Here is a 144,138-nt window from a genome sequence, read left to right on the forward strand (position 1 = left end):
TTAGTTAGAAACCTAAACTGTATTTGCACGTGACAGATTAAAAGGGTCCAGATAAGGCTAAAAAGAGTCAGACGTGACTGAGCAACGAGTACACAAGATTTGAACAGAAATTCAGCTGCTGCCCTCTATAGGGGAAGAGAGATTTTGAAGTGTGAGTACAGCTATGTTAACTACCTTTTTTTTTTTTAATGTACTTATTTACTTTATAACTGGAAGTTTGTATCTTGCTTTTGTATGTCAAATAAATGCTGTAAGCCCAAAGACAACAAAGGGCGACACACATTACAAAGGTTAATTTCCCTACTACAAAGAGACAGCCTGTGAATTAATAAGAAAAGAGCTGACAACTCAAAAGAACATAAGCAAAGAGTTACAAAGAGTAAGTTCATGGAAGCGAAATACAAAAAGCTCTAACAGTGATACTTAATTCATAATAAGAGAAGTGTATAATACACCTACAACTAGATACATTTTTTGTCTATTAGATTGGCAAAATTCAAAAGGTTGATAACACTGAGTTGGCAAAACTGTAACAAAATGACTACATTGCACTTGAGGGTATAAACTTCATGATGGCAATAGCCATCAGTATTACAAATTCACATGTCCTTTTACCTAGCAATTCCACTTTGTGAACGTTATCCAATCCTTCAGGCATAATTTTCACATATATAACATGGCACATGTATACAAGGTAATTATTGAAGAATTGTTTGCAATAGAAAAAGACTGAAAACAACTAAAAAGTTTATCAGCTGGTCACAGGTAAATAAATTATGATATATTCTTAAAATGCACTTGCTATCCACTATACAAGTGGATCTTTATTTTTTGGGGCTCCAAAATCACTGCAGATGGTGACTGCAGCCATGAAATTAAAAGACGCTTACTCCTTGGAAGGAAAGTTATGACCAACCTAGATAGCATATTCAAAAGCAGAGACATTACTTTGCCGACTAAGGTCCATCTAGTCAAGGCTATGGGTTTTCCAGTGGTCATGTATGAATGTGAGAGATGGACTGTGAAGAAAGCTGAGCACCGAAGAATTGATGCTTTTGAACTGTGGTGTTGGAGAAGACTCTTGAGTTTCCCTTGGACTGCAAGGAGATCCAACCAGTCCATTCTGAATGAGATCAGCCCTGGGATTCCTTTGGAAGGAATGATGCTAAAGCTGAAACTCCAGTACTTTGGCCACCTCATGCGAAGGGTTGACTCATTGGAAAAGACTCTGATGCTGGGAGGGATTGGGGGCAGGAGAAGAAGGGCACGACAGAGGATGAGATGGCTGGATGGCATCACTGACTCGATGGACGTGAGTCTGAGTGAACTCTGGGAGTTGGTGATGGACAGGGAGGCCTGGCGTGCTCCGATTCATGGGGTCACAAAAAGTCGGACATGACTGAGTGACTGAACTGAACTGATACAAACGGAAAAAAAGAGTAGATTTCTGGAAAGATTTCCAAGATATATTAGTAACAAAACTAATATTAATAAAAGTAAGGTACAGAATAGGGTTATGACATGCTGCTTTTTGCATGAGAAAAAAATGGATTACAATGATACATATGTATTGGTAAATCTGTATATTCATAAAGAAATTGTGGAAGTATACATAAAGAAACTAATAATAAATGTTTATCCATGAATGCGGAGGGGCTGAGAATTAAGTGGATGGAAACATGTTTATGTTGTTTTATTACATATGGAAGAATTACACTTAAAACGTGTCATGATTTATGTAACATGTTCTATATATGCAACTGGAAGGTTTTCATTTTCGTTCAGTCCGCAAAATCTTGGTAAAAGATTGTTTTTAAGTAAAGGCTATTGGAAAAATAAATGGAAAGAATTTTAATTGCCTGAAATTTCTAAGTGAAATAAATGATATTAATAGAAAATACATTGTTCAGTAATATGTTTATTAACAAGAAATATGATATTCATCTTACTAATACATTTTTACTATTTGAAAAATAACTACATTGTTTTTCAGAATCCAGCAGTTCTAAAAGAGAAAATAATTTTTGCTACTGCTGCTGCTAAGTCGCTTCAGTCATGTCCGACTCTGTGCAACCCCATAGACGGCAGTCCACCAGGCTCTCCCGTCCCTGGGATTCTCCAGGCAAGAACACTGGAGTGGGCTGCCATTTCCTTCTCCAATGCATGAAAGTGAAAAGTGAAAGTGAAGTCGCTTAGTCGTGTCTGACTCTCAGCGACTCCATGGACTGCAGCCTACCAGGCTCCTCCATCCATGGGATTTTCCAGCCAAGAGTGCTGGAGTGGGGTGCCGTTGATAAACAAAAACGTTTGAGCTCCCTCTGCTGGCGCTGTAGTAGCATATCAGAGTAAATTTTGATTTTATTTAGAAACAAACTTTCACATGGTTAATACCCTTAATTCATTTGCCAGGGAGAAGGCAATGGCACCCTACTCCAGTACTCTTGCCTGGAAAATCCCATGGATGGAGGAAGCTGGTGGGCTACAGTCTATGGGGTCGCTACGAGTCGGACTCGACTGAACGACTTCACTTTCACTTTTCACTTTCACGCGTTGGAGAAGGAAATGGCAACCCACTCCAGTGTTCTTGCCTGGAGAATCCCAGGGATGGGGGAGCCTGGTGGGCTGCCATCTATGGGGTCGCACAGAGTTGGACACAACTGAAGCGACTTAGCAGCAGCAGCAGCAGTGTTTAAGAATAACTCTAAACTGGGTTTTCCATAATTTTACTATTGTGAAGTTCTGCTAATATATCACTCATATTTTCAGTAAAAATTCTTAAAATTTTATTCAGTATGTGCCTTTAATATTTCAGAACATGGTGCCATGTAAGTGGGTTGCACAAGCGCAGATTTTCTACATACACCACAATATGTAAAGGACAATTTTAGTTTTTATTAAAAAATGTTTTTAACTTAATTTTTATTTATTTAAAATGTTTATTTTGTATTGAGGTTTAGCTGATTAACAAACAATGCTATGATAGTTTCAGGTGAACAGTGAAGGGACTCATCCATACATCTACATGAATCCATTCTTCCCCAAAATCCCCTCCCATCCAGGCTGACACATGACACTGAGCTGCGTTCCGTGTGCTATACAGTAGGACCTTGATGGTTACCCATTTTAAATACAGCAGTGTGTACATGTCCATCCCAAACTCCCACTTTAGTTTTTAAGTTTATTATAGCTTTACCATAAAACCTATGTGTTGGGATTAGTATATTAATATTTTATGTATTTAAAATACCATATGCATATTTTGAAGTTAGAAGGAATACAAAATAAACGCATGGTTAAACAATGATTTACATGACAGTTCTGAATAACTGTAAATATTTTGTTCTTTGTCATGATAGCATAATCTATGATTGTGATGTGCTGTGTAAAATTACCAGCTACTTCTCTTGTCTTTTTTTGATTTCTATATTCCAGATCACTGATTAGTGTCTCAGTGGTGACCATCTTATTCTTCAATTTATCTACTAAATTATTTTTTTCTGCTTTATTTAAATCTCTTTAAGGATGCTTTTAAAATCAGTTCAGGTTTTCAACTTTCTCGTTTATCAGTTGTATTTACTTTGTTCTGCTGATATTCCTCTTCCAAGTTACTCAAGCTTCTTACATAAGATGTTTTTCTTGGTTGGTTTATGTGTTCAATTCTGATTGTTGAAATATTGAGGATTCCCCACATGGTGGAAGATAATGGTGTGCTGGAGTCAGCTGTTAGCAGCCTATGAAACCTGAGTGCTAATGTTTCAAGAAGGATGCAATCTAGTTGTTAAACACAGCTTTTATCAAAAACAAAATTATCTAAACTTAAAATTACATTAATTCTATTAAAGAGGCAAAAAAGTACTCCAAAAAGTATTCAAAACTCATATACTCCTAATTATTCTACTTTAGTATTATTTATGTGACTCAGATTATTTACATCTATTGTATCTGGATGGTGAAAATATTGTATGATGGTGTGTTACTGCAAATTTCTTTCCAGCTCTGCATTTAGTGAAACCATGTCAGTAACTTGAAATTGGCTATGGTGGGAGCATTTGGAAATGGCAAGTGGTCAGAGACTGGGCCTATCTCAGTAAGGAAGTGATGCAGAAAATGTTAGCTATAAGTACTTAGCAAAAATCAACAAAAACATTTTGTGAGAACCAATTTGTTGTGTGGAATTTATAATAAAGAGTATTATATATTTTATTATTTGCAAATTCTGTGCTACACATCTTTTGTATCAGTTCAACTTATGTTTATACATACATATCTATGCATTTTGTTTTCTAGAAAGGGAGATGTTAAACATCAATCAACTCATCACCAAAGTCTCTATGTGCAAAGGTAGTAAAGGTGGGTAAAACAGCCAATTCTCTACGAGGCTCCTGGAGAAATCACTGATGTAGTATTCACCCAGCCTTAAGGGTTGTGCCATGGCTTTAAAATACACCCACAGATTCTTTCATACATCTTATTTCTACAGTGAAATCGCTCAGTCGTATGCAACTCTTTGTGACCCCATAGACTATACAGTCCATGAAATTCTCCAGGCCAGAATACTGGAGTGGGTAGCTGTTCCCCTCTCCAGGGATCTTCCCAACCCAGGGATCGAACCCAGGTCTCCCTCATTGCAGGAGGATTCTTTACCAGCTGAGCCACCAGAGTGGGTGAATCCTAATTCCTTCTCTCTTGAATGTGGGCTGTACTTGACTCTAATGAGTAAAATATGGTGCAAGTGAAGGTATTAGACTTCCAAGGCTGATTCATAAAAGATGTAGTGTCCTCCTACTTGCTCTCTTGGCTTCCTTGCTTTGGGGGATGTCAGCTGCAATGTCATGAGGTCACAAACATCCACATGAAGAGTGCCACGTGGTAGGGAACTGAGGACTCCTGCCAACAGCTGTTTTGGAAGAAGATTCTCTAGCCCCAGGCAAGGCTTCAAAGATTGTGGCCCCAGCAGTCATCTTTCCCGCAACTTCATGAGAGGCCCTTATCAGAACCTCTCAGCTAAGCAGCTCACATAGATCATCATTGTTCTTCAACTCCCATTAAGTCTTCCCCAAAGATAATTTCCACTGGTTTTGTTTGGGCTGTTTAGGTGCTTGTGTGTTTTATTTGTGATGTGAATTTGCCTTTTGGATATATGATTCCCAAATTAACATCCATCTTCTGGAAAATCACTTGCAAACAAGGTCATTATTAAAGAAAAAGTATCAGAATTTGATTCCTGTTGAAGTGTTATGTGTGATGATGTGCCCTGTTCTCTAGTTTATGTTGATAGTAAATCCCTCTTCCTTGGTGAAGAGATAGGCATAGACTCAAGCTCAATCATTTAGCTTCTCTATCCTGATCATTTGTATCTTGAACAGAGATACTCAGAGTAGGTGCTTGCTATTGTGTCTTTGGGATGCATGAGCATTCTATAGAAAATGCCCATGAAGGAACATATATTGGCAGCTCTGATTCCTAGAGATGTGCTGGTTCCTGTTGCCCAAGAGGTTTGCTGTTCAGCATTTGATGGCATAAGTTAGCTTAATTTCATTCAAACATGAATCTCCTTTTACAAGTAAATCAACTCTGAATAATGGTTGAATGAATGATAGAATGAAAGCTAGAGCTGTGTCATAAGAAAAACATGTGTTTTAGAAACTACAAGCCTCAGTTGTGCATTGGTTGGGCTTTGTATCAGTTAGCGTTCACTATATAACTAACCACCTCAAATTAGTGGCTTAAACCATTTATTATTTCTCATCATTCTGTGAGTTGCTGGGACGTTACAGTTGGGCTGACTGGGCAGAAGCTGAGTGGTTTAGTTTGATCTTTTTCACATATCTGGTGGTTGGCAGGCTGGATCTAGTTGGGACTTCTTCATGGTGGCCTCAGGGTTCTCAGGGTTCCAAAGGATGTGCAACACTTTTCAAGTTGTTGACTGATCACATTTATCTCAGCATATTTACTTTAGTCTCATTTAGTCAAAGCAAATCACACAGCTAAGTCCAAAATCATTGTGGAAGGAAACTGTGAAAGTGCATGAACGTAGGAAGTGTGAACAAATTGTGTGGCCCATTACTGCAGTAATTTATATATCATCACAGTTACTATGCAGAAGTTCCCCTCTCCAAAGATAAATGACAACTTCATTTGTGTTATCTTATTATTTCCATTTTAGAAGTGAAAACATTGAATGTGCAGAAAGTTTGAGTAACTTGCCCAAGATAAATCAAGCAATCAGGATTCAGACCCTGCTGGTCTAACTACACCTGAGGCTCTCATTGGCTACACGACCTACCATTGCCCCTGGTAGGGACAACCATAGCGCCAAAGGAACAGGTCAATCTCAGGTTAAGTTAACCAGTTAATAATCCACTCACATACTCTCTAGAAAAAAAATTATAATAAATAATTTCCTTCATCTTCAGAATGTGCAGTCAGAGCTCACTAGATGCTGCCACCTTCTCCCTGACTCTATGAGGAAGTGAACTGCCATAGCCTCAAATTCACAAAGATCACCACTTGTCCAGAGTCAGTGAAGATTTTTCTGTGCCTATAGCTCCTAATGAGGCTACCAGTCATTATTTAAGTAAGAAAATCACTAGGTTGGTAACAGAAGGGTCAACATAAACACACCTGCTAATTGTCTGATGAGCCCATGTCCCAGAAAACCTGAGGGGGATCATAATTTTATGTCTTAGTTTTTTGGATTATTTTTTGCTATCCAAGCAGTAACTCTTTGCAACCCCATGGACTTCCCAGGCTCCTCTGTCCATGAAGTCCTCCAGGCAAGAATACTGGAGTGGATTGCCATTCCCTTCTCAGGGGGATCTTCCTGATCCAGGCGTTGAACCTAGGTCTTCTGCATTGCAGGCAGATTCTTTACCATCTGAGCCACCAAGGAAACTAATAAATTCCAATGATGTATGCAGAGAGGGGTGGGTCTGATACAGAATGGATGTAGATGAAGTTCTAAGTCCCCCCATCCTGGTCTCACCACTGCTCTTCCCTCTCCTGACTGCTAGCTCTCCAAGGCATTTACCTGCCTGCTGTGTTTGGAACATTCTGCACACTCATAAGCCCAAAGGACACAGATTCTTGAGGCGATATGGCAGAACAGGCTCTAGAATCAGACATACTAGGTTGAAATCTTAACTCTACCACTTGCCCAAATTCCTTGAGTCCTCTGAGCCTCAGTTCTCTCATCTATACAGTTGGGACATGAACAATACCTACTTTATGGATTAATGTAAAGAGCAAATGCATGTTAGCTCCCAGAACTCCATAAATAAAAGCTACTCTTCAGGAGTCTGGACTGATGGAAAGTGGTGACATAAGAATATCTCTAAGCAGCACTTTTCCTCTAAAGGTCTCTCTGCTTAACCCACTTCTGGACATTCTCTTTTGGAGTTGTCTCTAGCATGAGTACCTTTGATGATGACAAATCTCTTTCCTTTGGGGATGCATTATGATCAGAACAGTTATTCAGAGCCAACAGTGGCACTGAGAAGAAGCACATCCCTTCAGTCAACTGTGAGAGGCGACTGTGAAGTCCCTGTCTGGTCCTAATACACAAGTCTCTATCAGGTGCCACCATTCCCCATCCTATGCATTCAGAGTTCTTCAAATACCGTTCCCCAAGTGAGCAGAAACTTTCCTGCCCCTGGGGCTTTGTACAGGCCCCTCCTCGACAGTTAAATAAGATAAAGAGCAGTGGTTATTTCAAAAGTCTACTTTGGAGTTGGGATAAAGTGCCTAGGACAGTGCCTACCAAATGTTTAATAAAGTCCTTGTTGTATCATTTCTTAGGTAGGTGACCTTCAGTGGGTTATTTAATTTTTTTGTATCTCAATTTCCTGACTTTAACACAAGAATAAGAAAAACAGCACCAATTTCATAGGGTTGCTGAAGATTAATAATAATGTATGTAACTTGCCTTGTACATAATTGTAAATGGAGCTCTGCATATGGTAGGATTTCAACAAATGGTAGTTTAAAAAAAGTTAGTCTTTTCTTCTGAACTCTGTAACAACTTACTCATACCATGACACATATCAGATTATATTGTAATAACCTAAACTGGGAACTTCTTGAGTTCAGGAACTTTATCATTGTTCTTCTGATAAAGGAAAAACCAGTTCAGCTGCCAGGAGGTGAGGAGAGGGGCAGGGGACTGAAAGTTGAAACAGAAACCACAACTTGCAAAACTGTATCATGAGTCACAAAAGAGAAGAACTGTGCAAACCCATGATAATCAAGACAAACTAAGTTCAGACTCTTAACAACACTTCATAGTGTTCTAAACAAGGCAACGGACAAACTAACCTAGCAGTTGGTGTTCAATTGCCTGGTTGTGTCCAACTCTTTGCAACCCCACGGACTGCAGCATGCCAGGCCTCCCTGTCCCTCACCATCTCCCAAACTTTGCCCAAGTTCATGTCCATTGCATCAGGGATGCCATCCAGCCATCTCATCCTCTGATGCGCTCTTCTCCTTCTGCCCTCAATCTTTCCCAGAATCAGGGACTTATCCAATGAATTGGCTGTTTGCATTAGGTGACCAAAATACTGGAGGTTCAGCTTCAGCATCAGTCCTTACAGCAAATACTTAGGGTTGATTTCTTTTACAGTTGACTAGTTTGATCTCCTTGCTGTCCAAAGGACTCTCAGGAGTCTTCTCCAGCACCGCAGGTCGAAGGCATCAATTCTTTGGTGTTCTGCCTTCTTTACGGTCCAGCTCTCACAATTGTATGTGACCACTGGGGAGACCATAGCCTTATACAGACCTTTGTAGGCAGAGTAATGTTTCTGCTTTTCAACACAATGTTTAGGTTTGTCATAGTTTTCCTGCCAAGAAGGAATTGTCTTCTGATTTCATGACTAAAGTTACCATCCCCAGTGACTTTAGAGCCCAAGAGAAGAGGAAATCTGTCACTACTTGCATTTTTTACCCTTCAATTTGCAATGAAGTAATGGGACCAGATGCCATGATCTTGGTTTTTTTAGTTTTAAGCCAGCTTTTTCACTCTCCTCCTTCACCCTCATCAAGAGGCTCTTTAGTTCCTCTTCACTTTCTTCCATTAGAGTGGTATCATCTGCATATCTGAGGTTGTTGATGTTTCTCCAGCCTGTCTTAATTCCAGATTGTAACTCATCCAGCCTGGCATTTCTCATGATGTGCTCAGCAAATAGGTTAGACAAACAGGGTGACAGCAGACAGCCCTGTCATACTCCTTTCTCAACCCTGAACCAATCAGTTGCTCCATACAGGGTTCTGACGGTTGCTCCTTGACCAGCATACAGGTTTCTCAGGAGACAGATAAGATAGTCTGGTATTCTCATCTCTTTAAGAACTTTCCACAGTTATGATACACACAGTCAAAGGCTTAACATAGTCGATGAAACAGAGGCAGATATCTTTCTGGAATTCCCTTGTTTCTCTATGATCCGGCAAATGTTGGCAATTTGATCCCTGGTTCCTCTGCCGTTTCTAAACCCAGCTTGGATGTCTGGAAATTCTTGGTTCACGTAATGCTGAAGCCTAGCATGCAAGATTTTAAGCATGACCTTACCAGCATAGGAAATGAGAGCAATTGTCTTGGGAATTGGGATGAGGATTGACATTTTCTAGTCTTGCAGCCACTGCTGGGTCTTCCAGATTTGCTGACATATTGAATGCAACAATTTGATAGCATCATCCTTTAGGGTTTTGAATAGCTCTACTGGAATTCCATCACATCCACTAGCTTTATTGACAGCAGTGCTTCGTAAGGCCCACTTGACTTCACACTCTAGAATGTCTGGCTCTGGGTGACTGCCCACACCATCACAGTTACCAGGTTCATTAAGATCTTTTTTGTATAGTTCTTCCATATAGTCTTTTCATCTCTTCTTGATCTCTTCTGCAGTCTACTAGGTCTCTATCATTTCTGTCCTTTATTGTGCCTGTCTTTGGGTTAAATGTTCCCTTGATATCTCCAATTTTCCTAAAGAGATCTCTCGTCTTTCCCCTTCTGTTGCTTCCCTCTATTTCTATGCGCTTTTCATTGAAGACTTTCTTGTCTCTCGTCTTTCCCCTTCTGTTGCTTCCCTCTATTTCTATGCGCTTTTCATTGAAGACTTTCTTGTCTCTCGTCTTTCCCCTTCTGTTGCTTCCCTCTATTTCTATGCGCTTTTCATTGAAGACTTTCTTGTCTCTCCTTGCTATTCTTTGGAACTCTGTGTTTAGCTGGATGTACCTTTCCCTTTCTCCCTTGCTTTTTGCTTCTTTTCTTTCTTCAGCTATTTGTAAAGCCTCCTCATATAACCACTTTGCCTTCTTGCTTTTCTTTTTCTTTGGGATGGTTTTGTTTGTTGCCTTCTGTATAACATTATGGATCTCCATCTATAGTTCTTCAGGTACACTCTTTACTAGATCTAATCCCTTGAATCTATTTGTCACCTCCACTGCATATTCATTGGGGATTTGATTTAAGTCATACCTGGCTGGCCTAGTTAGTGGTTTCCCCCACTTTCCTTAGGTTAAGCCTAAATTTTGCTATGAGAAGCTGATGATCTGAGCAGTAACTCCACACAGTCATGTCTTCTGAAGATTAGACCACTGATTGTTCCAACAACTTCCTAGTTTACAAATTCTGACCTATCTCTGCCAAGGCCATCCAATGACTAACTCCAGTCCTGCACACTCTACAGGTATCTTCCCTAACTTCCACCTTTTAAAATGTTGTACTCTCCATTATGTATATACTGCCTTGCTGCACCAAGCTAATAAACCTTTGGAAAAAAAAAAAAAGTACTACCTATTATATGTTGGATACTAAGAATAAAAGTTTGAATGGAAAAAGCTTTTGCCTTCAAGTAACCTAAACTTTTAGTGTGGTAGATAGACAAATATTAGTATTCCAGGGTGACAAAAATTATAATCAGATAAGCACTGTGAACACTTTGCCCAGTTGGAGGAGTCTTCCTGGAGGAAGTGATTTTTAGGATAAATTCTGAAGGTTGCTTATGAGTTAGGTAAAGCATAGGGTTGGGCAGGTAAAGCGTAGGGTTCTAAACAGCAGTGACTCCTTCTACAAGAAACAGGATAAAGGACAGCATTTTTAGAATAGAATAAAGGAGAGCTAGGAGTAGATTAAGGATTTTATGGGTCCAATGCATCAGAAATACTGCAACGTTCTTCCATTTAAAATTCAGGACTTCCCTAGTGGTCCAGTGGTCAAGAGTTCCCCTGCCAATGCCAGGAACACTGGTTCAATCCCTGGTCTGGAAAGATTCCTCATTCCACAGGGCAACTAAGCCTGTGCACCACAACTGCTGAGCCAGTAGTTGTGCTACTGAAGCCCAAGTGCCTAGAGCCCAGGCTCTGTAACAAGAGAAGCCCCCACAGTGAGAAGCCCATGCACCGTCGCTAGAGAGTAGCTCCACTTGCCACAACTAGCGAAAGCCTGAGCGCAGCCACGGAGTCCCAGTACAGCCAAAAATAAATAAATAAATAATAAAAATTTTTAAAAATTAATGCTAACTATAAAATACACGTAGGAATGTAGGAAAGTCCTTCTGATTTTTCTCATCATGTACAGTGTAATACTTTAAAAGAAAATTTGGATTCTCTAAAATATATTGATATGTTCATGTTCCTGATTTGGTATTCAGCACATACCACTTTGTCTGTTGCATAATGCACTACTGTTCCTTTGAGAACTACGAATACTTCAGTGCGGCAGCACTGTAGAGTGTTCAGCACACTGTAGAGTGTACAGAAGTGAGAGAGAGAGCTGGAGAGTCAGGCCGGCACCAGTTAATGAAAGGTCTAGCAAAGATGTGGTTAAAGACGTAGTCTTTGTTGTCTACTGACCTGGGTTCAATCTCTGCCATGCCTTGGCCCTCAAAGCCTTCATTACCTCAGCTGTACAATGGAGATGCTAAACTGTGATGATTAACATAATAAAGTACATAGCACAGGGTTTAATATCATAAAACACACTTAATTTCCGTTAGATATCATTGTTAATAAATTTGTTCTTCATCCTGAGAAATGGGAAGTCAGTAAAGGGCTGGAGGTACTGATATGATTAGAATGGGCTTTCATGGATTTCTTTGGCTGCAGAGTATAGTCTAGGTTTCATGACAGTGAGTAGATTCTAAGTGTTCTTAAGAGGAAGATTCAGTATATATTACTGATTGCATGAAGGTTGATGATATATATGCTATATGTTGCATATATATATTATGTATTCATAAACACACACAATGTCTCCTACACAAACTGCCACAGATAATGATAAGTGTAGAAAATCTGTTTCCAGAGGAACAAAAGATGTAACACTTACTAAAATCATCTGTCAGTGAATTGATGCGATGTCAGTCTGTCAAAATAACTTAAATGGGGTAAGGAGAAAGGATGGAGTATCAATGAAATGACTGACCAGGAGTTGATTATCACTGAAACTGATGATGGGAAAGATTATACTTTTTACTGCTTTTGTACACATCATAAATTTTCCATAACAGAAAACATTAAAAAATACATTAAGGCAGGCAAAAAGATCCCTGGAGGCCTAGTAGACTGGCTAGAATACATGTACCATGAAGGTAGAGACCTTGCTTGTCTTAGTTACATCTATCTCCAGGGCCTAGGGCAATTCATAGTCACATAGTAGGCCCTCAGTATGCATTCACTGAAGAAATGAACACCAGCAAACAAAAACCATAGTTTGAGTGAGTCTGACAGCTTACACTGACAGCCAAGATCCCTGGGGTTCCTTTCATGTTTTGTGCTACATAGGATATCCCATTAGCTATTGTAAGGAAAAAGACCTCAAGAAAACCACCCCAAGAGAAAGCAAAGCAGATTCACAAACTTCACTTTGGTGTTCTGTGAAAAGTAGGTATTTACATGCTTATATCCATATGGTCCTTAGAAATCTTCTGCAGGACTCTGTCATATCATTTTATTCCATTGTTTTTTTTTAAAAAAACACACACAAAAAACCAACATTCATTGTGGAGATATCTTTGTCCTTCAAGCTAAGAATCAGAAGAAAACTCTGGATGTACCCTGTCTTCCCCTTGTCTCTCTTATACTATGGCTAATAGAAGAGAGGGGAGGAATAAAGTCTTTTGAAGAAGGTTTGCCTCTACATTTTGTTCTCATTTCCTTAGAAGTCTTAGGACAAAACTGTCTATTACAAAAGTAACCATGCAGAACCTTATTTAGGGCTTTTGAAATTCAAGCCCACTCTCACTGGGGGCCGGAATCTGAGTAGAGGGAAACGACTAGTAACACTGAAACAACAGCCCTCAGGACAATTAAATGCCCACAAGAGGCACCCTCCAAAGTTTGAAAGCTGCCCTGTCCAGTACCAAAGTTACTAGTGATGTGTGGCTATTGAGCATGTGTGATGCAGCTTGTCTAAACTGAGATGTGATGTAGATGTAAAAATATACATTGAATTTCAAAGACTTAGTAACAACAACAAAGTAAAATATCTCAACCATTTTTATATTAATTGTACAATGAAATGATAATACTATGGATATGCTGACAAAATATATTATTAGAATTAATTTCATTTTTTTTAACTTTTGAAAATTAGGCCACTACAAAATTATGTATGTGGCTCACATATTTTTATTGGACAGTATGTTGGTTTTTTTTTTCAGCCTAAGGATTTTGTTTTTCCTTGTGCTGTTATGCTGTGCTTAGCCGATCAGTAGTGTCTGACTCTTTTTGACCCCATGGACTGTAGCCCATCAGGTTCCTCTATCTGCTGGGATTCTCCAGGCAAGAATACTGGAGTGGGTGGCCGTGCCCTCCTCCAGGGGATCTTCCCAACTCAGGGATCAAACCTGGGTCTCCCATATTGCACATGGATTCTTTACCATCTGCACCACCAGGGAAGCCCAAGAATACTGGAGGGGTAACCTATCCCTTCCCCGGGGGATCTTTCCAACCCAGGAATCGAACCAGGGAACGCCCTTTTCTCTCCTTACACGGAATAAAATAAAAAATTTCAGTGCATTCATAGCACGACTCCTGGTTCTCTTATTCTGTACTGTTTTGGGTCCCTTTCACAAATGTACTGCTCTATGCAGTCATTATAAGCAATTATAGGTATAAATGGAGTCCATTGAAGAACTGGAGATTGTCTCACAAACTGTTTTACAAGAAGTGCTCTGAACTAGAATGTCCTCTAATCCCAGTTCACACTGTTAGCAACTGCTGAAGCATTTTCTCTTAAACTACCTAAGGATATACCTCACCACAGCAAGCATTATTTTTCTTTCCAAGTTATTAGTGTCTAATCTCAAGATGAGAAACCTGTATTCCCTTTATTAACATACTTGTAATCACTAAGATGGAAATAAAAATCCTGCTAATATTATGTTAAAAGTGATTTGCCTCCCTTCTGCTTTTACTGAAAAAGTCCCAAATTTAATTAAGCTTTCTCTTTTAAAAGAAGTATGCATGCATGTGTTTGTTCATGTGTTCAATTCATCCTATCATATGGAAAAAATTTCAATTTTTCCTGTGCATCAGATTTTAAATAAAATCTAGTTCAAAAATCTTAACATGGCCCTTGTTTACCTAATTTGACCTACACAATGTGTTTCCCCCTAACTTGATACCCTCCCACTTCTCTGTCTTCCTTTCAGATCCAGCTCATCCTTATTTCAGGAACATCCCACAAGCTATTATGTCTGCCTTGAATGTTCCTGTCTCTATTTTGTTTCACATGGCTAGCTTCTACTCGTTATTCCCTTTCTTAACCATTTAAACACTATATCCTAAGAGAAGCTATGCTTGGGTCTTTCCAGTCTAAACTGTTATAATGATTCATATTTGTTTTCTTTCATAATATCTAAATAGTTTGTATTAAAGTTTAAAATTTAATTATAAACATTAATATTTTTTTCCTATATGACTTTCCCTTTTGAAGTTTGGCTATAAGCTTCATGAGCAGATACCATACCTGTTTGTTCATCACTGTATTGTCAGTAAAGAGTAGTAGTATATCTGAAACTGAGCAGACCTTCAGTAAACATTTGTCGAGTGACGAATTGGAAAGACTCAATAGAGTACAAGAGTGGAAGTGGGAGATAAGGAAGCAACTGATGAAACAGAGTACTAAAGAGGCCATAGAGGCTAAAGTGTGTGTGCAGTAAAAAATAAAATGATAGGGGCCAAATCAATGATGACCATGGTAAGAAAAATGTTTGTTAGAATGTAAAAGATTTGTCCTGGGAGAGATCATAGTAAATTAAGGTGGCTAGGGATGGTTTCAAAGAAGTTATTGGGCCAGAAGGGATGGTTGGATTTTATTGTTGACTACAATTTTTTTAAAATTTATAAAAGTAGAATGAATTGGATGATTTGTGTCATAGGTTAGGTTCTCTGGAAAGTAGATGCTGAGACAGAGGCAGAAGTACAAAAGGTTTATTGGAGAATAGTATTTGTGAAAGAGAAAGGGAGGAAGTTGTATTGGGCAGGACTGATAAAGCCACTGGCATCCTAATGTTGAGTATGTCCTTATTCTATACCTTACTGTCTTTAGCTGAGGATGGGCATGGGAGAGAGAGGTAGTCCTGAGAATAGCGTAACTTCAGCTTGAAAGCTGAGGTGAATCCAGAAGAAATTAACAGAAGAATGTCAGCTAACTACATGCCCCGTAGTTGGGTAGTGAGTCCTTTCTCAAAGGCAGATCTGAGCAATGTACCTCTGTGACTGCCTCACACAGAATGCCAACCCACATTACTCAATAAATTCAAGGAAGGATTTTTTTCTTTTTTGCTAAGCTCAATAATCTTGCTCTAAGAAGTATTTGGAAGACCAAGAGTTCATGTTTAGCTAAGTCAAATTTGAAAGAGAAGTGCAAAGGGGAAGGATTTTCCCTGTTACATAGTAAGGTAGTCTATAAAGACAACATGGAACTGGCATAGTCATGGACAAAGAGACCAACTGAAGAAGAGGTCAGAACCAGAGTCATACATAAATGGAAATACGTATATATGATAAAGGTGGCATCAAAAATTGATGGGGAAGGAAGAGACCGTTGAGTAGAATCATAGACAAAAATTGCCTTGCTGTTTGAAGAAAAAGTAGGCTAGATCCCCACAGTATGTCAAATAAAGGAATGTATTCCAGACAGAATAAACACTTATATGTGCTTCTCTGGAAAAAGTAATGAATATAAAAGAAATAGAAGAAAAAAATACAGAAAATCTTTGTGATGGTGAAACACAGGCTAAGTTTTAAGCAAAACTCCTGAAGCACCACTGGTAATAAGATTGTCTCCATAAGCTAGGAGAGAGAACTAGATGAACCTAAGGAGGAGTTAAGTATACTCCAGAGACTATTCCCAGGATCAGGGCAATTAAGTAAATTATAAGGAGATGCAGGTCTACCAGGAGATATATCATTATGACCTACCTATCAAAAATATTCCCCTTGCTCTACTTCCTTCCTATATCCTTCAACAGTTTTGAGTTCCAGACACTATGCTAAGTGCAGAAAGAAAAGAGAGGAATAAACTTGAGTCCTAGTCCTAGATTATGAATTCTCTTAAAAGAACTCATATTCTAATCAGGCAGACAGAAGAAAAACTGTCTATTTTTTAAACTGTTTTAACTCCTATTCTACAGGACTTCCCTGTAGCTCAAATGGTAAAGAACGTGCCTGCAATGCAGGAGACCAGGGTCAGGAAGATCCTCTGGAGAAGGGAACGGCAATCCAGTCCCGTAATTTTGCCCAGAGAATCACATGGACAGAGAAACTTGGTGGGCTATAGCCCTTGGGGTCACAAAGAGTCGGACACACCTGAGCGACTCACGCTCACACACACACTACAGGTAAGAACCAAGAGGCAACATTTGCCTCAGCTATCTGGTATTTCAGCAGTGAGGAATGTCATTCCAAGCAAAAGGAACAGTACTAACAAAGCCACAGGGCTTTGAAGGAACATGGTGTGCTAGAAAATGTTAAGTAGGTAACCTAATACTGGAAATGTTGTTACTGAATAGAGAAAGTAGTCTATGGCGGTTGTTTTAGTCTTTTCTCAGTTGCACTGATTATTACATTAGCTAATTATGAATTAGCTAACTAGCTAATCAGAAGACAAAGCCAAAGATGAAGCACTGAACTGATGAGGGATGAACAGTGGTTAAGAGAATCATGCTAGGAAGCACTGATGACTCGTTGTGGAGTGGTAACAAGCACTATAAGTTACTGCAACAAGCACTGTAACTATTTCGAGGAGTAAGAGATTGCTATTAGTTACACTGTTCAGGGAAGGTTTCATGGAAGTAGCAAGGCTGTAACTGATTAATTTAACAAATTGAGAACTGACTGTATATAAGGGCTGGGCATGGAATAGGATATTGAAAACTTAGTCTACTAATGAACAGATAATCAGATAACTGTAAAAATAAAGCAATGACTGTTACAATAGACACAAGTACAGGCTGATGTGATAAAGCCTAAAAGGGACTCCTGCTTTAGAGCAGGGAGGTCAAGGATGGTTTTCTAAAGGTGATGCTTGCTGTATGCCCTGAATTTTGATGGATGAGTAGGGTTCAAGTGCAAGGGAGGGAAACATTTTGCAAAGGTGATCAGTTTAGTGAGAGGACACACCTGTTTTCAAGGAACATTAAATAGTTGGATGGCTGGAGCAAAGACTGAAAAGCAGTGAAAGAAGTTTCTAAGGCATACAGGAAGGATTTGACTACAAAAGGTCTTTTATAGATATTTAAGAAATTTAGATTTTTATCCTGAAGACAATGTGGAAGTTGAGACAGATTTTAAACAGGGAAGTGACATGATTAAATCCACATTTTACAAAGATTTCTATTATAAGTAATGGTGATGAAGGCATTGAAGATGAACTGATATGAGGGCAGCTAAGGGCAGAGAAACTAAAAGGCTGTTACAACTGTTTAGGAAAAATAAGAGAAGGTTCAAAAATAATAGCAGCAGTGATAATCGAAAGAGAAGGGTGGGCAAGGTTTGGGTAGCCAGAGAAAGAAGTTGAAGTGGAAGCATTCCCTGAACAGTGAGTAACTCTTTAGGGGAGGGAAGGGTGAGCAAATCAGTTTACCAGGAGTATATAGCATTTAACAGAAGACTCAACAGTTGGTGATGAGGTTGAAAACACTGGTGGAGTCAGCCTGTGGCAAGGCTACTAAACAACAGACTAAACAATTAGGATTTTACATTTTCCCTAGCAATATTAAATTTATAAATCATTTTTTTATTGTGGCAAATATTTAAAAATTATCATTTTAACCATTTTTAAGTGTACAGTTCACAATTCAAGAGGAACTAAAGAGCCTCTTGATAAAAGAGAAAGAGGAGAGTGCAGAAGCTGGCTTAAAACTCAACATTCAAAAAACGAAGACCATGGCATCTGGTCCTATCACTCCATGGCAAATAGATGGGGAAACAATGGAAACAATGACAGACTTTATTTTCTTGGGCTCCAAAATCACTGCAGATGGTGATTGTGGCCATGAAATTAAAAGATGCTTCCTCCTTAGAAGAAATGCTATGACCAATCTAGACAGCATATTAAAAAGCAAAGACATTCATTTGCCGGCAAAGGTCCGTCTAGTTAAAGCTATGGTTTTTCCAGTAGTCATGAACGGAGTGAGAGTTGGACTGTTAAGAATACTCAGCACTGAAGAATTTGATGCTTTCTAATTGCGGTGTTGGGGAAGACTCTTGAAAGTCCCTTGGACTGCAAGGATATCAAACCACTCAATCTTAAAGGACATTAGTCCTGAATATTCATTGGAAGGACTGATGCTGAAGCTGAAACTTCAATACTTTGGCCATCTGATGTGAACTGACTCATTTGAAAAGACCCTGATGCTTGAAGGTGGGAGAAGGGGATGAGATGGTTGGATGGCATCACTGACTCGATGGACATGAGTTTGAACAAGCTCCAGGAGTTGGTAATGGACAGGGAAGCCTGGCATGCTGCAGTCCATGGGGTCCCAAAGAGTTGGACATGACTGAGCGACATAATGGAACTAAACTCACAATTCACACTTGTGTGACCATCAACATCACCTATCTCTAGAATCTTTTCGCCATTCCAAACTGAAATTCTTTACTCATTAAAAAATAATTTCACATTCTCCCCTGTCCCTCTTGCTCCTGGCAACTAATTCTATTTTTCTGTCTCTAGGGGTTTGGCTACTCTAGGTACCTCATGTAAGTGGAAACACACAATAGTCGCCCCTTTGCATTCAGCTTGCTTCATCTGGCTAAATCACTTTAATCAACACTCTGGTTAATCAAAAGCTGGCTTCTAATTTGCAAAATACTTTTCATGCTGTATTTTACAAATGTCTTGATTTTCTTACTTGATCAAATCTTTTCCACTTATTGCTTAAGGAACACTTTAGAAAATTACAAACTCAGAGTTCTTAACAATTTAGTCTACCATCGTGTCTGCCATATAAAGCTTTTTACTGATCTACTTTAAGTGTCTTTATATTGTGAATTATTTTTAATTCATTATAGTTTACAGGCAGTAAACATTTCGTAAAGTTCCACCTAGTACCTTAATGGAAGTAAGTAACAGCGAATAGAACAATTGAGGCAGGAATCAAATTTATCTGACCACCCAGGAGAAATGAAGGTAATTTATTTAGGATGCTGATAGAAAGGCTCTCTCTTTTGATACCATGTCATTTCCCTATCTGGGGTTGAATCAGTTCTAAATGGACAGAACTGGTTGAATCAGTTCTAAATGGAGAGAATTAAAAACACAACAAACACTTCCCTTATTTCTAGCTAGAGGTTAAGTCTGAAAGTTTTGGATAATAACAAACTACTTGAGAACTAAGGGCTGGAGGAATCCCTAGGTCATCAGTATATCAATAGTGTTTTGCCATAAATCGAGTAATTTTGGACAAAACTAAGCCTCCGGAGGTCTCAGTGCGTTAGATGAGACCATCCCGTTCTTCCCAATCTTGTCCACAGCACAGCATATCCAAAATACAGTACTGCAGAACCCTGGGAAAAAACGGAGGAGGCAGCACAGCGAAGTACACCTGTAACCCCCTGATCGCCTGTGTCCCGACACATCCGAGCGGATGCTCTCAAGAAAGCGCTGCAGTAGCAGTGTCGTTCCAGCCGATGGGCCACGCCGTCTGGTACAGAGTTCGAGCTGCTGAAGTTCCTGCTGATTCTGAAGTCAACGGCCTTTCCCTCCTAGTAAAGAAATAAAGTCTTTATTCCTTAGGAAGACCAAAGCGTGGAAAAGCACAAGGCCCACAAACCAAGCAAATAAGCAAGACTCGCCACACTTGCCCAACGTGCACTCCGGAAAAAAAAAAAAACCGACCACAATTTACGTCTCTTCCCAGCAGGCTCCGGGAGTCACCGCGAGATTTCACCAACCCTCGCGAGATTTATCGGCAGCCATCTTCTTGGGGGTGCTGGGAGCCGGGAAGACCCCCCGAATCGTTCCCATTCAGCTGTCCTTCGTTTTCGCTTTCTTCACTTTTCCCTCTTCTGCGTTGCCAGCAAGCACCTGGTTTCAGGGCTGAGGGCAAGCCCGTGTTTAGGCGCGTGTCGCGCTCTGGTCCAGGAAGATTCGCTGGGGTGGAGGGAAGGGGGAGGGCCCGGGCAAACCGTTGCTGCCTCAGCCGGGGCCGGGGTCCGGGGAGGGGGAGCTCTTGGCACCCCGTGGACTCGCGGCCTACGGCGGTCCCCGCGGAGCTGTTCGCCGATCCGGGCTCGCGGGAACCTGCCACCGGCGCCTCCCACCGCGGCCCACGCGGGCGGCGCGCGGAGTAGGGGGCGGGGGCAGCGGCGGCTATAGCGGCCGCGACCTGGGCGGGCGGAGGAGTGTGACGGGCCTCGGGGCCGCTGTGGATGGTTTCTAAAATGATCATTGAAAACTTCGAGGCACTCAAGTCCTGGCTCAGCAAGACTCTCGAGCCCATGTGAGTATTCGGGAGCTGTTTTACTTGCAGGGATGGAAGGGGGAGATAGGTGGACTCCCAGTTGCCTCAAGTGCCTGCCGTGGAGGCCGAAGCGGTGAACTGAGGTCCCGGGCTCTGTGTTTTCGCCTCCTCCGCCACCTTCGTTCCCAGGTTCAGAATACGCCTGAGAGCCTGAGCTGATCTTTACCTCATCACCGAGTTGGTTTTTAAACCGATGGCTCTTCTCTTGTTTTCCCGTTATTTGTAGACCGACCCCAGCCTAAACACACAACTCGTTATTTGCCGAGGGCCCCCAGGTCGGTTTCTTTTGGCGAACTCGTGCATGATCTCCTGTTCACTAGACTGTTTTACTTCGCCTTTTTTTTTTTTTTTTTAAATGAAGTGAACAGCTCTTTTTAGGGATTTAGAACAGTTCTCGCCCTGCCCACTCATGTTTTACCTAAATACCGTCTCTGAAAGAAAGGCCGTGTTTACCATGTGCTGTCTGGCTCTTAACTGATTGAAAATGTAACAGGTGCTAAGGTGCCCAGTAAAATTTCCCTTTCTCATCTCTGTACGTTTGTTCGCTTGGAGGAAGAAAATGCAATCTAACCATATGGACTGTTGGGCAGTTTTAAGTAGAATCCTATAGGTGTTGTGTGTGTGTGTTTGTGTGTGTGTGTTGGGCGGGGGGGTGGTTCGAAGTGCTGAAATGTCTTAGATTGGAAAAATTGAGTTTTAAGGATTTATCTTTTAATACATAAAAAATATATCATGGGCCAAGTGTTTTGATCAAAATTGATTGATTTGCAATAAACAATTTAAAGTGCAATGCAGAATATCTACTTACTTAATAGATTTGTTAAACGCCTTCTATGTACTGTGGGAGGCATTGGGGCTAGGATTTTTAAATTCCAAAATCCACAAGGCATAATAGAAAAGTAAATAAGCTAACTTGAGGTAGTAAAGAGTCGTGACAGTAATACTAGAGGATCATGTAAAATAGTGACAACAAGGCCTCTCAGAGGAGGTGACAGTGGAGCAACACCTGGGGAGGAGAACTGTGCAAAAGTCTGGAAAGACAGTGTTCCTTCCAGAAGGAAAGACAAGTGCAAAGGCCCTGTAGCGGAAATGATCATGGTTCGATGGGGAAGACAAAGGCTGTTGTGGCTGCAGGAAATCTTCTGAAGGGGGAACAAAAGGAAAAGTTGTGAAGTTGGAGAAGTAGGAAGGGGCCAAATCATGTAGAATCTTCTAGGCTATAATCAAGAGCTCAGATTTTACTTAAAATCTAATGGGAAGACATTAGATGATTTAAAGCAGGCAGAGATTGACTTTGTTTTAAAACTCCGCCTACTTTGTGGAGATTATGGGATCAAGAATAGAAATAAGGGGACCATGCTGAAGGAAGTTGTAGGCCAAGCTGTAGATAGTTTGCGCTAGAGTGAGAGTGGAGACAGATATGTTTAATAAATAGATCTGGTGGGACTTGCTGCTGGATTGGATGTGAGAGAGAAGGGAAAGGAAGATCAAGGGTGACTGATGACTAAGAAGTTAGTCTAAGCAACTCAATGTGTGTTGGTTGAGGAGGCTTGGAGAGAACAGTTTGAGGGGAGAAGGGTGGTTGATTTTAACCACTAAGTAGAAAGTGTTTGTTACACATCTAAGTGAGATGTGAAATAGGTAGTTGGGTATGCGTCTAGAACTCAGGCCAGGAGCGGAGATACTTGCAGTCATGCGGGTAGTATTTAAAGTCACGCGACTGGGAAGTTTCAGAAGAACGTGTAAATAGGGAAGAGAAGAGAGTCCAGGTCTGAGGTTGGAAGAAAAGTGGGATATATGTCACTAATGAAAGAGATGTATGACAAAAGAGGAAGGTTGTCGGCTTGGTGGTATATTACATAATGGATAAGATGGAGACAGAGGGGACCTTACATTGGCAAAGTAGAAGTCATTGGTGAACTTGTTGAAAAGTTTCACTGAGTAGGATGGTGCAGATAGAAGCCCTGATTCAATGGGTTGGAGAGAGTGGGCAGCAATAGAGTATAGTTGAGACCGTGGAGCCAGAATGGCTGCCTTTGAATTCTGCCTCTGCCACTTACCTGCTGTGATATTGGGTAAGTAACTTAGCTCAGTGCCTCCGCTTCCGTGTCTGAGAGGGGGAAAATAATGAATATGTATTAAGAAAATCTTTGAACACTGTCTGGTTTGTAATTAGCACTCAGTAAATGTTCAGTTAAGTCGCTCAGTCGTGTCCGACTCTTTGCGGCCCCATGAATCTCAGCACGCCCGGCCTCCCTGTCCATCACCAACTCCCCGAGTTCACTCAGACTCACGTCCATGGAGTCAGTGATGCCAGTAAATGTTAGGTGAACGGAAAACTTAGAATGTTTTGCGTTAAAATAGCATTCCCTTGTATAAGCCTTCAGTTCTCAAATTACTTAGTTTTATTACCATTTTTTCTTATTGAAGAGAAGTTTATAGCTGATTAGTGTGTTTGCTTGTAATTTTTTTTTTTGTCGTTTTAATAAAGCATATTCAGGTATCATATAGCATACTCAGATGACTGTAGCCCTGCAGTCTTTACTGCTGGAATAAGGCACTACTTGTAGAACCTAGACAGTGGGAGGAGCTGGGATTGGTCCTTTTGTAATGTACACTGCTGTGGTAAAATTGAACACTCATCCAAGTTCCTGTCCCTTTAACCGCACTTCAAGTGAATTCTTTTAGATGACTTTTAAAGCTGATTCCAGTTATTTAAGACCTGTGGTTTCTAACATTGGTTTTGTGTAACTTTAAGATGCGTTTGTTATCTAAAGAGACTTTTTCTTTCTTTTTTTTTTTTTTTGGCCAAATAGCACCTATTTGAGGCAGGACCTTACGAAGATAGAACTTGAAATTTGTATGGAGCTTTTTACCTATTCGCGCTAGTAAAGTAGCTCATGGTTTTGAACTTGCCTTGTAGTTTAAATGTTTTAATTCAGTAAATATTAATCTACTCTGTGCTAAGCAGTGTGTTAAGATATTGGTGAAATGGTGGGAAACATGACATGAAATGACCATCTTCATATCGTTTACCAGGGAAGACAGATGTTAAACAAGTAACTATGAGACTGGTGAGCATGATGAATCCAGAATGCTATGAAAATATATGTCTGGAACGTCTGGAAAGATAGTATTTCATCTCAACTAGGAAGGATGAGGAGTAGTTTGTTGGGGCAAAAGGATGGGAATGGAGAGTTGTAACAGCAAGGTTTTTGAGGGCAGATTGCATGAAGACCCTAAAACGAAGGAAGGAAAGGTGAAAAAAAGAGCCAGGGGAAGCATAGCGGCAGATAGCTCCTGAGACAGGAGCCAGATTGCATGAGACTGTTGAGTCATGTTAAGGATTTGGGATGTCATTGAAGGATAGTGGGAAGCCAGTGAAGGGTTTTGGGGGAGGAGAGTTTTCAGATGGACATTTGGGGGGGTGGGGTGGAGAGTCAACCTGGTTGCAGTTTCAGCATGAAATAAAAGTTGGTAAATCTGTATTTTATTTGATTATAAGGTCTATAGGTATATCAGGATTCCAAGTTTTCTTTTTCATAATTTTTTGAAAATATATGTGATAAAATTATCATCTTGAAATAACTTGATGTTTTTGTTCTCCAAAACATTTGCTTAGTCATACACACTTATAATAAAATAAAATAGATGTTGGTCTTTCCTGTATCATTTATTTCTTTTTCATAACGTTAAGCTCTCTTGATGTTTTTTTATTTTTTAAACAAGTTTTTCTGCAGTATTTTAAAACTTTTTGTGAGTTTACGTATCACTAAATGTGATTTAATAAAATCGTGGATTATTTTCAGTTTAAGGGAAACCTCAAGATCTAATCAAACCCCTTAGTTTTTCAGAAAATAAAATTGAGAGATAGACTTAATGATGTGCCCAAGTTTTGTTGAGCTTAGTAGTGAAGAGCAGAATGCCTCATTTTGTGCTGCTACTAGGTCGTGCTGTGGAGGTAGCGTTGTGTAGTGGAAAGAAAACACTTTTGTGTCCACATAGACCAGTGTTCAGATCTCTCAGCTCTGCCACTTACTAAGTGAACAGGCAAGTGAACCTCCCTTTTCCTTGTTAGTATGATAGGAAGAATTATACCTGTTTCTGTAGGTGAAAGAATTAAATGAGACATATTTTTAAGAGCCCAGCCTCTTCCCCCCCACTCTCAGGAGATATATATATATATATATATATATATATGCAGTGAAAAAAGCATTTACCCAAAGGGAATGTTCTGAAATACAGAGTACCTGCTGTGCAGCCTGGGGAGCTCACTCTTATAGCAGGCGTTATTTCAATTTGCTTAGGTGTCTTTAACTCACTTTGACCTTTTCTTCCTCTTTTATCTCTAACCAAAATTTTAACTTAAAGACAGATATAGTATTTAATGCCTAACTCTTTAGCAACAATTACCAGGGGAAAACAAATAAGTTATTTGCTCTCAAGTCCAAGGTATTTTAAAGCTATATTATCTACTGCCGACAACATAGGAAACAACAGATGAGATTACAACAGCTGTGACAAGTCAAATGCGTTTGATAAGGTTCACAGATGGTACAGTAATAACGAAGATAGAAGTACAACAATTACATTGTATTGATCTTAAATACTAGTTTGATTAAATACAGGTTACATTGCTATTATTGCTACTGTTAACATTTGTATACATTGTTAAACCTTTGTATTATTTTCAGGTTCTATGAGGTAAATACTGTTAGCTCCATTTTGCAAGTGATGACACCTGAGGTACTGAAGCATGAAGTTAAGATACTTGCCCAGAGTCACACATCCCTACGTGTGACCGAACAGTGATTTAAACTCAAGCTTTTGACTCCGGAGCCTTGTTCTTAATTTACTACAACATAATGCAGTGTGTCCTTTCCTACTTCTCTATGTGTGTGCCTTTTGTATGTGTACTTTTTTCTTTTATTATTAGATTTTTGTAGTAGTAGCTACAAAAAAGCTTTGTTCCTTTGTAAAGGAAGAAAGTTCTTAGGCATTGTGATTATGAATGCTTTAGAGTATAAGACAGAAACCTAGGGTTTTGTAGTCATTTCTCCTTTACCCACACTTATTACTATACCTTTCTAACCACATTAAAATTATTTTTGTTTTACAGGAATAACTGAAAGGTGGTCTTTTTATTTCTGAATTTTGTTTATTTTTCCCCTCCTTTGATCTTTCATTTTCTGCAGACCCTTTTGGGTATAGTCAGTCTCTCATTCCTTAAGCTCAGCAAAAAAACAAAACAAAGAATTAAATCATACTTTCTTTTTCATGCCAGCTTTCTTTTCCTGTCACTGTTAAATCTTGAAATTAGTAGTCAGCCTTTAATTTTTCACTCATTTGTCCCCAACCATTTACTTCTTAATACCATACGATAGTTTCTTTATACTCATGTTCAACCGAAATTGCCTACCCCAGTGTTACCATTGAATTTGTTTATTAAATGTAAAGACTTATAGAAATTTTAGTTCTTTGACCTCTGTGTATGACATTAGACAGTGTTGATAGCTGCCTTTTTTTCTTTAAACTTCTCATGACTTAGATCCCTAATATTTTGGTTCTCTTTCTTCACAAATCGGTCCTATCTCCTTAAGCTGTTTTTCCTGCCTTTGAATTGTAATTTTCTTTGTTCTGTTCCCATGATTCTTTTTTCTTAATCATTACCACTCCTGACACTTTCTTCACATTCATTCCTATGGATGGTTTCTATTGTAATATGTGCCATTGGTTTTAAAAACTGTGTGTGTGTGGTAGTTGCTTTGAAAGTTTGATTAAAGACTCCCTTACCCAGGATATTGCATAGATGTATTTGCATTTGAATTTTAGAGCTTTTTCAAGAGTACCTGTAAGCATTTATTTTTATCATAGGTATGTCTAGGCTTAAAACTACTAGCTCTGTGCCTGATCCTTTTCACCTGAACTTCAAACCGCTGTATGTTTCTGAAAATAAAATATTCACTTATTTCCGTTTCATTTTTCCAAATTATTTGGGCTTGAACTTTAATTTTTTTGGCTTCTCCTCCCTTCATTCCTTTCCCCCCATTCAGTTAATCATTGGGTTCTGTCTCTCTTAATAATTCTTACTAATGACAATGGTCAGTAGGGAACCCTGCACTCCTTATCTAATCCACTGCAGTTTGTTTTCTAACAAACCTCCCTATCTCCAGTCTTTCTCGTTTGGAGTTCTGGTCTGGATACCCAGCTTGTTTATTGTATTGTGTGATCAAAATCTTTAGCACTTCTAAATAATCAATTGCATACTTCTTCACTTGACTTTCAGAACTCTAATGTCTGTTTCAGATTATCTTTCCAGTTTATATATTCCTACTTTTTACGTAAGTCTTAATTTCAACAAAAGCTGAGCTTTACATTCTGATTCTCTATCACATAGTTTATATTGTCCTTTCTGCCCCAGCTTTATGTGGAAGGTAACATTCATTGAGTGCTTACTATTTGCTACTGTTCGTGCATTCATTGTGTGTGAGCTGGGTTCTGTTATTCCAATTTTAAAGATGAAGAAATTGACTCAGGAAGTTTAAGTAATATACTTCATTCATAGCTAATAAATGATAAGAGACAGGATTAATGACAAGACATTTCTATTCCAGAGTTTTGCTGTGTATTGTGATGTAATGCCTTTCTTGGTATCTTTTATATATGTTGAAATCAAAGGTCCATTGCAGTTCCCGTTCATCCAGAAAGCCATTTATCTGTCCAGTTGAAATCAGTGACTCTTCCATGAGTCTCCTCTCCTAGTGCCAGTTTGCATGGTTTTTTGACACTCATCATTTGCAGACTTGTTCAGTAGTTAATTCTTTTGTTTTACTGTTGTTATTAGAGTCTAAGGTCCTTGAAAATAAACTCAAAATGTTAAGCGTTCTCTTGTATAGCACCCAGCACAATGCCTCGTGGGGGTTGTACACCTGGGTTTCAAATGCATTAGTTGAAATTTCTACTTTGTGCACCCATGATCTAAGAGAGAAGAGGCATTTGTATAAAACTGTTTTGGAAAAGCAGATATATGAGCACTTTGAAGATTTACTATCTCTGGATCTGTTTCGCTTATTTTTACCTTACAGCACTTTCAAATTAACTAAAGACTCTGTGATTTTTCTTTTTTTTTTTAAGAGGGAAAGGACACTGAGAAATATTAGCATTTACTCATTAAAGTGTGTGAATGCTGCTATATGCAAGATTGCCTAGCCTCCATAGAGCTGCACAAAAAATTATGGTAATTCTAGTCTGATGAATTTTATAGCTGGTAAAAGAGTTTCTGTAATTAATTATTGGCTAAAACATTTTTCATGACTTTCTTACCACATTTTATTGTTGCAACCTTAGTTGACTTTTCCATCTGAGTGATGAATAGTTAAAATGTATTTAGCATTTTCTGTTTTAGCAGTTCCTTCTTTTTTGGCTTACAATGCTTTTAAATGAGTTATTTTATATGTAAATCCAGGTATAGGGATAGTATTAGTAACAAAATGGAAAATAATATATTCCAGTGTTTGGTATGTTTGTGTTGAGAATGACCAAAACTTGAGCTAAGTGTAGGCTTTTAGGAAATTTTCTTCCTCCTGCTTCCTTACTCCCCAGGAATGAGTGGATGGTAAATGCTTCCTGCTGGACTTACTCACTACCTTCCTACTACTTTGTTTCTGTGGAAGTCTTTTTCAGTTTACAGGTGGTAATTTCTGAAATAGGTGAAAGTTTATTTTTAACTTGAGGTTCTATTTAGTATTTTGTGTGTGTGTAAAAGATGTAGGAATTGGAGATACGTTACTCATTTGTTCTTTCTGACATATTCTGCCTGTGTGTGTGTTCAGTCACTTGTACAAGTATGTTATATATATTTTTCTTTCTCCTTTTTTCTATATTTGGAGATCAATCAATATAATACGTAAGAGACACCCCCCTTTTTCAGGTTGCATAGTATTTTAATGTAATGGCTATACCATAATTTATTTAACCATCATTTATTGATTTGCTGAACAGATAGAACCATAGTGTATGTATTTATCATATGGTAATTTGTAATTAACATAAACAGATCAGTTGCATAAGTTTTGACAGTTACGTATACCTGTGTAATCACCATATAAAATAGGATCTAGAACTTTCTCTGGGAAATTCTCTTGTGCCTCTTTCTGAGTTTTTCTTTCTAACAAGACATCCACTCTTATGTTGGCATTATAAATATGACTGCTGTGAATATTTTTAATTAAGCTGTTGTTGAAATATTTTCTTTTGGGGGAGGGGTAAATACCTAGAGGGGTATTTGCTAGGTCATAGGGTAGCTGCATGTTTTCTATTATGAGAAACTTTAGAGATTGTTTCTAAAGTGGTTGAACTATTTCACATTGCTATCTGTGATTTGTGAGAGTTCCAGTTGCTTCATATCCTCAGCATTATTTAGTATTGTTAAGTTTTTTGTTGTTGTTTTTAAACCTTTATAGTGAGTATAAAATGACATCTGACCCTTTTTGGACTGACAGTTTAATTCATTCTCTGTATAGTTTTAATTTGCATTTTCCTGATGAGTAATACAATGGAGGACCTTTTCATGTGTTTATTGACTGTCACATCATTTGTAAAGCGGCTGAAGTGAAGTGAAGTGAAAGTCTCAGTCATGTCCGACTCTTTGCGATCCCGGGAGTGTATACGGTATAGTCCATGGAATTCTCCAGGCCAGAATACTGGAGTGGGTAGCCTTTCCCTTCTCCAGGGGATCTAACTCAGGGATCAAACCCAGGTCTCCTGCATTGCAGGCGGATTCTTTACTAGCTGAACCACAAGGGAAGCCTGTGGCTAAGTCTTATTTATTTTTAAAACTGGGCTATCTTATTGCCGGTTTCTAGGAGCTCTTTATTCATGTAGAATACATGTCCTACAGGTTTTTCCCCTACTCTGTGACTTGTGTGCAGTAGTCCCTCCTTATCTGTGGTTTTGCTTTCTGTGGTTTCAGTTACCTATGATGAGCTATGGTTTAAAAATATTAGATGGAAAATTTCAGAAATTAACAATTTATAAGTTTTAAATTGCATGCTTTTATGAGTAACATGATGAAATCTCTCATTGTCCTGCCCAAGATGTGAATCATTCCTTTGTCCAGCATATCCCAACCGTTTGTCACTTAGTAACTGTCCTGGTTATCAGCCTAGCTCTCATGATACTATACTGCTGTGCTTGTGTTCAAGCAACTCTTATTTTGCTTAATTATGACTGCAGCACTCAAGATTAGTATAGGCAGTTTGAATATATCAAAGAGAAGCCATAAAGTGCTTCCTTTAAACAAAAAGGTGGAAATTCTCAACTTAATAAGGAAAGGAAAAATTCAGTACTGAAGTTGCTGAGATTTATAGTAAGAATGAATCTTCTATCTCTGGAAATTGTGAAAAAGGAGAAAAATTCTTTCTAGTTTTGCTGTCACACTTCAAAGTGCAAAAGTTTTGACAGCTGTGTGGTAAGTACCTAAGATGGAAAAAGCCTTCAATTTGTACAATAATGTATTTTGAAAGGAGAAGAGAAAGCGACACTACACTCACATCAATTTTATTACAGAATATGGTTATAATTATTCTATTATTGTTGTTAATCTCTTACTGTGTCTAATTTATCTACCTGATTTGGTCATAGGTATGTGTGTATAAGTGGCAGGTAAAAAACCTGCCTGCAATGCAGGAGACGCACAGGAGACCTGGGTTCCATCCCTGGGTGGGGAAGATCCCCTGGAAAAGGAAATGGCAACCAGTCTGGTATTCTTGGGTTTCCCAGGTGGTGCTAGTGGTAAAGAACCCACCTGCCAATGCAGGACACAGATGCAGGTTTGATCCCTGGGTCGGGAAGATGCTCTAGAGGAGGGCATGGCAACCCACTCCAGTATTCTTGCCTGGAGAATCCCATGGACAGAGGAGCCTGGAGGGCTTCAGTTCCTAGGGTCTCAGAGTTGTACACAACTAAAGTGACTTAGCACATACACATCCCTGTATGGGAAAAAACTTAGTGTATAGTAGGGTGTATCTGTGGTTTCAAGCATCCACTGGGTGTCTTGAAATGTATTTCCACCGTGGATAAGGTGTGCGTGCAGTTAATCAGTCACGTCTGACTTGTGACCTCGTTGACTGTAGCCCCCCAGGCTCCTCTGTCCATGGGATTTTCCAGGCAAGAATGCTGGAGTGGGTTGCCATTTCCTTCTTCCGGGGTCTTCCCAAGCCAGGGATCGAACCCATATCTCCTGCATTGCAGGTGGATTCTGTACTACTGAGCCACCTGGGAAGCCCTGTGGATAAGGGGGGACTACTATATAATAATGTCATTTTGTGGGCAGAAATTTTTATTTCTATTAAGTCCAGTTTATTTTTATTTTATGGTTATGTCTAAAAAGTCTTTATCTCCTCCAAGATCATAAAGACATTATATGTTCTAGAAATATTCTGCCTCTTGGTAGGTTTACGTCATTCATCTCAAATGAATTTTTAAAAAAATGCATATGGAGGCATTCAGACAAGCCACCTGTTCTTACTTGGCCCTGTAATAATTGTTTCTCTGCTCCAAACTCTGACACTTAGGCTTGTTTGGCCTACCTGTGTGTCCATCAGGCACACAAACTTGTGTTTATTAACAGTTTTGGCAAGGCAGCCCAGTAGTCTGTTTCAGTGGCAGATTGACTCTGCCCAGGAGCAGCCTCTTCCCCGAGTCCCCAGCACCTGCCAGAGCTCAGGTCGCTCTGGGGAACTCAGGAGGACTCTCCCTGACAGGGACTGGCTGCCCTGGCTCAAGGCTGTTTGCAGTCAAGAAGCGAAAAACCAGAAATGCATATGGAATGAGGTAGGGCCAGTGGCGCTTTTATCTTTTTTTTTTAATGTTAATTTTTCCATAAATGGTCCCTAAAAAAAGACTTTCCTATTGGATGACTTGGCTTGTCGTTTGATAATTAACTGTACTAATAAGTCTGTTTCTGAACTCTGTCTTGGTCCACTGACATTTGGCATGTTGGTTGATAATTAACTGTGTATATGAGTCTATTTCTGGACTCTATCTTGGTCCAGTGATATGTATTTATTCTGATGCTTATACCACACTGTCTAAATAACTTTATAATTTTTGAAATCAGGTTATGTAAATCCTCCTAGTTTGTCCTTTTGAAAAATTGTCTGGGTTATGCTGGATTCATTTCCCTATAAAGGTGAGAGTCAGTGTTTCAGTTTCTATGAGAAGGCCTGTGTTGATGTTGATAGGGATTGAGTTGAATGTAGAGATCAATTTTAGAAGAGGATCATTTTTCAAATTTTATTGTTATTTATAGAAATATGATTATATTTGCGTATTGACCTTGTATTTTGCAACTGAGAATCCTTATTATTTACAGTAGCTATTTTATAGATCCTTTGGAATTTATCAGTCATGTTATCTGACAGTTTTACTTTCTGGTTTTTAAAAAAATTTTCATTTCTTATTGTATAGGTTAGGAACAACAGTGTAAGTTAAATTGAAGTGGTCTAAGAGTTGACATCCTTGTTTTGTCCAAGTCTTAGGGGAAAGAGATCTAGTGTTTAAGTATTAACTGATGTTAGTGCTAGATTTTTTTTATAATTGCCTTTCACCAGATTGAGGAAATTCTCTTCTATTCTTAATTTGCAGAGTGATTTGTCATGAAAAACTAAAGAATTGTCAAATTCTTGGTCTACATTTATTGAAATGATCACGTGCTTTTCTCTCTTTTTCTGTTGATATTGTACGTTACCTGGATTGGTTTTCAAATGTTAAGCCAACCTTGCATTTCTGAGATAAACCCCATTTGGTCAAGATGTAATTATCCTTTCTGTGCATATTACTGGAATTGATTTGCTAATATTTTGTTAAGAAGTTTTGCTTCTGTTTATGAGGGCTGTGTGTATTTTATTTTTTCTATAAAATGTTAGATTTCACTGATGAAGCCATCTGGGAATGAAGATTTTGTTGTGAAATGGATCTTTTATTACAAAATCAGTTTGTTTAATAGGTATAGGTCTATTTAGGTATTCTGTTTCTTCTTGTGTTACTTTTGGTAATTTATGTTTTTCAAGGGTTTTTCTCTTAAGTTGCTAGATTTATTGACACAGAGTTGTTTGCACTGTTGCCTTATTATTCATATAATGACTATAGAATGTATTTGATGCTTCCCCTCTTTTAAAAACTATACCTGATTTTGGTAATATTACTTTTTTATTTTCTTGACCAATTTTGCTAATAGTTTATCAATTTTAGTCAACTTTTACCAAGAACAGTATTAGCTTTGATTGTTTTCTATTTTGATATTATATTTTTATCATTTCCTTTTTCTACTTAGAGTTTAATTTGCTGGCTTTTCCTTCTTTCTTCCGAGGAAAGCTTAGGCCATTGGTTTTATATTTTTCTTGTAGTTTCAAAAACTAGGGCCTGGAGGTAAAGCACAGGCAGGTATCCAGAATCTCGTTAATGCTGAGATTCCAGTTCTTATAAAAGGCAAGATCCTGCTAGTGATAGAAACTTTTTTTTTTTAAACCAGCAATGTTGGACTATAATGTATCAGGTACTTCAAAATGTTGGTCACTGAACATCATGGCCACAAACCTTTAAAAACTGCTTCCATTTTATATAATTTGAGGTGCTGTATGGGAGTTCTAAATTGATCCATCATGATGTGAAATTCACTATGTGATTCAAATGTAACAGTGCAAAATTGAATATAGAGGCAAACATAATCTTTCTCTTAGAAATCGAGAGGGGTTGTAATTTCAAATATTGTGCAATTAGATTAAATCATAAGGTAACAGTTAAAAAAAAAAGATGATCCTGATCATGCCCTCAAAACCATTGGAAGCCAGTGGTGAACTGAATCAAACTAAGTTTCTTACAAAGCCCAAGCCATATCAGTTACAGAACAGTTGACTCCACTCTAGTGTCCTAGCAAAAGAAAGAACATACCCTTTACTGAAGATAAATCTTATTTACTTCAGTCTCTACCTCAGTGTTCTTTTACACAAAATTTTCAACTTAATGCAATAGCAAGGAACGCAAAATAGTAAGAAAGTAAGATTCACTTGAGAAGAAATAGTCAATGGAGAGATGACTCAAGTATTAGAATTATTAGATAAAAACTTTAACTTTGATAAAAATGCTGAAGAATTTATTTAAGCATTTGGACAACATACATAAAGATATGGGGAACTTCAGTTAATATACAGAAGCTATTCAGAAGAATTTAATGGAGAAATCTAGAAATGAAAAGTATAGCAGAAATTAGCAGACTGGACACCATAAGAGAAAAAAAAAACAGCAGTGAACTTGAATGTAGGAAAATAGAAAATATCCAAATCAAAGGGACAAAAGTAATTTTAAAGATATATCTGAGATCTGTAAGACAGTATCAGGCAGCCTAAAATATGTTACTGGAATTCCTGGGAAAAGGGAAGAAAAACGAAGCAGAAAAAATGTTTGAAGACATAACAACCAAGGACTTTCCAAAAATGGGTGAAAGACATGAAAACAAAAATCCAAATTGGCAAAATCAAGCAGGATAAAATATGTGTGTGTGTGCGTCTGCATGTACACGCACACACAGCTGTGAGCATTTCATGGTCACACACTGCTGATCAAATAAAGACTTTTAAAAGTAGTCAAAGAAAAAAGATACTTTACATATAAGAAAATAAAGACTCAAATAGTGGCTAATTGCTTATCATCATTGATGAGGGACCCTGGCAATAGTATTATAAAACAGCGAAGTGTATACACACTCAACACTAGTTGTGGAAGTAGGGAAGGAAAATTAGAAGAGATCTGCCAGGGCACTCCCAGCTTTCAACTAGCAAAGTCTAGGAGAAGAATTGGAGGGCTGAGCAAACTCCTTTTAGGATTCCAGGTCTTCACAGAGAATTGGTTGGTTACCCTACAAAAAAAAAAAAAGGGGGGGGGGAAGGAGCAAGAAAACAACTGCTCTGCTTATATTCTCATCAATTTGCTGTTGCTTACTGGCAGTTTAAAAATTGATATGGAAAAGTATTTATAAAATCTTCAGTTATAAATAAAAAACATAAATGAAACTGTCAGTGTGAACCTTGTTATTTTTATACTATTTGATGATGGCTATAGTACTTGCAACCCACTCCAGTACTCTTGCCTGGAAAATCCCATGGATGGAGGAGCCTGGTAGGCTGCAGTCCATGGGGTCGTGAAGAGTCGGACACAGCTGAGCGACTTCATTTTTCACTTTCATGCATTGGAGAAGGAAATGGCAACCCACTCCAGTGTTCTTGCCTGGAGAATCCCAGGGACAGGGGAGCCTGGTGGGCTGCTGTCTCTGGGGTCGCACAGAGTCGGACACAGCTGAAGCGACTTAGCAGCAGCAGCATAGTACTTACTTTACATTTTCAAAAAAGTTTTTTATAATAACAGATTGTGAAAGAGATCTCATTTTGAAGACTTTCATAAATTTGTATTTAGCAGTCTGTGAAGTATTTCAAGCACTTTTCTCAAATTGGATTGTGTTAAAGTTTTGAAACTTATGAAGACATTGAGTGCCCCAAATTGGAAGAGCAGTTCTATGGGGAATTACGACTCTTCATTATGCTTAGGAAAAGGTTTTTGACTCCAGCTAGCCTTTGTTGGTTTCAAATTAAGGAGGGATGAATTATGCCATACCAAAGTGTATGGACATTTTGGGGACTAGGTTATAGGATACTGGGAGGGTTAATTAAAGCAATGGAGTAATTGGTCAGATCTTCTTTTGAGAATTTAGCTATGATGTTTATTTAGAGATTTGATTAAGTTGTAACATTTTGGAGACAAGGAAGACTAAATAGTTTTTTAGTCTAGTTTTAAGAGTGAGTTGTAAAATGTCTAAATTTGGACTTTGGCAGAAGGTAGGAAGATAAAAGTACTATTCTTTGAACATATGTACTGAATGCAAGGAGGGCCATCTCAGCAGTCAGGGTATGGAAGAAAAAGCAGCCAGGAAGGACTTGTCAAAATGCTCGTGGACTTTTTTTTATTGACCTTTCTTGAGATCCGTGACAGCTCTGAACTTGTTGGCACACTTTTATATTTGCTATAATTGGGTTTGATCTTAACTGAAAATTGTTTTGTGTGTGTTTTGGTTGATATACCCCTAATTAAGAATGCTATTATTGTGATAATTAGTACACTTCTTCACCAGTGTGATTGGTTCTAGGGAAAAGATAGACTTTGTTATCTAGTCTGAAACAGACAAGTACACCAATAGTAACATTTTAACAGTGATAGAAATATGTACAGATCTTGTTTCCTGGGAATTGGGGGAAAAATATGTAAAATGTTTCTGTTTAGTTGCTCTTTATCTTTCCCAAAGGCTCAAGCCTTGCTCACCAGTGTTCAGAAGAGGGAGTTCTGTGGCTTTTGAAAAAGATCGAGGGGAACCATTTTTTTTTTTTTCCTCATTTTTTTTTTTCAGATTACATACTGAATTATTTTAAATTCAGTTAAAGTAGGGGAGGGAGTGCAATGATGGTGAAAGCTTTTGTATCTTATTCCTAAAAAATGACCCACTTGGTCAGGTTATATGGTTCAGTGCCTTTGTTTTAAAAATGAGAAAGCGGAAGCCTAGAGAAATAAAATACTAACCCAGGATTATGTAATAAATGAATAAAGTAAGATAACACTAGAAATCTGAAAACCTCTGGGTTTTTGGAGTTCAGTGCTTTTCAATACCAGACTGCTTCAAAAAAAGCTGACAGTTTGGCTTAGAAGAGAACATAGATTTGAAAGGGAATAGTGCTTAAAATATAGTAACTAAATTTTAACGTCTTTTCAAAGGGAGTGGTGATAATAAGCATCTTATAATTTCACATTTTTAATCTGTTTTTTTTTTTTCATTAGTAGTGCATTTGCTTTGGTGTTTGCAGGTTAATGCTTTCTCATTTGTAATCATATTTATTTGTAATTATTTCTAATTTGGCAGAGCAGCTGTTCTCTCAGATAAGGAAACTGAAGCTTAGTTTTTTAGCTGTGAGATCTGTGAGGTGGAAAGTATCCCCTTTTTAATGAAAAAATTTCAGCGTTATTTGATAGCAATAATAGAAAACTGTTGTGGCAATATTAGAAAAAACCTAGAAGTCTATCTGTCATAAGCTACACAGTATTAGCTAGACTTTTTTTTTTTTTTTTTAACATATGAGGGAGCAAGTAATAAGAATTTAATTGAAAATAGAATGACAGAATTAGGTTTTTCAGATTTCTAGTCTTAGTGCTATTTCTTTTGGATAATCCTGCCCCTTCTTAGTCAAGGGAGAAAATGTTCCTTAGCCTCTGCTAGTAACTGAAGGGATGAAATGCTTCAGATCTGTTTTGTAACTAGGTAAATGGGACCCCACATATAAGTAACTGAAGGAGTGGACTTTGGAAGCCAGAGCCCTTTCCCAGCAAATTTGATTCTTCCTCAGCTGTGAATTGAAATGTAAAACATTTAAGAAATAATGGAGTTTTCTTGAGGGCTGCCATATCAGCATTTCACCTGCAGTCTACTTCTCCTTTGAGAGAGAATTCTGTAATATGATTGTGTAACCATAGGTGTGTATGCTTAATTTGCTATTTGGGCTACTGCTTTTTGCACTGAACAGTATGAAGTCTGACTCTTGGGGAGTTTGAAGACTGTCTTTAAATCAGACACTTAATACTAGATGAATAACTTGTAAAGCAGTGATTCTCAACTGTGTGACTCCTGGGATTTCCTGAGACCCTTCCATGAAATCTATGAGGTCTCCACTTTTCCAATTGTACACTAGTTGAGGAGGTATTTTCTTCATATATTTCAACCAAAACAACATATTAAGACAGATTAAATGTAAAAGATAAAAGAACCTGTCTATTATTTAAGCCAGGCATCAATGGTATTTGCCCCCAAAAAAGAAACATTATCAGTTTTACCAAAGTTTTATTTTCTTGTGGGAATATAACTGTATTCATAAAAAGTATAGGGTACAGATTTCCCTTGATTTCTGAAAACAGAGCGTTCCTGTGAAACTTTTCTTAAGCCAAAATGTCGTGAAGTGAAGAAGTCATTACTCTAGGACACATCTTGTTAATGGGTGCACAAAATAAGTTGGGATAAAGCATAGCTGCTCACAGACACAATTCAGAGCTATGGTGGCCTGATGCTGAGATGCCTGGTGTAGTTCCTGGGAAAGGATCTTAGCAGTGCCACTCTGTCTGCTCATGATAATACCAACTTCTCTTCAACTTGCTACAAAACAAATGCTGGAGACTTTAAGCTTTTCAGCTTTTCTCATAAAAGTGAAAATCCTTTCCAAATTTCTTGTGGTTATTAGCAGTATAGCTCTTCTGTAAAAGTCACAAAGTGACATAAAGCAAATTTTCAAAAAGCAGGGGATATGTTGTATGTTAATTTCAGGTTATTCAATTAGTCATTGAGCTCCATGCAGCCCTGCCCTGCAGTGGGGATATAGCTCAAATTAGAGAAGGTCAGTCATTTCCCAGAACCAATATGATGATGCTGTTGGAGAGGGGAGGCTGCTCTTGCTGTCAGAAGAATGTAAGTACAGAACTGCTCAGGGCCATTTTTGTTGCCACTGGAGAACGCCTGCCTCAAAATGAAGAAAATTCAAAGGAAGCAGAATGGAAAGGGAAGGTCCTGGTAACAGCATTTGAACTCGTGGATCTAGCTGTGGCTACACTTCGACTTCCCTCTTGTTTATATCCATAAGTTCCTCCTCTGGTTTACTCTTCCTGCCTCCTCCTAAGTATTTATGTTAAATTGTAATGAGTTTATTTAGTTATTTTAAGCTAGATAGTGTAGAATTTTTTCAGTTTCAAATTTTATTATAAATAATGGCATATAGAATCATTTTAAATAAAAGCTCTTCTGGGTTCTAATTTGTAAAGTGTAAAAGGATTCTGAGACCAAAAATTTGAGAACCACTGCTCTCAAGGTAAGGAGGCATTCCTGCCATTTCTTGAGGGTAATACAAAAGAATGAAGGAACTAACTAAGTAGTTTTCAGCATTATGATTGCATGTTTTGTGATAAGTTTTTACCAGTGATAAGAAGTGGTACGTGTGATGGTCATGGATAGATCATGTTTAGATATGCTTGCTGTGATGTTCATTTTATTTTGTAAAATGAAGTGGGCATGTAATAATTCTAAATGAGTAACCTTTCCTGTAACTAATTACTACATACAAATAACTGTTTTCCCTCTTTATTTGAATTGGATGAAGCTGTATAATAAACTATGGTAATCGAATTTTTCAATGTATATAGTCTGTTGCCATGGAATTTGGGTTTTTAAAAGAGTAATTCGAAGTACAGAATATAGTTGCATGACTTTGATGCAAATTAGATATTTTTCTTGAATATAAAGTGAAAATTTGGTAGGAACAGACGTGGGTGTATATCCGTGTTCTAAAGTTACTGAGTTAACATATTTAAATTTAATTTTTAATTCCCACTGCCACCTCCAGTTCCTCCTTCTCAAGATTACTGAAAATGGAAGCTTGGGTTACATTTCATTAGTTATCTTCCACTGAATTTCTAAAGCCTCCAAGAAGCTTGAAGAAAACGAAGCCGACTGCTCTGAAATATTGTACTGCAGTACAATATTTTTTCACTTTACTGTCTCATTACTATTTTGAAAGTATTAATTAAAAAATGAAAGCTAATATGTTGATGTTAGGATTAATTAACTTTTATATTAGGGTTCTTTTTTTTTTTTTAATGTGTAGTTGATGTACAGTGTTGTGTGTTGTGCCAGTCTCTGCTGTATAGCAAAGTGACTGTTGATTCATGTGTTTTGAAGTCTTTCTTAAGAAAATAAAGTTCTTTTGGGAGATTTTATTAAAAATTTGATCTTCCGCATTGCTTTGGCTTTTCTAGCTTATTCAGTCCATGCGCTCCCCTGCCCAGATACAGCTGGAGGAGAATGAGCATGTTCACCCCATGCTCTTCAGGGGCATTATTTGTATCCTTAACAGAGTCTATTCAGAGATTGCTAAAGTTTTATTTGTATGCCTTTAAAATCATTGATTTGAATGACTTCATAGTGACCCGATGTTAATTTTAAATCCCTACAAGAGCGAGAGATCCAAATGTTTGTGAATGCTCACTTTGCTCCATCCCACTGGACTCCTGTCCCCTGTGTGTCAAGTAGATGCCCACCTGAGGTCTTTCCTGTTGGGTTCCTTCTTTTTCCTAGAAGGATCTTTTTCTAGAAAGCCAAAAAAGCTTGCTTATACTACGTTCTGCTCCCTATCTAACTTCAGATCCCTGTTTAAATATCCTTCCCTGATAATCTTACCTAGGATCTACTCATTGAGTCCTTCTCCTTCCCTTTTCTTTCTATTTTTCCCCTTCACTCCTTTTCTGTACTTTATTTCCTTGTTGTTTAGTCACTAAGTCGTGTCTTGACTCTTTGCTACCCCATGGACTATGCTGCCAGGCCCCTCTGTCCATGGGATTTTCCAGGCTGAAATACTGAAATGGGTTGACATATCCTTTTCCTGCATTGGCAGGTTTTTCTCTGAGCTAGCAGGGAAGCCCTGTATTCCCTTACCTTGCATCTTTTCTGTTCAGAACTCTTGTCTGCTTGAGAATGCCTTGTATGTATGTATGGTCTGTGTCCTCCCTACATCTCCAGTGAAATAAATTCTGTAATGATAGGGACTTTCTGGTTTTCAAATTTGTATCCCCAGGATTCTAGAACAGTACCTGACATTTTAGGTGCTTATTAAATATTTTTGAAAGGTGAATGTGCTGTTAGAAGATAATTGATAAACTGAAGTTTTATTCCCAGAACTTTATGAAAATGGAAAAGAAAGGGCCCTGACAAGTGAGCTAATAATCTAGTGAAATTTGTAAGTATATTCTCTTTTTCTCTTTCTTTCAGTGTTGTCTCAGGTACTGTGTTAGGTGCAGAGGCTGCATATACGAGTAAGAAGTTGTATTTTTTGGTTTTGATATATTTTTGATGAAACTATATTTTATAGTTTATATTTTATCTATAGTGTAGTATAAAGTTGCTACTCAATATTATAGATTTGAAAAGAATGCTGTATTATCTTTTTATATATCTACACAATACCCCATGAACAAATTAAACCTAAGGATTACACTCTTTGAGGTTTGTGAGGGATTTACTATCTAATTTAGTGCTTGTCTGCCAGGGGCTGTTGAACTTATGCTTGAAACCTTTCTAATGATAGAGAATTCACTTTCTTTCAGGCAGTTTATTCAGCCTTTGGGAGGCCTTTGATTATTTAAAAATTCCATCTCTATTTTAAACCAGAATCTCTTGCTTCCACTTACTGGTTCTAATTATATCCCATGGAGGATGTAGTGAATAAAGGTGATCCTTCTTCCTTGTGGTAGCCCTTCAATTATTTGAAAACCTACCAAGTGCACTCTTGACATTTCAGTTTTCCAGGCCAAGAATCTCTAGCAAGCTATTTGATGATGATACACATTTCCATTCTGGTCACTTTCTAAGAATGTTTGGGTTTGTTTAAAGCAGTGGCCTCCCTGCTGCACACGAGAGCGACACTTTGCTCTCGAGTTCTCAGTTATCGGTTTTATCTCATCTTGATGATCCGTTTTCCTTCCTTTCACATGTTATCTCATTTGGCTTTTATCAATTAAAATACATGGTGGCTTCCCCTTCATCTCATACCCCTCAGTGCTATTTTGTAGTTTCTTGTTTTGTGTTTTACCTGCTCCCCTCCTCTTCTCCCCTCCCTGACTCCCTTCCCCACAACAGACACACAGAAGGGTAATTGAAGTTGGTCAGAAGTATACTTTATTGGCAGATTATGTTTTTGCTGGTCTTCAGTTCAGGTCAGTTCAGTTGCTCAGTCATGTCCGACTCTTTGCGACCCCATGAATCGCAGCACGCCAGGCCTCCCTGTCCATCACCAACTCCCAGAGTTCACTCAGACTCACGGCCGTCAAGTCAGTGATGCCATCCAGCCGTCTCATCCTCTGTCGTCCCCTTCTCCTCCTGCCCCCAATCCCTCCCAGCATCAGAGTCTTTTCCAATGAGTCAACTCTTCTCATGAGGTGGCCAAAGTACTGGAGCTTCAGCTTTAGCATCATTCCTTCCAAAGAAATCCCAGGGCTGATCCTCCTTCAGAATGGACTGGTTGGATCTCCTTGCAGTCCAAGGCACTCTCAAGAGTCTTCTCCAACACCACAGTTCAAAAGCATCAATTCTTCGGCGCTCAGCTTTCTTCACAAGCCAACTCTTCACATCCATACATGACTACTAGGAAAACCGTAGCCTTGAATAGACAGACCTTTGTTGGCAAAGTAATGTCTCTGCTTTTGAATATTCTATCTAGGTTGGTCATAACTTTCCTTCCAAGGAGTAAGCGTCTTTTAATTTCATGGCTGCAGTCACCATCTGCAGTGATTTTGGAGCCCCCCAAAATAAAGTCTGACACTGTTTCCCCATCTATTTGCCATGAAGTGATGGGACCAGATGCCATGATCTTCATTTTCTGAATGTTGAGCTTTAAGCCAACTTATTCACTCTCCACTTTCACTTTCATCAAGAGGCTTTTTAGTTCCTCTTCACTTTCTGCCATAAGGGTGGTGTCATCTGCATAACTGAGGTTATTGATACTTCTCCTGGCAATCTTGATTCCAGCTTGGAATCAAGCTGATCTTAGAAGCACTTAAACTTTGTGGAAATTAAGCCTGTTTTCTAAGTAGAAATGAATTTTACCAGTTTCTGTATTATTGCTTTGTCCTTAACATTTTCAAAATGTGATTCTTTTTTTCTCTTTCCTTGATCTAAACTATTTTAGCCCCACTTTTCTTTCACATGTTTCCAAAGTAGTGGTATTATAGCAGAGGGTAGACTGGTAAAGTGTCATTCAAATCACAAACCTATTGTCAGTAGCAGCAACTGGTAAAGTACCTCATGAACAGTCTTTGCTTACCATGGAGACAGTTTTTAAAAATAACTGACCGCTTACTATCAGAATATAGTTTTCTTTTGATACATAATTTAAATATTTTTACTTTGTTAATTTTGCATAGTAGGTTATTATTGCTCTATGCTCAGATGAAATAGCAGTGCTACTTTTAATTAAGACAGATAGTAACAAGAGCACATTGTTTGCCTTTTGTCCCTGACCCATGACATTCTGGTATATTAAACTTCAGATTATTATTTGCTGTTCAGATTTATTGTGTTCAGATTATTTTTTACTTAGCTGTAATTTGTAAGTACATACCTTCTTTTTTCAAAAGTGTTGAAATAAATATGAAATGGCTTCCTTAGGACTTAAGAAAAATTACCTCCCAAATACATATTTCCTGTTTTGCTGTTAAATGTGAAGTTATAAACCTTACTTCTACTATGTAATTTGCAGTCTAACATTTTACAGAGTAATCTGCCTTTCAGACCATTTTAAGTATTTTGCATTTTTTTGGTATGGTTCTTGATTCATTATGATTGTTGGGACTTCTTAGTTCCTGATTTGATTTGAATTGCTTCTAATAAAAGATTGTGAGCAAAGAATCAGGAATTCTATCTTGCTGTTTTATAAAACTGTAGTCTAGACCATAATAATTTTAAAAATCTTTCTCCACAGTTTTAGCTGCTAACATTTTAATTGACTATTAAAGTGTCCTGTTTAAAAAATAATGGAGGAAATGGAATAGATTTGATGTTTGGCTAAGAGAAATGTGAAGTGACAGTTATTAGGTCATTATTAAACTAAAAATTCACCACAGCTCTCAAACCAATACTCAGTCAATTATAGCATTTGGACTCAATGTAGGGACTCTGAATTTGTTCATTAATAGCAGTTGCAATAAAACAGTAAAGATAGTGATAGTATTATATATATATTTTACCACAGTGATTTCTGGTAAACTAAAGTGTATTTAGCTTGACGCCTCGTTAGGTTAAGGTTTAGGTGATGGTGCTTATTCAGGTTACCTAACATGAATAAGTATCATTTCTTGGTCTCTCGTGCAGTTACCAGGCTGCCAGTGTAAGTGTGTCTGTAGGTACAGCATGAGGTTATTGTCCCATTTCTTCATGTTTATTTCATCACAGATTTAAGTACTTTCATGCTCATTATGGTAAACATGAAAAAATTAACTTACCACAAGTCATTTTGTCTGCTTTTTTTAAAATGGTTTAAATAAGTATATTAAAATAAATTTTAAAGAGAAAGTGCTTAAAAATCTCATGTACCATTGAAATGAATTTTTTTCTTTCTATTTAGGTTGTAATCCACTTCAAGTCTTTGTGAATAAATGGAAATAGATCTATGAGAAAAGTGGGTTTGTGATTACTAACAGATACCCTGAAACTTAGCTTAGTAGCACAGCAGACATTAATCATCTCATGACATGTATCATTCCTGTGGGTCAGAAATTTGGAGCTGCTTAGCTATGTAGTCTCTCATGAGATTGTGGTCAAGTTGTTGGTCAGTGCTGCAGTCTTTTCAAGGTTCCGCTGGGGCTGTAGAATCGGCTTCCATGTTCATTAATGTGACTACTGGCGAGAGACCTCAGTCCACCCTGGGGGGCCCTCATTTCACCACATGGTACTCTCCATAACGCTGCTTGAGTATCCTTGAAGCATAGCAACTGATTTCTCTAGAATAAATGATTCCAGAAAAAGAACAGAGTATGCCATTGTGTCTTTCATGACCTAGATAATATCTGGCCTCAGAAGTCAGACACTGTCACTTCTGCCATATTCTGATTGTTTAGAAGCAAGGCACTAAATTGAGCCTACTCTCCAAAGGGTAGGGAATTTGGCTCTGCCTTTTGAAGGGAAGACTGGAGTTTGAAGACAGTCACCAGAGCCACGGACTGTAGGGAGTCTTCACAGCATATGGTAAATGTGGTACTGGTTCCTTGATAGAGCAGTTCTCAATTCTGATATTGTATCAGACTTGTGCAGCTTTTATAAAATAAATGAGGCAAAATTACAGATGGTTGTATTAGACCTGTTGATTCACTTGCAGTCAGATTTTCCTGAAGTGTTACTACTGTGCAACCAAGGTTGTCCACTGTCTTTAACATGTGCTTTTTGATTCAGTGATGTGTTACTACTGTACTTCTGTAGAATTGTTACATTCCAGGTGTGTATAGGAATTAAGACTTTTGGGTGTATGTATTATAGTATAGTTTTCTAGCTTTAATGTATATAGGTTCCTTATTAATACTCTTAGTATTTGAATTTCTAGTAGAACTTGTAGAATTATATTTTGTGTTTATTATTGTTAGAGTTAAGATTGCTAACAATTTTACAATAAAGAGCAATACAAATAAATTGAAGGATGTCATGTATTGTTGTGTTGTTCATTCGTTTAGTTGGATCCGACTCTTTGTGACCCCCATGGATTTTAGCATGCCAGGCTTCCCTTCCCTGTCTTTCACCATCTCCCAGAGCTTGCTCAAACTCATGTCCGTTGAGTCAGTGATGCCATCCAGCCATCTCATCCTCTGTCGTCCCCTTCTCCTCCTGCCCTCAATCTTTCCCAGCATCAGGGTTTTTTCTAATGTATCATGTTTTTCCTCAAATGAACTAAGTTATCCTATCTCTCCCTCTGGTTTGTAGTCACTCTCTCTCCCCACTGTAATTCCCTAATGTATTTGTCTTTTTTTTTTAAGCCATGATTGGTAAGTCTTTTTGTGTCATCTGTCCTTTGAAAATCCAATTTACTGAACATTGTTTATGTTGCTGTCATGAAATTAACCCAAGCTAGGAAGTGAAATCTAACCTGGGGGTGGAGTGGGTTCTGAGTTGGGTTTTTGATAAGTTGGTGGGATAGAAAAATAGTAGAAAGTGATGCAGATGGGGCTGAGGAATTCAGAGGTTTATCGAAATAATGGACTCTGAGGGGAAGAGCACAGGAAGAAATAAATTAGAGGAACTATGCCTTGGACAGCCTCTAAGTGTATAGGGACGCATTGTAGGGGCTTTTGCTAGGATGGCTAAGAAGTAAATTGGTGGCTGTAACTAGATGTTTGTAGCAGTAAGTAAATTGGAGGTCTGGTTTCTGGGTAGATCGCTGTAAGAAACAATGCGGTTGGGAGCTGTAGTGTTGAGAGAGTAGACTTTAGAGTAAGAAGTTCAGGTTTAAATCTTGGTTCTGTTACTAACATGTAGTCTGAAGTAGTTTGCCTAGTTTTTCTCTGAGCCTCTGTTTCATCAGTAAAGTGAGAGCTAAATACGGGGTGTAAAGTATGGAACATAGTTCATGGCTCAAATAAGGGTTTGGTAAATGTTAGTGCTTATTAGCTGTTGCTATGATTTTATTCACCCTAACTTGGAAAATGATTGTGAATTAAATAGGTAACAACTTTAGCTTAGTTGAAAAACAGTTATCTGCTTTTTAAAAATTTGATGGGCATGGTTTGGACATCAGAAACTTTCCCTCCTGACCCTGTTTCATTTTCACTAACTTCCTACTCTCCATCCCGATCAACAGGCAAGCATAGTTTATACTTATACATATTCCATTATTCAGACATAAGCCAATCCAAATATATAATCTCTCCTTTTCTCTCCACACATGGTAATATATTATACAGTTTTTTTCTATCTTGCTTTTTAAATGTAACAGGTTGATAGGGAGGTATCTCTGACATGAAAACGCCTCCGTTGTTTTTTGTCCTTTTGTTGTGTGCCATTCCCTTGTGTAGACTTAGTATATTTTCTTTTTCCAGTCCTCTGTAAATGGACAGTTGCAGATTTTTTATTTTATAATCAGTGTGACACTGAATACCTTGTACACAAGTCATTTTGAACATGTAAGTATATCTGTAAAGTTTATTCACTGAAATAGAGTTGCTGGGTCAGTTGCATTTGTGACCTTGATATGCCATACTCTAGTATCTACTGAGTTCCTCTTAGCAGCCATAATGTGTGAAAACTGGTTGTTTTCCCCTTAGTCTTGCCTCTAGGATATATTTTCATATATTTAGATATTCTCAACTTTGTAACAGAAAAATGATATTTCAATATAGTTTAAGTTTGAATTTCTCTTATGGATGGATGAGGTTGTATTTTTACTCATTTAAGAATTGTTTTTCTGTTTAGTATTTTGTTGGACTTTTAAGGCTTCTTTACACTCCTAAGTTTTTGCTTTTATTTGTGTTAATATAATCAAATTACTCTTTTGCAATGCAGTTCAGAAAGTGTTCGTTACTCCAGAGTTGTAAGATAACTTTTTCTTGTTTTCTTCTAATACTTGTAATGGTTTCATGTTTTTACTGTGGTATATGGAATAAAATATGGGTCCAACTTAATTTTTTAGAAAGATAACTGCCAAGTGTTCTCAGTGTGATTTATTTTGTAGTTCATCTCTTCTTCCTTGATTTGGATATCATCCTTGTAAAATCTGTATTTCTATGTGTATTTGGGTCTGTTTCTAAACTTTTGTTTCGTTAAAAGTATATATTATGTTTTCAAGTTTCCTTTTATTGTCCTCTTTTCCAGATATTTTTTGACAATTACCTTGTTTGGGAGAGAATAGCCTCTTGGTATTTTTATTGGTACCACATTGCTTATTAGTTTTTGATGTTTTGGTATTATCCATAATTTGTTGTAACTTCTCTTTTTTTAAAATAATAGAACTTTCTGAATCTTTAGTACATGTATTAGTATATGTTTGGTAGGATACTGAATGATGACTACATGTAATGTGTAAAGTATATTAATATGAGGGAGAAAAACTTCTAGTTCATCTTTGCTTCTGTGAATTAGATGATGCTTACATATATTAACTTGTGTAACTATCATGCTGACTTAGTTTGTAATTGGAACTTATGGAGTGTGCAGTTGTTTATGGCTAAATTTCCTTCAACATTGCTCTTTTCTTCAGCTGTGATGCAGATCCATCAGCCCTGGCAAAGTATGTTCTCGCTTTGGTAAAGAAAGACAAAAGTGAAAAAGAGTTAAAGGCATTATGTATTGATCAACTGGATGTATTTCTTCAAAAAGGTAAGATCTTTGGTTTCAAAATATTGTTTTGATAACTTAAAACAAGATTCAGAGAGTATTAAAGGAGTTTGGTAAGAGACAGGCTGTAACTGTAATAAAGTTGAACAGATAGTATAATTACTGGTTTTATTCATGGCTTACTTACAATGGAAATCTTTTTTTTTTTTTTTTTCCGTTAACATCCTGTGTTCATTCTTAAAGAATGCTGATAGTTTTCCTTAAAAGGTTAAGAAAATGATTGAAAGATAGTACTGTTTAGGAACCTACTACTGATGTTGTCTAGCACAGTGCTTCTCAACATTTTTCACTTTGCCGGGAACTAGGTAATGATAATATTTCTGTTTGGCACACTAGGCAGGTACATGGAGACTAGCGATGGCTGGTGGTGACTGACCCACAGGCTCTGGCCATTCATTCTAGCCCTCAGTGTCCTGGAAATTGACTGAATCCGTATTCCCATGGGACTTGTACCATAGTACACTGGTTGGGAGGCTGTTAGTCAGTATAATTTTTAGATTTGTAAAAATCAAGATATATTTCATCATACTAAAGTCTGATGTGAAGAAGTGGAGAATAACTAGGAAATCTGTTAATCTGTGCTGGTTTTTGTTTTAGAGACACAGATATTTGTGGAAAAACTTTTTGATGCTGTGAATACAAAGAGTTATCTACCTCCTCCAGAGCAGCCATCCTCAGGAAGCTTAAAGGTAGAATTTTTTCAGCACCAAGAAAAAGATATAAAAAAAGAAGAGGTAAGAATTTGTGTTAAACTTTCGTGTGAAACTTTCGTGTTCTTTAAAAACATATTTGGAGTAGTTAAATTGAGTTTTATTTTTTGTATCTGTGTTGGAGTCCTCAGGACCACCTCCAGGTTTGATTAGCAGACTCAAGATATAGTCATTGTGATGGCTATATCTTACAGTGAAAGGATACAAAGCAAAATCTGCAAAGGGAAAAAAGTGTATCATGCAAAGGCCGGGGTAGGAACAAATTTGCAGAGGTTTCTTCCAGTGGAGTCAAAGAGGATGCACGTAATGCGTAGTGACAACACATGTGAACCAGGAAAGCTCCTTAGAGACACAGTGCCCAGGGTTTGTATTTAGGACTGGTTACATGGCCACCTTCAGCCTAGGATTTACCAAACTTCCAAACTCTGAGGAGGAAAACAGATGTTTAGCACAATCCACATTGTTTATCCAGACAGTTCAGGCATCAGTTCAGTTCAGTCGCTCAATTGTATCTGACTTTTTGTGATCCCATGGACTACAGCACACTAGGCTTCCCTGTCCATCACCAACTCCTGGAGCTTACTCAAACTCACGTCCATTGAGTCAATGATACCATCCAACCATCTGATCCTTTCGTCCCCTTCTCCTCCCGCCTTCAATCTTTCCTAGCATCAGGGTCTTTTCAAATGAGTCAGTTCTTTGCGTCAGGTGGCCAAAGTTTGGAGTTTCAGCTTTAGCATCAGTCCTTCCAGTGAATATTCAGGACTGATTTCCTTTAGGATGGACTGGTTGGATTTCCTTGCTGTCCAAGGGACTCTCAAGAGTCTTCTCCAACACTACAGTTCAAAAGCATCAATTCTTTGGTGCTCAGTTTTCTTTATAGTCCAACTCTTCATATCCATACGTGATGACTAGAAAGACCATAGCTTTGACTAGATGGACCTTTGTTGGCAAAGTAATGTCTCTGCTTTTTAATATGCTGTCTGGTTTGGTCATAACTTTTCTTCCAAGGAGCAAGCATCTTTTAATTTCATGGCTGCAGTCACCATCTGCAGTTCAGGCATGGTGAAATGTTATTGTTAGGGAATGATGGGAACCTTCCAGAAGTCATAGTTTGCAGATGTCAACCAAGGGCTTCCCTTGTCAGCAGCCTTTTCTATTTATTTCTTTGGCTGCACTGGGTGTTTTGTCGCTTTACAGGGGCTTTCTTTAGTTGCGACAAGCACAGGCTACTCTTGGTGGCGGTACACAGGCTTCTCATTGTGGTGGCTTCTCTTGTTGCAGAGCACAGGCCCTAAGCATGTGGGCTTCAGTAGTTGTCGCACACAGGCTCATTAGTTGTCACTCTTGGGCTCTAGAGCTCAAGCTCAGTAGTTGTGGCGCATGGGCTTAGCTGCTTTGCAGCATGTGGAATCTTCCTGGACCAGGGATCAAACGCATATTCCCTGCACTAGCAGCTGAATTCTTATCCACTGCGCCATTAGGGAAGTCTCCAGCAGCCCTTTCAAAGATAACAGTCTCAGGTGTGCTTTGAACTCTTGCGCATAGTATCTTACAGGTATGGGCTCCTACTATCTGTGTTCTAGGAAAATAACCAGATTGTCAGTAGATCTGTTTGTTTCTGCCTTACATGCATTTTGCAAGGGACTATTTTTAAGGTAGTCAAATAAAAGGGCCTTCACAGGGCAATAGAAATGACTTATGCTTTAAGAGTTTTTGAAGTTTTTACCTTCTGTACAAGTTTACCGCTCATGTATAATGATCATATACTAATTCAGATTTCCTTAGTTTGATGTTAAAGACGTTTTAAAAATAATTGTTGACAGGCTATAATATAATATGTCCATGGTTAGTCTAATTTTAGGTTAAACAAATCTTGGTTAAATTTTTGCCTTTCCTGCCTTTCCTTGTTTTGTGACCTTGAAATTACTACTTTTCCAACCTTTACTCAGCTGTGAAATGGAAATATTATAGGGTTATTGTGAGGAATAGTGAAATAAGGTCTGTGAACATTTGGCAGAGTATGTGGCTCAAAGTAGGTTCTCAGTGAACGATAGCTGCAATTACTGTTGAGGGATGTTAAGTGGTGGGTGATGTGGTTTAGTCGTGACCTTTGGTTCTTTCACCTGATACCCTGTTTTTTCCAGATTATGTAAGTAAGATATATACGTATTATGTAGTAATATATTTGCTGTGTATTGTGTAATAATTCTCAAATGTATTTTTATCTCTGTGTTTGGACACATTTACACACATGTACATGTATGTAGTTTCTCACACACATACATAAAACACCCCCATTACTTTTATCTGCTGGGGAAGACCAGAAATTATTATAACTTCGTGCTTTGTACCTAATAGTACAGGGGTTCTAGAACATTAGTGAGAAAGAATGGGATAGTGGGTATTGTCTTAGCAACTGCTTATGCAACACAGAGATATACAATAATTCATTTAAATTTTACCCATTGATGAATTAATATTGAAGCCTTAGTCTTACATCTGTTGATATAATAATATTTCACCACAGTTGTTTTGACCAGTTGTGAAGGATATTTATCCCTCGTCTTTCAGAACTGAAATGTCAGGATGGCAGTCTGTGTTTTAAATGCTGTGGGTGTTTTAAAAGTTCCCAGTTGGGCATGTACCATGGAATATGGCAGTCTGTCAACATAGATTACTTACAAGAGTGCATGGAAGCAAGTAGAAGGGGAAAAGTGCAACAGGAGGTTTTGGTTTGTTTTGTTTTCCAAGTGGAGGGTTGAAATGGATAGGAAGAGTTGAGGAAAGTACTTAAAGAAAAAAAGCAAATTGTTACAAGAAGGCTTTTAAGCATTGTTTCTCAGAGTTTGGTCTGTTGATAAGATTTCATTTACTTTCTCATTCAGGGGCACTTGATGGTGAGAGGCTTTTACCCAAAGGGATGCTGAAACAACTGACATAAACCTGGACATGTTTATGCTACTTCGTTTATTTATTTGTTTTTATGCTGTCTTGTAGACTTATCTGCATCAGAATATCTTAGGGTTTTTATTAAAAATCTTGAGCTTTATCATATTTATAGAGGCTCATATTTAATATTTATTCAGTGTGCTTATCCTCTAAATAAAATCCTTTTTTCTCTAATAACACCTCTTAATGTCTTGTGGAACCAGTTTTTTGGGGCAGCATGGAAAACTGGTGTAGGGAAAGCAACACTGATCATGGGAATGTGTTTAAGGACTGCTTTCTATTAATTGTATAATATGGGTTGTAGGAAGAGGATTATATAGTTGTCATACTGCTATGAGAAACTAGAGAACTATATTCACATGTATTATTTTCTCAAGCATTTTCTTTTTCTGTGACTTGGTTAATTCTATTGCATGCTCCTTTAAAACTCCTGATGTGTTTGGTGCCAGACCAAATTCATGAGTAGAAATAAAGTTGGCTTTCCAGTAATTATGTTAAAATTAGGACATGTGTGCGTGCTTAGTTGCTTCAGTCATGTCTGATACTTTGTGACCCTGTAGACCGTAGTCTGCCAGGCTCCTCTGTCCATGGGATTCTCCAGGCAAGAATACTGGAGTGGGGTGCCATGCCCTCCTCCAGGAGATCTTCCCGGCTCAGGGATCAAACCTGCATCTCTTTTGTCTCCTGCATTGGCAGGTGGATTCTTTACCACTAGTGCCACCTGGGAAGCCTGTAAAGTGAGGACACTTGCTTAAAATGTTTTTGTCACTACTGTTAACTAAGATAAACATTTATGAATTTCTTTACCACTCACTTTAACTTTCAGCAAGCCTTTTATTGTTAAATGTACTTAGAAGAGAAATGTATTTTGTTTGAATGCTTTCAGAAGAATATATTGCTCTTGTATTTTGTTGTTGTTGTTCAATTGCTAAGTCATGTCTGACTCTTTGTGACCCCATGGATTGCAGCACGCCAGGCTTCTCTGTCCTTCACTATCTTCTAGGGTTTACTCAAATTCATGTCTAGTCAAGGCTATGGTTTTTCCAGTAGTGGATGTGAGAGTTGGACTATAAAGAAAATGCAGAAGAATTGATGCTTTTGAACTGTGTTGTTGGAGAAGACTCTTGAGAGTCCCTTGGACTGCAAGGAGATTCTGCCAGTCCATCCTAAAGGAGATCAGTCCTGGGTGTTCATTGGAAGGACTGATATTGAAGCTGAAACTCCAGTATTTTTGGACACCTGATGTGGAGAGCTGATTTATTTGAAAAGACCCTGATGCTGGGAAAGGTTGAGGGCAGGAGGAGAAGGGGACGACAGAGGATGAGATGATTGGATGGCATCACCAACACAATGGACATGGGTTTGGGTGGACTCCTGGAGTTGGTGATGGACAGGGACGCCTGGCGTGCTGTGGTTCATGGGGTCACAAAGAGCTGGACACGACTGAGCGACTGAACTGAACTGAATGTCCATTGAGTCAGAGATAGCTATCCAGCCATCTCATCCACTGCCACCCACTTCTCTGGCCTTCGATCTTTTCTATATATTTTAATACCAGCTAAGCCATTGAAGCAGTAACATGGCAAGGAATAACTGTTATTAAACTTATTTATGTTTTTCTTTGTATATCAGATCACAAAGGAGGAAGAGCGAGAGAAGAAGTTTTCTAGAAGGCTAAATCACAGTCCTCCTCAGTCAAGCTCCCGATACAGAGAAAATAGGTGATTGATTCTTTGAACCAAGTTTAATTTTTAGACATTGCTTTTCTTTATATGAATATATAGACTTGATGTTCCTTTACTTAGGGGCAAGTATTATCTACTGTTTTATTAGTCTAGGAAAGTAGTAACTCGATCTTTTTCTATCAAGAATAAGTAGGTGAGATTTGAAGGTACTAGAAGTGAGATTTAGAACAGTACTTGGCATATGTTAGTTATTATTACTATTTTTATTCCTAACTTCAATTCCAGTGAAGTCTTACTCTGAGACTTTTTTTACCCAAAGCTTCCCTTTAGAGTGAATAAGTTATTTTTCCCATTAAAGCTTCAAAAGCATTTAGAGTGCAGTGCCTGTGATACTTTCCTATAATTATGAGACTGTGCAAGACAGAATATACTATAGGACATATGTGTAGATGCCTGTGTGTATATGAGTCAGGCGTTGAAAGAGTTGGGTTTTTTTTGGTGGGGGGTGGGTACCGTGAAGGGCTTTTAGAGTGCTTAAGCATATCATGTTCGGTTTTTCACTTTTCTGAGTCTCCTATGTTTGTATTCATAAGATGAAATAAAGAATCATGGTGTTACACGAATAAAACAGAACTTTTGCATTTGATTAGAGCTTTTCCTGTATCCACTTGAATATTTTCAGTAAAAAGGTTCATATATTTCTTTAGAAGTCGTGATGAGAGGAAAAAAGATGATCGTTCTCGCAAAAGAGATTATGATCGAAACCCTCCTCGAAGAGATTCTTACAGAGACCGGTACAACAGAAGACGAGGGCGAAGTCGCAGTTACAGCAGGAGTCGGAGTCGAAGTTGGAGTAAAGAGAGGCTTCGTGACAGAGACAGGGATAGAAGCAGGACTAGAAGCAGGAGCAGGACACGAAGCAGGGGTAAATAATCACATATGGGTATATTTTGCCTGGCACTTTTATTGTGAAAAAAATTTTGCATTTGAAGGTTTTAAAAATTGTTTTGTCAGTATTTTTATTTTTTCTATCTTGCTGTATTTTATATGTCTGAGTAACTATTTAAAAATTTCTTTTGAAGCTTTTATTTTATGCAAATTACAACCACAATGTCCTACTGCATATGCATCAGAATGATTGACATTAAAAAGATTAGCTTTACTCAGAGTTGCTGAGGATGGGGAATAAGCTGGAACCTTTTGGAAAACACTTCAACAGTGTCTTAAAAATGTTAATCCTGTATCTACCAATGACCCATTCTACTCCTGAGTGTTTACTTCAGAGAAATGAAAATGTGTTTCCACACAGAGACATATACAGATGAAGCAAAAGCTGGAAACAGTCCATCAACAAGTGAATGGATAAACAAATTGTGGTATAGCCATAGAATGGATAAAAAGGAAAAAAAAACTGTTGATACATGCAACAAAATAAATGAATCTGAAAATAATCATGCTGATTGAAAGAAGCCACACAGAAAACAGAGTGTGTATATGAGAGAGAGAGAGAAAATTTTAGAAAATGCACAGTAATCTATGATGACAGGAAGCAATTCAGTGGTTGCCTGGGATGAAGTAAAGGAGGGATGGATCATTAAGGAGAACAAGGATACTTTTGGGGGGTGATGAGTATGTACAATATATACCTTACTGTAGTTGTGATATTTGGTTTCATAGGTATATGCATAGATCAGAATTCGTTAAATTGTTATCTTTAAAATATCTTCAGTTTATTTATCACTTAGACCTCAAAACTATGAAAAGAGTTTAAAAGTTTCATTTCAGATATGTGAGTTTATAAGAGTGTGTCATTTTCAACATGTATAATTTTTCTTTCAGTGTGTATTACTGAAAGGAATATGTTGCAGGCAATAAAACAGCTTAACACCTTAGAGTAAAACACCTTTACACAAGCTTAGATTTTTACTCCCCTTGTGACCTTTATTGTATAGTTACTTTTAGTCTTTAGAAAATCATGACTTTTTTTATAATCCCAGTATTTCTCTGTTACTTTGTTCTTAAGAGTGTTTTTCCTGTCATCTAGGTATTCTAGGCCTTTCTACACATTACTTCACTTAACTGTTCTCCTTAATATCTTTTCTCTTTCCATGGTAAATTTTCATTTCTTGGCCCAGTTAATTTGTTTGTATTTATTATGAACTCCTTTTCCTTCCTCTTTAAGTACCCATTCTCATCTTCAGCAGTGTTCACTGTATAAAGCCATGTTAGGCCCTGTAAATGGATAGCAACTAAATGTTCGTCACAGAAGAAAATAACTGTACTTTTATTGCATATTTTGTTTTATTGGCTAAAGTTTTGCATACTAAGATTTCAATGAAGAAAATGAAAAATCTCTTCTATAAATAAAACTCCAAGAAAAAGTCTCATTAAGCACAGCAACTTTATGTGTGGCTTTTTAGTTTAGGTCATAACAAAAAGAAATAACTTTTCTTGAAACATTGTTTATATATTGAGTAGTTTTTAAAAGGAGGCTTGTATAAAATTTGAACTTTTTTTATGTTTAGCAAAAATATCTCTTGAATTTGGGACTTTGTTGTTGTTGTTTTTAATCGAGTGTAGTTTTTTAAGTCATTTATATTTTGTTGCAGAAAGGGATCTGGTAAAACCTAAGTATGACCTGGATAGAGCAGATCCGTTAGAAAACAATTATACTCCAGTCTCTTCAGTACCTAATATTTCGTCTGGCCACTACCCTGTACCTACTTTGAGCAGCACTATTACAGTAATTGCTCCTACTCATCATGGTAATAACACTACCGAAAGTTGGTCTGAATTTCATGAAGACCAGGTGGACCATAATTCATACGTAAGACCACCAATGCCAAAGAAACGGTGTAGAGACTATGATGGTAAGCCTGTCAACCATTTCATGAAGTATGAATTAATATTTTCAGCTGAGTAAATTCTGTAACCTTAGGTTATACACAGTTACTCAAATACTTAACCTTTTGGAAATAGTGGGAAATTAATTTTAGGTACTTCATGAATTCCTCAGTATGTTACTGAAGTCTCCATTAGTCACCACTGACTAATATCAATTTAAAGATAGTATTTATTTGCACTTAAGTCTTCGCATATTTTTGGAATTTACTAAACAAAGAGGAATATCTACTGAGTTATTTATCAGGAAATTGGCGACTGAAACGTTCTTGACAAAACATACTTTAAAATCAGGGTTATTAGCATGTAAGTAAAATCTAGAAATGTATCACCTATGTAAGACTTTTATAAATGAACTGAAGACTCGTAAGATTTTACTGTAAAAATTTTGTAAATTGTAGTAAAGCTGTAGTTGCAGTATCCTTAAAGTTTTAAGTGAGAGATATAAATAAAGGAAATATTTCTAATGGTAAAAACAAGACAGCAATACCTATTTTACCTCATTTTGCTAGCCAGGAATACTCATGTTAATTTGATGATACATTTTTTAATGTGTATGTTAGCTATATTATCACTTAATGAGGGTTTTATATTACTGGAAATTAGTAGGTAGTTCTTATGGTTATTTATACTTGCCCAATGTTAAAAATATTCCAATTTTTAAATATCTTACTTTTGTTGACTTAGAGAAAATGTTTGTCCAGCACTTTTCACAGTTCTTTCTAACTATTTTTCCTCACAGAAAAGGGTTTCTGTATGAGAGGAGACATGTGCCCTTTTGATCATGGAAGTGACCCGGTAGTTGTAGAAGATGTCAATCTTCCTGGTATGCTGCCTTTCCCAGCACAGCCTCCTGTTGTTGAAGGACCACCTCCTCCTGGACTCCCTCCACCACCACCAATTCTTACACCCCCACCTGTGAATCTGAGACCCCCTGTGCCACCGCCAGGCCCATTACCACCCAGTCTGCCACCTGTCACAGGTAAGGAAATATGCTTGCCTATACTTACTATCTGCCCATTCATAGTCTTTTATAAAAGTTAATAGTTTGACGCTTGCCTTTGTTAGAAGTATCTATAGTAATCCTGTATATGCCTGCTAGAAATTAAGAGTAAGATACTCCCGTTCGGAATATATTTTGTAGGCTAATGGGCTTCCAGGTGGTGCTAGTGGTAAAGAACTCGCCTGCCAATGCAGGAGACATAAGAGATGCGGGTTTGATCCCTGGGTTGGGAAGATCCCTTGGAGGAAGTCATGGGAACCCACTCCAGTTTATTGCCTGGAGAGTCCCATGGACAGAGGAGCCTGGCACACTATGGTTCATAGCGTCGCAACGAGTCAGACATGACTGAAGTGATTTAGCATGGCATGGCACAGCCAAACCCATGGTTTACTGTGGTTTAGGGTGACCCTGAATTATGCACATTGCTAATGAATCCCAGCTGTCTGTAGTCCTTCAGAGCTTAAGACAAACCTGTTTTGGAATACATTAAATGGATATTTTACCCTTGAAAACTATTTCAGTTGTAAGCTTGATTTTTATAGATACTATTATTTGATAAATGAGCATATCATGTTTGGATATACAATAACTTATTTTATTTGTTTGCTTCCAGATGATATTTCTTATTCTTTGGTTTTGACAGGACCACCACCTCCACTTCCTCCTTTGCAACCATCTGGCATGGATGCTCCCCCAAACTCTGCAACCAGCTCTGTTCCTACTGTAGTAACAACTGGCATTCATCACCAGCCGCCTCCTGCTCCACCTTCTCTTTTTACTGCAGGTGCAGTTTTAGCCTTTCTGTATTAATAATGTAATATAGTTTCGAGAAGAGTTTTAGGTGAGGGATTTAAAAATAGAGAGTGAATTGCTCTATTAGGTCTATTCTCACTAAAATTATATGGAATAAAATGTAGACATTAAATATAAGTCCTTAGTTACGATTTTTAAAAAATGAAGTTTTTAACAGCATTTTATTTTTCTAAAACTACTTTTTAAAATATATTTAAAATGTGAGTTATGAATTAGTAATATGTTTTTATATTATCAGTATAAAAAATTACCAAATGGAGTTTTATAATGTTTTTTAATTACAGTTTTTGTATTACCAGATACATATGACACAGATGGCTACAATCCTGAAGCCCCAAGCATAACAAACACTTCCAGACCAATGTACAGACACAGAGTGCATGCACAAAGGCCCAACTTGATAGGGCTCACATCAGGGGATATGGATTTGCCACCCAGAGGTACTATGATGAATCTTTCCTTCCTATCATTTTCATAATATCAAGAGTGGCAAAACATTTAAAAAGAACAGTTGGTCTTATGTTTATTAGGATTCAGTAAGGGATGTTGTTATGTTTGTTCCTTGGATTTTTTGGTCTCAACATGAGAAAAAGGTAATATGTGGTACCCTATTCGTAGTATTGGTGATGTTTTATTCTGTCATCCATGGGGAAAGGAGTTTCCCTAAAGTACTAGTTTTCCAGCTTTGGGGAGGTATATTCTCTCATTTTCAGTCTTAGTTGGTTCATTTAAAGTCTTAAGAATAATGCTTTAATTCCTAAAGGTGCAATCTTTCATAGTTTAAAAAATGAAATGAGCTGTGCGGACTTAATATGTGATATATATTTTATTTTTGTTTGCTTTGACATGTTAGAATTTGATGTTGATTTGCTTATAACATTTTAAGCAAAAAATTATATTTTAGACTGACTTGTTAGCTTTTAAAATTTTTGTTAGAGGAGACAGACTTTTTATATAATTTCTGAATGGGAGAAGAATTTAGATTGGTCCACAAACTAGTGCAAGAAAAGTGCTATAGACTTTCAGAGGAGGAAGCAGTCACCTTAATTTGAAAGACAGAGCATTTGCTACAGATATTTGACAATATTGTCAGACATTGTAGGAAATACAGTATAGACCAATAAAAATCTATCTTTTTTCCTAAGTATTTCAACTAACCTTTAAATCCCATTTTCTTTTTAGTCTTTTCTTGCCCATCTTTTATTTCTAATTTAAAAAAAAGTCATGCATTATCAGTTGTGAATAAAGTCAAACTTATTTAACTAAGTAGGAGAAGGAAATGGCAACCCACTCCAGTGTTCTTGCCTGGAGAATCCCAGGGACAGGGGAGCCTGATGGGCTGCCGTCTATGGGGTCGCACGGAGTCGGACACGACTGAAGTGACTTAGCAGCAGCAGCAGCAGTCCATACCTAATGTGGTTTAGTAAACTTGTTTACTTATGCTTTGCACTTTTTTATTTGTTCATTAGAAACTGTCAGATCCTGAACATCTGTCTTGAGTGTTCAGGGAACTTTTTGTGATAGAATGAGGAACATTTAAATTTACACCCAGTTTAACTTATATCCTATGAGGTCACAGGACAACATTTCATGTAGATGCCCTTGTCCCCAACAAAAAGTCTCCTAGAGGGATTCTAATGACTTTTGTAAAGAGCAACAACAGAAAAAGAGATTTCTTAACAATTTTTATGTAAGAATTATAAGATGGCTTGTAATTGAAAAGTAGCCAGTTAAGATTGTGGCTGTTCATTGTATTAATATTGACTCATCCCGAGTGTCTCCTACCTGACTAGTTCAGAGAAAAACCACTTCCTTCTTTCGGTCATGACTTGGCACTCATTTTCTTTCTTTATACCGGTATTCTTTGCTCTTACTAGAACCTCTGAAGCATCAAATCATCTCTTTCTTACCTTGTGGCTTTCCACTGTAGATCAATATTGGACCCATCCCAAATCTTGGTCAGTTTTTTTTGTTGGTGGTGGTGATTGAGGGAAGACAGAAGGATCAAATCCCTTGAACATAAATCTTAACCATAGAGAAGTTGGAATTATGGTCATTTCAGCTCCACATGCCTATAGTTAGAAGTTACAGGAAATGGCTCGCTGAGATATAAATGTGTGGTGTGCCTGCTTAGAAATTTGAATGCCTTTTCTCATAGAATCGTTATACATAGTGATTATTTTAGTACTATTCTTTAGCTATTTCATGTACTGTTTTTGTAAGCTGGTTCAGGAATACATTGTCCATAAATTGTTTTTATGTACTAGACAACTGATTTAGCAAACCATTTAAACTGAGGGTTACCTATACTTCTATTTCCTTACCTTTTTCAGTCTCCCCCCCCCCCCCACAAAGTGTTCTCAGCTGTTGCCTATTTAGTTTGAAATTTACTGGCCTGGATTGTGAGATATACATAATTAACAGTTTATAATATTGTTCATTATATAATTATTGTACATTTATAATAGCCTGCAGATGGCCTTATTTAAATTTGTCACAGAGTATTATGTGGAAACTATTCTTATGCTTCGTACTTAAAGCTTCATAGGAAATTACTGTTATTAAGCAAATGAAAAAACTTTAGGCCTTTTGCTGCCTTGGAATTACTAAAAAAGTGACCTCGAGGCCTGATAATTGTTCATTCTAGATTCTAAGGCAGTGGAAAACTTGCTAGACACTCTTAATTGGATATAGATAGGTAGGAAGGAAGGGCTCAGTAGTTTTCATCAACAAAACTAGTGCTGAAAATTTTAAGGAGAAAAACAATTTATTAAAAAGATACTGGGGGAAAACAGAATACATGCAAACTAAAAGACACATTTGCTAATTGTATATCAAGAGGAACTTGCTTCTGTGTGTTTATTAACACCCTCTCTTTTAAATAAATAATAATGAAAGAATATGAGTGAGCAAATACAGATGAGTTGGAGCAAACACATCACTGTCTTTCTTAATGAACCTTCAGATAAAGAACATATTAAAGTAGAAAAGGATATTGGATAGCTTAAAAACTTTATAAAAGGGCTAGTGAACGAACATGTTTGGGAGGCAGTAATAAGGCCAGAAATTGTGTTGCAAAAATGGTCCTGTGAAGATACCACTGGGCGAAGAAAATACAGTTTGTCCTATGAATGCCTGCAATGCCAGATGCTGGATGTTTCTACCTGATATGCTGAAGAGATGTAGGATAAGTCAGAGTTAGTCACAAAAAGGAGAAGGCAATGGCACCCGACTCCAGTACTCTTGCCTGGAAAATCCCATGGACAGAGGAGCCTGGTAGGCTGCAGTCCATGCTAAGGGTCAGACACAACTGAGCAACATCACTTTCACTTTTCGCTTTCATACATTGGAGAAGGAAATGGCAACCCACTCCAGTGTTCTTGCTTGGAGAATCCCAGGGGCAGGGAAGTCTGGTGGGCTGCCGTCTATGGGGTTGCACAGAGTCGGACACGACTGAAGTGACTTAGCAGCAGTCAGAAAAAGGGGGTTGATAAAGCACGTATAGCCTGTTGATACTTTTGTGAAACCAGAAGATCTTTTTGATTCGAACAGAGGGAATAAGGAATGTCGGAGGGAATAGGAGGTCAATTACAGGCGTTTGAAAAATTGTAGAAGAGATGATGGTAGCTAGACTTAGGGTAGTAACTCTGGGAAGTAAAAGATTTAAGTTCAGTGGAAAGAATTGACAACACCTATAACTTATTGGTTTGGGAACTTAAAATGGGGCTAATGGAGAGGGAAAAATGAAAGACACAAGGTTTCTGCTTTTGGATAATTGGTCAGATGATACTTTCATTCTATGAGAGGAAGAATTGATTTGGTAGGAAGACCTGCTTGGAAATTATAGTGGTAGCCATGAGAAAGACTGTACTGAAACAGATCCAGGATTCTTTTGGTTACATGTGTTTAGAGATACTCAGAAGGATTTAAATAACCAATTTATCCAGTTCCTTTTTAAAAAGGAATTTTAAATATGCATTTTTTTCTATGTGGACTAAGATTCAGTTCAGTTCAGTCGCTCAGTTGTGTCCGACTCTTTGCGACCCCATGAATCGCAGCACGCCAGGCCTCCCTGTTCATCACCATCTCCCGGAGTTCACCCAGACTCAAGTCCATCGAGTCTGTGATGCCATCCAGCCATCTTATCCTCTGTCGTCCCCTTTTCTTCCTGCCCCTGATCCCTCTCCAGCATCAGAGTCTTTTCCAATGAGTCAACTCTTCGCATGAGGTGGCTAAAGTACTGGAGTTTCAGCTTCAGCATCATTCCTTCCAAAGAAATCCCAGGGCTGATCTCCTTCAGAATGGACTGGTTGGATCTCCTTGCAATCCAAGGGACTCTCAAGAGTCTTCTCCAACACCACAGTTCAAAAGCATCAATGCTTCGGCCTTCAGCCTTCTTCATAGTCCAATTCTCACATCCATACATGACCACAGGAAAAACCATAGCCTTAACTAGACGGACCTTAGTAGGCAAAGTAATGTCTCTGCTTTTGAATATACTATCTAGGCTGGTCATAATTTTTCTTCCAAGGGGTAAGCGTCTTTTAATTTCATGGCTGCAGTCACCATCTGCAGTGATTTTGGAGCCCCCCAAAATAAAGTCTGACACTGTTTCCACTGTTTCCCCATCTATTTGCCATGAAGTGATGGGACTGGATGCCATGATCTTCGTTTTCTGAATGTTGAGCTTTAAGCCAACTTTTTCGCTCTCCTCTTTCACTTTCATCGAGGCTTTTTAGCTCCTCTTTACTTTCTGCCATAAGGGTGGTGTCATCTGCATATCTGAGGTTATTGATATTTCTCCCGGCAATCTTGATTCCAGCTTGTGTTTCTTCCAGTCCGGCGTTTCTCATGATGTACTCTGCATAGAAGTTAAATAAGCAGGGTGACAATATACAGCCTTGACGTACTCCTTTTCCTATTTGGAACCAGTCTGTTGTTCCATGTCCAGTTCTAACTGTTGCTTCCTGACCTGCATACAGATTTCTCAAGAGGCAGGTTAGGTGGTCTGGTATTCCCATCTCTTGCAGAATTTTCCACAGTTTATTGTGATCCACACAGTCAAAGGCTTTGGCATAGTCAATCAAGCAGAAATAGATGTTTTTCTGGAACTCTCTTGTTTTTTCCATGATCCATTGGATGTTGGCAATTTGATCTCTGGTTCCTCTGCCTTTTCTAAAACCAGCTTGAACATCAGGGAGTTCACGGTTCACATATTGCTGAAGCCTGGCTTGGAAAATTTTGAGCATTACTTTACTAGCATGTGAGATGAGTGCAATTGTTCGGTAGTTTGAGCATTCTTTGGCATTGCCTTTGGGATTGGAATGAAAACTAACCTTTTCCAGTCCTGTGGCCACTGCTGAGTTTTCCAAGTTTGCTGGCATATTGAGTGCAACACTTTCACAGCATCATCTTTCAGGATTTGAAACAGCTCAACTGGAATTCCATCACCTCTACTAGCTTTGTTCGTAGTGATGCTTTCCAAGGCCCACCTGACTTCACTTTCCAAGATGCATGTTTTAAACTTTAGCATCATTTGGAAATAATAGGTTAAATGTAGTTGTGTTTGTCAAACTCCTAAAAGTGTGTAAAATATTGGAAGTAGTTTACAGTTTATAGTTCTTTTGCAATGCATTTCAGTCTTTTGAATCTTTACCTTTTAAAATTTAACATAATTTTATTATGTTAATTTGCTGATGTTCAAATAAGCAGCTCATTTCATTCTCAATTCAAAGTTTTTGATTCTTAAGGTCATTGCACTAGTGTTAAATTTTGAATCTTATAGGTTGTGCATTTGATTTCAAAACTATAAACTTAGAGTCCCAAGATGATTTGTTTATTATTAATTTGACATATGAGAATTACTGATTCTTCTTAATTTAAGTGTGAAAGGAATTCAAAATAAAATAACATACATTGCTGTATTTAGATGTACATTTTTTCTGTTTCTTCTAAAATGTATATTTGGACAAAAAGCCAGAACTTTGTTTTTAATGTAAACTTAAGAATGTGGCTATGATTAACAGAAAATATTAATCTTTGCTTTCTTTTCTTTTGTTTCAAACAGAAAAGCCTCCTAATAAAAGCAGTATGAGGATAGTAGTGGATTCAGAGTCAAGGAAAAGAACCATTGGTTCTGGGGAGCCTGGAGTTCCTACAAAGAAGACTTGGTTTGATAAGTAAGCTGGCAGAGGAAATTGAGGAATTTTACTGTGCAGGGATTTTTAGGATCATTGCAGTATTATTGTGGCAGTAATAGTGGTCTCTTTCAAAGTAAAATTTATTCTGTAGGGAGTCCCCAACTAAAGTATATAGTATCTGTTTTCTAAAAGTGTGTATGTTAGTCGTCTGGTACTTGGAAGGTACTTGCTTACAGAAATGGTGTGATGGTTAGCACATGTTTTTCCTACCTACCCCCAAAAAACCCAACCCTTAACTTAAAGATGTTGTTGAATACTAGCTATTTAAGGGATAGTCATGAGCCTGCTATTAGGGAAGAAATGGGAGGAGGCTTTAGCATGTGGGCGATTCCTGTAAAGAGTTAGAAAGCAGTCTTTGGTGGGGGCAGGGGAGATAGGATGGGGGCACCAAAGTTGTTGAGGAAGGGCTTCAGAGAAGCAGGTAGAGAATCAGAATGTTAGTGTATGTGTTTGAGGATTCATTTACAATTTAGCATGTTTGAGGAAAGATTAGGATTACACTTTTAGAGCTTTCACGTATGTTTATTAATGAATAATATATAGTTCTGTCTCTGCCTTTAATTCTCTGATTTAAGGCAAGTATTATAACCTCCCTGGGGCACAGATTTGGCCCCGTTCTTCAAGTGTCAAGCGTATGGTCTGTTGTTCCCCACATTTTTTTTTAATTGGAAAGAGATCAAGACAGTGATTTCTTACTTTTAATCAGTTTTTGAAAATAGGAGTTTTTTCGATAAGCTAGCTTTTGCTGAAATGGTACAAATGGTGAAATGGTTATATAGGCAAATTGACTGAAAGAGGATAGACCTTTCCTGCTGCAAATTTTAAGTAGGCGTAGAATAGAAGTGGGAAGGAACAAATGATCTGGAAGAACCCTTCTCACTTGGCTTCTGTGAAAGATATGAACACTACTTATTTGGAAACTTCATTTTTTAAGGAAAAAAGTATACATTTCCTTTATCAACTAGCAATTTCAGTTTTGAAAAGAAAATTGAACTTAAGTTGCAGAACTTTATTCCTTTGTACTTGATAAGGATCAGGATTTATAAATGAATGTATTAATTAACTTGATTTTTGTTACAGACCAAATTTTAATAGAACAAACAGCCCAGGCTTCCAGAAAAAGGTTCAGTTTGGAAATGAAAATACCAAACTTGAACTTAGAAAAGTTCCTCCAGAATTAAATAATATCAGCAAACTTAATGAGCATTTTAGTCGATTTGGAACCTTGGTTAACTTGCAGGTAAGAACTATGAAGTGATTCTGTTGTCTTTGCTTAATTTAGAGAGGAAATCTTAATATAGTAAAAAGAAATACTTTTACAAGAAAATATTATGGAAATTTTGGTAATATTCTAAATTTAGAAAATTGGATATGAAATGAAACTTTGTATTTTAGAAAAATGTGATTTTGAATAACATATTTACTTTGAAAAGGCAAGAGGCTTGATTGATCATATTATATATTTTTTACCTAATAGAGGTTATCATAAAATTACAGCAAAGTTAAATAGCCACAGTGGTAAAGTCTAATCTTACTATAGTTTTCATTTCCTTAGTTTCACTTTAGCAGAATGCTTTAGTCACATTTATTTTTGCTGCCTCTAAGGTGGGACATATCTCTCAGATACTTTGGGGGCCCAAATACCTAATTAGTTTAAACATTTACTTTTTCCTCTACTGCTTTTAAATGTCTTTTAAGATAAATATCTGTAATTTGTATTTGATTTCACCTAAAATTAGACCTTGGCTTAGGTATATGTTATTTGTGAGATTATTTTGTATTGAGTTTATATTATGTGATATGTTGAAAGTGTTGAAATAATTTTGGGCTTCTTTTCCAGTTTGTATGGCATTCTTTTCAGCTAAAATAATTATTTCCCATAATCTGATAAGAATAGATGTTAGAGAGTACAGCTTAAGTTGGTATTTTGGAAAATTTTGTGGTGTTGCCCTTTAAAAAATAATATTATTAACTAATAGATGAGAAAATGCATGCTTGCTTAGGGTCAGTCAGTAGAGATTTCTACAGATTTAAAGAAAATATTTTCAGCTCTCTGTCTCTTCTTTTCCTCATGTATCTGCATGATATGATTACATTATTGGTAACAGCTTACCATGTATTATTTTGGATTTTTTGTTTTGTATTTCTGTATGTATCTACCAATAAATTAGTATGCAAGCTTACAAATATATATGTATTTAAAAGTATGTGGGTCCTTGTTTTGGGTCCCCTGTAGTAATTTAATGTTATCTGGGCTATCTCTAAATATCTTTTTATGGCAGTTCAGTTTGATCGACCGTATGTAGATCTAGACTTTGAAAAATGCTTTTCCTTCCCCAGTTAACTACATTAGTAATATTAAATTTAAAGAAATTTAGAGCTGAGTATTTCACTATTATTTCAGTTTTTTTCTTTAATTTATATTGTTTCAATTTGTGTTTCCTCAGTTACTATTGAGATTGTTATCTCCATACAGGTCCTTTTGCTGTATCTGTATGTCATTTGCCTTATTATTTATAAAATATATATTTTGAAAAATTAGTTTCAAAAAACCCTGTAGCTTTATCCTAATTGAACACCCTACCATCATCCGCCCCGTGTACAGTCCCCGCCCCACCATTTTATATGAATTACTGTTTAATTCTTAACAACTGCAGAGTGGGTATTGTTATCTAAAACCAGGTTGTTTGATTCAGGGTCTGTGTGGTTAATCCCTATTTTGTATTGCTTTGCCTCACCTGTAGTTTATAGAATACATTTCGGAAGTGCTGGTATTATTGAACACTAAAAAGCTTTGGATCTGTTAATGCTCCTTATTCATTATATGGGTCTAAAGAATTGCATAGTTTTTGAGTCTTAGTTTCCTTATGTGTAAAATATGATTGTTGCTATTGTTTTGTAGAGTTCCCCCCTCTCCTACCTAAGATTTTTTTTGTGTGCTTTTGGAAATATTTTTGTGGGAATTAACCAGTTTGGAAAATTTTACAGATGGATTTTTCTGTAATTTTTAGTTAGAGATCATTCCTTTGAAAATAGTTTACTGCCTTCTTTTGACTTTATATCACTCACTGACATAAGGATTATTTCCCATAGCATTAATATTGGGGGTAAGAAGTGAAACATTTTGAATGCTTGAATATAACCTTTGTGCAATGAGCATTCTCTCCTAAATGTTATTTAGAGGAGGCTGATTCTACTGAGTGGTACATAGTTACCATTTCTTCTGGAGTGAAAGTAGTCTGGTAATTATCTCGATATAAGGTAGTATAAAGATAGACTGTAACTTGGAAGGGCCAGTATTTCATTTCCTGAGGCATTTTACTATATAAAACAACTGATTCATTTGCAAATTCTCTGTGCTTAATATTTTAAATCTTAGGTTGCCTATAATGGGGATCCTGAAGGTGCCCTTATCCAATTTGCAACATACGAAGAAGCAAAGAAAGCGATATCAAGTACAGAAGCAGTACTAAATAATCGCTTTATTAAAGTTTACTGGCACAGAGAAGGAAGCACCCAACAGTTGCAAACTACTTCTCCAAAGGTAAGAAAGAAATTTGTGTGAAATTAAATGCTTTTCTTTTGAAAGAAAAGCATTTGGCATAGTGTTTTTTAAAAGGAGAGGCATGCAGTCAGGTAGACTTGAGTTCAGATCCTGGCTCTACCATTGTTAACTAAATGTAGGTTTGAGCAAGTTACTTAACTTCTCTAACCTGCTCTTTCATTTTGTTGTTACATTCATCCCTAGGTTAGAAAGTCATGAGATGATACATATAAAACATAGAACCATCCCTTAAAGTGGGACATATTCCAGTATGTAGTACCTGTTTGTATTCTAGAAACTCATACTATGAGTTCATATTGGAAATCCTTCCTTCCCTCTCTTCCTTTTTTCTCTTTTTCTTTCTTTTAATCAGGAAGTCAATATATAAAATTTAATTGTTTGTATAAGTGTACTATAGCACCTTGCTTTTCTATTTAGCTTTCTTCTGTTAATGAAAGAGAGACAAAAAGATACTGAAGGGTAGATTTTGATTTTTTCCTCTACTTTATAAATTTTTCTTGTATCTGTAGACATGTATAGGGGACTTGTATGAAGGAAGGAATTTGGCAGGTGATGAGGCTTTGACTCTAAGCTCCACTTTTAAAACTGTCTGCATGGGCAACTTAGTAACAAAATAACAAAGGTTACTCTCTCTGTCAGGAAGGTTACTCTCCCTGCTCATGAACTAATCAGCTTAACATTTTTATCTTGTTCTGAGGTAATGCAGCCTTTAGTTCAGCAGCCCATTTTGCCTGTTGTGAAGCAGTCAGTCAAAGAGCGGTTGGGTCCAGTACCTTCAAGTACTATTGAACCAGCAGAAGCCCAGAGTGCCAGTTCAGACCTTCCTCAGGTAAATGAAAAGTCTTATTGTGCCTGTCACATGATAGGTTCTCAGTCTATCAGTTTCCCTTGGTGATCTGAATTTTAGTTAATTTTATGTGTGTGTATGTATATATATATATGTGTGTGTGTATGTGTATGTATATATACTTATACAGAAATATAGTCTGTATGTATTTGGACAGCACCTGTAAAAATTTTTTTTACCATTACCATAACATTTTTACAGACTACTTTTCCTGTAGTATTTGAATCTTTGATTCTTTTCTCTAGCTAATACTTATTTATGAGAAAGAGTTCTTTTTCACTTCAGAGGAGACGTTTTCTAGCAAAACTGCCTAAAAAGTAAAGTTTTAGTACATTAAATCTTACTTTTCCGTCATCTTTTACTTCATTAGAGTCCTGTTCCAGACATAATTATGCAGTAGACTGAACTGAAAGCTTTTGGGAAGGGAAGGCTTAAAGCTTCAAGTTACTTAATGCAGCTCTCTCAGAACTTTGCATCACTTATTCCTGATTCTCAGGTTCTCTTCTCCGTATGTCATTCCCTTCCCACTCCCTTCCACACTCGAGTGGCAGTTTCTTGTTTCCACACCCTCAGTCTCTGAAACTTAACTTTCTTTTGTCTACAGATGTTTCAACATTTGCTGTGTAAGATAGTTAGGATGTAGTATCCTACTTAGCTAATGGATGCCACCTTATTAAAATAGTCTTCGCAGATTATTCCTGAAGAATAAGACATTGAGATTTTATAAAAACACGCAGAATGTAAATCAGTAAATTATTAGGTACTAAAAAACAAACAAACAACCCTCCAATCCTGCTATCTCAAATTATCACCAAATACTGTGTATACTGGCCGTAAAACAAACATACTATAGGAAAGAATAGCATTTGTTTTAAGCTCAAGAAGCAGGTGCGTTTTTAACTACTCTAATATTTAGAATGTACAAACTTTCTACTTGTCAACATAGGAGTCTAAGAATTTATGATTGTGTATCAGTGAAGGGGACTTTAGCAAGCCACCTGCTTATGTGACAGGCACAATAATTTTAAAATTATTTAAAAACCTCTTTATATAATCATTTTCCATGATTGAGTAATACTGTATACTGTTTATTTTTCCAAACACATTTTCTTTCTGTCTCTGTCTTTGAAAATGGCCCAAGTTTTTGTTATTAATATCAGTGTACTTATAGTCAGGATATGTTAGTAGAATGAGAATGTTCAAAATCCCTACAGACTTATATATGTTTGGGGAAACACTGAATATGTCCATTTTAATTTTTTTAGAATGTAACTAAGTTATCTGTGAAGGACAGGTTGGGTTTTGTATCAAAGCCATCTGTTTCAGCAACTGAAAAGGTAAGAATAGCATGATGTGTGTGTCTTGGCTTCATAAATGTTTTCAGGTGGCATCTTAATTTTTTAATTTTTTTCATAGTTCCAAACTCTTGCTTCTTAATAGTATCTGTATCTTTTATTCCTAACTTTTTGCTTTCCATTTGCTGAAAAAGAAAAATATTTGCCTACCTCTTTTTACTTTTTGCATCAGCGTTTTAATACTTGCCGCTCACTTTATTTCCTTATGCTCCATTCTTTTTGTTTTTTCACTTACTATTTTTTCTTTAGAGATACTGTACATTTTCATTTTAAACCTCTGATAACCTTATAGAAAGGGCCATGAGTTAGGAGCTTTACCTGAGTTTGAGCTCTGGCTCTTTACTTACTAACTGCATGACTTTGGGCAGTGCGCTTAATCTTCCTGAACCCTTTTCCTCATCAATAAGTGGTGATGGTTATATTTATCTTTCTCGAGGTTTTATGAGGGTTAAATAAAATATTATTTAAGAGTATCTTGTAAATTGGAAAGAATGGTGTAAAAAAGTTTTTTATGACAACAGCTATTGTGTGTAGTGTGACGATGCAGTTAGTCTTTTTTTTTTCAAATGAGGGGAGCAAATGCTGACTAAATTAAGAGCATTTTTGAACCTGTCTTATAATTCTGTGTAGATATATTAATTTTTTGTTTAGGTGTGAGTGAATGGCCCTGATCTTTAGTCTTTTTTTGAGGTATGTGAAATCACAGAATATTAGAATTAGATAATCTTTCTTATTTCTTTATCCTAAACTTGAAGGTAAGGCCCCGCAAACTTTATGGTTGACCTATACACTGTGAGTTACTGAGCTAAGACTGGAACCTGGATCTTCTATTTCTAGTCCCTGGCTCTTTCCATTATGAATATTACAGAGCAAATTGACATTATAGATAATTAGAACGTCTCATGAAATAGCTGACCTGCTCTCTTCACTGGTTCTTCAGTATATTATTTCCATATTTACTGTGTTAAACTTTGTCAGTTCTAGAAATTTGAATATGAATCTCATTCTGAATATCACATTTTCCTCTTGGGTACCTCAGCATTACTTCAGGCATAAAATGCCTAAAATGATTCATTATTTCCTCTCTAAATTAATATCTTCTCCTAGCCACCCACCTCTGGAAGTGAGGGCCCCATTTTCATGTTGTGCAGTCCAGAAACTTTAGAGTCATCCACTTGTGCTTGTAGGTCTCTGCCACCTTCAGTTCCCTGACCTCTGGGCTGGCACCCCCTCTAATTTACACTGCCACCATCCTACCCTCAGACTTTCTTTAACTCCTTATAGAAACTTACAGTAATTTTCTGAGCTAAATGACTGCTGGATTAATAACTCATCATACCTCAATTATTCTAGTTCTGTTACCTCTGTTTTAGGTCTTCCTTTCTACCCTAATAAGCTCTTTTCTGCTTATTGTCTCTTGCTATTTTCTGCCTCTTTTATCTTCTTTCTCGTGGTGGTTTTTCTGGAGTGTATTTCCCTCTGCCTAACAGAACTCTAGTTCGAGTCATTCTTTTAAAAATTGAAAATCTAACCTCTACTGTGAAACCTCCAGATTTTTCCATATATGCCCCTCCACCCCTGCCTGATTCTGTGTGGCTTAGTCTATGCTACTAAATTTAGCAGTGTCTGAATGTTTACTTTGATTATTTTTATCCTCTTTGATAATAAGTAACTAAGGAATAACACAACAGTATAAGGATCGTTACCCTTAGTATAGTACTAAGCAATTCTGGAGAGGTCTACAGCCCTGATTATGTTTAGGATCTGTTATGTTAAGATTTGTACTCTGAAATTAAAGTGTATTAATTACAACTTCTACAAAACTTTTCTCGTATGTTTTCCTACTTGTTCTCATTTTTTAACATGTTTTGTATAGCTTTAGATAAAAAGTGTATAGATTTGGAATTGATAGTATACATTTACTAATATAGTTAGTGTTAATTTATGAAAAATCACTAATGGTAGTGGGCTATTTTTGAAAGAAAATTACTCAGTAAAGATGTAATGAATCTTCTAAGGAAAACAGTTATTTACCAGTATGTAACTTCCAGTCTTCAGTGAACCTGTTTACAGAATAGCATTTTGGTTTTGCTTATTCTTGGTTATTTCTGTTCCCTAGTCAGTAGGGACTTTTGCGTAGTAATCCTTAGAGCTCATGATGCAGAGAAGTCTTAGGGAAGAGTAGGAGAATGTTCATCAAATGTTATTTAAATTTTTTAAAAATTGAAGGCAGGCAAAAACTCAAACCTTGTATCTAAACAGTAATTTCTGTCACTGTTTAAGCCAAATAAGTGCACAAATATGAAATTTTATCCCCTACCTCTTGTAATAGCCAATAAACCCTTTAGTGATTCTTTGTTATTCTAAGACTGCATGTGAGAGGGCTAAGAAAGAGGAAACTTAAAACCTGATTTTTGCTGCTATATTAAGATACCGTAGTAGCTGTTAAGTAGGTATTATTTGAATAGAGTGATCAATAAAATGATGCCTGAATGCCTCAGCTTACTGTAGAGAGATTCATGAAGAATAAAATTGGCATTTGCTTTAGAAACATGTGAGAACTAGCTTATTGAGATGTGGCTTTGAGTCATCTTAACTGTGTTTCTTTTGTGTTTGATTTTAACTTGGCACCAATTATTAAAAAATGATACTTGGATGACTTAATTTGTAATAACCTTCTTTTGCAGTAATTTTTACAAAATACTTTTTTCCCCATTTTTATCGATGAGAAAAATCTGTTTTTTTATAAGTACTAGTAATAGTCACGGCTTGTAATATTTTATATAGGAAATGAATAAGGAGGTGTAAATAGATTATAACCTCTATTTTATTGAAGAATTGGCTTTTATCTTGAAAGTAAGAGGTATTAGTGATGTATATATTTCAACAATAAAGGATATGATACTTTTCAACTCATCTTACGAATTCAACAAAAGCTTTGATATCAGACATGACAAGTGTATTACAAGAAAGGAAAATTACAAGCCAATATCTCATGAACATAAACACTAAAGTCCTAAATACTATGTTACCAAGTGTGCAGTGGTAATAGAATACATCTTGACCAGGTAGTATTTATTCCAGAAATGCAAGGTTGATTTAACATTTGAAAATCAGTTTATTTCACCATATTAACAAAATAAAAGATTGAGGGAAGGAATGGGGTAGATATTGAAGGGAGGGGAACCGGACCCCATGTGATTATTTCAGTAGAGAAAAACATGTGATAAAATTATTTAGTCACACTACACATTTTGGAAATTAGTAATAGAAATTTCTTTAATTTTGACAAAGTATATCTGCAAAAAAACCCACAAAAAAACCCTACAGCTAACATTATTTGTTAATGGTGAAATATTGAATAAAGGATGTCCACTCTTGTCACTTTTTCCCAGAAGTATAGGGCCTAACCATTATAATAGAGCAGTAAAATATATGGCATAAATGTTGGAAAGGGAGAGACAGAACTGTTTACTCATAGATGATATGATTATATATGTAGAAAATCCAAAAGAATTCACAAACAACTTGAATTAATAAGTGAATGCAGCAAGGTCACTGGAAATAGAGTCAATATGTAAAAATACGGCATATGCAGAAACCCTTTCGAAAACAGAGATGTGGTTGTTTAGAAAGGCTACTAGAATGTTTTGATTATATTCTTAGAACTGTAGCATCATCTTTTCTGTTGGGTTTGTTACTTCCCTCCACTGGTTTCATTTTTAACAGATTTTCTTTGGTCACAAGTCTATTTTTATCTTTTGAAAAATGCAAGTATTTTTTTGTTATTCTAACGCTTACTATCTAAACTCTGAAACCAAATAGCTTCAGATAGTGAGCAACATTTGTAACTTCACTGTTTGTAAGACATTTTATTTTCACATTTTTACACCTCTGAAATTGGGCTGTATCTTAGAGTTGTTGATGTTTATGGCTATAATTGGCAGCCTTTTCCTTTAGTAGGGTTATATTAAATGACCTCCTAGTCAGTGGTGTCTTAAACTCAGTGAAATACGTTAGCTCATGTTCTGTTTTTACAGAAGGAAGTTCCTGGACAAAACGAGGAAGTGATACAGGAATACAGAAATCTTGTTGTCAGATGATTTTATTAACCCTGAAATAGTACACCTTAGTCTGGTATCTGGTATTAATAACAATACTTTGAAAGGGAGAATTCTGTACTCCTTGAAATCGGAGAAATGCTTAGTTAAATTATGGATTTCTTTACTTCTGGCTTTCTCATAGCTCTTATGATAATATACCATTTGAAAGGATAAAATAGTATTGTAATATTGTTTCCAAGTTTATCTGAATATAGAAATCTTTTTGAGTCACAACTTTTCAACTGTTATAGAACCATCATGATGAAGATGGTTTATGAAACACTCCAGCTTTTGCTTCAGCAGATCATCCTGTGTTTCTCCCTTTATACAGTGTTTGTCTCACCCTTACATTTTCATACAGTTTGACATTGCATAGTGTGGTAAGGTAGCATGATAGAATAGTGACACGTTAGACAGTGAACTAAATCTGTGTCCATTTTGTATTTTACTGAATGCAACCATTTCATATTTGTTAGTGATTCCTTGAGTGTTTTCATTACTGAAGAAAATTATCAAATTTTGAACATACCAACTACTGTAAAAATCCTATATTTTTAAACATCAGTTGTGCTGTATGGAGGTAGTATAATTACAGTATTCTGGATTTTTTTTTTTTTTTTTCATTTTGAAGCTGTGACATTCTTGAGTACTTAGAATAGTGATGAGTTGCTTAAGCATTGTGATGTTCCCTAATCTAATTTCATGATAAAATATTTAAAGTCATGTCCAGATTGCTACTTTTAGTAGTCAGAAAATAGGACTCGATTTCTCATTGATACTCTTCTACTTACGTTGTTCTTCTAACTTCTTTTAGGTCATAAACTTCTTTTAGGTCGTGACTTTGGAAGCTGTGTTTTTTCCTCTGGAAAGTTACACACTCTCACATGTGGTTTCATGTTTAGGTTTTATGGCATTCATAGATCTCTTTGAAGGGATCTCTAAATTCCTTCCCAAGAACCAGTAATCAACCACCCTCTGGAACAGACAACTTTCTGTTTCTTTTGGAAGATAAAAAAGGCAGCCTGTACACTTTAATTTTCTTGAATTGATCTTTGTGAGAAAAAGATTGTTCACTCTGATCTACCATCGCTTCATTGTAATTTAGTGCAAAAGTGTTTATTGAGTACTTGCTTTGTGTCTGGCACTGTTCTAGGCACTGAAGATACAGCAGTGAGCCATGTTAAAAAAAAAAATCCTTACCCTCCATGGAATGAATCTTTGGGTTTATGAGGACATTAGATACTATCAGGTTGAACTTTCTTATTTAATGAGCAAAATGAGTCCCAGAGAGGTTCCTGAACTCACTCATGGTTTTATAATTAGCTGGTAGCAAGGTTTAGATACTGGAAGAAGCACGAAGAAGAGAAAGACATGGTTTATGTTTCAGGGCTCTTACAGTAAGGACAGGGAAGAGAGATTGAGGGAGAAATATAAATTAAAGTATCATCAAGTCATCTTTACTAAATATTTTAATAGGAATATTATTTCATAGAGGAACCTAGGTAGAAGAAATAAGTGATTGACTTTGCAGAGATCTTGAATGGTTGTGCTAAACCTGAGCTGAATTAAAGGGAATAAGGTCCCTTAAAGAAAAAGGAGTAATGCTAATGCTAGCAAAGAAACGGAGAAGACAAAGCAATAAGGTTAATGTCAGAAGTGTCAATTATAAATGATCATTTAAAATTATTTTCAGGACATAATTCCTCCTCTGCTGTGCTCTTGTGTACAGTTTATCTTTAGTCACTAGGAATACTAGTAATGTGTTCATCAACTAATATTTTATCAGTGTTACAGTAATACCACCAGTGTTTATTGATTTGAAGTTTTTATATGTTTGTTTTTTGCTTTTTTCCTGAAGGTATATGATATTACTTAAAAATTTTTTCACTGTGTAGCTTATCCCCCACTCATACCCTTCCTTTCAAGATGCTAAATGTGACTTAGTTACTGTTACTATATAAGTAGTTTTAGTTCAGTGTGCTAAATTTTGACAGGAGTGCTTTAAAGTTGAGTTTTGAAGAAAATAGGACTCAGGAGATCATGACTACTTGATACATTTTTTGAAAAATTGAATTTGTATTGGTAGGTGTTGTCTACATCTACTGGCCTAACAAAAACGGTGTATAATCCAGCTGCTTTGAAGGCTGCACAAAAAACCTTACTTGTTTCCACTTCTGCAGCTGATAATAATGAAGCACAGAAAAAAAAGCAGGTAAGTGTAATTAGTAGTATACAGTGTTTGCATATAGGGAAGCTTTTTTCTGCATGTATGTGTTTTTTCATAAAATAGAGATAAAGGTATATATGTTGGCTGCCACTGAACTTTTGTTTTCCATAGTATGTTAGTAAATATTAATTTTCTTCTTGTAATGAAAGGCTGTCCTGATTAATCTTTGAAACTTGCCTACTGTTTAAGCTTTACATAGGAAAATTTTGCATTTATTTTTGTTTCCAAGCTTCTTGCCACAATCTCATTTAGAGCACAGTTCTGTCTTCTTAAGTAATTGTGGGGATTTTTTGGAAAAGTAAGTTTTCTAATACTATTTTTGATCCCTTCTCTAGGAGGCACTGAAACTTCAGCAAGATGTAAGGAAAAGGAAACAAGAAATTTTAGAAAAGCACATTGAAACACAGAAGGTAAAATAATTAAAGTTAGATTTGTCAGAGGGAACAGTATCTGGCTAGGCTAAGAACAATATGCCTGACATAGCAAGTGAGAAGATAAACATGGTAATAGGGAGTAGAAGGTGCCAGTTTCGCTCTAGTTATGACATTCAGTTAGGTGTCAGTTCTTAATTATGTCTGGTAATAAAAGTTATAACATTTCAAAATATTAAAAATACACAAACTTTTGAACATTTGGTTTAAAATTATGCCTTTTCTGATTTAAATTTGTATATACTTGATAAAGAGACATCACAATGCTTTACACCAAAAACTGAAACCATCTTGACTCAGAGAATCTATAATACTATAGATTATAGTATTATACTATAGTACTATAGAATCTATATTGTGTGGTGTCTTCTACTCCTTACCATGTTTATCTTCTTTCTTCTTATCTTTGTACAGCGTATTGTTCTTAGCCTAGCCAGTTACTGTTCCCTCTAACAAAAGAAAGAAGGTAATTAAATATTCCATTTTTCTAATATCTCATATGAAAGGAAGCCGTAAAACTTTTCCTGTGATCCTTTCTGGGTTACAGACTGCTTTTGGAGTGTGAATACTTAGACTCAGTAATATCAACAGATGGATTAGAAAGTAAAATTATTGCTATTTCAAATTGATGACTTTTCAGGGATTAAATTAAATTTAAAGCTTATAACCATAAGAAATTTATATTCTAATAAGAGACTTAAGCAGTACTATAGTTCTTCACAGTGCAAACCAAGATTAAGACTTGAATTGAGAGAGTGTCACCAGTCTGCTGTTGTGCTGTCTTGGTGATTGTAAGCCTTGTCATGAATACGTAAGCTATAAGTAGTACTTATAGCTTATTTATATATTTATAGCTTATTTATATTTTATATTTACTTTGCTATGTTTACTTTCTAAGTAGTAGTAGAAATAAGTCTTATATTTTTGTTTTTAAAAATTGGCCAGATGTTAATTTCAAAACTGGAGAAAAACAAAGCAATGAAGTCTGAAGATAAAGCAGAAATAATGAAAACTTTAGAGGTTTTGACTAAAAATATTACCAAGTTGAAAGATGAGGTCAAAGCTGCTTCTCCTGGACGCTGTCTTCCAAAAAGTATAAAAACTAAGACTCAGGTATTTCAGTTTGTGTTGTTATTTATACTGCATGTGCATGTAAAAAAAAAATGAAAACACTGCATTAAGATTCATTCTTTAGTTAATATTCTTTGCTACCATTCTCCCCCTTCTCTATTAATTAATAAATTAATAAATACAAATAAGCAAACTTGATTTCATCTTTTGAATCCTATACATTGTAGCTAGAAAGTCAGTAATTAGGAGAATAGTAATGAATAATCTTTAAAAAGTAGCTTGAGGACAAAACAATATATGTGCTTGAATGCTTGAAAGGAGTTTGAGCTTTATTTTGTAAGTAGTTAGTGGTATAAACTGTTAATGAACAGAAGTAACAGTTTGAGTCACTGTACAGAATGAACTGATTGAAAGAGAGAAAATTCAAGCAGATTAACCGATTAGACATAAGAAATTGAGCAAGTTAATTTCAGATCACAGTAAGTGATTTTTAAAAAACCCATGGAGTTACAAATACTTACACGTGGTGTGTGTGTGTATGTGTGTGTGTATATATATATATGTGTGTAATCATGAGATCATATTGATATTTCTGATTCTAATCTAATACCACAGTGTTCCTTGTTTCTTTCTATTGTGCCTATTTACCTGTTCCCATAATGACAACTTGTTCCCACTAACAAAAGAAAGAACAGTATCAATACAGTATATACTTGCACATTCACATGGTTCCAGAATGGCTAAAATAATACCACTTTAATCAGCTAACTAAATATAAAATTCAGAATTTGTTTGCATTTTTTACAGCCTCACAATGTACTCCATTAAGAGTATAGAATTAAACTGTGGTATGGGATCACGTTTTTGTTTTTGTGTGGTTATGTTATTAATTTGATAAAGTTAGGTCTATTTCTATATGTATTCCCCTGCCCCTTATTCTTGTTGATTTAATCTTCTTGTATTTTTATTTTTAAAAAGTATTTTATTTCATAATATATGAAGATCTTAGCGTATCTTTAATATAGAAGAATTAATTTCCAGATGATACGAAGGTTACACAGTCCTAATTGATTTGAAGTTATTTCAAATAATCTTCAGCAGTTGCACGGTAATAACCATGAAGGAGGCTCCATTGACATAATTCTCTCCTGTTTCACTCTCTCAATTTAATTACCCTAATTTTCTCAATAAATAATTAACATGATTCAAAAGTTATACTATTCATATATATAAAGGATTATATAGATGATCATTCCTGTTTGATCCCTGGCACTGTGTTCCCCACTCTTCCCTCCCTCTTGGTATGTGGGTGTATGTATGCTTTCTTATGCGAAAGGGTACTATATGGTCCTTATTTGCACCTTAGGTTTTTGTTTTCCTTTTCACAGTTATTTCCTGAAAATTCTTCTGTGTCAGTCCATAGAAATTTCACTCTGGCCTCCATATGGAAAATGAATTGTAGGGAAATCAGTGAAAGTAGGAACAGGTTAGGAAGCCTGTTGCATTAGTGTAGACCTAGCTGATTGATGGCTTGAATTAGGATGGTAGGACTGGAGATAGAGAACAAATGTATAGATTAAATAGGAATATGTAAAAAGCATTCCTTATAAAAAATGTGTGTGTGTATATATATATATATAAAAATGCAGGATATTATTGTCACCTGAATTACTGATCACTGTTTTCTAGATGCAGAAAGAGTTGCTTGACACAGAACTGGATTTATATAAGAAGATGCAAGCGGGAGAAGAAGTCACTGAACTTAGGAGAAAGTACACAGAATTACAGCTGGAGGTATGTTTCATCATAACCACACAGTATGTTGTTGTAGTCTTGCATGTTTATTTGAAAACTATTCTCATTCTGGTCAGCAGTCTTTGGCAGTCTCTGGAAAACATATTGGAAGTTGATATAAGAAAGAAGGAAGAGGTTAGCAAACTTTTTTAGAACTAATAGAAAAATCTTAGTATTTAACGAAAGGTGGCAGCTGGTCTCTCGACTTCTAGTAAATTTTATTCCTTTTCTATTTTTGTTTTTTTCCTGGATCCAAAATCTATTAAAGTTTTTTCAGGTGTTCTTATGGAGATGTTCTATGCATATATAGACATGTTACATTGAGTTACTATGAGGATCAGAGTTTCTGTGGTAGAATTAACATCAAAGAACATGTTTACTTAAGTTTTGCCTATAGGTGGTGCTGTGGTGTTTTTAAAAGAGAAAAAACTAGTTTCTTATAGTTTAGTTATATGATTATTTATATAAGAAAAAGCTAATGAAATTGAACTCTAATACATGATAATTTCTAAAGCAGAAATATATTTAAAAATCAGAATTACATTTTGATGTAAAGGGACATTTATATCATTAGTGTAGTTGGTACTTGTCTGTATTTATTATTGTAGCCACAATTAAATTCTTTGTATCTTAGCTTATTGTTTCTGCTTAGTCTGAAAATGCTGTTTTTTTCTAAATTTGTTAGCAACTTGAGTTTCTTTTTCCAACATCAGTTCAGTTCAGTTCAGTCACTCATTCATCTCCGACTCTTTGCAACCCCATGAACCGCAGCACGCCAGGTCTCCCTGTCCATCACCAACTCCCAGAGTCCACCCAAACCCATGTCCATTGAGTCGGTGATGCCATCCAACCATCTCATCCTCTCTCTGGCACCCTTCTCCTTCTGCCCTCAATCTTTCCAAGCATCAGGGTCTTTTCAAATGAGTCAGCTCTTCACATCAGGTAGCCAAAGTACTGGAGTTTCAGCTTCAGCATCAGTCTTTCCAGTGAACACCCAGGTCTGATCTCCTTTAGGATGAACTGCTTGGATCTCCTTGCAGTCCAAGGGACTCTCAAGAGTCTTCTCCAACACCACAGTTCAAAAACATCAATTCTTTAGCTCTCAGCTTGAGTCCAACTCTCACATCCATACATGACCACTGGAAAAACCATAGCCTTGACTAGACAGACCTTTGTTGGCAAAGTAATGTCTCTGCTTTTTAATGTGCTGTCTGGGTTGGTCATAACTTTCCTTCCAAGGAGTAAGCGTCTTTTAATTTCATGGCTGCAATCACCATCTGCAGTGATTTTGGAGCCCCCCAAAATAAAATCAGCCACTGTTTCCCCATCTATTTGCCATGAGGTGATGGAACGGGACGATCTTAGTTTTCTGAATGTTGAGCTTTAAGCCAACTTTTTCACTCCCTTCTTTAGTTCTTCTTCACTTTCTGCATAGTACAAATCTAATTTAGTACTGGGATCTGGGTATTAAAGAGTTTAACATTCAGCAGTCACTGTTCTTATCTCAAGACCCTGTATTGTCTTCATAGGAAGCCATAGGTTGGAGTCCTAAACCTGCCTATATTTTACTTCTCTGGAAAATTTATATGGTTGTCTGTATGTCCTGCCTAAGATAACAAGTTTTAAAAAACATAGATTTCTTTTATGTTAATGTAGAAATTGTGTTTTTACCGTTCTGGAGATTTCATGCTTGTGTTGGTGTGACTTTAAAAACAATTACCATTTAAAAAATTTTGGCCTATAATTTTAGTTAATAAATAATAGTATTACTAATATTCTTTATATCATTGATTCATGTTTTTGTTCTTTATCGTAATATAGCTAAACACTGAACGACATCTTCTGTTTTTCATTTATGATGGCCGAACTTTGGTTTACAACTAATACTAGTATGTGCAGTAATGCAGTATTTGCCAGAGTGTATTCATTTACCACACCAGTGCCATATTTTGTTAATAGGTATTAGTGATAAAAGCTACTGAGGCCCAATAAGTTTGAACGAGATTATGGTAAACATGTTTTTTTGTTTATGGTTTTCTAGAAGCTTATAATTTGTGTATCTCCCAAAGTACATATTTAAATACTCAGTAATGCTCAAACTCACTTGTCCATGGACCCCCTTTTTAAGGAGCATTTTGAGACATTGAAGTTCCCAAGAGGATACTTTTGTATGTGCTGTGCTATTATTAACTTTAATCCTCGACCTTTGAAATTTATTATTTGGATTTTAGATGATTACTTTAGCTAATATTAAAATTAACTGTCTTGATATGAATAAAATACTTATAATTGCAGAGATTTTGGCAGTGGTGGCTACTTGACAATTCCACTTGGATGTTTCACATCCTCAGACTTGACATGTTCAAAATTGTGCTTATTTTGTCCCTAAACTCATCAACACGATTGCTCAAACCAGAAATCTGGAAGTCTTCATTGATTTCTCCCTTTCCTTCAGTATTCATATACATTTAATTACCAAGTAGTATACATATTACTCTCCAGTATATTTTAAATATGTTTATTTTACTTCTTTCTACCTCCATTGCCACCACTGTAGACCAAGCTTCTGTCTTCAGTTGTTGGGGATATTATAATAGCCTGACTGGTTTCCTTCCTATCTTCTCTTTTTCTCTTTATCAGAATAACATCGTAAAACACTGATTTGATTATATCGCTTTACTTCTGACCTTTAGATGTTTTCATTGATTTTTGTGGCTCTTGGGATGAAATCATAATCTTTAACTTTGCCCTTAAGTTGTTCATGATCTGGCTCTGCCCCTCTAGCCTCATCTCTCCATCCTGTGTGGTCCAGCCATGCTGGATTTTACTCCTTCTTAGAAGTACCATGTTCCTTTCAACCTTGGTTCCTTTTTCATGCTGTATCCCTCACCCCTCATCCTTGCCTTGCTTTGCTTATTCTTTGTACCTTCTTTGATTCATTGAACAAATACTAAATTTCTGTGGTTTGCCAGCTGCTATTGTAGGTGCTGGGAATAAAGTAGAGAATAGGACAAGGAAAAAAATTCCTCATGGAACTTTTGTTCTAGTAGCTTATTTATAGCAAACTGGGCTTTCCAGGTGGTGCTACTGGTAAAGAATCATGGGTTCTCAGTCATGGGTTGGGAGGATCCCCTGGAGTAGGAAATGGCAACCCGCTCCAGTATTCTTGCCTGGGAATCCATGGACAGTGGAGGCTGGTGAACTACAGTCCGTGGGATAACAAAGAGTCAGACACTACTGACACTACTGAGCATGAGTGTGTGTGTGTGTGTGCATGCATGTGTGCACACACACACCCCTTCATTGCAGATCTTTAATACTTTATTCATATCTTTAAGTAGAGCATTTCCTCATTTTTGGAGTCAGTTTTCATTAATATGATAAATAACTTAGTTGCTTAATTTCTCTACTCTTCTAGAATTTGAGTTTCATGAGGGTAAAGACTAGCCCACAGGAGGAGCTCATTAAATATTTGTGGAATGTAGAAATGGTGTGGTAATCATATAGAGTGATATAGTGGGATATAAGTTACTATACTACATTGGTTGTATACTGGTGTTAGTGATCAAACTAATGAATTTGAAATAACTATCTACTAAAGTCAGCAGGCAAACAAATAGAAACACTGTATTTGAAAGTCATAACTGGGAAAAAATGTACTTATATATATATATACATATATATAGGTATTTTATATCTCTATGTTTCACTTCTGAAGTAATATTCAACACTGCATTATTTGAAACTCAAGGATGGCTGGCCTTTTTGTGATATAGTTTGATGTCTTGGAGAGTAAGGACTTAGTAGAAAAGGTGTATTTAATAATTTCAGAATGTTGCTTAAATTAATGTTATTTTGTTTTCTAAATTCATTAGCTAAATTTCCTTTCACTTTAAAAACTAAAACTTTAGCTTGAATTATTAAATGCTTCTGTAGGGCATTCTTTGAATGTGATATTCAGTTGTATGACTGATGTCAGATGTGTGACTGATCTGAGTATAATACTTGGCTTGTGTTCGTAATGGAGATGTTTATAACCTGCTTGTCTAATCTCTTCTAGGCTGCCAAGCGAGGGATTCTTTCATCTGGTCGTGGTAGAGGAGTTCATTCAAGAGGTCGAGGTGCAGCTCACGGCCGAGGCAGGGGTCGAGGCCGAGGTCGAGGTGTGCCTGGTCATGCTGTGGTGGATCACCGTCCCAGGGCATTGGAGATTTCTGCATTTACAGAGAGTGATAGAGAAGATCTTCTTCCTCACTTTGCGGTACTTTCTTATTGTCCAACGAAACAAATACTGATACATTGTTAGGGGTAATGGATGTTAAAGGAGAAAATATGAAAACGAAATGAGTAATTTAAACACATTAATCTCACCAAAGTGTTTGATTAATCTATAAAAATCTTTTAATTATTTAAGAAACAAATTGTAGGAGTTTTTTGTTTAATCATTGTCTGAAAGAAATGTTACTTTTCTTACACTTAGTAGGCCTTCAGATATTATGACAGGGATGATTTAAACTTACTGATTTAGAGAGGGAAGTCCTAGAGTTTAGTTTCATTTGATATTTACTTTTAGGAAAAATTGAGCATATTGCTTGGGCCATTCAGATTTTTGAAAGTTAAGGTGGAATTTTATTCATTAATACTCTATTCTTGATCTAGCTAACCTGGAAATGAAACAAGACAAAATTTTGGAATATGATCTTGAAGATGCCTTAGTTGATACCAGGGTATAATTAGAGTCAGTCTAATGGTAATAGAGTTATGTATGAGGAAGGCGAATAAGAGTGTAGTCCCTGCTAATCCATTATTTTACGTGGATATCCTGGAATCTGTTGGGCTCATGTGCAGAATGGAGATTATGTCTGCCTAAAGGGCTTTTTAACTTGCATGTTGTGATTCTTAGGGTTATCACAAAGGTTAGTTACTAAGCATCAGTCTTGCCTGCAGCATTAGAGTAATTGCTCTAGATAAAGTATATAAAGTAAATAACCAGTTCTTTATCCTAGAGGATTTTACATATAATGGTTTAACACAAACCAGTTAAAGAAAACTAAAACAATTTATAATCAAGTTAAATTTATTAAAAACTATAACTGCCTCAATAGCTTAGAGAACTTTTTTTCACACAGGCATATGATGGTAAATGAACAGTCAAGTTTCATGAGGTAGTAAAACTGGAACTTGGGTCTTGAAGGATGGGTAAGCTTGTAGATAGGTACACAGGTAGTTGAACCTTTTGAATGTTCAGATTTAAATGTTTCACAGTTATATTCCAGGCTGTTAACTGTAGTTACAGATGTGAAACTATAGTTTTTTAGGACATCAAGAGGTATTGAAAGAAATGGTGTATGTTTAAGAAATAACTTAGATGATTAATATTTAACAGTGGTCTGGAATATCTTATGCTTTATGACTTTAAAGGGAGACAGAAAAGAATCAGAAAGTTTTCTAGCTTAGAGATACTGTAGCCCAATACCTCCTATACACCCTGTTTCTGTACCTTCCCAAGGGAAAGAAGATCTAGATAAACTTGTGTATTACATATAGTTATAATTATATAGCTAATCAGGAAATTATTAAAGAATATGCTAAAATAATTCAGACACACAAGGTGAGTTTAGGAATGTGTTTTGGTAAGACTGAAACAGTTTTGGTTTTAGAAACGTTAAAGTGAAAGAAAGTGAAAGTCACTCAGTCGTGTTGGACTCTTAGCGACCCATGGACTATACAGTCCATGGAATTCTCCAGACCAGAATACTGAAGTGGATAGCCTTTCCCTTCTCCAAGGGGTCTTCCCAACCCAGGGATAGAACCCAGGTCTCCCACATTACAGGCAGATTCTTTACCAGCTGAGCCACAAGGGAAGCCCCAGAATACTGGAATGGGTAGCCTCTCCCTTCTTCGAGGGGGTCTTCCTGACCCAGGAATTGAACTGGGGTTTCCTGCGTTACAGGCGGGTTCTTTACCAAGTGAGCTATGAGGGCAGGTTAGAAAAGCTTAGAAACATTCAGAGCCTCTAAATGGATATTCATTCTGGCATGAGTTTGGAGATTCGAATTCTACTCAGTTAGTAGTGGTAATGAACATTTAAAAATTGTCAGTCTTTAAATAAGATAGCTTCTCTATCTCAACCTGTGATTTGAACATGACAGGTATCAGGAAAAACCTATAGTACTAAACATCGTTACAAATTGTGATTAATGAAATGCTTTCTTTAATTTATGCGCTGGAACTAGTATAGTAATAAAACGTTACAGCTAAAACATAAAGCACTTCTTTTGTGGCTGGTTTTATTCTGAATGCTTTATATAAGTCACCATATTATGAGTTATTTTGACACCTCTCTGAGGTAGGTGCCTTTATTGTGCTTTTTGTAGAGATTGGGAAAATGAAACATGAAGAGATTAAGGAATTTGTTCAGCTTGTTCAAGCTAACTAACAGAGCTGGGGTCTGACTGATTCTGTGGTTCATTTTCTTTACTATGCCGTAGAGAATTTTTCTTTGTATAGTGTGTGCATTTAATGAGACTGTGGTTTTAATTTTATTTGAGGGTAAGAAAGGAGGACAATATTAGTAATGATATATAAGGGACTGAAGTTTTATGTGATGAAGGTGCTGTTTTCTGCTATTTGCAGAAAGATCTTCCTGTACATGGAAAAAATAAAATCCAGCACACCCAAAGATAATTTAATATGCTTAGCTTGTAAATGTCCTCAAAGAATGTGTTCCAGAGGAGTGTAGAGTAAGAGTAAACAGCAGTCAGGTAAACTTTTGAATTGAAAGACCTGGACTCTCATCCTGGTAATTAACTTAGTTACTTTGGAAAAATTACTTCAATTCTCTGACTTTTCCTCCCCTGCCCCCCAGCTTTAAATTGGGAATCAAAAACACTCAAGAATAGTCTGAGGATAATGATCTGCTTTAGAAAGGATTTAGCATTTTCTGGAATTAGAATAATGAGCATAAAAGAAATGGCAATAAGGAAACTCAGTCTTTGACCAACGTTTCCATTATTTAAAGAACAGTTCAATTTGAAGGGATGGATATAGGTATACTTACAGCTGATTGACTTTGCTGTATAGTAGAAACTAATACAACATTGTAAAGCAACTATACTCCAATAAAAAATAAAAAAGAATAATTCAGTCAAGTTTCCCTAATTCTAGAAAGTATAGAATAATAATATAATATTTGAAAATAAGACTACCCTTTATCTTACAATATCAAGTACTAAAATGAATTACTCATAGTTTTCTTATCACCCTGAATTGTTATGTATCTGGGTTATATTTGTTGCCATTTTAATATTTTAAAACCATTAGGATTTTGGATGTTTCAAAATATTTATTTGGAGGAAATACTTTTTTTTAATTTAAAGCAATATGGTGAAATTGAAGATTGTCAGATTGATGACTCTTCACTTCATGCAGTAATTACATTCAAGACACGAGCAGAAGCTGAAGCAGTAAGTATTACAAATAATCTAATTTATTGAAATTCAGATTTAAATGTTTTATAAATATTACAGTTAAGTTTTAATATAAGTGTGGTGTTTTTTGTTTTTTGTTTTTTTGCTTAACTACATTTTGACAAGACAGGACATATGAAGTGGAATTCATGGCCACAAAGAATGTTCTAAAGCAGTTAGGCAGTTTTGATATATAACATGGAATTGTTAGAATAGCTAGTCACCAAGTTGAATGACAAGTTGTACTGTCTTGAGACATCAGAAATTCTTCCATTCTTTTTAATACCAGTAAGGCCCCTTCACTTTCTCCCTTTCTCAGCTGGCCCAAAACAAGTTTGCTTTGGCAGAAGGAGTGGTGAAGCGTAAGGCAGAAGCAGAATTAAATAATCCTGATGGCTACTCTTCTTAATCATCCCTCATCTGCTGCTTTCTAGACTCAGTTGGCTGAACCATGCAGTGTCCCTAGCTCAAGATATCTTCGTCTAGGCCTCTACAGCTTTTTACCAAGACATGAATATATAGTGCTAGCCTTTAGAGTCTTTTCAGTGTTCAGTTCAGTTCAGTTCAGTTCAATCGCTCAGTCGTGTCTGACTCTTTGTGACCCCATGAATTGCAGCACGCCAGGCCTCCTTGTCCATCACCAACTCCTGGAGTTCACCCAAACTCATGCGCATCGAGTTGGTGATGCCATCCAGCCATCTCATCCTCTGTCGTCCCCTTCTCCTCCTGCCCCCAATCCCTCCCAGCATCAGGGTCTTTTCCAATGAGTCAACTCTTCGCATGAGGTGGTCAAAGTATTGGAGTTTCAGCCTCAGCATCAGTCCTTCCAGTGAACACCCAGGACTGATCTCCTTTAGGATGGACTGGTTGGATGATCTCCTTGCAGTCCAAGGGACTCTCAAGAATCTTCTTTAGCACCACAGTTCAAAAGCGTTAATTCTTAGGTGCTCACCTTTCAGTGTAGTTGTCTTCAAATGTAGATCTTGAATTTTCTTTCTAAAAAATGACCAGAAGTATGTGTAACCTTGTCTTTCTTCTGGATTTAAAAGATTAAAAAAAGAAAAATGAGTATGAGATGTAGGGAATTCATAGTAACGTTTTTAATCCTGTGTATTCTTTGTTCAGGATTGTAGAGAAATAGATGTACCCTTTTGATTTGGGAAAAGTGCATTAAGCATTCCAAACAGTTAACCTAACATGAATGGGGAATGGAAGAGTAGGATGGTTTTTAAAAGTTTTGAGATGATTGTGGTCTAAATAAGTTTTGAAAATCTTCTAAATTGATTTACCCTCATCTAGTAAATATCCCCTGGCAGTGCATTGCTGGGGATTTCCCTGGTATGAGTTATTCTTGGGACATTGTAGTCTATAATATAAAGACTGTGTGTCTGAGAAGTCTCAGGGAAGTGTTAACTGGGCCCTGGAATAATGGAATTTCAGAATTAGATTGGTGGGTAGTGGATAGTTTTATAGGAATTTCTCATCCTAGAGTTTTGTTAAGTTTTAAGAAATCTTTTTATTTAAAAGTCTTTTGTGAAAACAAAAGCTAATTAATTGATTAAAGTTTAAAACTTTCTTATAAGCGTGTATGTATAAATGTTATATTGAAAAAGAGTTTTGATCTAGTGTTCTCTCAGAGGTATTGTAGAGTGTAAGTTAAGAATGAGCTTCCTTTAAACGATGCCTTCAGTGACAATTTTCAGAGTAATGTTGAATAGGTAGATTGAGTACCATCTTTTATATTCTATTTGTTTTCTGGAAAGTAGTCATGTTATTAAACAATGGTAGTTACATTCAGATGGTTACAGTATTTACCAAATTTGTGAATGTAGTAACTGCTTAAAAAATGTGTATTGTTACTTCTCCCTGTTTATTTACATGACTGGGGGAAAAAAAAGCTTTCTGCCTCTTAAGTAATTTTTGGATGTTTTGCTTTTAATAGGTAAGATCTGTTGACATATACCATCCTTCTTGGGTTTTGCTTTTTCTCTCTCAGGCGTAAACTTTTTTAATATATATTTTTATACTGTGTATATATTTTCCAAGCAAATAGCAGTCAGTTTAAAGACCAAGGACTAATGTGTAAAGAGAAATTTTAACAATAAATTATGTGAAGATTGAATAAGTGACAGAACAACCTCGGTTAACTTGGATCTGATTGAGTTAGATTGAGCAATTTAAAAATTAGTGTGTTTGACATTGAGTTACCAATATTTAATTTTTTCAAAGAAGAATGCTTAAAAAGTACAAAAAATTACTTGTCCCATCACTCAGTTCAGTTCAGTTGCTCAGTTGTGTCTGACTCTTTGCTACCCCATGGACTGCAGCACGCCAGGCCTCTCATCACTATCATTATATATAATGAAAAATTTAATACCAATATGTGGATGGATAGAACTCAAGCCAAAAGATAGGCTTTCCCAGGAAAATAAATTTGTCTACCTTTCTTAATGTTTATTTCCAAATACTTCATTGTTCGTAATTTCTGAACCGTTGTATTAGATGATTATGTGTCTATTTTCTTAAGTCAGTAGATGCATAATATTTTAAAGTAAAAGTACAAGGAATAAGATAATCAAAGACATTCAAATATGATTGAAAAGTAAGAAATTTTCCTCAGAAAAGAGATTGAAATATTTTAGCTTTAGGTTAAGTTAACAGAATCATTTTAACTTTAGGTTAAGATGGTTAAGGTTTGACTCTGGTTAATTAGACGATGAATCCTGTTGCTTTATTTTCTGTTCTCTGGTTTGTCTGTCACCACCCCCAATGTACTGAAGGTGGATAAGTACCCAAAGAGGACAGAAAAAAAGTGACCTCTTCCTATGACTGGTTAGAAAGTTAGTTTTCCTACTCTGAATTGTTCCTATACTTTTGTAAGCAACCAGGATCCAGTTTTAGAATAGGCTAGTTAAGTTCCTATTTTTATAAGAGTCAGTTCCAAAGATGAAACTCGACAGTCTCAAACTCAAAGAGATATGAAGCTTTTTATAGCAAAAGGAAAGACTTTTGTTCTACTGGTAGGTTTTGACACCCATGCCTCAACTTCCAGTAGTTGTAAGGATTCAAAACTTATAAAGTATACTTAGAACACGGTTCCTGGAACATAGTAAATCATCTTGAGTGCATGCTAAGTTGCTTCAGTCATGTTTGACTCTTTGCGATCCTATGAACTGTAGCCGGCCAGGCTCCTCTGTCCATGGGATTCTCCAGAAAAGAATATTGGAGTGGGTTGCCATTCCCTTCTCCAGGGGATCTTCCAGGCCCAGGGATTGAACCCATGTCTCTTGCATTGGCAGGTGGATTCTTTACCACTGTGGGCTTCCCTTTTAGCTTAGTTGGTAAAGAATACACTTGCAATGCAGGAGACACCAGTTCGCTACCTGGGAAGCCCAAACCATCGTAGTGTTAGCTATTATTATTATTTGTGTGTGTGTCTGTGTGTGAATGAGAATTGATTGTTAATTCAATGAAACTGAATAGAAACAAGATAGAAGAAATGATTTCAAAACTTTCATTCTTTAGACCTGAAGATAGAAGCACAAAATTGGATTCATAGAGGATAGTTCAACATCAAGTCAGAAATTGATGGGGCTAACTGAATAAATAGTAAATCTGTGGCAAGAACTAAGTGAGTGTATAAGTGGATTCAGTCAAGAGAAATCAAATCGTGTTTTTAACAGTCTGTGTGTTCTTACTGATTTACTTACCAGTTAAGTATTGCTATATGATGAAAACTGCTGTGAGAATTAGTAAATCTAAGTCTGAAGCTTGTGAGAAAGTGGCCATGTAACTTGAACTTAAAGCTAAAGAAATAGAAGTCTTTCTCTATAAATTCTGAAAATCAGATTTTACATGTTTTGAGTTTTGTCTTGGTGGTTCTTTAATGTAACTCCTGCCTAAACATTATATACTGTGGTTATTACAAACATTAATAAACTTTGTTTTAACTTTATAGATAGTTTTACCATTATGATTACTAAAAACGAAAGATATACCGGGATTATAGCTTTAGCTCTTCTGACTTAGGTCCGTTTTCCCCACAGTGTTTTTGCAGACATTGGTTTTATAAGAGCTCTAACAAAGGATTTTCTTGTCAGTAGGTTTGTGAAGAGCTGCATTTTGTATGTTCAGTTTAGATTTATAATCTAAATAACTTGAAAGGCAAAAGGCAAACACTCCTTGCTTATTCCAGTCTTTTCCAAATGTTGTTTCTAGAATCATTTTCTCTGTAAGATACAGAGCCTACCTCATAACTACTTTTCATACTTTTTTTCTTTCTTCATTTGTCAGATCTTCAAGCCTTTTTCTTTTTTCCCCTTCTGTCATATGTTTGCCTGCTCGTCTTATAATTTGGTGCAAACTTCGAATGATGCTGTGTCAGACTAAACAGGCAAAATTCTAGAGCAAGCTTATGAATACAATGCTTCAGCGCTTAAACAGTCTTTTCATTTATACTTCAAGCATAGAAATTAGAGAAAATTGTAAAATGAACCCCCACATGTTCCTCATTGAGCTTCAGCAGTTATCCACCCACTACAACACTCTACCTCCTTGTTTTGGAGCCATTCCCAGTCATATCATTTCAGCCGTAAACCTTTCAGTGTGTCTCTTTCAATATTAGAAGCCAAATAAAATAAAACAATACTATTATTATACCTAAAAATTATTATTCCTTAAATATTATTAAATTCCCAGTCAGAGTTTACATTTCCCTGGTTTTCTTATAAATATTTTACTTTCTTCCTTTAGGGATCCATAATAAATGCATATTTTGATTTAGCTTGATTGGAATTATACAATTATAAATTCATAGATTTAAACATTTCATGGGTATTGATCCATTGTTCTCAGTTATTGATGTGTCCTGTCTTTAGGTTTTTTGTGAGTGGTTTTGACAGGACTCTAATGGGTTATGATATTTTCTTTCTTTCTGGTATGAAAAGGTGTTCTAGATTCATCTTATACATTTTCTCTTCCAGACCAGGAACTGGCCATTTCTCTAAGGAGCTCTGGTTCTTATTACTGGGAAAGGTATTTAAAGACCATAGTCTGAGTACTAAGCATGCTCATTACTACTGAGTATGTTAATTATAACAATTTTTTTCAGAGGTCGAGCTGGGGGGAAAATGCATTCATATACAGAAGTGCACATATACATGTATAAAATGTACGTATACATGTATGCATGTATATACACGTATAAAGAAAATAAATTGAAGGCTGCTGATATTTCTTATATAATTCTGTACTGTGTGGTTTTTATACACACACAGGTATGCCCTGTTTTACTGCTCTACTTTATTGCAGTTTGCAGATATTATTGTTTGTTTGACAGATTGAAGGTTTGTGGCAGTGCTTCTTTATGCTGATCTGTCGCCGCCATTTCCCAGCAGCATTTGTTCACTGTATGTCTCTCTATCACACTTTCGTAATTTCTGCAATATTCTGAACTTTCTCATTATTATTATTATATTTGTTCTGGTGACCCCAGAACAAATGGTGGTTATTTGGGGGCACCATAAACTGTGCCCATATAAGATGGCAGATTCAGTCAATAAATGTGTGTTCTGACTGCCCTGTCAAGCAGCCATTCTGCATCTCTCCCTCTCCTTGGGCCTCCTTGTTCCCTGAGACAAAACAACCTTGGAATGAGGCCAGTTGATAACCCTACGGTGGCCTCTAAGCATGCAAGTGAAAGGAAGAGTCTCACGTCACTCACTTTAAGTCAAAGGCTAGAAATGATTAGTAAGGAAGGTATATCAGAAGCTGAGCTAGGACAAAATTGAGGCCTCCTGTGCCAGTTATTCAAGGTGTGAACACACAGGAAAAGTTCTTGAAGGAAATTGAAAGTGCTACTCTAGTAAACACAAGAATGAAAAGAAAGTGAAACGGCCTTACCACTGATACAGAGAAAATTTTAGTGGTCTGGACAGAAGATAAATCCAGCTGCAGTATCCTTGTAAAGAAAGAAAGTGAAGTCACTCAGTCGTGTCTAATCCAGAGCAATGCCCTGTCTTTTTTCAATATTGTGAGGGCTGAGAGAGATGAGGAATCTTCGGAGGAAAAGTTTGAAGCTAGCAGGGAATTGGTTCATGAGGTTTAAGGAAAGAATCTATCTCCATAGTATAAAAATGCAAGTGCCAGTAAAGAAGCTGCTGTGAGTTATTGCTAAAATAATTAATGAAGATGGCTATTGTAAACAGAATCTCAGTGCAGATGAAACAGCCTTATAGTGAAAGAAAATGCCATCTAGGACATTCATAGCTAGAGAAAAGTCATTGCCTGACTTCAAAGCTTCAAAGGTCAGGTGACTTTTGTTAGGGGCTCATGCAACTGATGCCTTGAAGCTGAAACCAGAACTCACTTAGCATTCCGAAAATCCCAGGCTACTCAGATTTATGCTAATTTTACTCTGCCTTATAATGTGTAAATTTTGAGTAGGGAATGGCAACCATCTCTGGTATTCTTGCCTGGAGAATCCCATCGACAGAGGAGCTTGGAGGGCTACAGTCCATGGGGTCTCACAGAGTCAGACACAACTGAGACTAACGTATACGCACAGCCGGTAAATTGAACAACAAAGCCTGGATGACAGCACCCAGTAAATAATTTTAAAACTAAAACTTTAGAGAGTTATAGATTCGCCTTATGAATTTGAAGTAAGTATTGAATATAGAGATATGCAAAATTAGATCATAAGAAATTTTTGAAGAAACTTAACAATAGATGACATCACTAACATTTTTTGCCTTCTTTAGCTGGAAGAAAACATGAAAACACAATTTTTATGAGTAGACATTTTGTGTGAGATAGTTGGGATTCCTTATAGGAATATGTTTTTATGTAATATTTATAGCCTCAAAAAATTAGTTTGTTTCTTATATTATATATAAGTACTTAAAATTTCTTCAGTTATATGACATGATGGGGTCATGGACTAAAAATTCCTGAGCTACATTTTAATAGGCATGAAATCTTTTAAATTAACCATAAATTTATATGTGTAGATTTAAAAGTTTTACCTGGGGACTTTGTGTCATACTACTTGTGGTCAGATGTCATTAAACATGTAATTGTTTCTACATTTCACATTATGCTGTACTTTGAGGTTTTGCTGTAAATCTTTGGTGACAGTTATTTTGATTTGTTGCTAACATTGATTTATATTAGTTCACAGTACTTTAATTTGAAAGCACTCTTTCTGAACCAGCCATTTAATGTAGCAAGTACTTAGGCTTGACTGTTTGCTCAGTTTTCATTATATGCAATTCTGAAAGCTTTGTAGGGAAGTTCTTTAGTTTTCAATAGAAAAGCTCAGTTTTTTTTTTTCATTGAGATATTTGTATTTTGTATTAATGATACATCAGGCATTTTATGTTATTTGTGATTATTTGATGTAATTTAAGTATAAAAACAGGTGCAAAATTATCCTTAAATTTATTAGAGGCTTCTAGTTTCTAGTTACTGTATGAGTCATTTGTGAATTAATAAGAATTAAAATCTTGTAAGAATTAAAGATTTTAAAATTTAAAAAATAAAAAACTAAAAAAAGAAAAAAAAAAAAAAAAAAAACCAGAATCTTGAAGTGCTTTGCAATTATTGCCTTGAGTAGCACTTATCATTTTAGTGTAGACTTGGAGACATAGTTCTTCTAGTCAGATATTGGCCAGTAGTGAAATAGCTCTACTCAAATCACTAGGCTGACTTTAGAAATAAATAACAATATAAAGTAAATTATAAACTGTAATAATAAATAGTAAATAGAGAAATAAACCACAAAGCAAAAATAGACAACTGTCTTCGCTTGTATTTAGTATTAGGTACTATAACATTTCATTGTTTTCTTCACAAATTATTAAGGTTCTGTATTCCAATGTTTTTCATTGTTTTAGGCTGCAGTTCATGGAGCTCGTTTCAAAGGGCAGGATCTAAAGCTGGCATGGAATAAGCCAATAACTAATATTTCAGCTGTTGAAACAGAAGAAGTTGAACCTGATGAAGAGGAAGTATGTTTTTTTTTCCATTTGTTTTTACCCTTAAATGTTTATTTTTATATAAAATGTGATCTATGGCTGTGATTTTAACATAAAGCTTTTATTCCTGAGCTACCTTCCAGGCAGGGGATAGCAGATAAAATGCAGATGACTAAATTTTATGTATTAATGAGAACTGTGGATTGCTAATCCAAAAAGAATATATGAAAATCATATATATACTCAGTTTTCATTTACTCTTAGAAGACAATAATTGCTCATGAGATTTTCATCCACAGGAAGTCTTGTGATATTTTAAGTTTTAGAGTATATATTTACTTAATTACTTTATCGACATTTCAGGTTTTATTTTAATTCATATCATTTTAGTTCATTAGAATGGATGCCTGCTATATGGTAGATACTGTGATAGGCAGAAAAATGAATAAGACACGGTCCCTATCATCAAGGAGCAATACAATCTGGTAAAGAAGGTGGTGATAGACACAAGAAACTAATTATAAAAGGCAGATTGATATGGTGATTAAAGATTTGAACAATATGCTGTGGGTACCCAGAGGAAGGAATGATTCTTTCCAAAAGAATCTTGAAGGAGGTGGTAGCAGTGTAGCTGAACCCCAACTGATAAAAAAAGCTTTTCATACCTTGGACTGGGAATAGAGAGGCATTATAATTGGCAGAGATGTGGGTGTGGAATAGTATATTTTTTCTTGCATAACAGCAGTTAGTGTTATGGCTGAGACGGGGGAGCATAAAGACCACTGAAGTGGGAGAGCCCTTTGAAACCAAAAATCTAAAAATAAGCAACTCTGTTTTGTTTAATCATGAAATAAGCTGTAGGAAAAAAAATTGAAGAAGTTAAGGAATAAAGGTAAGGTGGGAAAACTAAACGGTTCCATGTTTTACCTTGATTAGATTTTCATTATGGCACTTCATTTTGTTTGAAGAGCATTTGAGGCTGTTATACATGTCCATAGTCAAATGCAAGAATAAAATGTGTATTTTGAAACTCATATACATGATTTGTCATTTTATATTTTAGATTATACCTTTGTCCTTCCATGAGTTTGAATTGAATGGGGAGAAAAGCAGGAGAACTCCTGGTATTAGGTATTTTGAAAAGTTTGAAAAGTAGTCTGAGAAGCTTTTATGAAGGGAATGGGGAAAAGAAAAGAATACTGTAAAAGAAAATGTTTGTTACATACAGCAGAAAAGAAATATAAATATTGATAAACTTTATTCAAATTATTGGTTGATTTAGTGTCAGAGAAGAATTACTGATGTTTTCTTGAAAAAAAAAAAGGTGTGCAGCAATGTTTTGTAGGTATAGAAGATGGCATAATTTGATAAAGAGAGGCAGGAGAAATGGCATGTACAAAGGCTTATTACTTTGATTTTTTTTTTTAGTGTTTGTTTGATGTAAGCAATAGAATAGATAGTGTTGAGAAACCTTTGAGTGGATAAAGGTTGCTTTTTGTTTCTTGAATGTTTTTACTATAGAAATACCTTTTGTATTCGACTCTGTTGAGAGTAATCAGTATTTAAAAGTGTCACCTTTTTTCTTTTCTTTTTTTTTTTGGGTAAATTCCTAAATGCATTTTAACCTAAAGTTTCAGGAAGAGTCTTTGGTGGATGATTCATTACTTCAAGATGATGATGAAGAAGAAGAGGACAATGAATCTCGTTCTTGGAGAAGATGATTTGACTGATCATTGATCTGCATATGATAGAACTCTACCTGTGTTTCATTAGTATTATCTAATGTACTTTTACATATTTGTAAAAACAATTTTTGGTAAAATGTGATGAAGATGGATTTCACAAATAGACAAAAGAGAAGAAAACTACCTTCTGAATCCTGTATTTTGAAAGATTGATGTTTGCGTTTTATTTCAGTAAACAATTGGTAAAGACATCACACTAGAAACATATGCAATGTTTTTATTACATACTTACTGAACATTACAGAATTCTTTGGGTTCTTTGTAATTTAATGAATAGGTCTGAAGACTTAATGACCAATACTTGTTATAACTTAGAGAATTTTGTTTTACTCCAAATAAGGAATGAATTTGCATTTAAAATCTTAATGAATGTTTTCAAAAAATGAGTAGATAACATAGTACTCTAACTAAAGTCTCCAAGTTATGTATTCATAATATTACATAGTAGTATGCTTAGGCTTTACTATGTATTAGCCTTTTGTTGGACTTGTGTATGTATTTTACCATATGGGTTTTAATGATAACGGTGTATGACTGCTTTGCATTTGAGTCCTTATGCATTCAGATGTTAAAAAATAAAGTGGAATGGTCTCTTGAAAAGAAAAGAAAAGAAAAAAAGCAATGACAAAAAAAAAAAAGACAATGTTCCTTGATTTAAAAAAAGAAAAAAAAAAAAAAGAAAAGAAAAAGAATTAAAATAAATAGACCATTCCAGATGGTGATCTACCCTTCTTCCCAGTTATCACAAAAGGAGCTATAATCACTAACTTATTCTTATAATGGTTACTGGTACCTTTACAATAATGTACAATCCATTGTTTAAAATTTATACCACTTGAGTTTGGTTTGATCCTATAAACTTTCAACAGATGTCTTAAAATTTAAAAGCAGGCTGATTAGTTTGGAACCAGACTTCAAGTAGAGATAACATTTGGTGAATAAGAAAACATCACATTACATTTTGGATGTATGAAAGAAAACTTGACCATTTGAAGATGTATGAATAAAGAAATGTACTATAGATACTACTTTAGGAAAGCACTGTTTGGTAAGTGTTCCAGTCTGATATTTTAAGTGTGCATTTCCTATACTTCTATAAAAAAAAAATCTTTGACATTTGCAACAATATTGTGATTTTTAAGTGGACTTCTCTGACAACATGATCATTGAGAGTTGATACAGCAGTTTCTAGGAAATAAATGCATTCTTTGTAGAATGGAGGGTGGGAGATTACATATTTATCTTTTAAAATTTATCCTTTTGGTTGCAAGTATTTCTGCCCCTTCTGAGATTACAGTGATTATATTGAAAATCACACACAAAAAAACTTTCTTCCCATGCTGGGGTCCTCACAGTCACAAACTGTAATTTCACCACCATAGTCTTTTGCCAGTGGAGTAGCTCATGGATGCTGTTCCTCTTTTTCTTTTTTTCCTCTACTTAAAGTTGTATGTATACTCCCAGTGGTAGTTCTGTTTCATAGGAACGTTTTGGCTTGCACTTGATGTACATGTTTATATTTAAAATTTCACAGTCAGATTTCTTTTGTCAAAATCGTGACTTTACTCAGAACTTCTTTACTATACTTAGAGCTATGATATATTTTTATGTATAGTCTCTTGTATGTTGACTATGTGCTATTCTGATTCATTAGGTAAGTTTGTTTTCTTTTCTTTTTAGTAGTCGTGAAAGATGCCAAATTGGCAGAGGCTCACGTTTCTTCTCTTTACACCAAACAGGTATTATAAAGAAAGAAAATCTTTCAAAGGCCAGTTAAATCTCCATACTGATTTTTGGCTTTATAATTTGATTAGCAAATTTTAGTGTGATATTGTGTAATTATTGTAAAATTCCCTTATAATGTAACTGAAATTACATATTGTTTATTTAAATTCATAAATAGCTAATCACTTTCCCTATTCTTAAATTCTGTCATAACCTAAAATTAAAATGTTTTACACCATGTTGCTTTGAATGAATCAGAACGCAAGTATGTTTTGATCGGGTCCTGAAGTATGGGGATTAAATATTAGCAACATTTATCAGGTTCATAATTATATTTTTATTATCGTTAATATGATTTTAATTGTAAATATTATTTAGTATTAAATTGCTATTGGATTTTTTAAATTAATGAGTATGTTTATTAAAAAAATACTAGTACTCTACATGTACTTTCATGTTTTCTCATTTAAAACTTAAGATATCCATTTTACAGATAAGGAAACTTAGGCTAATAGAGATGGAGTGACTTGCCCAAAGTGATAGCTAGTAAATAGAAGAACTAGATTTGAATTCAGGCACCTGATTTCAGTGCCAACTTTTTTAAAAACTATGTTGCTACCTCCTTCGTAATTATTGATCGGGCATGAGATTGTGTTTGCAGTAAATGGAGTAGGTGTTACACAGAATTACTAGTCTTTTTGGTCATTAGCCAGTTCATACCTTAACCATCCCTTTTAATACAGCACTTTGTTCATATCTCTGTTATAGTACTTATGTTGTAATACAGTTTATCTGGTTTATATGTCTGTCTTCCCCACTAGATTACAAGCTCCTCTAAGAAGGGGACCATGTCTTATTCATCTTTATCTCTAGTGATTATCATAAAACCTGGCTCATAGTGGACATTCAGTTGTTTGTGGGATGAATTAATGAATGAATGCATATTTAAATCTCCAGTAATGGAGTGACAATTACCTCCCTTGTTAATTCTTATCAATTTTCCAGAAATCTTTGTTGAAGGTCTTCTCAATCAATTGGGATCATCTTAGTAAACAGTTGATTCTGTTAAGTATTGTACCAGTGGGGTTTGTTACAAATAGTGATGGAGGAATATACACATAGTCTTAGCGGAATTTCCATAGCAATTAGTAAGCTATTAACATTTTGGAATATTAAATGTCTATTTCAGGAGTAAGATAGCCTTTTGGTTTCTATCAGTGTGTAAGAATAGAAATGTCAAGAGCCACTAATCTAGTCCATCCCATTAATTTTTTATATTCAAAGATGAGCAAGTGTAGAGTACTGGACAAGTGTTAAGAGATTTAGCTTTTGTTCCCAAGCTCTGTAACTAATTCTCTGGCCTTAGACAAGTCTCTTAACTTATCCAGGGTTGTTTCCTTGTCTGTAAAATGAAAAGGGTTGGACTAGATGATCTCTCAAGGTTCCTTTCACATCTTTAGTTTGATCTAAAACAGTTTACCATATCTATACCAGTTCTCCCTACCTGTTGTTACTGTTACTATTTCTATCATCAGTAGAAACAACTTAGATTTGGTTATGATAAGTCATACAGTGTGTCTTGGTACAGTTTTGTATACTGTTCCCAGATGTTTGCTTTTGCTACACAAATTACATTTAACCTAAAAAGTATAGATTAACTTCTGTATTCGCACTTTTTCTTCGTACTTACAACTTCCTTTCAGTTCTAAACTCAGATTTTAAAACTCTTTTTTATTATAATATTTACCTAAAACTTGAAATACATTTTTTAATTCTGTAGTTTTCCTTAGAAGTTCTTTGCGATAGTATAGATCTGGGCTGAAGTGGGAATGAAAAAGGAATTGAGATGTAGACAGCTACTTTTTTCAGGAAAAAATTGAAGGAAATTATATATCATTTGTTAAAAGATTGATTAGGATTACCTCAAGGGATGGTGGAGTTGTCATTTTACATATTTCATTCAGTATCTTATGTCTCTACATAGCAGTGTTGTTTTAAATGTTATTGGATAATTGTAACATTTAAAAATTAATTTTGGTAGTTAACCAGTATTCAGCATTTAATGAAATCATGTTGCATGAATGGGATAGTATTCCATAGCTCTTGTTTTATTTTGTGATATGATCAAATGTATCAAATGATAGTTTACTATTAAGATAAGACTTCATTGTTTTAGCTGACTACCTGTGAAAAATATGATTTAATTGGAGGAAATTTCTTCTTACTAGAACTGTTTTATGGGGACTGTATTTTCAGTCTTACTTGGAACACTACTCACTGGTTCTAAAGGTTACAAAAAGAAAGCAAACAGTTGCTTATCTAGTATGTTGAAATATCAATGGCTATTTTAGAGTATCATACAAACTTTATCAATTTATATTTTCTTCCTTTTTTCCTTATCTGTAGTGTAAACTAATTATAGAAAATTAGATTTAGTCCTAGAATTTATGTAAATATTTGTAAGATTTTTTTTTCTTCCCTTACAAAAAAAATCTTAGCATTTTAAAACAAAAATGTCCTGTGTAAAAGTTTTGGCTTGTTAGCTTAGTTCAGTAAGCTTGTTAGCTTATTTTTGGTCTTTCACAGTGCTATTCCCATTCTTCTGAAACCCTATATGATTAAAAGTAGAAATTTAATCTAGGGATCATTCATGAGCATACAATATTTGTAAGGCAGAAAGAAAAAAATTTCCCATATTTTCAGAAACTATCTTATTAACTTTCTGAACGGGCTAGTTGCTCTAAGGTATGTATACAGCATACAGGCTTTTAGAGAAGAATAGATTTTTTGCTCTCTGATTATTGTATACCTGTCAGATGAAAGTAGATTATCAGATGACAGCTATCTGATATCCAGAATAGCTATCTAAAAGACCTAAGAAAGAAACCTTGGTGAATTTGATTGACATGCATTAGTAATTTCTAATGAAAACATTATACTTATTCAGTAGAGAAATTCCTAATTTGGTTCTTGCATTTTATCAGTATTATATACTTATTAGATTAGTATAATTGAAGCATTTTTTACTTTTTTGTACCAATTTATATTTGTTTCTTTCTAACCCTTCCCTCCCTGTTACTTTATCTATCCTCTTATCATCTCATCATCCAAGTTAGTCTTCTTTTGTATACCAAACACTGTCTCATTTTGATATGTTCCTTTTTATTTACTTTTGTTGTTTATCATTATGCTTAGTATAGTATTTTATGTCATACAGTGTGATTGAAGAATGAAATGGTTATCCCATGGAGTTTAAGAAAATTATATATATAGCTCACGGTTATTTTGTAGTCCGTTCTTGCTTTTATATTTTTATCAATATCTTGAAGTTTGTTAATGATTTCTTAAAATTGTTACTTTGCCAACCCACACTGATAAAAATTTACTATATGGTCCATGATGACATTTCCTAATGAAAAATTTGGATCATAACCATGTTGCCGAGCTGTTACCTGTGCAGCTTAATGTTTCAGTGAAGCGTGTTGCAGAGAGGTTTTGTTAAAATCATTTTAAACCATGGTTGATCTTTGAAAAATTTGTCTGCAACTTTCATTTTGATTCTTTTCTCAGACGTAATGTTTTAAAAAGTTGGAGGTCAATGTATGGTATGATTCAAGTTTTAGATTTATTTGCTGTTTTCAAAGTTTTTTTTAATAGTCTTCTCTTTTTCCAGCAGAGGGAGATCATCATTGCCTGAATTTAGCTTTGTGACTACAACAGCAAGACCTGTTCCTGTCTGGAGACGACTGTTATAATAATATGATACTATCACTTTATGTTGGCCCTTTATCAGTTTGAATAGATGTTTACATGTACCATAATTAGCATTTTTATTTTTCCAGTTCTTTTAGGGTACATCTGAGTCCAGAAGTAAATCTGAGTGTGTGCTTTGTTTGATCTTATACTTAAATGTTTTTTCCCCTTTATAGCCGTTTGTTTTTAAACACTCTAAGAAGGAAAAAAAAAATCGTCTTGGTTTTCCTAACATGAAATGAGTTTTCAGGCTCAGCCAAGTTGAAATTGTATCTAGGAAATCTATAAAGCCATGATACTATGTTCATCAGCATGAACAATCTAGAATGATGAAAATGATTAAAAAGTTAAACCGTGGTTTGGCTTTAATTTTTCTGGGCTTTAGGATACATTTCTGGAGTTAGGATGGTTACTTACAGTAATTTTGAACAAGTGGTTAAAATATTTTTTTCACATGGTAATAACTTGCCTGTTTCTTCTAAATATATTTATTGAAGTCTACGCCAAGGCCACTTACCCAAATAATTTTTAAAAAATTCTTAACTCTTCAAAATCAACAAGGAGAATAATTTGCTTTTCAAGTAGTATGGGATGATCTGTGAATTATAAATATTGAGAAATATCTAATGAACGTCTAATTTACATAGTGTTTCCTTGTTTTCTTCACTTGCAACGAACACATCAAAGACAATCTTAAAAGCAAGGGGAAATAGTGTCTGTCTAACACTGTTAAAGACAGTAGTTTTCTTGCCTTAAGAGGTGTATGTCCGTGTTCTTTATTTATAAGCAATATGGTGTAGAATTGTTTATAAAGAGTGAAGTTAAATTTTATTCTAAATTTTCATCCAAAATACTCTCTTTATAATGGGCATCATCAAGTTTTCAGAACATTAATTTCTTAGTATTCCTTCTTAGATTCTCATTAACATTTTAGAAGTTACACTTGATTGCAACTTTTCATTAAAAGAGTCCAAATTATATTTGATTCTCTTCACCCTTGTTTTCCTTTTGTTTTTAGTTCCATTCAGCCATGCTCACATTTTCACCTTTTTGTGCAAAGTTAACTATTCTTCAAGCACTTTTTCTTGAGTATGCATTGCATTTGTTGTCAGGAAAAAAGAATGAATATGTCAGACATAATGTAAATTATCTATTTTGATTCATATTAATTGAAAACAGCATGGTTAATGTAGGCTTGGTTTAAAGGAACAGTAAGTATTTTGGAAATTTTTCTTACCTATGACCTTGTAGCCTACAAGGCATTTTAAAAATTAGACTTTTGTATTAGTTCACATTGTAAACTAACATGTAGCCGCTGGGAGTTCGCAGATATTTTCCCAGGTTAGTTCAGTATTTTTTCTTTGTAAGGAAAGCTTCTCTGTCTGTGTAATAGTTAGAATAGCTCTAACGTGCTGGGCTGAAAACCCAAAGATAATTCTCTGAAGAGACCATACTTGCTGTTATCAGCTTTGGGTTGGTTAATAGCTGTGGATCACATACCACTACTCTCTCTTATTTTGTCATCTTCCTTTTTTTTCCCCCGTTGCTTTTAAATTAAAAACAAAATAAAGCAAAATGAAATTGAACATGCCATTGGGAATCAGAAGTTGAGATGATTTAATTCTCGTTAAAATCATTGCACTTTTTGAAAAATTGCTTTGAGATCTGGTAGGTCAGGTACATATTTTAATAATTTCCCATATGTTTATTAATTAAAGAGGATTTCCATTATTTCATTTTCCTGAAGAGGATTTTCATGGAGCTATATGTAGATAACTGTACAGAATCACTTTTGTGTAATTGAATGAAGCAGTTTACCTCTGCACGATTGCATTATGAAAGCCTTTTATATCTTTATATTTTTCAATATACTTAGATTTTACACTATTAGCTGCCCTAGTCATGCTATATGTGTTTTTTTTTCAAATAGAGTTTATAAATATTTGTGCTCAAAGTACAGATCAATTGAATATTTTTGGTCTTGTTTACAAGAGAAATAATACTTTAAAGTGATGCAGCCCCTCAAGTGTCTTAGGAAAAAGTCATTGGTGCTACAAAACCTTTCAATATCATTTTTCAACCTGTTATCCAGACTTTGCTGAGCTTAAATCTATGATTGCTTATAACTTAATCTAATCTAGCAGCATAATTATAAAAGCAGTCTGTGATGAGCCAGGTAAAGAGCCCAGCCAATTAGAAACACCCTGTAATTTAAAGAGAATGATGCAGAATGACATTATACTAATTGGTGTCCAACTTCCCAGAAAGAAAATATTTTCTTCAATTTGTCAGCAGCTCTTTTGATAAGAGGAATGGTGTTAATATGACTAGACTTTAAAAAAAAAATGATACATTGAGCATGGCTCAGTTTTCCCAATCGCAAATGGAAAACTTCTCTAGTCCTAAAAAATGGTATAATCCTCTTCTGCTTTCAATTGCCATCTGTCTTTTACTCATCAGGAGGCAGGGTAATTCGTAAATATTTATAGAACATTTGATGAGTTGTAAAGAGATGTATTATTTACATTGTACAAGTTTTGTGTTGATGTGCAGATTTTCTGCATCTGCAAGACTTCATTCCAGCACCTTAGTGAATGTTCTCAAGATACAGTTTTTAAGTATCAGCAAAGCATTCATAGATGTTTACTTTTGATTCTCAGAATCCTGAACCTGTTTTGGGTGTGATATTGCTTCAGAACATGTCTGGCACAAGATTTCCTTTAATAGTGGTTTAGTTTAACTCAATTTCTGTGGATTGTTGAACCTAAAAACACCAAAGGAATTCCTTCTTGTCTGGAGACTGGATTATTCCAGTTTTTAATACCTGTGCCCATAAGTATCCCATTTCATGAATGTGTGTTGGCATGGGGGAAAATTTCCCTGCTCTTTGAATGGAGCGAAAGTAATTGGTTAAGCTGTAGCAGCTTTTTTGTTTATTTTTAAAGTGATAAAACTTGAAAATGGTAAAACTTGAACTAGAAAACTACTCTTGTATGCCTAGAATGTTTATAGTATTACGTGTTTATGTGGGGTTGTCAACATTTTTATTATTTATAGTTGAATTATGTTGTTTTGTTTGTTAATACCCATAATGTTTATTATTTTTATATTTTGAAAATTTTTTAAATAAAATAGTCTTACTAAAAGCAGTTGTTAACTTTTTAAAATTGTCCTGCATTTTGCATCAGTTATATTAACATAGAATAGAAAGGAAAATTTGCAGCTCTCAGGCATTGCACAGTTGAAAATTCTGAAAATATTTATATGAAGAAATGGCTCTATATTGCCTCTTCTCTTCACAGCCATTTTCACTTAAAATTGCTTTAAGTCACCTTTGGTACCAAAGTGTTCTTGACTCCTTTTGTCACACATATACAAAAATCTTCTGTATCCCTTTTCTCCCTAGTTCCTGCCTATTTATTGCTGGAAATGTTCTCTTTATTTCATTTGGGGGCTAAAAAGTTTCTCCTTATCATGAGTGATAGTATAACGATACTCTGATATCAGAGAAGGACTACCATAGATTCTGAAGTGAAATTAGAGACATAAAGCATTTCTGTCAACCTCGAAGGGCAATGAAAGTTTTCAAAACGTCCCTCCGTAATTTTCAGTTTTCATCTGAATGTTTATTCTCCTGATCTAATTTGATCTGCTTTTCCAGCATTCGGCATGTTCATTTCATGCTTTTATTGAGTGATCAGTATTGTGATATTTTTTGTTTTTTCTTTAATTGCAGATATTCCTTCTGTCATTTATAACATGGGTTAAGTAAGTTTGGTAATAGCCTATCTTCCACTGTTTCCACAGGAAAATACATTATCATCTCAAAGTGCATAAGTTGATAAAAATCCAATTAGAGATCTGGTTATGAAATAGAAGTCTCTGGCTTGAAATAGAGGACTTTGGTTAATATATAATGACAGTAAAATTATTAAAAATTATATAATATGTGGAGTATTTGCAGAATAATCATGTTAGCCTTCACTTAACCTGGGAAGTACTTCTGCATAGAGTATGAGTGGATTTGGTCTTTTTTAATCCTGTAAAAAATCACATATGACATACTGTTGAAAAGCTAGACATTCAGAATAAAAAGACAGACAGGTAGGATGATATTTACAAATGATCCTGTCATTTACAAATGATCCCCAGCCATTTTTAAATGGGATTATATAATGCATATTGCTTTGTCTTTCCATGTATGGTAATAGGTTAATACACCATTTTTAAAGCTCCTCCATTTGTAGATGACTCGTAGTGTGTTATCTCATTTGGGGCACTTAGAACTTTCCCAGCTTTTATTTTATTGTAAATAATGCCATATCCTTAAACATCTTTGATTATTTCTTCAAGATATTTTCTCAGAACTGCTTCATCAAAGTACATTATTTTTTAAATGATATATTTTAATTTGATCTTTTACAGGCAGATAGGTATGAACACCTATTTTCATAAATTTAGCTTGGGAAAAGAGCATTCATTCAGTTTTCTTTGTAAATGTGTTAGAACTTACTGAAATTGTTCTAAACATAGCAAATTAATGCTTGTTACAGGGGTTAAGCTCTATTTTTGTTTTCTATAGTGTGTTGTTGGCAGGATTTTATATTCCCTACCATAGCAATTTTTTTTGCCCCTTGGAACTACAGATTTGTATACTTTTGTTACAGCATTTTATAAACTTTCAAGAACTTCTACGTTTTCATAACTAGTCTTACTGGACAGTAGGGCAGATAACCTTTGTCTTTATTAAATAAGTTAAATGACAGAATAAGGATTGGAATTTCCATTTCTTAATACCATAGCCACTATAAGAATACTCAGAGGTATCAAATAATTTACAGTAAAAGCAGACTCCCCTTATTTTTTATCCCAGCTGTGCAAACTGCTTCCAGAAAAATTTGTCTTCCCCATGAAGTTCATGAACATTCATGACTGAAGTACATAAAGAGAAGTAAACTGAAAAAAATTACGTAGAAATGAGAAAATGATGGGTTCCATATATTTTCTTATATAAAAGTCCATTTTTAGAAGAGTCATTTTATTCGGAATAATAAGATTCCTTGCAAAATATTGCTTGAATATTTTCCTGAGCTATCCATGGTCATGTTTTATCTAATATTTTCCTAATATATGATGTAATACGACAGTTCCAGTATTCAAGGATTTTTGACAGTGTTATAGCAGAGTTTTCTTAAATTGAACATTAATTTACTTTTTATATATCTCAAATGTGTATTATTGAAGTACTATGCAATAATTTGTATTCAGTGCTGTGAGAATCATTCTGATAATCTGAAATATAATATGCCCTGTATTTGTGTTGAAGATTTTGAATTTAGATCATGGAGTTAATGAAAAGACCAGTTTTATATTTCTGACTTCAAAGAGGGTACAGTACAAATTACACAAAAGTAAACTGTAAGAGTCTCACATTTTGACCTTTTTTTTTTTGTAATGTTAAGATGCTATTTGTCCTTAATATCTCATTTAAATCAGAATTTGCAGGGACATTACCAATCTTTTTTTTTTTTTTTTAAGTAACATCTGTGACTTAATAGATATCCTTTTTTTTTTTTTAATTAAAGTCTGTGTTGGAGAAATACTTAGAAATTATAACTGTCTGAAAGTTCGGAGTTAGAAGCAAATTTGTACTAAGTTTAATGCAGTATTTTGCTTGTTTAGGGTTTTGGTTTTGGGTGAGAAATATAACTAGTAGATGTGCCAGCTTTACATTTTGTTTTCTTATCAAGTTAATACTCAGAATTAACAAATTAATGATTAAAAAGGAGATCTCTGGCATTTAACAGTTGTTATGTCTGCCTAAGGTAAGAATTTAAGTAAAAACCAAATAGGTGTCTTGACAAAAACACTGAATACCGAACCAGTTACTAGTCATGACAGTCCTCATGCATGTCATATTTAGAATAGTATGAAAACTGCATATATTAAAAACAATTGTAACCAACAATTTGGTCAACCTAAAAGAAGTAGGTCTTTTAAATTTTGTTTTGTCAAGGTCTCCAGTGGAAAGGATTTCCCTAGTGGCTCAGACGGTGAAGAGTCTGCCTGTAATGCAGGAGACCTGGATTCAATCCCTGGGTTGGGAAGATCCCCTGGGGAAGGAAATAGCAACCCACTTCAGTATTCTTGCCTGGAAAATCCCATGGACAGAGGAGCCTGATGCGCTACAGTCCATGAGGTCGAAAAGAGTTGGATATGACTTAGCGATTAAACAAGCCGTGAAAAAAGGAGAGGATTCCCAGAGTGGGAGTGCTCACAAAAGAACAGACCCATCTAAGGTGCCAAGGATGGGAAGAGAAGGATACGTTATATATTTAGGCCTGCATTTGTAGAAGTTCTGACCTGGAAGCAAGTAGTACATTTTCATTTTTCTCAACTGATAAGCTTTATGTAGCACCAAAAGACAAGGAAATTCCATAGAAAAGCATGTCTCCAGGGCACATCTATTCAGGGTCCTACCTGTGTTTCTCATGGGAGAGCAAGGTGGGGATGATAGCAATTTGAGCTAGTTCTTACTCCTTCCTCACAAAGAACTCTAGTCTGACAAGAAAGCGTAAGCCATACCATTTACACCTAATGTCCGGATTTGATGTCCCAGATTTTTTTTTCTTTTTTTTACTGTGCTGTGTACATAACCTACCTGTAGTAGTTCTTCCCCATTTGGACCTGGAAATGTTACAAATGTGAACAACTACGTTATGTTCCAAATGTGAACAGGTATGGTGTACTGCATATGGTAGACAGAAAAATCAGTTGTATTTCCAAATACTAGCTTGAAATTAAAAATACACTGCCAATTCTAGTAAATGAAAAAAATTTTTACTTAGGTGTAAATCTAACAAAGTGTGTGCAGGACTTGTATGCTGAAAACTACAAAATGCTGATAAAAAGTACCAAAGGAGACCTAAGGAAATGGAGAGACAGTCATGTCAGAAAGCCCAAAAGTAAATGTGTCAGTTTTCCCAGAACTGATACACAAATTTAACACTGATAACACAGATTTAATGTACTTTTGTGTGTGTGTGGACACAAGATCGTACTAAATTTATACGGAAAGGCAAAAGAACTAGAATAAAAATATTTTAAGAGACTAATCAAGTGGGAGAAATCCAATTTTGAGTAATTTTATAAAGTTATTGAGACTTCTTTTTTAAGCCTTTTCATTTTTATTGGGATATAGGTGATAACTATGTTGTGATAGTTTGAGGTGAATGCAAAGGGATTCAGCCATACATGTGTATCAACTCTCCCCCAAACCTCCCTGACTGTTACTTCTCATCCTTCTGGACAACCATAAGCTCAATCTTGAAGTCTTGAGTCTGTTTCTGTTTTGTACATAAATTCATTTGTATTATTTCTTTTTAGGTTCCATATAGAAGTGATGTTATACAATATTTCTTCTCTAAAACTGGGTTCTTTATGGGAGAGGTAGACACAGATCACTGGAATAGCATAGAGGTCACAGACGCACATGAGTATGTCCAACTGATTTTTAACAAAGTGCCAAAACCGTTGAAGAAATACAGCCTTTTCAACAAATTGTCCTAGGACAATTGAACATCCATTGGCAAAACCGAAATGAGCCCTGAGTTAAATCTTACACCTTACTCAACTCAAAATGGATCGTTGACTTAAATATGCAACTATAATAGGAAAAAAATTCCAGGAAATCTTTGGAACCTAAAGCTAGGCAAGAAAAGTTCTTAAGACGATACCAAAAGCTTAATCCATAAAAGCATGATAGATTGGACATCATCAAAATTTAAAACTTTTGCTCTGTGAAAGAATCTGTTAAAAGGACAAAAAGATAGGCTACAAAGTAGAAGATGACTTGCAAACCATGCATGTTTCTAGTATATGTCAGAATTGGTATCTAGATTATATCAGTAACAAAGCTCAAGAATGAAAAACAATCCAAGTAGAACATAGGCAAAAGACAGGGAGCTATATCCTCAGAAATGACATTCAGATGGCAAATAAGTTCATGAGAAGATATTTAACATCTTTGGCTATTAGGGAAGTGGAAATTAAAATCACAGTGTGACATCACTACATACCTATCAGAACGGCCGAAGTAAAAACTGACGTCAAGGATGCAGAGAAACTAGATCACATCGCTGGTGGGAGTTGAATAGCCACTCTGGATAACTGTGGTTTCTTAAAAAGCTAAACATGCAACTGTCATACAAACCAACAGTTGTACTCTTGGACATTCAACTTATTTTCACACAAATACTTGTACACAAATATCAGAAGCTTTATTCTTAACAGTAAAAAATGAAATAATCCACATTATTCAATGGATGAATGGTTACTGATAACATCCATTTCAGGAAAGTACTACTCAGCAGTAAAAAGAAAAGACGAACTATCGATTCATGCCACTTCTGGATGAATCTCCAGAGATTACACTGAGTGAAATTAGCCCAAAAAGGATATTGCATGATTCTATTTACATAACATTCTTGAAATGACAAAGTTAGAGATGGGGAAGGCCACTAGTTGCCAGTGATTTTGGAGGTGGGAGGACAACATTAGGGATCCTTGTGGTGATGGAAATGTTCTCTATCTTGTCTGACCAGTATAAGTATACTGGTTGTGATAACCAGTACAGTTTTTGAAAGATTTACCATTGGATTAGGGGAAATTTGGTAAAGGGTAATGGGATCTTTCACCATTATTTCTTACAACTGTGTGTGAATTTTAATTTTCACAAAGGCAGAATAGCATCTAAGTAGTCCCAGTTTAGGGTGCAAGCTAGGTTAATGTCTTGGATGTGTGCTCTCTCTAAAGAATGAGGTCCTGAGAGCAAGTATCTGAGGTATGTAAAAGGAATAAATGGAGTTTGCGCACTTGAAAACTTTTGAAATTACTGCAGACTTATTTCTCCCACTGGTTAAACCACAACGAGTGCCAGTAAATGAAGTAGTCCTATGTATATGTTGACTCTCTTAATTCTTCCCATCAGCATTGCTGCCTGAAAGGACTTCAGACAGAAATGGCACCACCTACGATAAGCTGGGAGAGGAGAAAAACAGCTGATGCTTATTGTACTCTTCCTGACCTTTAACAGTTCAGGAGGGTTGAAATCATTCAAAGGGGGAAGGAAACAGAACAAAAGCAAAGTTATAAATGAAATGCTCCGAAGGAACAGAGCTTTGTAAAAGTATAAAGTGAATGGATCTAACTTAGGAAAGGCTTCGCATAAAAAGTGATCTTTCATTTGAGATCTGCGAGCTGAGCAGGAGTTACTCTGGGGGAGTGTAGTCTTGGAGGAAGTGAACAGTGTACAAACTTACTATCGAGGGACCAAATGTGCATTTGAAGAATGAGAGAAACCCAGTGTGGCTACAGCACAGAGATACACAATGTTGAGAATTATTTACTACAGAAATCTTAATCTGTGGGTGACCAGGAAATTCCTAGGGATCAAGTATATAGAGTGAGGAACTCTACATTTAATCCAGATAATGTGGGTAGATTGTGCAAAGGAAAATTAGAAGGGGCAATGACAGGGGTAGAAAGAAAACCAGGAATGGGATTTATAGAGGCCAAACTATAAAAATAAAAACAAAATCCCACTTTGTTTTAGAAATAAGGAAATGATTAACAGTTTCAAATGTTGCAAGATAAAGATGAAATGTGAAAATGTCCACTCGATCTTAGGATACAGATGTCATTGATAACCCTGGAATGCGTTTTTGTCTATTTGTTTTGCTTCTCTGCTTTTTAATGATGGATAGCCAAAAGAGAAGGGAATGGCAACCCACTGCTTTTTAATGATGGATAGAGAGAAGGGAATGGCAACCCATGCAAGGGATCTTGCATGGGGATCCCACGGACAGAAGAGTGTGGTGGGCTACAGTGCATGGGGTCGCAAAAGTTAGACATGACTGAGCAATTAACACAGACAAAGTGGGCTATGCTGAGGCAAGAAATGAGGGTAAGGCTCAGGTTTTTTGAGAAGATTTTTAAGGGTAGAAGAGAAATGTTAAGAAGTCTGCAAGGCAGATGGGATAAAGGGAGGCCAGAGACTTAATCACGTTTGAATCTCTGCAGAAAGGAGTCCCAGTAAAAAGGTGATGATGCTAGTTTATGCTAGTTTATTGGGCCCAAAAGATGGGATGAGAAAAGATCTAAAGCACAATTAGAAGGACCATCCTTAGATAGTAAGAGACAAACCCTCACTGTAACTAGGGGAAAGAAGAGAAAAAAATTCATTGTGATTTTAGGTTTGGTAATGGAATTAAAAGAGTTCCCATCAAATGACTTCACTTCTCTTTTCAAGTAGGAATACCATTCGCTACATAGCCGCCACCTGTGAAACTGCTAACTAGCATCCCCCCTTTACCATCTTTCCGAATTATAACTCAGAATTTCCCAAACATCTCATCTTACATTCTTCCTTACTAGATTCAGTCTGGACTCTTCACCACAGCTGCTACCGTATGTGGTGATGGTGGTTTCGTTGCTTTAGTCCTGTTGGACTCTGCCACTCCATGGACTGTAGCTTGCCAGGCTCCTTTGTCCATGGGATTCTCCAAGCAAGAACACTTGAAGTGGGTTGCCATTTCCTTCTCCAGGGGATCCTCCCAACCCAGGAATTGAACCCAGTCTCCTGCGTTGCAGGCAGATTCTTTACCAACTCAGCTACGAGGGAAGCCCCACCACTATGTAGCCTCTGTTGAAACGCTGCCTTACTGGTAACCCACACAGTGTCCCTCTCCCCTTCCCAGGATGCCAAAGCTGCCCCATGGCATGAGAAAGCCAGTGATGCTTCTCCAGCTCTATCAGCTTTGTTCCTGTGACCCAGTGCACAGCATCTGCTCAGAGCTTGCTTGTTTGTTTTTAACACATCTCCTATTTCCTGTCATACACCTCTCAAGACCATGGGTAAACAAACATCTTGCCATCCCATAATCCATTTTTAGCTCTTCACTTTTTCTTGGTATTTAAGGGAAAAATAGTTTCCATAAATATCAAATAATGAAAATAAGTTCTCAGAGGAGTGGCAAAAAGAAGTACTTATTAATAGTCTGTGATGTACTCCTTTTCCTATTTGGAACTAGTCTATTGTTCCATGTCCAGTTCTAACTGTTGCTTCCTGACCTGCATATAGGTTTCTTAAGAGGCAGGTCAGGTGGTCTGGTATTCCCATCTCTTTCAGAATTTTCCACAGTTTATTGTGATCCACACAGTCAAAGGCTTTGGCATAGTCAATAAAGCAGAAATAGATGTTGTTCTGGAACTCTTTTGCTTTTTCCATGGAACAACAGACTGGTTTGAAATAGGAAAAGGAGTACGTCAAGGCTGTAAATTGTCACCCTGCTTATTTAACTTATATTCAGAGTACATCATGAGAAACACTGGGCTGGAAGAAGCACAAGCTGGAATCAAGATTGTCGAGAGAAATATCAATCACCTCAGATATGCAGATGACACCACCCCTATGGCAGAAAGTGAAGAGGAACTAAAAAGCCTCTTGAAAGTGAAAGAGGAGAGTGAAAAAGTTGGCTTAAAGCTTGACATTCAGAAAATTAAGATCATGGCATCTGGTCCCATCACTTCATGGGAAATAGGTGGGGAAACAGTGTCAGACTTTATTTTTGGGGCTCCAAAATCATTGCAGATGGTGATTGCAGTCATGAAATTCAAAGATGCTTACTCCTTGGAAGGAAAGTTATGACCAACCTAGATAGCATATTTAAAAGCTGAGACATTACTTTGCCAACAAAGATCTGTCTAGTCAAGGCTATGCTTTTTCCAGTGGTCATGTATGGTTGTGAGAGTTGTACTGTGAAGAAGGCTGAGTGCTGAAGAATTGATGCTTTTGAACTGTGATGCTGAAGAAGATTCTCGAGAGTCCCTTGGACTGCAAGGAGATCCAACCAGTCCATTCTAAAGGAGATCAGTCCTGGGTGTTCTTTGGAAGGACTGATGCTAAAGCTGAAACTCCAGTACTTTGGCCACCTCATGTGAAGAGTTGACTCATTGGAAAAGACTCTGATGCTGGGAGGGATTTGGGGCAGGAGGAGAAGGGGATGACAGAGGATGAGATGGCTGAATGGCATCACCAACTCAATGGACATGAGTTTGGGTGAACTGTGGGAGTTGGTGATGGACAGGGAGGCCTGGTGTGCTGCGACTCATGGGGTCACAAAGAGTCAGACACGACTGAGCGACTGAACTGTATTGAACTGAACTGAAAAGGCTTTATGGAAAATACAAGCTAGGATAGGAGTCTGAAAAGAAACAAGGTTTGGAGCATGGTAAAAGCTTTGAACTTCACCCTGTGATGTTGGAGGGGAGGGAACTGCAAGGTTTTAAAGTTTATAAGAAAGAAGGTGCTGGATTGAAAGAAAGACAGAAGTGAGGGTCAGTCAGTCAGTTCAGTCACTCAGTCATGTCCAACTCTTTGCGACCGCATGAATCGTAGCATGCCAGGCCTCCCTGTTCATCACCCACTCCCGGAGTATACCCAAACTCATGTCCATTGAGTCGGTGATGCCATCCAGCCATCTCATCCTCTGTCGTCCCCTTCTCCTCCTGCCCCCAATCCCTCCAAGCATCAGGGTCTTTTCCAATGAGTCAACTCTTCACATGAGGTGGCCAAAGTATTGGAGTTTCAGCATCAGTCCTTCCAATGAACACTCAGGATTGATCTCCCTTAGGATGGACTGGTTGGATCTCCTTGCAGTCCAAGGGACTCTCAAGAGTCTTCTCCAATACCACAGTTCAAAAGCATCAATTCTTTGGCGCTCAGCCTTCGTCACAGTCCAACTCTCACATCTATACATGACCACTGGAAACCATGGACCTTTGTTGGCAAAGTAATGTCTCTGCTTTTGAATATGCTATCTAGGTTGCTCATAACTTTCCTTCCAAGGAGTAAGCGTCTTTTAATTTCATGGCTGCAATCACCATCTGCAGTGATTTTGGAGCCCACCAAAATAAAGTCTGACACTGTTTCCACTGTTTCCCCATCTATTTTCCATGAAGTGATGGGACCAGATGCCATGATCTTAATTTTCTGAGTGTTGAGCTTTAAGCCAACTTTTTCACTCTCCTTTCACTTTCATTAAGAGGCTTTTTAGTTCCTCTTCACTTTCTGCCATAAGGGTGGTGTCACCTGCATATCTAAGGTTATTGATATTTCTCCTGGCAAGTAGAGTGTTAAATGATTATATTTACAGTTTTAAAAGATGATTTTTGCAAGGGTAAAGAGAGTGAAGGGCCCTGAAACTCAACATTCAGAAATGAGTTCAACTTCTTTTCCTGTTCTACAAACCTGCTCCCAATCCCACAAGCCCCTTATCACAACCAATGTCCTCTCTGGAGAATCTCCTGTATGTAAATGGTTCCCAGACCTGTCTCTGCATCCCAGACTTCTCTCCTGAGACATCTGCCCACAGTTCATTTCCATTTCAATAGGCCATAGGCCCTGAAGCTCAACATTCAGAAATGAGTTCAACTTCTTTTCCTGTTCTACAAATCTGCTTCAGAGACCAAGTTCAGATGTTAATCTCCACCTAACATCTCTGTTACTCTTCATTCCATAGCAGTATGTCTTTTCTTTCCATTAAACTATGTATAGACTTATGAATTGTCAAATACAGCTTGACCTTACTTGACTTCTTATTTGATCAAACTCTCATTTGTGAAGTTCTCTCTTCCTTTGGGTTTTGTGACATCACTTCAGTTTGGTCTTTTCTTCTAGCAAACTTTCATCTACTTCAAGGTCACCTCCTCCTCCAGTTCCTGCAAATAGTGGAGTTGACCATCCTTACTCTTCCCTCTGAATGCTACATGCTACATCCAATTTTACTGCTCACCCCAGAAACCAGGGTTTTTTTCTATGGCAGAGAAAAGCCAGGTTTCTGGGGTGAGCAGTAAAGTTGGATGGTTGTGAGAAGGGGCTTGTGGGATTGGGAGCAGGTTTGTAGAACAGGAAAAGAAGTTGAACTCATTTCTGAATGTTGAGCTTCAGGGCCTGTGGCATATTGAAATGGAAGTGAACTGTGGGCAGATGTCTCAGGAGAGAAGTCTGGGATGCAGAGACAGGCCTGGGAACCATCTACATGAAGGAGATTCTCCAGAGACAACATGTAGCATGCAGAGGGAAGTGTAAGGATGGTGAACTCCATCATGTGCAAGAACTGGAGGAGGAGGTGACCTTGAAGTAGATGAAAGGAAAAGACCAAACTGAAGTGATGTCACAAAACCCAAAGGAAGAGAGAACTTCACAAATGAGAGTTTGATCAAATAAGAAGTCAAGTAAAGTCAAGCTGTATTTGACAGTTCATAAGTCTATACATAGTTTAGTGGAAAGCAAAGACATACTGCTATGGAATGAAGAGTAACTGAGAGGTTAGGTGGAGACTAACATCTGAACCTGGCCTCCTGTATTGCAGGCAGATTCTTTACCAACTGAGCTATGAGGGAAGCCCCTCCTCTATGTGGCCTCTGAATGGAGGAAAGTGGAAGGCAAAATTCAGTGTTGTGGCTTGCTGGGTAAGGGAAAGGTGGTGGTGGTTTTTTCTTTTAAGAATAGTAGACACATGAGCATATTTTATAGACTGAAGGGAAAGAGTCAACGGGAAGGAGGACATTAAGAATATAAGGGAATTTGTTTAGAATTGATAAGACATTTCAGGGTCCATCGTAGGAAGGGATGACAGAGGAGTTGTGAGAGCAGTGAGTATTCTAGTGTATGCTAGAGTGTGGTTGTCAAGCCAAACGGAACGTGGCAGCCAGAAATGTAAGAAACTAACCAAACTCTGTATTTTAAATCCATTTTTATAGTGCTTTTGGTCATGACTGAGGCAGGTGTCAAGTGCTGGGCGATGCTGATTGTCGTTCACAATCAATCCCACAAATCTTAACACAACTGGAGTCTTAAATAATTGTCCATTACAAAATGTAAGTACCTTGCTCATAGTACGCATCCAAAATATTTGTAAAATAAATGGATTAAGCTTCTCTGGGTTTTTCTGGGAAAAGAGAGAAGGGAAATTTTGAATAATAAATGTGGGAAAAGGGATATTGGTGAGAAGAAGAATCCCAGTGAAGAAAGATGAAATAACAAAACCTGACACCAGCCTTAAAAACACACCCTATGTAAGAAAAACGTGTTTGTCTATGCTTGCTAGGAATAAAAGACACACAATTTGCTTTTCGTTTTTTCTGTCTCTGAACTATGTGTCTCTTTCAAGCTGTGTCTTGATACCTGGAGTAATGCAAACCTTCACAGGGTGCTTCTGAGAAACCAGTAGCATAAAGTAAGCAGAGAGAGCACCTGGCTTTAGTATTCCTATGTGACATCAAGCAAATCAGAGTATAGGTGTCAGTCTCCTCATATGTAAAGCAAGGCTGAAAAAACACCTTTCTCACTGAACAACTGAAAAATGTGATGAAGCTGTGTAAGTCAAGGATTTATTTGGGACATGGTAATGACTCACTGGATTAATAATTATTTATCAAGTCTTGGGGGATAGAAAACAGCACCTCTGAGCTCCATGTCTTGGGGAAAAGAAGGTTCAGAGAGTTGTAATGACAATGGATGTGGGATAGTTCCACCAGCCACCCCCAGTGTCTCATCTGGGAAGATGAGTTGGATTTACCCTCTGATCTGGTCTAGTGTAGATGTGGGGAATCCTGTGGAAAGTCTCAGTGTTTCCCCTGCTTTACTCCAGCTGCTACTAAATACTCTGGAGCCCTAACTGAAAGTGCCATGGAGCCTGTGGAACTCTGAGAGCTGAACTTTTTGTATCGCAAAGAACTTGAGCTGCTTCCAGCACTCCCTATGAGCTCTGCATCTTGGGGGGAAACTGGCTTAAGAGGTACATATGTTCAGGAACTGCAAAATTATTCAAAGAGGCCGCGCTATACCACTTTTCCATAGTGTATTAGCTTTCTCTTTGTTTCTTCTCCATTCTGCTTTGTATTCTATACCAGGGATCCCCAACCTCCTGATTATCTGAGGTGGAGCTAATGTAATAATAATAGAAATAAAGTGCATAGTAAATGTAATGGGCTTGAATCATCCTGAAGCCATCCTCCCCACTCTGATCTGTGGAAAAAATGTCTTCCATGAAAGCATTGAATAGTGCCAATAAAGTTTGGGGATTGCTATTCTATACTGTCGGAGAAGGCAATGGCACCCCACTCCAGTACTCTTGCCTGGAAAATTCCATGGATGGAGGAGCCTGGTAGGCTGCAGTCCATGGGGTCGCTAAGTCAGACATGACTGAGTGACTTCACTTTCACCTTTCACTTTCATGCATTGGAGAAGGAAATGGCAACCCACTCCAGTGTTCTTGCCTGGAGAATCCCAGGGATGGGGAAGCCTGGTGGACTGCCGTCTATGGGGCTGCACAGAGTCAGACACGACTGAAGTAACTTAGCATTCTGTACTGTAGAATCTATAGTGTAATTTCAGAGAGTGGATTATAAGTGGTTAAGTGCATACTGTTGTCCTATATTAATCAGCTATTACCAAAGAGAGAGCAGGAGAGAGAGAGAGATGGAGGTGGTGGTGTAATGAAACACCCCAAACTCATCCTTCATTTTCCTGCATGTCCACAGGTTGATGGTGCATCAGCTACAACTGGGGTCAACTGGGAAGCTTTGCTCCAGGTTATGCATTGGCTTCAGCTCTGTTCCACTGGGGCCTTAGCTGAAGGAGGAGGAGCTTCTTGGGAATTCTCTTCTCATGGCAGATAAACAAACAAGTCATGTGTCTTGAGACCTCAGACTGGCAAGTTGCCATGTCCACCTGTATTTCTTCAGCTCAAACAAGTCATACTGCCCAGCCACCAACATGGCAGTAAATATCTGCTGCTTACCCTAACAAAGCAATGTCCCAAAGGAAAGGGCATGGATGTGTGGAATTATAAAACAGGAAGTTGTGAGAAATTGCTAGCATTGAATCAACCTCTGTACCAGACAACTGTAATCTATGTAATATACTCGGCTATTCTTACACAAAAACCTGCTGAGCAGAGCAGCTCTCAGTGAAAAATGAGTCAGTGGGCACAAATCATCACGACTAGCACATCTAGTGTGTGAATGCCAGAAGAGGTGTAAATAGCATGACGAAATAAAGAATACAGAGAATGGACAGAACTCCATCGTTCAGAATATTTTACTATGAATTCGTTTCAAGTCTATCTGGAGGTACATTGGGTGAGTTATGTAACATTCAAAAGGAAGTTATGAACTCCCAAATTGTTGAGTCTTAACACAAATAACTATAGGCAGCCCTTGCTTTAGACCATTACAATGTGCACAAATTTCAGTGACTGCACTTTACTTAAATAACACCAATCCTCAAATACCATGATTCAAATCAGTTACCACAGTATATTTGGAGAAGGAGATGGCAACCCACTCCAGTAATTCTTGCCTGGAGAATTCCATGGACAGAGGAGCCTTGCAGGTTACAGTCTATGAGGTTGCAAAGAGTCGGACATGACTCAGCGACTAACATATACCACAATGTATTAACTGTGATTAACTGTATCAAGTACAAATATCACCACTAGCTCTTCCCTCCACACATTGTCATGTAAGAGATATGTATCATGATCAGTGAATAATCACGTTGCCTCCTTCAAAGTCTGGCAGTGACTGTTCACTGCTCGTCTTTTATTCAGTTCATGCGCATATAGCAAACATGTAGTTGTGTTACTGTAGTGGTGGTCCCAGAGGGGACCCAAGGCATCTGGCACCAGCCTGCATGCTCCATCCAGACAGGCACCAGCTGTAACGGTCCTGCTCAGCCATTGGCTGAGCACCCCGGTAGGCCCCTCCCCCAAGCAAGCGAGTAACTGTCAACCGGTGACCGTTAACAGGCCAGCTCTGCCACTGGTTGATTCCATTGAAAGTCTCTTCCTTTTCCTCTATTGTATATAAAAGGACCCTTAATTCTGACTAAGGGAAGATTTTTTGAGAGGCTTGTCTGTCACCTTCTCAATTTGCTAGCCTTCCCATTAAAGTCATTATTCCTTGCTCCAACAACCCATCTCCCGATTTATTGGCCTGCGTGTCCTGTGGTGAACAGGAGCTTGGGCTCGGTAACATTACCTTTTTATCTCCAAGTGATAGACTCATGTAACAGTTTACGAAAATGGATAATGAAGTGTAGTTACCAGTTTTACCACTCTACCAGTTTTAAAGTGGTAGAGAGGGCGTTGCTCTCTGAAGAGCACAGAAAAGAAGGGAACAGTTAACTGTCTTGGAAGAGGGACTGACTCTCAGCTGCTGCTTGGACTGATCTGAGAGGATCACACACAGCTGATTCTGAAACTGATAAAAGATGCTGGAAGGATACACATGAGAGCTGGAAGTGAGAACTTCTTTTTAAAATAGTCGTTTATTTTTAATTGACCGATGATTGCTTTACAATATTGGTTTGATTTCTGCCATACATCGACATGAATTAACCATAGGTATACATCTGTCCCCTCCTTCTTGAACCTCCCTCCCACCCCTACCTTTTCTCACCCTTGTAGGTTGTTACAGAGCCCTGATTTGAGTTCCCTGAGTCAAACAGCAAATTTCCATTGGCCATCTATTTTACATATGGCAGTGTAGATGCTTTCATACTGTGAGAGCTTCTTTTTTTCGTTTCTTTCTCGGTGGTCTCCCAACAACGTCTCCCACTGGCAGTTTAGTCTGGGAAATGTAGTTCGCAGACACCCGCGTTACAAAGCCAAATATAGAGGGTTCGGCGTGGGTCTGAGAGGTAGTAGGTAAGTAACAGCAACAGCTGCCATCAGGGATTGTTGGAAAGATAAAATTGCTAATACTTTGGCTTGATATCCTAGGTCTTTGAAGAGGCATGTCCACAGGACCACTGTCATAAATTTGCTGTACTTGTAAGTCATGCTTTGAAATAAATGGACGCATTGTTGCTGAAATATCTGCCAGAGGTCAGTTACAGCTACTTCTGATTGGTCCACAAAAATCAGACAGTTTTCCCCGAGGCTATCATTGTTATTTGGTAATAGTTTATATCATTTCTTATCCTCAGATGGCTAACCTTTGTGTAATTCCACATCCAGGAACTTTGTTCGCCTTCTTTTATCTATTCTCAGGCTAAGGGGTTGCTTTTTCTTTACTCCCTCTCTCATTTCCCTCTCTGTTTCTAGTAATGAGGTATCCTGGGTGTTGATTCTTTGAGAGGATTTTTCAGTACGCTACTCAAAGAAAAAGAGGCTAAGGAATCTGAGATTTTAATTTATTTCAACTTTCTTTGTTTCTTTCTTATACCTCTCTCAACCCACTGGGAAGAAACAAACCTACCCCTTTGGAAAATGTTGGGTTTTATGCTCTGGAAAAGAAAACAGAGTCTTGCACATACTTAATATTTCTTGTTTTCTTTTACATACGTTCATTTACAAGGAAGTATTTGTGTGTAATAAAGATAGGTAATCACAGCATTTGAGCATCTTAAAAATACTGTTAAGAAAGTTCTAGAATCCTACTTGATATCCCCATGTACTGGTGCAGTGACACCAGGATGGAAGAGGATAATGAAAATGTTAATAGAAATTACTAAATGAACTATAGATGACAAGTCTTGCTTATATTATAATTTCCATAGCTATATTTTTTCAAATACATCTTTGATAGGCTAAGAAGCTATAAGAAGGTTACCAAACAGTTAAACTCATTGGTGCTTCTTTTTCATTGCATTCTTTTGTGCTTTACAACTTTTACAGAAACTTTGAGAGGCATCTTACTTTTGACTTAAAAAAATGCACTGCTTGTCCTAAAGAGCCAGACCAAGCTGCAGCCAGTTTTTGAAAAATGATGCCTCCATGATTTTAAGGGAAGACTGGCTTGATATTACACTCCAAGGAGGTCTTTATGACACATTGGTTGAAAAGTAGTAAGTAAGGGTTGTAAGCTAGTATGTATCATATATAACAGGCACATACATATAAGATGAACGAAGTATTAATTTTTATTAACTGACTATAGCAATAAAAAGTATATTCTAGTGGAAAAAGCCTTCAGTGACCAGGGTTCCATTCCACTTTAGACTCTACCACTAACTGACTCTGTGCCCTCGCAAAGTCATTTGACCTCTCTGGACCTTACTTTGCATATCTGTGATAAAAGAAAATGATCCATAAAAATTAAAAGAAAGAAAGAAAATGAACCAGACCAGAAATGATAAGTAGGATACATCTTGACCACCAACTCTAGAAAGTAACTTGTCAAGGGCTGAGCTGAGAATTCTAAAGCCAAGTCTGGGCTTAATGAGAAGGATCGATTAGTGCTGTCTGCTTGCTGTGAGTGCAGAAGGTAGAGAGCAGCATTGTAACTGCCATGTATTAGCTGTCTCCCTAGACTAGGTTACCTCCAAGGTTGTGTGTGCTATGCAATATAGTTCAAGATGTTCATCATTTAAATCTATAAGTGTAAAACAAACTGGAAAAAAAACAAACCTTGAGGTTCCCTGGCCTAAACATGGATTCTGGGAAAAGATGCTTTTTCCTTTTGGAAGCAGAAATAAGAAAGGAAGTTTCTGCCAGAAATTTTTAGAAAGAGTTTTAATATAATGTAAATTTATCTTCTGTCACTTTTATTCTTGCATGAAATATTTAGTAAGTACTGACTTTAAAATTGACACGGTGCTCAGTGCTGAAAATTTGCTGAATTGAATTGGGTTATAAAGTGTGAACAGATACAGCCTTTGCTTTTGCAGAGTTCATGGCCCAGTGCGGAATGCAGATGTCCTAGTAGGTAACTTCAATACAGTATGTGAAATGTTGTAATGGTTTCGTGAAGTTTAAAACATGAAATGGCTAACTGTCTGAAGGAGGTGCTGCAGGTTCCACACAGAGTATGACACCTGAGCTGAGTGTTAAGGGGTGAGTAAAAATCTGTCTGGTGGAGAAGGGAAGCTTAAGTATTTTGGCACTATTGAAAAAGGATTTCTCCCTGCAAATTATTTGTATTTGCAGGGTTTGTTTGGTTTAGGCAGAGTCTAGAAAATTGAGCTACAATTATTGGTGATTATTCTTACAATTGGTTAAGAATCTACTGTCAATGATGTAGGCCTGGAAATGCAATGGGGACTGCCTAAGAGAGGAAGGATGAAGCATTTAGATGGAAGTTTAAATATCTCTGGGTGACAGTACCAGGGAGCAACTTGGAACTGTGCTGATCAAATCTGGAGACTCAGAGAGAAGAGAAGAGGCAACACTGGTTGGGAAGGGGGATGGGAGTTGGAGAGATTCATCAGGGGATTGTGCAAAGATTTGGAAAAGGATGACCTGAAACCACTTCCCAGGTAGCTCCGTGGATAAAGAATCGCTTGCAATGCAGGAGACACAATAGACATGGGTTTGATCACTGGTCCAGGAAGGTCCCCTGGAGGAGGGCATGGAAACCCACTCCAATATTCTTGCCTAGAGAATCCCATGGACAGAAGAGCCTGTGGGCTACAATCTTTGTGGTCATAAAGAGTCGGACATGACTGAGTGACTCAGGACACATGTATGCACCCCTAAATCAAAGCCCTCCAGGAAAGGACCCAGCATCTCCAGGAACACAGAAGTAGAGACTCTCATGCTGGAGAATGACATGAAATAAAGTATTAAGTTATGAGAAATGAGCATCACAACTCAGGTCAAGAAGAGAACTCAGTTACCAGAAGGAAGGTTAAACAGAACCCACAGAAGTACATGCTGATTGTGCACTAGTGGGTGAAAACTTCACTTTCAGTGTGTGCAAAAAAACAATAGGAAAAACTTAACTCTGTAGACAATGATGGTTTCCAGTGTAAAGTGGGGGAATTTTCAGACCAGGGGCCACCTTAGGGGAAGAGATCTAGCTTTCAGTCTCCTCTCCCTTTGAGCTATTGAAACCTGCTGGGGAAAAGTGAGAGTAGACCAGACCGTACATTTTCCTGAAGTTGACTTAAATGTTGCTCAGGGGGTTTGGTTGTTGATGCTTTGAGTTGTGACTATGTGTTGACCTGCTTGGTAGTAGTGGTAGCAGTTGGATTTTCTTTTTTAAGCTGCACGTACCCCATTTTGGTAGCAGATGAGCTCATTCATGCAATGACTGGCTAATAATAATATCCAGGCCCTCTGTTGTGTATGATGGGCTGTGAGACTGACTTGTGAAGACTCTGTCCATTCACCCACTGAAAAAGTGCATTTCTAGATGGAAATGCAACAGGCCTTCTATTGTTCTAAAAGGATAAAATTAGATGTGTTAGAGGGATAAAGATATGGCTCTTTGGAGAGTAGCACTGACATGTATACATTACCATGTGTCAAATAGATGGCTAGCAGTAAGCTGCTGTATAACACAAGGAGTTCAGTCCCATGCTCTGTGGTGACCGAGAGGGGTGGGGTGGGAGGGAGGCTCCAGAGAGAGGGGATATGTATCTCCTCACAGCTGATTCACGTTGTTGTATAGCAGAAACTAACACAACATTGTAAGGCAATTATACTCCAGTAATAAAATTAGTTAGCTAATTTAAAAAGAAATGTAAAAAATAGTTCATGTTCTGAATGATTTAAGGTGGATCCCCAGTCTGACATAAAATTGGGATTTGTGGGCAGATATATCTAACTTCAGTTTCATGGCACACTTTTGCAAAGTCACTCAACAAGCTGATCATTTCCAGTCTGAGTTGCAGCTGGAACTGCCACTCTTTCTTTATACAGTGAGGCATATACCATATTGGCAGGGCTAGGAGAAATCAGCATTCAGGCTTCAATTAAGGCACATTATTTTCTGGCTGTGAATTGCATGTATGGCATGTGTACTTATGGGCTTCCAGGTGGCACAGTGGTAAAGAATCCACCTGCCAATGCAGAAGACACAGAAGACACAGTTCAATCCCTGGGTCAGGAAGACGCCCTGGGGTAGGAAATGGCAACCTATTTCAGTATTCTTGCCAGGGAAATCCCATGGACAGAGGAGCCTAGTGGCCTACAGTCCATGGGGTCACAAAAGAGTCAGACACGACTGAGCACTCACCTCCCTCAACCCCATGTGTATTTAATTTTAGTCAATTGTTTTCTTTCTTTCTTCTTTATTTTTTCCCTTGGTAACCTAAAAGAAAGTTTCAAAGGACATAGTGAGATTTCCTGACTATATAAAAAGGGCTTTACTTTACTTTAGAAAACTGTTAGGGAGGATCTACTAAAGCTGTGGAGTCGTTTATATATATGTGTACATTCAATGACCCAGAAATCCTGTGTCTAGATATAGACTCCATAGAAATGAAAATATGCCAAAGCCTTTGACTGTGTGGATCACAATAAACTGTGGAAAATTCTGAGAGAGATGGGAATACCAGACCACCTGACCTCCCTCTTGAGAAATCTTGTATGCAGGTCAGGAAGCAACAGTTAGAGCTGGACATGGAACAACAGACTGGTTCCAAATAGGAAAAGGAGTACGTCAAGGCTGTATATTGTCACCCTGCTTATTTAACTTCTATGCAGAGTACATCATGAGAAACGCTGGACTGGAAGAAGCACAAGCTGGAATCAAGACTGCTGGGAGAAATATCAATAACCTCAGATATGCAGATGATACCACCCTTATGGCAGGAAGTGAAGAGGAACTAAAAAGCCTCTTGATGAAAGTGAAAGAGGAGAGTGAAAAAGTTGGCTTAAAGCTCAACATTCAGAAAACGAAGATCATGGCATCTGGTCCCATCACTTCATGGGAAATAGATGGGGAAACAGCGGAAACAGTGGTTGACTTTATTTTTTGGGGCTCCAAAATCGCTGCAGATGGTGACTGCAGCCATGAAATTAAAAGATGCTTACTCCTTGGAAGAAAACTTATGATCAACCTAGATAGCATTTTCAAAAGCAGAGACATTACTTTGACGACTAAGGTCCATCTAGTCAAGGCTATGGTTTTTCCAGTGGTCATGTATGGATGTGAGAGTTGGACTGTGAAGAAGGCTGAGTGCCGAAGAATTGATGCTTTTGAAGTGTGGTGTTGGAGAAGACTCTTGAGAGTCCCTTGGACTGCAAGGAGATCCAACCAGTCCATTCTGAAGGAGATCAGCCCTGGGATTTCTTTGGAGGGAATGATGCTAAAGCTGAAACTCCAGTACTTTGGCCACCTCATGCGAAGAGTTGACTCATTGGAAAAGAGTCTGATGCTGGGAGGGATTGGGGGCAGGAGGAGAAGGGGATGACAGAGGATGAGATGGGTGGATGGCATCACTGACTCGATGGACGTGAATCTGAGTGAACTCCGGGAGTTGATGATGGACAGGGAGGCCTGGCGTGCTGCGATTCATGGGGTCGCAAAGAGTCGGATACGACTGAGCGACTGAACTGAACTGAAAGTAAATGGGCAAGAATGTTGCTGGCAGCAAACCAGTGGCCATCAACGGGAAGAGTATGCCATGCGCACAGTGGACTACTCTGCAATGAGAAAGTATAAACTACTGTCACACAACAATGCAGATGTCACAAACATAATATTGAATAAAGTATTAGTCACTCTCGTCTCCCCACAAAAGACTACAAAGAGTAGACTTAATCAGATTCAATTTCTATGAGTTTCAAAAATGGGCAAAACCAAGCTGTGCTGATGAAATTAGAGTGGTTATATCAATATTTGAAGGGGTCAGTGACTGAGAAGAGGCATTACCAGGTTTCTGTGGCATTGGTAATGCTATACTTTTTCATCTGAATGGTGGTTATACAGGTGTGTTTACTTTGTTAAACGTCACTTATGATTTGTGCACCTTCCTGTATATATATTTTTACTTCTATAAACAATTTTAAAAAGCTTAAGTAACAAACATTTAATTTGTAATATTATTATTGTCTTGTAAAGATAGGTTTAAAGATTTCTTTCTCATTAGCACAGTAAGGTCGAATACTTTGCACGGGATCAGTATTTTAATTTTTAATTAAATAAGCATGTATACCAATTAGTATTTTCTGAATCGTATGACATTCTCTATAGTAATTAATCCTGTAGAAAGGAATGATGATTTTAAGACTAAGATAACAGATTATGTTAAAGTTTCTTGTAGAGCAAAAAGTTTCTATTAACTAATAGTATCAATCACCTGCAACAAATTACATTTTAATACCTGTGTATTTCTTGAATATGAGTATTATGTAGCTCATTTAAACATGGTTTACCTTTGTTACCATTTTTACTTTCTACATCTCCTCATAAAGTATTGTTTGGTATCCTCCCTTTTTATAAAAAGAATTTAAGATTACATTGTCCCTTTATACAGACATGGAGAGATATATAGATATGTGATGTGTGTGTGTGCGTGCTAAGTCACATCAGTTGCAACCCTATGGACTATAGCCTGCCAGGCTCTTCTATCCATGGGATTCTCCAGGCAAAAATACTGGAATGAGGTGCCATTTCCTCCAGGGAATCTTACCCACCCAAGGATCAAACCTACATCTCTTATGTCTCCTGGATTAGCAGGCAGGGGAGCTTCCCTGGTGGCTCAGAGGTTAAAGCGTCTGCCTGCAATGCGGGAGACCTGGGTTTGATCCCTGTGTCGGAAAGATTCCCCTGGAGAAGGAACTGGCAACCCACTCCAGTACTCTTGCCTGGAGAATCCCATTGTCAGGAGGAACCTGGTGGGCTACAGTCCACGGGGTCGCAAAGAGTCGAACACGACTGAGCGACTTCACTTTCACTTTCTTTACAACTAGTGCCACCTGGGAAGCCCAAATATAGATATATTTATCCATAAAGTACATATATGTGGGCTTTTTCTTTTTGTCTGAAGTCATTGATGTCTTCCCAGAAGGAGGTGTGTGTGTATGTGGAGTGATAATAGAGAAGTTGTTAATTGAGATGTTGAAAGGAACAGAGGGCAATAGTTATTATCCCTGCTCTCAGACAGGAGACCCTACCCTCTGAGAAATGAGGTATTGTAAAAAATTCTATTAAGAATATTTAGAAACAGCAGAATTATAAGACCTAGGCAAAGCGAACTAGGTAACAAGTCCTAGTGTTTTCCAGCACTTCTGGCTTCATAGAATAATAGACTGTTGGCCAAACACCCTACCCATTCATGGAAGTGGTCCCTCAGAGTGTCATGGGTGCTGGTGGTTGCTCTCCAAGGTCCTGAGCACAAAGGCGATGCCATCCTGAACCTGACCTCTTTGCAGAGATATATTTGAAGATGAACTGACTGCATCAACTGCAGAGAGGACCTCTGCCTTGTTGGAGATGGAAGCCTGTTAAGAGAAAACCTGTGATGTCTCAGATTTCCTTCCATTGGCTCCACTTTAAAAGTGCTAAACTTTGCCGCAGTCCTAAGGCCTGTGGTACAAGAACATAGCTTTCCAATCTTATCTATTTTTCAATGTAGGATAAACATACTGGGTTTAGTTAAATTATGAATGCTGATAATATTCATTTGGTACAATTTATATTCTTCTTTTATCTTTTTATTTTTGACAGTTTAGGCTGGGGCATAAAGCATAATTATATTCTTGGCATCCTCCCTTAGAAGTTTTAAATCAGTTCATGAGGCTTTCAGCGCGGTTCCTGTCATTCATCCATCAGCATCCAGTCCATTTAATCCCGGCCTCTCAGCCGAGCTGCCCTAGCCCCTGTTGTGAGTGATTGGCCTGCTCGAGCGCTCCCAGCTTCTCCTGTCACATCGCATTTGCATAAAAGAGGACAGATAACCAAATTTGAGCACACAAATGAAAATGCTAAGCGCTAAACCTGTCACAGTTGTTGTTCAACTAATTGTGAAAAATTTGATTTGCTTGCCTTTCACTGTTTGTCATGTGGACCCCCTTCTCAAATGGGCCTTGGCTTCTGCCTCTGTATATGTAGCTTTTAAACTCCCGAGCACAAGCAACCCACCCTGGGGATTACTTACCTCTCCTACCAGCTTTTAATGTTGGCTCATCTTCTTGACTAAATTAGGCCACCATGGCAAACAAACACATAATTAAAAACCCAGGAAAGACAACCACAGTTGCACTTCTTAAATTGATTTTTACAATGCTTGTGGATGCCTCTGTGTGGTCTTCCATTTGATAATTTTGTTTCTTTATATAACCCTATGGCAGGAAAAAATTAAGGATGGGCATTGTAGCAAGCTTTGCATTATTTTAAATCCTATGTGTTATTTTGCTTCTTTCTGTTCCTCAAAGAACAAAACTTGTATAATGGGTCTTAAAAAGCCCATTTTTATTCCCTAATACTTTACATGACATACCAGTATACATTTTTAATCAAGGTTTCAAATGATTCCATTTGAAATTGTATTAGAAACAATGGATAAAATTCCTTTGGTCACAGTACTCAATCAATGAGCTTTGTTTAAATGGTAGGTAATATGAGTGTTTTGAAAATGTGTATGTGTACTATGTACAGTTTGGTTTAGTATTTGTTATAAAGAGGCTTTAACTATTCTGTTTATAGGCATTAGGTTGGTAATTTCTTGATGACTGCTAAAATAATACATACAGTGTTTCTATAAAGTCAAAAAACTTGTTTTCCAGGAGTCACACAAGAAAGTGCCTTTCATTCACAGCAGTACCTCTGGTTGCTTTACCACATTAACTTGTTCCAATATTTTAGGTACACGATGTTCAAGCAACAATGAAGACCATATTAACTAAAGCTGAAACCTTTTAGTGTTGAATACAGCCTAAATTACCTTTGAGAATTGGAGAGTTATATTCTTGAAATTGGGTTAAAATGAAATGTGACATTATAGGGACAATTTGTGGTTTGCAAAAGTTGAAGGTAGTGTCATTTATTGTAGTATTCCTTTGGGATTTCTTTTTAGTAGGTCATATGAAATGGATTAATTGAAGAAATATTCGAATATATATTATTTTATACAGTTTTAGCCTAAAGAAAAACAATGTCTTTCTCTTTGCCACAGCCTTCCTAAAATGTTGAGAGGTTAAATCTAATGTGAAAATTTGAATGTACACTAATTTCTTTACAATGTTTAATACCATTTCAGTTCAAAGCAGTTAGATTATGGAATGGAGTGCTCACCCCTTTAAAGCATATATGATAAATTTAAAGTTGAACTTTTTTGGACAAAGCTAGGAGAATAATTTCACTCCTATTACACTTTGTTTATACTTATTATTATTATTTTGGCTGAGCCACACAGCATGTGAGATCTTAGTTCCCCAGCCAGGGATTGAACCCATGTCCCCTGAAGTGAAAGCATGGAGTCTTAACTCTGGACCACCAGGGAAATCCCTATACTTCACTATTTTTATGTTATTGTAATTTCTTACTTTGTGGGTGAAAGTCTTTATGTCCCTGATGTATAAATTTCAACTAGATATGGCTAGTCACAGATGAACAGTAATGATTATAAGATTTTTTAATGTTTCCGAACCAAAAATCTGAAAAAGACCTCAAAAAATTAATTTTATACTCTAGGAAGGATTGAATGAAACTATTACCAGAGAAATATCTCATTATAGCACTTGGCTCAGGATCTTTTACAGAATAAAACAAAATAAATTAATGAGTCTACACCATTGTCTCTTTTCATTCTACTTTCACATTGTACTGATTTCCGTCAGTAATATTTTTTATTATTTATCCACATACAATTTCATTCTGCATTAGTTTAATTATGGATCATACTTGGAGAAGGAAATGGGGACCCACTCCAGTATTCTTGCCTGGGAAATCTCATGGACAGAGGTGCCTGGAGGACTATGGTCCATGGGGTCACAAGGGTTAGACACGACTTAGTGACTAAACCACTGCCACCACCCAACTATGGGTCATATTATTATGGAGGCGGCATTGACACTGTGGTTAATAGTTTGGCTTTTAGCATGAAAAAGCTCATACACCATGATCAAGTTGGGTTTATTCCAGGGATGCAAAGATTCTTCAATATACGCAAATTAATCAGTGTGATACACCATATTAACAAATTGAAAGATTAAAAACCTTATGATAATCTCAATAGATATAGAAAAAGCCCTTGACAAAATTCAGTACCCATTTATGATTAAAACTCTTCCAAAAATGGGCATAGAAAGAATCTACCTCAACATGGTAAAGGATATATATAATAAGCCCACAGCAAACATTTTTCTCAATGGTGAAAAACTGAAAGCATTCCCCCTAAGATCAGGAACAACACAAGGGTGTCCACTTTCACCACTATCACTCAACATAGTTTTGGAAGTCTTAGCTACAGCAAACAGAAGAAAAAGAAATAAAAGGAATCCAGATCAGAAAAGAAGAAATAAAGCTCTCACTGATGGCACATGACATGATACTATACATAAAAAACCCTAAAGACACTATCAGAAAATTACTAGAGCTATTTCAAATCCTAAAAGATGATGCTGTGAAAGTATTGAACTCAATATGCCAGCAAACTTGGAAAACTCAGCAGTGGCCACAGGACTGCAAAAGGTCAGTTTTCATTCCAATCCCAAAGAAAGGCAATGCCAAAGAATGCTCAAACTACTGAACAATTGCACTCATCTCACACGCTAGTAAACAAATGCTCAAAATTCTCCAAGCCAGGCTTCAGTAATACGTGAACTGTGAACTCCCAGATGTTCAAGCTGGTTTTAGAAAAGGCAGAGGAACCAGAGATCAAATTGCCAACATCCGCTGGATCACTGAAAAAGCAAAAGTTCCAGGAAAACATCTATTTCTGCTTCATTGACTATACCAAAGCCTTTGACTGTGTGGATCACAATAAACTGTGGAAAATTCTTAAAGAGATGGGAATACCAGACCACCTGACCTCCCTCTTGAGAGACCTGTATGCAGGTCAGGAAGCAACAGTTAGAACTGGACATGGAACAACAGACTGGTTCCAAATCAGGAAAGGAGTATGTCAGGGCTGTATATTGTCACCCTGCTTATTTAACTTATATGCAGAGTATATCATGAGAAATGCTGGGCTGGATGAAGCACAAGCTTGAATCAAGATTGCTGGGAGAAATATCAATAACCTCAGATATGCAGATGATACCACCCTTATGGCAGAAAGTGAAGAAGAACTAAAGAGCCTCTTGATGAAAGTGAAAGAGGAGAGTGAAAAAAGTTGGCTTTAAGTTCAACATTCAGAAAACTAAGATCATGGCATCTGGTCCCATCACTTCATGACAAATAGATGGGGAAACAGTGGTTGACTTTATTGTTTTGGGCTCCAAAATCACTGCAGGTAGTGACTGCAGCCATGAAATTAAAAGATGCTTACTTCTTGGAAGGAAAATTATGACCAATATAGACAGTCTGTTAAAAAGCTGAGACATTACTTTGTCAACAAAGGTCCATCTAGTCAAGGCTATGGTTTTTCCAGTAGTCATGTATGGATGTAAGAGTTGGACTATAAAGAAAGCTGAGCACTGAAGAATTGATGCTTTTGAACTGTGGTGTTGGAGAAGACTCTTGAGAGTCCCTTGGACCGCAAGGAGATCCAACCATTTATCCTAAAGATCAGTCCTGGGTGTTCATTAGAAAGACTGATGGTGAAGCTGAAACTCCAATACTTTGGCCACCTGATGCAAAGAGCTGACTCATTTGAAAAGACCCTGATGCTAGGAAAGATTGAGGGCAGGAAGAGAAGGGGATGACAAAGGATGAGATGGTTGGATGGCATCACCAACGCAATGGCCATGAGTTTAGGTAAACTCTGGGAGTTGGTGATGTACTGGGAGGCCTGACGTGCTGCTGTCCGTGGGGTCGCAAAGAGTCAGACACATCTGAGCGACTGAACTGAACTGAATCAGTGAATTTAGCAATGACACAGAATACAAAATCAATAACAGAAATTACTTGCATTCTTATATACTAACAATGAAAACTCATAAAGAGAAACTAAGGACTCAATCACATTCACCATTGCAACAAAAAGAATAAAATATATAGGAATAAACCTACCTAAGAAGACAAAAGAACCGTATACAGCAAATTATAAGATACTGATTAAAGAAGTCAAAGACTACATAAACAGATGGAGAGTTATTCCATGTTCCTGGGCGGGAAAAATCAATATTGTGAAAATGACTGTACTGCCAAATGCAATCTACAGACTCAATGCAATCCCTATCAAATTACCAATGGCATTTTTCACAGAACTAGAACAAAAAATTTCACTATTTATGAAAGTGAAAGTAGCTCAGTTGTATCCTACTCTCACGACCCCACAGACTATACAGTCTGTGGAATTCTCCAGGGCAAAATACTGGAATGGGTAGCCCTTCTGTTCTCCAGGGGAACCTCCCAACCCAGCAATCAAACCCCAAATCTCCCTCATTGCGAGTGGATTCTTTACCAGCTGAGCCCCCAGGGAAGACCAAGAATATTGGAGTGAGTAGCCTATCCCTTCTCCAGCCAATCTTTCTGACCAAAGAATCAAACTGGGGTCTCCTGCATTGCAGGTGGATTCTTTACCAACTGAGCTAAAAGACCCCAAATAGCCAAAGCAGTCTTGAGAAAGAAGAATGGGGCTGGAGGAATCAATCTTCTTGACTTCAGATTAAACTACACAACTACAGTCTTCAAGACAGAATGGTACTACCACAAAAACAGAAATATAGACCGATGGAACAAGATAGAAAGCCCAGAAATAAACCCATGCACTAGTAGGTACCTTATTTTTGACAAAGGAGGCAAGAATATACAATGGGGCAAAGATAATCTCTTCAATAAGTGATGCTGGAAAAACTGGACAGCTACATGTAAACGAATAAAATTAGAACACTTCCTAACACCATACACAAAGATAAATTCAAAATGGATTAAAGACCTAAATATAAGATGAGAAATGATAAAACTCTTAAGCGTAAAACATAAGCAGAACACTTGATGACATAAATCAAAGCAAGATCTTCTATGACCCACCTCCTAGAGTAATGGAAATAAAAGCAAAAGTAAACAAGTGAGACCTAACTAAACTTAAAAACTTTTGTACAGCAAAGGAAACAAAGTGAAAAGACAACCCTCAGAATGAGGAAAAGTAATAGCAAATGAAACAACTGACAAAGGATTAATTTCCAAAATGTACAAGCAGCTCGTACAACTTAATACCAGAAAAACAAATAACCCAATCAAAAAGTGGGAAAAAAAAACCTAAACAGACATTTCTCCAAAGAAGACATACAATGGTTAACAAACACATGAAAAGATGCTCAACATGGCTCATTATTAGAGAAATGCAAATCAAAACTACAATGAGATATCACCTCACATGGGTCAGAATGGCCATCTTCAAAAAGTCTACAAATGATAAATGCTGGTGAGGGTGTGAAGAAAAGGGAACCCTCTTGCACCGTTGGTGGGAATATAAATTGATATAGCCACTATGGAAGACAGTATGGAGATTCCTTAAAAATCTAGGAATAAAACCACCATATGACCAACAATCCCACTCCTAGGCATATATGCTGAGGACACCAAAACTGAAAAAGACACATAAACCCTAATGTTCATTGCAGCACTATTTATAATAGCTAGAACATGGAAGCAACCTAGATGTCTGTCGACAGATGAATGGATAAAGAGGTTGTGGTACATATACACAATGGAATATTACTCGGCCATAAAAAGGAACACATTTGAGTCAGTTCTATTGAGGTGGATGAACCTAGAGCCTATTATACAGAGTGAAGTGAATCAGAAAGAGGAATATAAATATCATATACTAACACATATATATGGAATCTAGAAAGATGGTCCTGATGAATTTACTTGCAGGGTAGCAATGGAGAAACAGACATAGAGAATAGACCTATGGACATGGAGGGAGGGGACGAGAAGGTGAGGTGTATGGAGAGAGTAACATGGAAACTTGCATTACCATATGTAAAATAGATAGCCAGTTGGGAATTTGCTGTTTGTCTCAGGGAACTCAAACAGGGGCTCTGTATCAACCTAGAGGAGTGGGATGGGGAGAAAGATGGAAGGGAGAATCAAGAGGGATGGGATATATGTATACCCATGGTTGATTCATGCTGACATTTGACAGAAAACAACAAAATTCTATAAAGCAATTATCTTTCAATTAAAAATAAATTAATGAAAACAAATAACTGAAAAGAAAAGATAGTTATGCTCAGACCAGAGAGGACAGTGTTTGTGAACCAAGTATTGGGGTTGCTAAGAGTCGGGCATGACTGAGCGACTTCACTTTCACTTTTCACTTTCATGCATTGGAGAAGGAAATGGCAACCCACTCCAGTGTTCTTGCCTGGAGAATCCCAGGGACAGTGGAGCCTGTTGGGCTACTGTCTATGGGGTCACATAGAGTCGGACACGACTGAAGAGACGTAGCAGCAGCAGCAGCAGCAGCAGGTTATATATATAAGGTACCCCTAAGCTTCCAAAAGAAATAAAAATTAAACTAATGCTTTCAAAAAAATAAAAAGTCAAAAAGCAATATAAAAAAAAATGGTTTGGGTTTTAGAACCAGTTCTGTCTCACATTCTCAGTAGCTGGGTGACCCTGGGAGAAACTCCTTGTTATTTCTAGATTTCTCTTTAACTTCCTGGAGATGATTATAACATCATCCTTACAGGTTAGTTACTAGGTTTAAATGAATTAAATGTGATGTTTTCACATCAGAATATGGCACATAGTTAAGTGGTCAAAAATAGTAGCTTTTCTTACAGAGCATGCAAAATTAATGCTTTACTTTTATGTTTGACCTATTTTAGATATTTTTGAAAGGTTTCTAAGCAATCATACTTAGCAATATAATGGTTTTATATAGTATTCCATCATTTACCCAATATTTCCCCAATTAGTGAGTGTTCATATTATTACCTGTTCTTTTTCTTTTATAAAAACTTCTATCTGTATCTCTGTTCATTCAGGCCCCCTATCCAGCTACGGCCACTTTTTGTTTTATTACTTTGAGTTAAGTTTCCAAAGTGAAATTTCTGTTTCATGGATGTGGAATTGTCTTGCAAAATTGTCATCCAAGAAGGAGAACTACTTTACAATGTCAACCTCGATCTCCGCCTTCACCACTGCTGGTCTTGCTCACTTTTCCTGCTTTGGTGTGTTCATCCCCTCAAAGTCACACCCCAGGCTGAGAACTGTCTAAACTACTGCCACAGTCTTCTTGCAGTTCTGTGCCTGGTACCCCTTATTCATTTCACATTAGAATAATTCTTCTTTACCATTGCCTATCTTTTGCTCAGAAGGCAATGGCACCCCACTCCAGTACTCTTGCCTGGAAAATCCCATGGATGGGAGGAGCCTGGTAGGCTGCAGTCTGTGGGGTCGCTAGAGTCGGGCACAACTGGGCGACTTCCCTTTCACTTTTCACTTTCATGCATTGGAGAAGGAAATGGCAACCCATTCCAGTATTCTTGCCTAGAGAATCCCAGGGACGGAGGAGCCTGGTGGGCTGCTGTCTATGGGGGTCGCACAGAATTGGACATGACTGAAGCGACTTAGCAGCAGCAGCATCTTTTGGCACTATTAGAATTAATCGTCTATGGACTCTAGTTTTTGAATAAAGTTGAAAGATTTTTCCCACATGCCACAGTGGTAAAGAACTCACCTGACAATGCAGAAGACACAAGAGACACGAGTTCAGTTCCTGGGTCTGGAAAATCCCCTCGAGTAGGAAATGAAAACCCACTCCAGTATTCTTGCCTGGGAAATTCTGTGGACAGAGGAGCCTGGTGGGCTACAGTCCAGGAGGTCACAAAGAATCGGACATGACTGAGTAATTGAGCAAAAAAGGCTAACTTTGTTGGACTTGAACAAATTGGACTTACAAACCCACTCTCAATAAGGATCTTGTTTACATGGATGTACTTTGAGTACATCGTAGGATGAGCTCCCCATTCCCTGGTTAAACCAAAACTCTATGCTATTTAGAAACACTTTGATGACCTCAAAAATAGAATGCCTTGGCTTTCTCAAGTCAGAGAGGGGAATTAGGGCACGGCCTGGGTTGCTGGAAGGTGGGAGGAGGTTAAAATACAACATTGAACCATTTGTCTACTTAATTTAACAGTTTTTTCTCTATTAGGAAACAGTACAGCCTAGTTCCAAGCATGCAGGATTCCAGTCAGACAGATCCTGGTTAAATCCTGCTACTATTATTTACCAAATTGTGTAACCTCAGGCAAAATCTGTGAACGTCAATTCCTCACTTAGGATAAAAACAACCATACCAACCTTGTTTTGTTATTGTGACTTACAGCATATAAACTCTTTGCTAGCATTTCAGTTCAGTTCAGCAGCTCAGTTGTGTTTGACTCTTTGAGACCCCATGGACTGTAGCACCCCAGGCTGCCTTGTACATCACCAACTCCTGGAGCTTGCTCGAACTCATGTCCATTGAGCCAGTGATGCCATCCAACCATCTCATTCTCTGTCATCCCCTTCTCCTCCCTCCTTCAATCTTTCCCAGCATCAGGGTCTTTTCCAATGAATCAATTCTTTGCATCAGGTGACCAACTATTGGAGTTTCAGCTTCAGCATCAGTCCTTCCAATGAATATTCAGGACAGATTTCCTTTAGCATGGACAGGTTGGATCTCCCTGCAGTCCAAGGGACTCTCAAGAATCTTCTCCAACACCATAGTCCAGAAGCATCAATTCTTCGGCACTCAGCTTTCTTTATAGTCCAACTCTCACATCCATACATGACTACTGGGAAAACCATAGCTTTGACTAGATGGACCTTTGTTAGCAAACGATGGTTAGCACAGGCACTAATTTACCCTTTCAATTACTGCTCTGTTCCTACTCTTGGTCTTGTCTCAAAATATTTCCTGTTTCCAAATCATCATAAATGCTGAGATTTTTTTTTCCTCTCTGCTGAATTGTGGTATTTTTGTCTTTGAAATCATCTTTACTCATTTCTCCATTTTAGATTCACCTGTTTCAATGACTGCTTCTCTTATTTGAGATTAAAGAGCATACAGAACTTTTTTTTTAGTATTGAAATTAGACTGGGATAAAATATTGAAGGAATTAGTGAACTAATATGAAAATAAAAGTTGTCATTTGAGTGGGGAAAGGGGAGAAGAGGAGAGAAGAGTTTTGTGGAATCATTTCTTTTCTCCAGTGAGTAAAACCATTTTAGTTCCTGGATGGTCCCAGTGCATCCTCATGGTCTTGGTGCTGGAAGAACTTGAGATGAAAGAAATGAAACAGTTGTTTGACTAATTGTGTTTACAAAGTGCTTTCCACTCAGCTTGTCCCATCTAAATTTTTAATTATATAAAAATACTTCCTTGACCTTAAAAAACTTACAGGTTGGTTGCAAATATAAACAAAACATATTTTTTAAAATTATGGATAAAGATAAGGAAATAACACCACCAGCACTACAGATATAGACCAAGATTTTCAAACTGAAGCAGTATGGAAACTGAAGAGTGTATGTGGTCCTAAAAGTACTATGCTGCTGCTGCTGCTAAGTCACTTCAGTCGTGTCCATCTCTGTGCGACCCCATAGATGGCAGCCTGCCAGGCTCCCCCGTCCCTGGGATTCTCCAGGCAAGAACACTGGAGTGGGTTGCCATTTCCCTCTCTAATGCATGAAAGTGAAAAATGAAAGTGAAGTCACTCAGTCGTGTCCGACTCTTCGTGACCCCATGGACTGCAGCCTACCAGGCTCCTCTGTCCATGGATTTTCCAGGCAAGAGTACTGGAGTGGGGTGCCATTACCTTCTCCAAAAAGTACTATAATGTAGTTTAATTAATAGCAACAACAACACCATGCTGACTAAACAAAATACATCTCCATGGCCTTCTGTAGGATGCTGCTTAACTACTTGCATGCAAACTATGTTGTTTTTACAGAACCAACATGGTTCAGGAAGAGTTTATGAAAGCATTGGTTTTGGGCTTTAAATGACAAGTGGCATTTGAAGATACAAGACCGTATGCTAGGTAGATGGAAGGAAAAGGGCAGAGGAAGAGAAAGGAGATGATCTTTGCTAACATCAGTGAATGCTTTGATTTTCTTTGAGGGGAAATTCATGCCCAAGACAAAAGCTCCGGTAGTGAAAAGCTGTGGTGTTTATACCATATATAAGGGCAAGTTACGGAAGGGGCCACCCCCCTCATCCCCTCCTCCTGGAAATTAAGCTAATGAAAGTAATATTTGTTTTAGGATGATTGTGTAGGTGGTGTGCTGAAATTAGGAGACAGAGAAAAGCCTGGAGAAAAGGAGACCAGTTAGAAGATGATTTCAATGGTCCAGGTATGAGGTACTAAGTATAAAGATGATAAAACATGGACATCTAGAGTGTATAAGGGAACACTTTCACAAAAATAATTAATTGGTCTTGAGACCAGATTTGGAGTTGAGAAAGATAAGGAAATCAACGTTCGTTGAAGTTTCAAACTTTGGTAGAATATTAGCTAATGAAAGAGAGCTGGCTTTGGGGAGAAGTTCTGAGTGTGATTCTAGATTGACAAAGTACAATGTTTAAGTGATGTAGCGTGTCTGTAGTTGGGGCAATTGAGATTGGAAACACAGACGTGGAGATTAAATGGAAAGTTACATGGAAGGAAGAAATGAAAAATGATAAATGAGAGTCAGGGGATGTAGCTTGTTTCAGGATGTTGACAGTGAAAGAAAAGGGTTACTAGGGAGATAGCGTGAGCAAGTAGGAGAATTATAAGAAAATTGTTTTCAAGAATAGGGAGGGAAGCTGGGAGGGGCCAGTAAAGTAGGGACATCGCTTTTCTATGAGTAGGTTTTCTATGAGTAGGTGATTTTCTATTCATCATTCGTCTGCCTAAAGCAAATCACATGATCGTATTGTAAAACGTTAATGAACTGAAACCTCTGTTAAAACAGGATGGGGAGCAGGAGGGTGCTCATGTTCTATAACGATAGCAGAGCACAACAGGAAGAAGAAAGATTCCTCTTCTTTGCTGGCAACAGCTCTGTCAATGAAGAGCCATGGACTTGTTGTTTACTAGAATCCTCCCCTCTGTGGAAGCATTTTCCTTCCCTTGCCAAGTGAGGACTTGCACATGGCTTTACCATGGCTGTAGACCACAAATTGCAATTGTTTGCTGGAGAAATACCTGGCAGTCTTTTTGTTTTAGGTTAATGATATTAATTAAAGTCCAAATTCCACATTGGATTAGATCCAAGAATTACAATCCTTTTATGCTGCTCTGGGGACAGCAAAGAATAGGAAATCCTTCTCTTGAAGCATGAGTAAGATCAAAGTTCAGAGTAGGTTTGTGCGTGTGCTCAGCCGTGTCTGACTCTTTGTGACCCCATGGATTGTAGCCTGCCAGGCTCTTTTATCCATGGAATTTTCCAGGCAAGAATAATGGAGTGGCTTGCCATTTCCTCCCTCCTCGGAGTCTTCCTGACTCAGGGACTGAACCTGCATCTCCTGCATTGGCAGACAGTTCTTTACCTCTAATGTCACCTGGGAAGCACGAGGCAAGATCAGGTTTCAGAGTGGGAAGCTACTATAAATTTCTGGAATTATGTGTTAATTTTTTAGTAGGATTCTTTTTTAATGACTTTTGATGCCTGATTTGGAACTTGGTTAAAAGTTCTACTGGATTTGTAACATAATAGCTTTTTATAAAAAGTTTTGAGAAATTATAATGGCCAAGAGCCAACCACTGCCGTAACTACCCAGTGAGTGATTATTGAGATCACTCACAACCGCAGCAAGCATTACCACTCCTCTTCAATGTCTGGGTCTCCTTCACCTTTGGGCAGGTAGATGGTTGGGGAACTTTTCCCTACTTGATGTCCCGAAGGTAGGTATGCATGCAGTTTGCTTTGGCCAGGACACACGAGTGGACGTACTGTGTGTTAGTAACTGTTCAACTCTCCTGCTGGTCCTTCCCATCATGATTGATCATAGACATGCATGTTGATGTGACGATTCTGTGAGACTCGAGCAGGTGATAATGAAGCCAATATGAGGAGATGAGCTGCCCAGAGTACTGTCTGTTGTCTGGGAGAGTGAGAGAGAAACTTTTGCTGGACATTTTTTTTAAACCCAACTTAATGTGGCATATAGTTTATTCTGGCATATAAAATGACTAGATTGAAAACTTAAATATAAAAAAGGCAAGTCATAGGAGGCCTATAGGTCTCTCTTCACTTACCTGAAATATTTTATAGTGGTTCAAAGTATCAACATAAATTCTTATAATTAGAATGTAAAATTTTATAACAATAATTAGGTATAAACCGGGTAGTAATAATAGCTAATGTTTAATAACCTCTTTCTGTACGCTAAGACTTGTTCTAAACCCATTTAAGCTCTGCGTATTCTCTCACTTAACCCTCATGACAGGGACTTCCCTGGTGGTCCAGTGGCTAACAATCTGCCTCCTAACACAGGGTTCAATCCCTGGTCAGGGAACTTAGACCCCACATGCCGTGGAACAACTAAACCCATGTGTCACAGTTAGAGAAAGCCTGGGCGCCACAATGAAGATCAAGTGCAGCCAAAAACAAAACCCACATGGCAACCCTAAGAGGAGACATTTATTAATGGGCCGTATTTCAAACAGTAAGAGAACTAATGGCAGAGAGTTCCGGGAACTTGTCCATGAGGAATTCAATGTTCAGACCCATGTATCTCTGATCTCAGGTTCTGAGTGCCTCCTGATGACCCTGTGAAAAGTGCACAGTGGCTCAGCTGGTACAGAACCTGCCTGCAATGCAGGAGACCCCCGCAGAAGGGATAGGCTACTCACTCCAGTATTCTTTTTCAGAGGAGCCTGGTGGGCCACAGTCCATGGGTCACAAAGCATTGGACGCAACTGAGCGACCAAGCACAGCACAGCACAGTTGATGCTTTGATGTTTGAATGTCCTGGATCCTGTGTTTTTGGAATGTAAAACCCAGCCTTTTCCTCTACTGTGATAACATGCATCAGAATTTCAACCTTGAGATCCTTTCTGCTACTACTTAGTAACTTAATCTTTGAACTAAAAGACATGATACAGATTATTTTGAGGAATTATAACAGACAAAATGAGAACCCCTGATTAATCTATGAATGGAAATCAGGCAAAGCTTAGTCAAAATGTTTTACCTGCAAACCTTGAGAAGTAATTTAAATGATTAGTTGATTCTACACATACACGTATGAAAAACAAACACCTCGGATAAGATGAGAAGTCTTTGATCTGCAGGTCACTTCATTATTTAGTGCCTCTGATATGCAAAAGACAGTACTAAGTGTGATGAAGATTCAGAGATGCATAAGCATAGCTCAGGAAGCTCACAACTAAGGATTATGGGACATCAATAATAATAACAATAACAACATAGTATCTCTGAGCACTAAAAATGTGTCCATATACCAAAAACCATTGAATCTGCACCTAAAAATATGTACTAGGTGCTATGAAATAGCACTATGAAATATGTACATTTCACATACATTTCTTATTTAATCTGCAAATTGTGTGTGTTTAGTCACTAAGTCCTGTCTGACTCTTTTTGCAACCCCATGGACTGTAGCCTGCCAGGCTCCTCTGTCCCTGAGATTTCCCAGGCAAGAATACTGGAGGAGGTTGCCATTTCCTTCTTCAGGGATTCTTCCTGACCCAGGGATTGAACCTGTGTCTCCTGCATTGGCAGGCAGATTCTTTTACCACTAAGCCACAAGGAAGCCTTTTAATCTTCAAGTTAATCTTTTTAAATAGTTGTCCACATTATAAAATGTCTGTAGCCTCAATGAGATCAGATAACTTGTCTGAGGACACACAGTAGGTGGTAAAGCTGGACTTCACATGGAATTTTGTCACACATCAAGGTCTATGCATTTCTTGTCTAATATTTCCAAAAATGTGGCAGTGGTGAAGAATCCACCTACCAATTCAGAAGACACAGGAGATAAGGGTTCGATCCCTGGGTCGAGAAGATCCCTTGGAATAGGTAATGCCAACCCACTCCAGTGTTCTTGCCTGGAAAATTCCATGGACAGAAAAGCCTGGTGGGCTACAGTCCATGTAGCCTGGGCTCACAAAGAGTCAGTCTGAGCACACGCGCACTCTCATGCAAGTTGGATCTACGCTGGTGGCACAGCAGAGATTTTAATGTGATGTATAAACACCTTGTTTGAAGAGTTGAGGTGTTACAGCTATTTCCTACTTACTAACAATAAGAATATATAATTGTATTTTAAAGTAAATATTCTTAGGGAGATAAAGTTGAATTGATTTAAACGAAAAATACTATTTGAGTGTGTAAAAAATTGTGAAATTGTGAAGCACGTGAGTGTTTCAGTGTTAAAAGCATTGCTGTAGGCCAGTCTGTGATATGGCTACAAGAGAACTGAGAGTCAGGTGACGCCATGCTGTCGTAACAAACAACCCCTTGATTCAAGAGTGGAAGAAAACAGCTTATTTCTTTATGGTTCACATTGGACATCCAGTGTAGTCACCCAGGGACCTAGAGGTCCGCCAGGTTACGTCACAATGGGAATCTGGAGGATTAAGCATGGACCATCCATGAAAGGTTAAAGAGTTTGGACTTTATCCTGAGGGCAAGAGGATTAGTGCTTTTAAAGCCTTTTGTTCCATGCATTGCAAAACAGGCAGTATCATGGCACAAGACATAATACAACATGCTTCCTGGGGACCCATCACTGAGATTTTTGTGATTCAAACCTAATATATGAAAATCCAGGCTTATACTGCAAATAAATATGGGGATTGCTCAAACTCCAAAAGGATTCTTTGCTTAAATAAAGGATTAATTGCAGAGTGCTCTTTAAGAGTAAATATTCCTTAGATGGGCTATTTGAAGTGAGTATTTAATTCTAGGCAAGCCTAGCTTTTTAGAAGCTCTTCTGTGATGTAGAGTATTACGCTGTTTCACAGTGAAGGTAACAATGTAATATATTT

At 37.1% G+C, this 144,138-nt stretch overlaps 1 protein-coding gene across 17 annotated transcripts; it reads left to right on the forward strand.

Annotated features, from left to right (window-relative positions):
* On the forward strand, nucleotides 20,341-105,438 carry RBM26 (RNA binding motif protein 26). Of its 17 annotated transcripts, none has more exons than XM_018056461.1 (24): nucleotides 20,341-20,942; nucleotides 47,828-47,946; nucleotides 48,562-48,698; nucleotides 53,259-53,347; nucleotides 54,019-54,236; nucleotides 55,921-56,181; nucleotides 56,955-57,194; nucleotides 57,829-57,999; nucleotides 58,313-58,468; nucleotides 64,096-64,207; nucleotides 65,309-65,468; nucleotides 67,608-67,772; nucleotides 68,491-68,622; nucleotides 69,906-69,977; nucleotides 76,185-76,310; nucleotides 76,661-76,735; nucleotides 77,702-77,869; nucleotides 79,517-79,621; nucleotides 83,682-83,882; nucleotides 87,001-87,087; nucleotides 94,986-95,099; nucleotides 96,698-97,859; nucleotides 98,492-98,550; nucleotides 102,210-104,623. In XM_018056461.1, the coding sequence occupies exons 1-22, from the start codon at nucleotides 20,872-20,874 to the stop codon at nucleotides 96,785-96,787; spliced, it is 3,069 nt and encodes a 1,022-aa protein (XP_017911950.1). In that variant the 5' UTR covers nucleotides 20,341-20,871; the 3' UTR covers nucleotides 96,788-97,859; nucleotides 98,492-98,550; nucleotides 102,210-104,623. The 17 variants fall into 17 exon arrangements, with proteins under 17 accessions (XP_017911950.1, XP_017911953.1, XP_017911952.1 ...); XM_018056464.1 differs by having other exon boundaries at nucleotides 102,213-104,623; XM_018056463.1 differs by having other exon boundaries at nucleotides 98,495-98,550.

This window comes from Capra hircus, chromosome 12 (genome assembly GCF_001704415.2).
Source record: "Capra hircus breed San Clemente chromosome 12, ASM170441v1, whole genome shotgun sequence".
NCBI lineage: Eukaryota > Metazoa > Chordata > Mammalia > Artiodactyla > Bovidae > Capra > Capra hircus.

Excerpts from the sequence above, each read along its gene's own strand:
- RBM26 (XM_018056460.1), top strand. The coding sequence starts at position 20,872 with ATGGTTTCTAAAATGATCATTGAAAACTTCGAGGCACTCAAGTCCTGG. Across the intron at positions 47,947-48,561 it reads GGATGTATTTCTTCAAAAAG|AGACACAGATATTTGTGGAA; the intron begins GTAAGATCTTTG and ends TTTTTGTTTTAG. Across the intron at positions 58,469-64,095 it reads TATGGATTTGCCACCCAGAG|AAAAGCCTCCTAATAAAAGC; the intron begins GTACTATGATGA and ends TGTTTCAAACAG.